This window comes from Magallana gigas, chromosome 3 (genome assembly GCF_963853765.1).
Source record: "Magallana gigas chromosome 3, xbMagGiga1.1, whole genome shotgun sequence".
Classification (NCBI taxonomy): Eukaryota; Metazoa; Mollusca; class Bivalvia; order Ostreida; family Ostreidae; genus Magallana; species Magallana gigas.
This window is the reverse complement of record NC_088855.1, coordinates 6,894,970-7,008,514: the sequence shown is the minus strand read 5'-3', so window position 1 is coordinate 7,008,514 and position 113,545 is coordinate 6,894,970. Positions and strand designations below refer to the sequence as shown.

The window sequence follows — 113,545 nt, the reverse complement described above, 5'->3', positions numbered from 1 at the left end:
AAATTATTGCCTTGGAAAAATAAGAAAACGATAAAAAAAATGCGTCTATCTTTTATACATCCTAAGTGCAGTGAACTTGACAAACCCTGTACTCCTTGTCCTTTTCGGGCCCATATGCACCCTCTCCTAACTCCCTTCCGAAATTAAAATAATATTCGGGTACGTGTAAGAAATAAAATTGATTACACTATAAACTGTTCAAAGCAAATCTTATATAATATCATTCGGGATTGAATCGATACCAACAGTAGTTGGTACCACAAGTGCGAAAGTAGTTGGTACCACAAGTGCGAAAGTAACCCCCCCCCCCTCCCCAAGTCTTTACTCTTTTTTTTATAGTTTAATTATCCTCTTATGACATATTTCTGATGCAATTTATAGATGAAAGAACACTGTTATATTTTACGTAGACTCTATATACAGGCACCCCTACATGCGCGGATCTAGAGGGGGGTCGGGGGGGTCCCGACCCCCCCTGGAAAATGAAAATTTATTAAATTTACATAGTAAAATTATCGCGAAAATATGCCTCGGACCCCCCCCCCCCCCCCTGGCAAACACAATTATCCTTCGGACCCCCCCGTGAAAATTTTTCTGGATCCGCGCATGCCCCTATATATTTTTCTCATAATTAAAATAGCTGATTAGGTAGAGGGAATATATTTTTATTCCGAGAAAAATGTATAGCGTCAGGTGCCTGTGATCCTATATCATCATTCTATAAATTTTTCTTTGCCCCGTATATTTATGATAGGCCTAGATTACATGTATGCAAGCAAAGTGGTATTTTTTAGTATTTTTGTATGAACCTCTTTGAACCGGGAATATAAACTTGATTCGTTCGTGTCCTCTATATATTTACCTTACACTTTAAGTACGAGCTATCTTGCATCTGTCACTCCCAAAAAACAAAACATACATTTCCCCCCACGTTTCTTGTGAGTTTCAACAAAATGCAGTTTGTCTAGTGGTAGTCATTTTGATAAAACAATGGAGATGCAATCTACAAAAGAGTCTAAACCTGGATTTTTGTCAATTTTATCTGGCGAGTGGATTGATGTTCCCGAAACTGATAGAGTAAGTCGGAGCAAATTCGAGACAGCTTTCATGTTACTGTTTTTTAACCAAAAGAGAAAAAAGTGAAAGAATGTATATTTTTAAAAATGTTTTTACGATTTGCATGGTTAATTTTACAGCATGGAAAATGTCGAAGTGTTTCTGAATTTGAGAAGTTGAGCAGAGTTGGAGAGGGTACTTATGGAATTGTGTGTATGTATTCTATTTAGATTCACATTGCATTAATAGTTATTAGTAAAGAAATGTCGATGGCAGCACTAATATGCTCAGGTCACAGTGAGAATTCATCCCAGTTACTCGCAATGTAGCAGCTGCGAAGCAGATCTGCTTTACAGCGATTTTAAATCTGTTAAAATAATTTTCATACCTAGGCATTTTGGTAATACGCTATTTCTGTGGTTGAAATTGCCTGCCGTAAACAATGAATGTGGTGAAATGGGGCTTTGAAATAGCAACAATGTAGGTATTGCAGACCAATCCTCTGAAAATCTTGACGATATACAACACAATATTTTATTTCATTTTCTATAATTAAACCTGGTCCATAGAACAATTCTGTCATTTGAACGATAAAACATTCTGTATAGTTGCGCAGCAGAGAGCAATATCTCAGTTCAGTGTAGAATTCAAAAGTTCAAGTTTTCATTAAGTCAAATTTCTAAATATCCTTGCCATCAAAACAGTTTCCTTATCTACTGTTATGATACAGATGTTCTTGTTATGTTTTCATCTTAGTTGTTTTTTTTGTTTTTGTTTTTAAATTTATTTATTTTTGAAATACAAGCATACACACAAGCATACACACAATTACACCCACAAAAACCACACACAAACACACCAACTCACACGCTCACAATCATATTTTAAATAATAACCTTTTTTTAATAGCGCTAAGCAGTGGTTACTTGCTTGAAAAAAAAGTAAAAACGAATAACAACAAAAAACAAAAAAGTAAGGAAAAGGAAAAAACAAAAGAGAAAAGGTATTAGTCAAATATTTCTTTCCAACTATCCCACTGTTTTTCAAATTTATGCACTTTAGAACTTTGAATTGCAGCATATCTTTCAACATTATATTTTATCTTTAAATGACCAAGAAAACCAATCAGTGTTGGCACCTTGTTCAACATCAGACAAGAAAATAAGTATTGTTTCATAGATAGAATAATAAAATTAATAACTTTGTTGTGACATGTCAATGGAGCTTCACCGAACATGATATTTAATACATTAAACCCAATCCTTTCAGAAGTCTTTCTGTAAATAGGAAGACTCAGTTCACTCCACTGAGTATGAATAATATCACAAGAAAAAAAAAATCTTAGATGTTCATAAATTGTTGTATCTCTTCTGCTAGCAAATTAAAAAGTTTGCATTCATTGTATGCATTGCCCAATTGCATATTTTGATATCACATTGTTTTTTGAGTCACAAAAGTTTACTTACCTAAAAGTCAATGAATCTACAATCATGATAATGTATTTTATTGATATTATTTAAATTTTCTCTTAATAGTATTCTTAACTGGTCAATATTAATATTATTTTACCTACTAACATTTCAATTGCTGAATATTTAATTTTATCGAGTTACATTGTGAGAACATAACAATACAATTACATGTAGTAATGATTTTTTGATACTCTCAATTGGAGAGCCATTGCCTATCTCAGATGACTCATGAGGTTCCTGACTGGGTCATCTATATGAATTTTTTATTTTTATTTTACAGACAGGGCACGAGATAGAAAGACAGACACAATAGTTGCATTAAAGAAAATGAGAATGGAGCGAGAAAAGAATGGTATTATTTTAGTATAATTCTATAAATGGGCTACTTTATGTGAATGGTAGTATTTCGATTTTTGAACTGGATTAATTTATGTGGATGGTTATGAATTAGCATTTTGTATTAATTTATGTACCAGTATATGATATAGCCATATTCTCACTCTAGTTTTTAAAATTGAAAAGTGGAGGAAAACAATGCTAGTTATAATTAGTTATTAACTAATAGTTAATAAAGTCAAGATTCAATGCAACATTCCTCCACAATACTTTCAGTTAAATAAAGTAAAAAAGAAGTTTTAAACAATTTGTTTAAAGTAGCTTTTGTATTACTAGATGTGAAACACAGTTAATTTCACGTACATGTATAACAAAGCAGTGTACATCAGATGACATTTTATGCCTGAATATTTCCAGGGATTCCTGTCAGCGGGCTGAGAGAAATCAACATTTTGTTGAATTTAAGACATCAAAACATTGTAGAACTTCATGAAGTTGTTGTTGGAAAAAGTTTAGAAAGGTAAAAGTGGACAATGAGAGACCTGAATTTTTTTTTCATGAAAGCAAAGTATTCAGTCGCTTCACCATGTGCTATTGTGCATTGTCTTTTCATCTGTTAGAATTATCTGTTGTGGAAAATAATTGTTGTGGCTGCTGATTGTTTGCTTATTGTCATCTCTCTCACTTTCTGCAGTATTTTCCTGGTGATGGAGTATTGTGAACAAGATTTAGCTTCCCTCCTAGATAACATGTCGTCTCCATTCTCCGAGGCACAGGTAAGATCAGCAATCCCCAATCCGAGGCACAGGTAAGATCAGCAATCCCCAATCCGAGGCACAGGTAAGATCAGCAATCCCCAATCCGAGGCACAGGTAAGATCAGCAATCCCCAATTAAAAATGATTCATTACTGCTATTCCAGGTTTCATTTTGAACATTATAATGTCCACATAGTGATACCTGTATTTGCATGATTTTGTTGGTTCTGTAGGTGAAGTGCATCATGCTGCAGTTGTTTAAAGGCTTGCGCTATCTACATGAAAACTTCATCATACATAGAGATCTAAAGGTGTCAAATCTATTGATGACAGATACCGGCTGTGTGAAAATTGGTAAATCAAGTTTATTTTCTTCTGAAAACATGATACTACAATACTACATGTATGTCTTCTGAAATATTTGTTTAACTCTATATTTTACATGTGTCATGATTCTATAGACAATCAGACCTAAAAATATTAATGAAAGTAATAGATCTTTTACCACTCCCAATGAACAGTAACTGTACCAAGGCCACCTCTACTTAAGGTGGTATGGAACATGTTATGACACATTATTTATTGAAATAAACAATAAAATCAAGTATAGTCTTATAAATAGTTTCTTTCCCAAAACTGTCATCTAACAGTATAGGGTAGCAGGTTAGAGGGTTCACTGTGAACCTGCAAGTCATGAGTTTGAATCCCCATGGGGATTTTAAAAAAATTCTACCTTTCGAAAAACTTTTAAACATTATTTTTTTGTTTAATATTGTTAAATTTGAAAATTCTAAACCAATGAAAGTATTTAATTATAATGCACTTTAATCCACATTCATATCAACAGGTGTCCTTTACCACCTTTAAAGTACAACTCCCACTAATTGACATTGATATACAAAACAATACACAATTTACTACCTACATATATCAATTCCAAACAAATTTCTGTCACCACATATTGAATGTAAACTCTTTATTATTTTGATCCTTTCAGCTGACTTTGGGCTGGCCAGGAAGTATGGGTTACCCCAGAAACCTATGACCCCCACCGTGGTCACTCTCTGGTAAGAGCAATCTCAGTATAGCTCAAACTCTTAACAAAATTTATCCAACTTTACAGAATGAAAATGAATGTCTTGTATACCGGTACATAAATTACCATACCAGAGACAATTCTGTATGAAATATGGATATGAGCTTTTAATTTTGTTGTTTTACATTTCGTTTGATAGTTTTAAATTCTGTTTTTTATAAGGTACAGAGCGCCAGAACTTTTATTCGGAGCCAAAGAGCAGACGACTGCTGTAGATATGTGGTAAACCTATTTGTAATATTCCTTAGCGGATGGTATTCCATAATATTTCTCATGACTTTTGATTTTCGAAAAATGTCTGGTCTTTAGTTTTGAAACTTGACGTTTGTAACTGAAAGGTCTTTCCAATTAAAGTCAACTGTGCCACAAATCTAAATGATGTGAAAATTAAGCCCAAAATTCTGGTATTAATGATTACAATTTTCAATGACCCCAGTAAAACCAACAGTACATGTGTTACTTGTTGTGACAGGTCGACAGGGTGTATATTTGGAGAGCTCCTGGCACACCGCCCCCTGCTCCCCGGGAGATCGGACATCCATCAGATTGAACTCATCATAGAAATGCTGGGGACGCCCAATGACAACATCTGGCCGGTAAGTACGGGGGCACTTACTTTAATGCTAATACATGTACTGTTATATTATTCAAAATGTTTGTTTTTTATCTTTCACCTTACATAAATTGAAAATCAAACCAACAAGGAACAATTTAATCTAATCAAATTAATTTATTTAATCTTTTCTTTTTGTCCTATAAAGGGATTTTCAAAGTTACCTGCAATGGAGACTCTTTCATTGAAAAAACAGCCGTAAGTCTTTTTTGTGTTCTGTTGACATTGTTCTTTTCATTTCAATTCAATAAAGTAGTTACCGGTATACAGATGCAGTTGCTTAAAGTAAACAGGAAGTTTTATTTGAAAGATAAAATTGTAAGCAGTATTTATTGCTGAGTAAGAATCCTTTCTATTTAACAGTGGGATATAACCTTGACCTTTCTGTTTGACACTGGTTTATGTCCTTGACCTTTCTTTGTATAGGTACAACAACATCAAGCACACCTTCCCCTGGCTGACCGACTCCGGAGTGAGGCTACTCAACTTCTTGTTTATGTATGACCCGTCTAAAAGGTAACAAAATTGTTATCAAAATAGTTGTTGTTTCTTGTTCATCCTTTTTATGTGTAATTTTTGTATCCGCATATTTTGAATGAAGAATAGAATTAAACAGCAAACAAATGTTGTTTTATGTTAAAGAATACCTGTAAAGAAATAAGTTTTAAAAATGCTCTGTGAATTTGTTACTACATGTGGCTGTATATTGCATCCATTGTTTGTGACAGATGTTTATTCCTTTGTCTTGTAGAGCTACTGCAGAAGACTGTCTTGATTTCTCATACTTCAAAGAACCACCACTGCGTAAGTACAAAATGTGGAATACCGGTATGTTAAATTGTTACAGTTCAAAATCTGGGTTATTGTCTTAGGACAGGTTTGTCAAGAATTTTTTATGAAGGCTCTTCTCTAATATATCCATTGCCACCAATGAAAAGTTGTGTATCATATTTTTTTATTTGTTTTGGTCACATCGTGTATCCTAATTTATGTCTTTAATAGAGATTTTTATTTTTGAGAAAATAATTTTAACAGCATGTGACCCTGAGCTGATGCCTTCATTTCCACAACACAGACTGAAAAGAAAAGCACAGCCAGAAAAAGAAAGGTAGGGCTGAAAGTAAAATATCAACGCCTACATGTACAGGTAGATTATTACCCAGTGCTCCTTAATTTAACAAAATATGCTTGAGACACCCCACCAGTTTCGTGCATGTGTGTTTATTGAAGGTTCTTCTACCCTCAGCTTAAAGTATTCTTTTTATCATAAAAATGTTATTTGTCCTTTAAACTTTATAAATGAAATGAAATAAAAAGAAATTTATTGATGGTATCCATGCGTTTTACAAAGATATTGCAAATTTGCCATCAATGGATATAATGGAATAAATATACAAGTTAAAATCAAATTAAAAAAAAAAGGTTGTTCCCATGCATTGGTGGCTCGAACCCCTTTACCTTTAGGTAGTTGTTCTCTGTGGAACCACTAAGCCATACATTTTGTTAAATACATGTAGTAAATCGAATATTAACACTAGAAGACAAATTAATTTTTTTATATAAAAGGCAGATTGATGGTACGAAACCAACCCCCCTCCCCCCCCCCACCCCCCGTATAATATAGAGTTATCTAAAATGGTTGACATTGGAGGTCATTAATTACCATAATGGTCATTCAAATTTTTGTTTTCATAGAGGGGAAGGCAGTAGCAAACAAGCTGAATTATCAGATTCTCTCCCTTTGCCAGCGGTAAGTTTGTTTTGTCTCTTAAGACATAATTTTCCAGCATTATTTTGAAACTTATATTTTTTTTACCATATGTAGATTAAGTCGAAACATATGTAGATTTAGTCGAAATACATAAAACCATAAATTTTTTTTCAGTCAAAAAAGAGAAGATCAAAGGATTGAAAGAGGATCATTTTAGACTGAAAATAGAGAAAAAGTCAAAACAGATGCATTTACTTGCAGAACATGTTGAGAATAAATCAAGGAATGCTTGATTGTCTGCTGAGTGACTAGGCGTCTGAATACTTTAGTTCCTGGTTCTATCATGAAACAGTTCAATATTTGTCCTCCTGTTTTTGAGTGGATTTTTTTTTCTGCTGACAAAAAAAAAATTCTGTGAGGCATGAGATTGTTATGACCATAATTTCAGTAATTTTGGCCTTGGTTCTGTGTTATGGTCAGCGATGATTGTTATGACTGATTTGAAAGGACAAGATTGGACTTGTTAGCGTGGAGGACCAACTTTGTGTCAAATGAACACGATAACAGAAGGGAAAAGCTTATTTTATGCAAAAGAAAAAATTGTTTTATTATTGATACATTGTACATATGAGTAACTTTAAATTTCCCATTTATTAAAAATATTTGGATTATTCATAGAGAAACTTTGAATGAAAAACAATTTGATTGAAAGATAATTACAGAAATATTTTGATAATTTTATGAATACATTTCCATGTATGTAATACACGTATGTAAATTAAAGAGGCCTAATGGCATATGTATATTTGTAAATCAGAGCAATGTTAGTGGGTTTTTTTTAAATTCATTTATTCAATGAAAAGATCATGATTATATGCTGGAAATACTTGAATACTTTTATTGTTTTAATTCATGCAAGATATACACCAGGCAATCTGTTGCTCATACAGTAAACCTCAATTTTAGCACTGGCTTTTGGGCCTCTCAATTGACTTTCCTATATCCATAGCTCAAAATTATGTGTATATGTGCAGGTATTAAAAATTCATGCAAATGTACACTACAAAGCAAATTTGCAATACAAATGATTTCACTCTTATTTAATACTACACATATCAAAGAATTATTATAATACTATCAGAGGATCATTATCATTTAAACCAATTCTCTTTAGAAAATTTTTAACGAAAACTGTTGGAGTATTTAGATATGTAATGATTTTTGTCGACTTCAAATTTCTGATTTGTGAAACCTTATAAACAATTTTGCCCTGTTTGATTTCACCTTAGCATATTTGTAAAAAAGTTAAAGAGAGACATTCTACCAGTACCTTCTAAGTTTGTCCTTACTTGCCTTTATAATGAGGGCAAAAAGGGTGGAAATTAAATTTGTCCTGCCTACTGTGTATCATTGTGTCCATCTTCCTGTTAACAAATCTGGGAGTAAACACTATAATAATTGAGTTTAATTGTTTATTTGCCTTTCAGACATGTTAAACAGAACAATTACATTTAGATAGAGAACGTATAAATGTACATATAATATATGTATAAATGATAGGAAGAAAACATAAATGTACAATTTATCAAATTGTTAACAAGAAATACCAGTAACAGTAATGTGCAATATAATCATAACCAATACATGAGGTTCAGAGTCTAGTGCAATATAACTATGAAAATAGAGTCAATGTTGATAATCTCTTTGGGTAGTGAAGGGCGTACTCCTTGGTTAGATGTGGTTATCCTCTATCCCCTGGGGAGGCGCACGGGGTGGGGGTTTCTTTGGTTGACGGAAGGACTTGAGTTCCTTTTTGTTATCCTCAACTGGTTTCTCCTCCAGGCCTACTGGACTCCACTGCTCTCCCTTAAATGCTGCCTGTATAGGAAAATCATCAGTAAGAACTGTTTCCATTTCAGAGCAACAAATTGGAGTAATGGCTACTGATGCTCAGAGTTGTTCCCCTTTAAGGAGTAACAAATTGGAGTAATGACTACTGATGCTACAGAGTTGTTCCCCTTTAGGAGGTAACAAATAGGAATAATGACTACTGATGCTCAGAGTTGTTCCCCTTTAGGGAGTAACAAATCGGAATAATAGCTACTGATGCTACAGAGTTGTTCCCCTTAAGGGAGTAACACATAAGAATAATGACTACTGATGCTTGGAGTTGTTCCCCTTTAGGGAGTAACAAATTGGAGTAATGACTACTGATGCTAAAGCGTTGTTCCCTTTAAGGGAGTAACAAATTGGAGTAATGACTACTGATGCTACAGAGTTGTTACCCTTTAGAGAGTAACAAACGGGAGTAATGCTACAGAGTTGTTCCCCTTAATTGATACTCAGAAATATTCTTTTTCTTGATTTACAATGTTGTTTACGTATAAATAAAAGTGAATGATTTTTTTTTTCTTTCAAATTTTGCTTCTTTTCTGCTGAAATGCACCAAAAAGGAAGGATGATTACTAACTAGCACATAAACAAAAAAAAGAAAAGTGTAAATAAAACCACTACTCTAATGACTTTTTCCCTTGCAATCTAATATATCCATAACCGGCACATCTTTTAACCCCAAGGAACCCAAAGGATACCCTAATAATACAAATTCAAAACTCTTGTTACCCTGGAGACTCACTGGTATCCCAGAGACACCCTTAGGTACCCCAAGGATACCCAAATGAACCCCACAGGAACACATCTATACTTGTATTTCTTGCTATGATTTTATTGAGATTATAACCAAAAAGGGCTCTTTGGTTAAAAGATTAGTTATGCTGGTAGAAACTTACAACGAGATATATCATACTGGTAACAAACAGACAAAGTCCTCCCATAATGGTAGCAAGGATGAAGCATAATGGAGCACACAATCTGAAACAAAGTAATGAGTATTGATGAATATTAGGGTCCTTAAAATTCACGCAGTTTAGCTTATGTTTTATTTAAAAGGCATAGTTGAAATGTGAGTGATTTTGTGTAAATGTAACAAAATCTGTTTTGGAAACTAAAGTTTATAGTAAATGTAGTAAACTTGGCCAACAATACCAAATCTCATCTATCTCACTCACATCAGGTGAAATAGGAATCTAACAAAGTAGTTCCTCCCAAGAAAGCCAATACGATTTACAAATCTGGTAAATGGATGTTGGAATCTGAAAACACATAAAAAACAGTAGGGCTATTATTTTAATCAACATCTAGGCTAGTCTGAAAAAGAAAATTACTTTAATGAAATTCACATCTGCATACTTGCGCTCTGTAGTTCTTCCTTTAGCTCTTTTGCCTCTAGGATATTCAATCACAAACACAAGAACAGCTACTACTCTATACAGAGGTCAAGAACTAAATAGTCATGGCAAGATTAAGATACATGCACCTTTGATTTTTTAAAATATAATTTTGATTTTGGAAAAAAGTTTCACACAAGAAAGGATACACAGCATATATTCCAATCTCCCAGGCTCTGAAGAAGCCAGTGATGCCAATTATTCCACCGAACAAGACAACTGAAGAAAAAAATTATGAAATGTTTATCATTGAGAAAGCATATCAAGTCCCTGAATTTTTTTCTTGCCATACTTTATAAATTTAGGGCCAATGCCTTTATATTAAACAATATTTTGTTTGGTTTCATCAAATTACAAATTATTTAAAAGTAACATCACCATCAGTTTCTTACCAGATGAGCTGATAATAGCCTGTTCATTGGCCCACATTGACCATTCTATCTGCCGCATCTTGATCAGTGTTGATCTTCTTGATGAAGGAAAACCACACGATCACGGAAGGCGGAAGATGATACAAAATGATTCACAGCAACACAGGAAGACATCAAAACCCCGTATTAACAGTTACAAAAAAAACCCCTAACGTATATAAGAATTTATTCCACAATCCACAGTGTAGTCATTACCTACTGAAGAACTTTTGCAAAAGAAAAAAATAACTATAATCATTTTTTGTTTACATTTTTTCGGCATGAAGATTCAGTTAAATCAGTCCATATTTATTCGATTGAAATCAATCTTATTATAAAGCGAAGAAAAACCATCAACACTTTTTTTAAAAACAAAATATGCTTAAGATAGTTCTGAAATCAAACTTTTTAAAATTAAATGATCCTAGATTTTGTGTGAAATGTACATATATAATTCAAAGCCCTCGAATAATAAACGAACAATTTAATATCGAATGATGACAATATTAGTTCAGCCAGAATTTGCACAGTTACTATTTACCACACCGGTTTTTCATGCCATTTTATCTTCATTTTGAAACCAAAGTTGAGCATATATTCAATGAACATAAAGGTAAAGATATTTCATGCAGAAACTGATAATTAGTGTGATTCATTTCTCTTACCATGCTTACAATAATTAGTTAGCCGTTCAGACTCTATATCTCTTTTGAGAAATGGACAGGCATAGCCTACATCCATGTAAGCTACGCCTGTCCACTTATCAAAAGAGATTATTCTGACTCTTGCAAAGATCTATACATAAAAGTCAAATGAAATAGTTTTTCTTGGGCAATGACTTTCTTTTGTTGACGGATTGCAGTGATGTTCAATTCATTTATATCCCAACTTTCATTTGTCATCACTCATGATGCCATAATCAGCATAATTTTCTCTATAGGCATGCAGCTTCTTTGCATGGTCTAAGTCTCTCTCACTCTGCTTCTTTTGGTCATTTCCTTTTCCCGTTTTACCTCACCACATTACGGAACTCGCACAAGATTTCTGTCATCATCTAAATCTCTCTTTCATATATTCAGAGTCTACTAACACAATTATTAAAAATTCATAAATTTGTATTCGATAAACCTTTTGTCAGTATTTATTTTATGAATTCTGTAGGCTGTTAACCAACATGAAGACATGGCAACTGGTTATATTTGGAGTAACTGTTCACCTGATTTTCTTCTACTCCATCTTTGATATCTATTTCACCACACCATTGGTCCACGGAATGACTCCTTATGTCTCAAACCCAAATCCTCCCGCCAAGAGATTGGTCCTCTTTGTGACAGATGGACTAAGAGCTGATAAGTTTTTTGAGCCTCTACCAAATGGGAAACCTACAGCACCTTATCTCAGGTACATGCATGTATTTGCAAAATTTTCTTTCCATCACTTAGTATACATGTATTGAAATGACCATGTATGATGTATATAAGTAAATTGATACATGTATCTAGATATTAAGTAGTACTTGAGTATCTACACTCATGTTATATCCACTTCAGAAATGGAAATTGAATGTGAACATATTTTATTTGCAAAAAAAAAATTAATACAGATAACTTGCATGTTTGAATTACCGGTACTGGAAATTTTTTTGTATCTTAGGTCTATAATAGAGAACAGAGGTGTATGGGGTGTGTCCCACACAAGAGTTCCAACTGAGTCCCGCCCTGGTCATGTGGCCATCATAGCTGGCTTTTATGAGGATGTTAGTGCTGTAGCAAAGGGTATGATATTGATTTAATGGCATGATAACAGCATGAGAACAATAACATCATATCAATATCAACATGATAACATTGCACAATCCATATGAGACTATGATAAATTTAATAGCATAATAACAGCATTATCAATAGCAATAACAACACGATAACAATACATCAATGACATTACGGGAATAAAAATAAAAATTGAATAAATGTACCAATAACCCCAATTATCGATTCCAATGATCTATCTTAGGTTGGAAAGAGAACCCTGTGGAATTTGACTCTGTGTTCAATGAGAGCAGTTACACCTGGTCTTGGGGTAGTCCGGATATTCTTCCCATGTTTGCTAAAGGTACGATAGAAAATCAAATGAGACAGGATTTATATCCCTGAGCAAATTCTAGTATTAGTCTCCAAGCATCAACCTGTGCAATTACAACATCAGAAGCAGAATATGTTGACTTTAAGTTACACAGATGTATTTAGAAAAAAGCCATGCATTACAAGCATACCAAAGCAATTATAAGACATGAAATAAAAGAATCTAGTAGCTCTGATGATAAGTGCAAACCCTGCATTCTGAAACAGATGCAATAAAACAACAGTTTCTCCTAATGTAATAGTTTATTTTCTGTCAGGCGCCTCTGGAGACCATGTTTTCATGGACTACTACCCCTCGGAGAACGAAGACTTCGCTGCAGCTGATTCCTCCAAGCTGGACACCTGGGTGTTTGATAAGGTCAAGGTCAGTCTAGGATAACCATAAAGGTGTTCAAAGATACAGTCAAACCTTTGCTGAATCTCAAACTGATTCAAACTAAGTCAAAACTTCCAAGATGTGTGAGGATTTGAATTATTGAAGTTGAAATACGAAACAGTGGTTGGCCATCGACGGACCATAAAATTATATGAATTCATAGTATTTGACAAGTCAAAGTTCAACTGTATCCAGCATTGTATTCTATAGGACATTTTTCCTTATCAACAATAACTTACCCAAAGAAAAAACTGATGCTCAAGCTGTGTGTTATTACTGTGTAATAAATGCTTTATGTTGACAGAAATTTCTGATGGAAGCAGAGAAAGACCAAGCTTTGATGAAAAAACTCTCCAAGGATAAAGTTGTCTTCTTCCTTCATCTGTTGGGTCTGGACACAAATGGCCACTCCCATAAACCATTCTCACTGTGAGTAGACTCTCTGAACATGAATTAAAATCACAGATGTTTTGTACGAACATGTAACAGTTTGACTTAAGGAGGTTTTGCCATGATCTTTCACAGAGAATATCTAAATAACATTGCAACAGTGGATGATGGGATACAGGAAGTTGTTGGACTGCTGGAGGAGTTTTATCACCATGACAACAGAACAGCTTACATTGTGACAGCTGACCATGGGATGACAGACTGGGGATCACATGGGGCAGGGCATCCCTCAGAGACCCTCACACCATTGGTAGCTTGGGGCGCAGGGATCCGCCATCCAAGGGGAGCAGAACATAATACTCAAACATATGAAGATGGATTTGCAGAAAGTAAGAGTGATGATTTTTTTTATTTTATAAATTTTTGTCTTGGTGTTTCACAAATGGTTCAGTACCTGGCATATATTTACAAAAAATTGTTAAAAAGACATTAAACTCTTTATTATGGCGCTGTTAATACTATTAAATTTTTTTTCATTTTTTGCAGAATGGAAATTAGATAAATTGCAAAGATCTGATGTGCAACAGGTAATTCATAAAACTTTATAAGCAGTAACTGGGTTTTGTCTTTTACACCTTTCTAATCTGTAAATTTTTACATTATTTTTGAAGTTGATAAACAATTCTTCATGTGCCTGTACATCACACTACAATCTCAGATTTGGTAAAATTTTTGCAGTCGTAGATCATACAGTCAAACTTTGTTATCTCGAACTAGATGGGACTGTAAAAAAAACTTCAAGAGTTTTCCAGATATCAAGGGTAAAATACTTAAAGGCCGAACATTTTACAAACGCCCCCTTTTTTACCTGTACAAACTTCAAAATGATGCCGCTTGTCAATCAAGTTTGAAACAATAGCACCCAGTTTGATGGACGTGATCGTCCGAGTGTGATCTTGCCAGGTCCGCGGATTTCTGTTTACTAGCAATTAACTACATTATCTTTGATATCTTCCGTCATGTATTAAAAAGGGGGAATTGAAAATTGATTTTTAAACATTACCAGTATTAAAATTGATTATGAAAAATAATTATTCAGTGATTGAAAATACGCACAATTTATATTTGAATTATGTTGAATGTGTGTGACCTAATATATTCCACGAAAATGCATGGACAGCTCTAAAACATACAACATTTTCTTTTTACAACAAACGTACACTGTGCTACTAAAGCTATATTTACTGGTAATTCACTCCTTTGGAAGTTGGTGCATGTAAACGTCACTCCATGGAAAACGAACTCTATTAATTGTCGACGTATAATGGCTGTCTTTACATTCCACATTCTTATGGTTTTCTTATACTATTATTATTGTTAAAATTAACTTTTTAAACAATGTCAAGTGCTAAACACAATGTACTGAGTTATACTTTTATAGCAGAATTAATTTACGGCATTTTTTTCAATTGTGCTTTATACACGTGTGCTTAGAGAAAATTCGGACAACACATACCATTTCCGTATAAAATCGCTTCGTATGGTCATTAGAACAATAAGATATTTAAACTAAGACCAATTCCGACTAATTCTTTATTTCCTGTGTATTAATTTGTCTCCTGTGTATAGCGATTAGTAGCGTTCACGACCACAGGTAGACTGCAAGCCCCGGAGGCTTTCACACCTCTAATAATTAAGCCCCGCCCTCACCTGAGATTTACCACCCGGTAAAAATGTTCGGCCTTTAAAAGTAAGAGATTGGGACTTACAAATCATTGTGACATATCCACTGTATTCGAAATATCAGTGTTCGAGATATAGAAGTTCAACTGTAGTTAGATCTCTCTTAGTATATGATATGAAACAATGAATAACTGGATCAAATGAATGTTGCAAGCAATTAATTGTTATGTTTGATTTAGGCAGATATGTCTCCCCTGATGGCAGCACTGCTTGGGATTCCTTACCCTGTTAATTCTGTGGTAAGTTGTTTCAGCTCTATATACATGTAATGCATTTTGAACTGTGAGATTTATACCACTGTACAAGAGGCCATATATTTTTACAGGGAGCCCTCCCTCTAGAGTTTCTGGATATTCCCCTTCAGGACCAAACAGAAGCAATGTTTTCTAATGCCCAGCAAATTCTAGCCCAGTTTAAGGTAACAGTGTGAAACATTATGGTTTGGATATTTGTAAATAATGTTGCCTTATTGTTATGAAGTAAAGGAGACTTTTTTAGAAAATATTTTTTATTTTAGGTTAAAATGGAGCTTAAGAAAAAGACCACGCTCTCACAAACATTTAGACCATTTCTGTAAGTTTATATATGTGTTCTTATAGAAAGTGTGTTAAAGGGAGATAACTACAGCATATTATGAGCTTACTTTATTTAATCAATGAGAATCAATCGAATCCATTTCTTTAATGATGTATACCTGAAGTAAGTCAAGATAAGCAACAACAGACAAATAACATTGACATCATTGTCTATGAAAATTTGTTGTTTCTTTTTATTTCAGGGAATTGACAGAGGACAAACAGGTTGGAATATGATGAAAACACAGTTTTATATAGAGCTATTGCACAATTTATGCTCAAGTTTTAGTCTTTGAATTTAGAAAAATCACTAATTTAACATCAATTTAATAATTTTGTTCTCAGGTTTTACATGTCAGAAAAATAAAAAACCTAATCAAAGATGGACTTTTTGAAGATGCAGTGAGTATCCATGTAATTATGTCAAAAATACCAATAACTAAGTGAACAAGTTTCTTTGTTTGAGTTTAATGGTTTGGTTTCCTGTTGATATACTCACAGATAAAAGAATCCCAGCAGCTGATGGCTCTAGCATTCCGTGGACTAGGATACTATCAGGACTATGACCGATTCCTCCTGGGGTAAATGTCACAGTCCTTTATATTCTATGTTTTGTATTTAACATCAAGTAGATAGAAGCCTAATTCAAATAATTGGGGTTAAGCATCTGCAAATCTTAGATTTTGGTTGACAGCCAGGAAACTTAGTTTTTAGGTTGGCCATGATAAGGAAATGACCCCTTCAAAAGAACTGTCATACCCATGTTTAATACATGTATAATCTAACCAATTTATGGGAAATGGGATAAAATACTTCTACATATTTAAATGAAATCATAACTGAGTCAGTTAAAGTTCCCCTGATTCTCTTTCAAGATCAATTTCAAAACATATATATAACAACAGGAACACATAAGTTTGTTCTTCATTTTGTTGCAGATTGAGTGTCACTGCTGGCTTTGTGGGCTGGATATTCTACATCCTGACCCTCATTCTACAAAACCATGTGGGACTGTCATACAAGAGAACCTTCTTTGATGAACTGAATTCTCCATTTCTGTTGTCAAAGAAATTCATCCAAGGATTAGCTGTAACAGTTGCCGTAGTGATCATATTGTTACTTTTAGGTAAGAATAACTATTTAAATATCTAACCCCTCTAAATATCTGACTGTTTGATCAGTGTTCAACATGACAACAAATAACCCTGTATACAGTAGTTGAAAAACCAGTACAATGTTTGTCACTACATGTATCATGTAAATTCTACAATGAGGAATTTCTAAAGATAAGATTATATCGTTGTTTCTGTGTTTCAGTACAATCTCTGCCCTGGACCTACTTCCTGTATTGTCTGGTTCCTGTTCTACTTTGGAAGTTGGTTTTAGAAAGGTCAGCAATTTTGAAAAAAATTTAAATGTTACTCCAATTACCTTACACTACAATTCACAGGCATGCAGTCATTTACAGTATATCTGGTTATTGTGTACTACATGTATTTTAAACTTTTTGTGGTTAGAAGAAATAAGACGCAAATAAAAAAAGTGTACAGATTTACTTCTTTTTTGCTTCTAATGGCTACATGTTCAGGTTTTTGTTTAAGAAAATTGCATATTTGATTTAATGATAACCACAGCTGAAATTCTTTAGTTGGCCCATCTATGTGACGGCAGCACAGAGACTGTGGGACAACAATAGATCCCCTGTCATAGGAACATCCGCCTTCTGTCTCCTTATCCTGGAGGCTGTGGTAATGCTGTTTGTTTGAAAACCTGACTAGAATATAACAATAAACAATCACTCTGTACACATACTTTTATGTGTACAAGTATGCATGTACATGTACTAAGTTATATATTTTCCAGGTGGCTGGGTTCTTCTACAGGGAGATCTTCTCTATAGGTTTTGTAGCCCTTGGAGTTTGGCCACTGCTTGCATACAGAACTAGGTCAAGAAACCAGGTCAGATGTTATGCTAGCGCAGCATATTTTTTTACATGCTTATTGCAAAACTTTTCTAAAATAGAATTTAAAAGAAATATTTTGAATATTTTGTTATTTTCATAATGAAATCTTTTCTAGAATAGGAAGATGAACATTGCTTACAGAGTTATTCATGTGTTACAGTAAACAGTACTTACAGAGTTATTCATGTGTTACAGTAAACATAACTTACAGAGTTATTCATGTGTTACAGTAAACATAACTTACAGAGTTATTCATGTGTTACAGTAAACAGTACTTACAGAGTTATTCATGTGTTACAGTAAACATTACTTACAAAGTTATTCATGTGTTACAGTAAACATTCCTTACAGATTTATTCATGTGTTACAGTAAACATTACTTACAGAGTTATTCATGTGTTACAGTAAACATAACTAACAGAGTTATTCATGTGTTACAGTAAACATTACTTACAAAGTTATTCATGTGTTACAGTAAACATTACTTACAGAGTTATTCATGTGTTACAGTAAACATTCCCTACAGAGTTATTCATGTGTTACAGTTAACATTACCTACAGAGTTATTCATGTGTTACAGTTAACATTACTTACAGAGTTATTTATGTGTTACAGTTATCATTACTTACAGAGTTATTCATGTGTTACAGTAAACATTACTTACAGAGTTATTTATGTGTTACAGTTAACATTACTTACAGAGTTATTCATGTGTTACAGTAAAAATTACTTACAGAGTTATTCATGTGTTACAGTAAACATTACTTACAGAGTTATTCCTGTGTTACAGTTAACATTCCCTACAGAGTTATTCGTGTGTTACGGTAAACATTACTTACAGAGTTATTCATGTGTTACATTAACATTACTTACAGAGTTATCCTTGTGTTGCAGTAAACATTGCTTACAGAGTTATTCATGTGTTACAGTAAACAGTACTTACAGAGTTATTCATGTGTTACAGTTAACATTATTTGCAGAGTTATTCATGCGTTACAGTAAACATTACTTACAGAGTTATTCATGTGTTACAGTAAACAGTACTTACAGAGTTATTCATGTGTTACAGTTAACATTACTTACAGAGTTATCCTTGTGTTACAGTAAACATTACTTACAGAGTTATTCATGTATTACAGTAAACATTACTTACAGAGTTATTCATGTGTTACAATTAACATTCCCTACAGAGTTATTCGTGTGTTACAGTAAACATTGCTTACAGAGTTATTTATGTGTTACAGTTAACATTACTTACAGAGTTATTCATGTGTTACAGTAAACAGTACTTACAGAGTTATTCATTTGTTACAGTTAACATTACTTACAGAGTTATCCTTGTGTTACAGTAAACATTACTTACAGAGTTATTCATGTGTTACAGTTAACATTATTTGCAGAGTTATTCATGCGTTACAGTAAACATTACTTACAGAGTTATTCATGTGTTACAGTTAACATTACTTACAGAGTTATTCATGTGTTACAGTAAAAATTACTTACAGAGTTATTCATGTGTTACAGTAAACATTACTTACAGAGTTATTCCTGTGTTACAGTTAACATTCCCTACAGAGTTATTCGTGTGTTACAGTAAACATTACTTACAGAATTATTCATGTGTTACATTAACATTACTTACAGAGTTATCCTTGTGTTGCAGTAAACATTGCTTACAGAGTTATTCATGTGTTACAGTAAACAGTACTTACAGAGTTATTCATGTGTTACAGTTAACATTATTTGCAGAGTTATTCATGCGTTACAGTAAACATTACTTACAGAGTTATTCATGTGTTACAGTAAACAGTACTTACAGAGTTATTCATGTGTTACAGTTAACATTACTTACAGAGTTATCCTTGTGTTACAGTAAACATTACTTACAGAGTTATTCATGTATTACAGTAAACATTACTTACAGAGTTATTCATGTGTTACAATTAACATTCCCTACAGAGTTATTCGTGTGTTACAGTAAACATTGCTTACAGAGTTATTCATGTGTTACAGTTAACATTACTTACAGAGTTATTCATGTGTTACAGTAAACAGTACTTACAGAGTTATTCATTTGTTACAGTTAACATTACTTACAGAGTTATCCTTGTGTTACAGTAAACATTACTTACAGAGTTATTCATGTGTTACAGTTAACATTCCCTACAGAGTTATTCATGTGTTACAGTTAACATTCCCTACAGAGTTATTCATGTGTTACAGTAAACAGTACTTAAAGAGTTATTCATGTGTTACAGTTAACATTACTTACAGAGTTATCCTTGTGTTACAGTAAACAGTACTTACAGAGTTATTCATGTATTAAAGTACACAGTACTTACAGAGTTATTCATGTGTTACAGTTAACATTTCTTACAGAGTTATCCTTGTGTTACAGTAAACATTACTTACAGAGTTATTCATGTGTTACAGTAAACATTACTTACAGAGTTATTCATGTGTTACAGTAAACATAACTTACAGAGTTATCCTTGTGTTACAATAAACAGTACTTACAGAGTTATTCATGTGTTACAGTTAACATTCCCTACAGAGTTATTTGTGTGTTACACTAAACATTGCTTACAGAGTTATTCATGTGTTACAGTAAACCGTACTTACAGAGTTATTCATGTTTTACAGTATGTGTGGCTGGTGACCTGTCTGCTTTTGTCTGTATTTCCTTTATTACCAGTCGTAGGGCGGCAGAGCAACTACAGTGTGGTGTGAGTCAGATGTTACCATGTTGGTGAGAAATTCAGTTTTACCTGCTTATTGGAAATAGAAACAGTTAAAAATGAGATTTCCTTTTTCAGACTTCTGGCTGGAATTCTTGCTTTTATTGCTGGTTGTGTTATAGACAGGTAAAGTACGGATTTTCTGAATCAGCTCCACATTTTTTTGAACAATCATGTACAGATATGTGTACATGTATATGTTTATCAAAATAATTTGTGAAATATGCATTAAATAGATAAACATGTAGTACATGCTGTATTTTTTTTCCAGAAGATACCTGATGAATGTAAAGGGTGCTAAAATCCGGTGTGCACAGGTAAGCAATGATAAACAAATGAAGACATAGGGGATTTAAGTGTAAAAATGTTTACCGTGCTACACGGATCTTCCCAGCATAACCCAGGTCTTTAGATTTGTGATTGTTGCATCGTAGTACTGTTCCTGTTATCTTGTGTACCAGTAGTTCTAATATTGTGATGGGTGTGTTACAGCTGACTTGTGTACCTGTCGTTCTAATATTGTGATGGGTGTGTTACAGCTGACTTGTGTACCAGTAGTTCTAATATTGTGATGGGTGTGTTACAGCTGACTGTCCTCCTGGCTGCCATTTACAACCTGTGGTCTGTGTCATCCAGTATACGCAGGAAAGAGGGGCTCCCCGTGCTCAACCAAATCCTGTCCTGGAGTATTCTTGGTAAGTAAAGATAATGAATAAAAATAATGGTCAGACATCTAACATACTGGTGTTGTACATGTACTATTAAATTTACGTCAGATTTTCTTCAACTAATGTCCATTGCATTAAGATAGAAACATTTTTGATAATGTTTAGAATTTAAATGAAGTTGGAGGGAAAAATAAGAAAAGGTTTTTTTTCTCAGTTTTTTGTGTTTATGTGTAATTATAACATTATTTTAATTTATTTTTCAGTGACATCTAGTCTTTTCCCCTTGCTGAGCCCCACCCAGGTGCTACCTCGATTGTTCTCCATTGTGTTTGCATTTTCCCCTGTCTACCTTCTATTAAGTTTGTTGTATCCTTTTGAAATATTTTGGAAAAAAAATGTATTGTGAAGTAATTTATGTGAAGAGTCCAGATTTCATCCTCTCACAAGATATTATAAACCAAGATAACTGTTGATTTCCCTAACTAAGGACAGACAGGAAGGTCTGTTCATCATCTGCTTCTGTGTTGTCCTGTTTTCATGGATTCAGATGGAGAAAGAAGTGCATATTGCCAAGGAAAAGGTACAATTGTAAATGTATGATCCTGTACTTGTACTATGGGTATTTTGTTAACTACATGCAATTGTCAAATACATATATAGAGTAGTCATACATATATTGGTCTTCGTATTTGTATACATGTCTGATAAACACCAGATTTCATTTGAAAAACTACATCAATCTCACATACTGTTTTCGTTTATTTTGTTCCTAACTTGTTTTGGATATTGATCATGGACCCAATTAATGAAGGTTTTTTTTTTCATCTAGAATCTACTCACCGCTGATTTTTCATCGTCTCTCTCCGGAGAACGACATCTAGTGGCAGAGGATATACGCAGATCTGTCTTTTATGTATCCTTTATAATTTTTAAGGCAACATTTTTAATAACCCCTGCAAACAAAGTTTTAGAGAGTTGTTTTGGGGATATACTGGAATGTCTGTCTAGCAGTCCAACATTAATGTCCGGTATATGATTTTAAAAGACGAGATAACAGAAGTCGTTCTTGGCACAAAAGTGCTTATGACCTGAGGGTGTGACCCAGATACTAGGTCATTTGACCAAGGTCAAAGTATCATCGTCATCAACATAATTTTTAAAAGACCCTGGTGGTTATAAGTTCTTCCTTGGAAGTCTGGTACCTTTACATCTTTTTTGACAACATATGGTATCTGAAGACCTTAGAATTTTAGAAATGTACATTTACATGAATTACCGGTAGATTTTTCTTAACAGATGCATAGATTTTCTTTATACTTGTTGCATTCTATAGTACAGGGAATATAGCCAGTATTAATAGGTTAGTAAGTTTTATTTGACAACAAGTATACATATATATGAGTGTATGGATATTTAGCTTGTTAGTGTTACTCAAGTGCAATATAGTAATGTTATTCATACTTTGACAGCTTTGAGCCTGCCGCTGTTTACTGCTTCCTGACCGTCTTCAGCCCATTTGTGATGGGTGGTCTCTTAATGCTCAAAGTAAGGACTAAATTTGTAAATTATTACCCCCCCCCCCCCCAAACAGAGTTGGGGGGGGGGGGGGGTTATAGGAAATCACCTTGTCCATCTGTCTATTTTTCTGTCTGTCTGTGCAATCGTGACTGGTCCAAATCTTTCTCATGGAAAAACATTGGAAGTTCCTACTTTAGAAAATGATTGCTTATGACCTGAGGGTGTGTCATGATCTTGACCTAAGTCAAGGTCATTTTGGCAAGTCAGGTAAATACAGTCTACATTTTGAACAATTTCATTTCAGAACATCCTGCCTCTGGTCCTAGTTGCATGTTCATTCCAAACCGTTCAGATTTTGACCCACATTCCAACTCGGGCGCTGTTTTTGATTGTAATGATCATGTCGGACATTATGGCACTGGTATGTCAGCTTAAAAAATAATTATATTTTTAACACTAATGCACTGATTTATCCCTCTGCAGCCACAATGTAGTATTTTTATATACATGTCATTATGAATAAACTTTTCCCCATACTTATTTATTCATACATTCCAAACGATTATTGTGTGACCTTACATGTATAATCTTGTAACATGACATGTATTAAAACACTCAGATTCACCGCAAAGTCAGATAAACCAAAACTGAAAATAATATCAGCTTGTAAATGTATTTAGATCAGAGGAGTAATTCATTTGTTGTTTGTTGTTTTACAGAACTTCTTTTTCCTGGTGCGTGACTATGGCAGCTGGTTGGAGATTGGGACCAGCATCAGCCACTATGTTATTGTGATGTGTATGAACATCTTCCTCATGGTTCTGTTTGGAGTTTCCCATCTCCTGACAAGTGTCCAAATTAGACTGTCCAAATCTTGACCAGTATACAAATTTGTCATTTCAAATCTTGACAAGTGTCCAAAATCAGACTTTAAATATTGACAAGTGTACAAGTTAAGCTATTAAAATCTTGAAAAGTTTCCAAATTCAAATCTTGACAGATGTCCAGATTAGGTTCAAATTTTGACCAGTGTCCAAATAAACATGTTCAACTCTTGGACATCTTCGCTAGCCAAGGATTTTCGGTCCAGGGGAGCAAAGTGGACGGAAAACCCTTGAATAGTGAAGATGACTCTTGGAACACCATGTTGTTTTCTTTTATTCTTCATGAAAGGTGTTACATAACATTTCAATAGTTTTCTAATAGTGCCTCATTTACGGTATTTGTACACGTATAAAACCGTAATTGCTCTTTCAATAATTTCATGATCTTGCAGTTCAGAGAATTTTTCAATTTAATATATCTTAAAACGATTTGGTTACTCAATAAAATATAATAACATTTTCAACTGATTGTTTGGTGTTTACATTGTCCACCTGCTGGGAATTATTAACATATTGTTAAAATCTACAGGAACTTGATCTCTGATTCAGCATAATGTTCACTGTATACAGACAATCAAAATTTTAAGGACAAGGTATGCAGTTGATGATGATCCAGAGCACACTTAAAGTTATGCAAAAGGTCCCGAGATATATTTACTGAAATAAAGTGTAGCATAATAAATGAAGCCTGCAGGTTTTAAAGTATATGTACTTTCTTTATTTTGTGTATTCTTAACTTCTAAATTTTTATGTAGGAATATGCACATTCAAACAAAATGTCAATGTAACGATATTCATGTACCTGATAGCTTGAGTTATACAGAGTATTGATAGCAAACTGATGAATACATGTAACAAGGAATAATGATATATATTGTAGTACAGATGTAGGATAGACTGCAGCAAACAAATGAATAAATATTAATGTATCACATTCAACAGATGTAAATGTCTACTCAACATATAATTCTAGAAAAGTTATCCAAGATTCACTCAAAATAAGTTAACAAATCAAAACATGCAAAATGTGCTTATCTAGTCCTCCTATTATTCATGTCAATCAAAAATGAATCCAGATACACATAACACTTATGCTTCCCCTTTCTTATCCTTTTAAAAGTTGATCAACCCTAATAGAGTTAAACACCTTAACATTTATTAATTTGTTATCAAACAAAAATAAACACCAAATTAAGTTCCTGGATTTCCACTGTTGCCCTTGGTTTCCTTGACAGGTGCCCTCTGTTTCCCAATGAAGTGCCCTCAGTATTCCTGATCAGGTGCCCTCAGGCTCCTCAACAGTTGCTGCCACCAGCTGAGCCAGCTCCTCTTGACTAAGACCAGTTTCTGACTCCTGGTTCTCCAGGGTAACTTCTATCAGCCCAGTTTTGCCATCAATGGTGACCACCTCCATTTGCTGGGGTTCTTCCTCTGGCTCCTCTTCTTCTTCCTGAGGGGGTGGGGCTGGTGTGCGGGGTTCTTGCTTGATGGTGATGGTCTCCTCGGACTCCGATTCTCCCAGCATTTTAAGATTCATCTCGTGCTCTTCAATCTCCTCTGGCTCGTGGCCACTCATGTGATTATCATATATACTTTTCTTGCTGAAGCCAAAATTACACAGGGTGCACCTGAATGGGTTTTTCCCAGTGTGTGTCTTGTAGTGGGTCTGTAAATTGACTTTCTGGCAGAAAGCTTTTCCACAGATATCGCACTTATAGGGCTTATCTCCAGTGTGGATACGAATGTGCCTGTACAAATCAGAGATTTTTCCAAACTTCTTTCCACAAGTATCGCATACAATATTCCCACTATGAACCTTTAAATGGACTTGGAGGCGGAACATCTCACTGAAACCTTTGAAGCAGACACCACACTTGTATGGAGTGTCATCCCCTGCATGGATCTTCATGTGGCGCCTCAGATTTCCTCCTTCGTTGAACCCTCTGGTACAAACAGGACACTTGAATGGTTTTTCTCCTGTATGAATTCTCATGTGCATGCGGAGCTCATATCTATGCATGTAAATCTTGTCACATCCATCAGCAGGGCATTTATATGTCTTTTCGTGGGTGTGAGTCTTCAGGTGACGATGACAATTACTCTTGTTATTGTACTCCTTGCCGCAAACATTACACTTATAGATATATTTGGTTTTAGAATCATCGCTCTCTCCATCCATTCCAGTAAGCGAATTATCTTGATCTCCGTCTTTGCCTGTCATGTCAGTCTGACTTGCATTATTGTTTCCTGAGGTCAGAAGATTTCCCAAACTTCCCAGATCTATCACCGTGGCAACCTGCTGGTTTGGGAGGGTCACCTGATGACTTCTGAGGACGACCTCTTTCTGCTGATCAGTGCTTCCTGTCCTAAAGTCCACTTTGGCAGGAATGGTGGAGGCAGGTTTCATAACTCCTGTCTGCTTTGTGGGACTAAACTGTCTGGCCTCGTTATGTAATGAATGGCTAGACACATTCTCTAATGAACTTGAGGCCTCAATATTAGAGGGGACAGTAATTTCATTGTTGGAATTCTCTTTTTTATGGGTTTTTAAATGCTGTGGAAATGCAGATTTTTGAAATATTTGTCCACAAAATCCACACATAAACACCTCCTCCTTGTCATGTAACTTGAGATGGGCACTCCAGTTCGCTTTGTTTTTGTAACATTTTCCACAGATGGTGCACTTATGAAAGGAAACAGTTTTAGAGCCTCTAGAGAATTTGTTGCCATCATTTGATACAGTAAGGTTATGGATCACCTGGGCTTTAGGGGGCCTTCCTCGCTTCTTCTTCACAGGATTCAGAGTCAAAACCTCTTCCTCATCTTCATCCTCTAGCTCAGGTTGATTTATTTCTTGCTGTATATTGATGTCCAGGGCGGGAATAGTCTGAGTGCCCTGCTCAACAAAGCTGTAGGTATTGAAGTGTGGTACTGTTGTATTTTGTATTCCAATATCGTGGCTACGTCGACCTTTCACCTCTATCGTCTCCATTGGAAACATGACAGGATTGGGGTGAGAGGTCTGTGTCACATTATTATCTGAAAAGATCAAATATAAGAATTCATGGGTTTTTTCTATGCAATTTATTCAAAAGATTCCAATTTTGTCATCATCATCTGGCACTATAGCTTATTAGCCAAAATAATAATAAAAAAATATATATATATATAAATATATCGCTCAGCATTCTAGTACAAACATAACTTGCCTAAGACCCATTTTTACAGATCTTAATTGCCACCAATTTGTTAAGTATGTTAAACTGTAACATTTCTTTGCAAGTACTATGAGAACTGGTGAGAATTCACCTGTAAATTTATCATTTCAATTTCTAGACATTATCATGGTAATTAATAAATGAGAGTTTTGGGTGGAAATCACCTTAATTAACTTACCAAGTGTCTGCTGGCCCGGCTCCTGGTAAACAATGACCTGCACTGTGCCATCCTCAAGGTACTCTGTCCGGTAGTTACCCGCAGGAATCTGGAGGGGGGTTCCATCTATGATGATCTCTTGACTTCCCTGTGGAACATTCGGTTGTTGTGCTATATCAGAGGCTCCTACTTGGTCCACACTTACTTCACTTGGAGCAATTGTAAGAAATTCAGATGACATACTTCACCTAAAAAAGATTTGGTGTTGATGTTTTATTATTTTGATGATTTTGCTCAAATTGGTACTCAATTAAAGCAACAGGTAAAAGTGTTCAGTGCGTATAAACTATAAAGCCACATTTTTATAAGCTTTTTTTCAGTTAATATAGCCGAAGTCTCAGGTATGCATCACAGAGGGGGTACAAAAGAGGGATAAATGGCCTAAACCTTTTAATGCACAATTTTATCAAATTTCGTCAGCTTTAAAATAAAGCGAAAGTAACGTCAAAATTCAAACGCATGGAGTACCTCTGAACTCAACTTGATGCTTGCACACTGTGAAAGTCTGATAGAAGAAAGCTTCAGAGTGATCCGTGACAAATGGGTTACTCAATATCACTATATACTCACCAAGTCTTTCTTTTCTGTTCCAATTACACGACAAGGCTAAGCAGACACCTTGGTAAAACAACGCATGCTAGAAACACCCAGTTCGAGGTGAAAAACAAAATGGCGGTATCATTGGGAAATTTTGTCAAGGGAAATAACTCTGTTAAAGCTTTAAAAGATTATTTTAAAAATATTTCTTTCAAAATGTCTTTGGAAATGTTAATATGGTCAGTGTGGTCTAAAATCATTGAAGGAATATTTAAAAAAATCAAGTTTTAATAATATTCTATTTTAGAAATCCTTTTTTTTTAAATCGTTAATTTATATTCTTGCAGTTTTGTTATACTCAGTACTGCAGTAGAGTTGTCGTTCCTTGCACAACCAAAAATTTAGCGCCGCCAACGCCATTTTGTCTTCGTTTCACGAGTTATAAAGGTCAAGTAAGAAGGATTTGATATAACTTGGTAAGTTGTATGTTTACACAAGATAAAAGCTATTTATTGTGATGGAAAACTTAATTTTTCAGTCTCGCTGAACAACCTATCGGCTATCACAGTGTTTGACAAACTAATCAATTCACTTGGATGCTTGGCAGCGTTGATTTTGGGTAGCATGCAAGCATCAACGGGAATTTACAGGTTTTAAATGCGTTTGATTGTTGCAAAGTTAAAAAGAATCTACTTTCGTTTTATCTTCCGTTAATGGAATAAGTAGGATATATTATAAAGGAAATAATTATGTATTAAAAACAGATCCACAGGAGAATATTTCAGTTAAAGAGTATTTAAATGAATTATTATATACGTAGACAATGAGAGTAATTCTGTCCTTTTTTTCAAGAATGTGCAACCCTATTTCTCAAATATAAACCAACATGGTTTTGATGCATAATAGGCATTAGTGATTTATATAATAAATACTGAAGAAAATAGTTTTTTTGTTATTGTGAAGTTCACTTATTGCTTATATATTGTTTTACAGTAAACAAAACAAGAATTTATGTTGTTAACACGAAAAATTGCTTGTATTTCATTTAAATTGTCATTATCAGCAAGTTCCTTTAACAATATCAGAGGAGCACATTTTCAAGTCGCCTTGTGTCTTTCTTTTATGTTCATGTTGATGTGCATGGTAACTACGCATGTTCCAATTGAGTTGATTAGTCTCCTGGTTTGAATTATTTCATTCAGTAATTGCATCCTGTACATGTATGTTAATTTGTTCTTACAGGATGGAGTAATGGAGGAGGATACAATATCTACCATGAAAATGGAAGATTCTGGAGGGGAGAGGGGAAATCTTTCTTTTGGAATGCCCTCCATGTCTGGTGAACCTGTTGTGATCACCTACACCACTGAAAGCACAGAAGATGCCGCACAACTTCAGGAAAAGAACGAATTAAAAGCAAACACGACATGCACAGAAACAAGTCAACGAGATACTGAGGCTGCAGAGAGTGACAGTTTCAGTGAGGCCCTGGCAGGGGAGCAGCTTCTACAGATGGCAAATGCAATCGTGATGGAACAGGGACAGATGGGTGGGGTGGAGGAAAATCAACACCAAATAGTCCAAACTGTCGATGAAAATGGAACGGTTGTCAAAGAAATGCAGATTGTTCAAAACAGCGAGGGAGAGGTATTTAATTCATTCTTTTAAGTACACAATTCATAGGCTATGGTTTGCATAGATAATAACACATACCCTTGTTTTATTCCCTAGATCATTTCTACACCTTTTACACCATTGGCACACTAATATATATGTCTTTGAACATTTGAACATTATATATGAACATTTGGAAATCTTATAAATTTTTCTTATCTTACATACAAAAAAGAAATAAGTTCATGTATTACTGTTTAGTATGTTATGAATGACAATTACTTTTGAAATGTAATTAAGGATAAATTGTCCAAAAAACTAACTTACTGTTGATTTTGGAGAAAAAAGATGTGGATGAAACTAGTGCATTAATGTGATGAAATAGTTTTCTTATTATTTATTGAATAATAATTAGTAATCATTTAGAATTCTATGTAGAACATTTCAACAGTGGTATTTTCAATATGCTTCTTTTTAAATTTAGACAATGGGGCAGCTACAAACAATGGCAGAATATACTGATGAAGATGGAGCCATACATCAGGTTCCTGTCAAACTGGATAATGACAACCAGGTAAAATAAGCTTTTATTTGTCCTACCAGGTATTTATCAGTGATGTGACAGGGAACCATTCACATCTTTTCAATTAAGTGAATATGCCCCAAAAAAAATCACGGTTTTAATCTTTATGTATTTATCTTGTACAGACATGCAACAAATTTTCCTTATTAAAATGATCCTTTATAATGTTTATCAAAGCTTGGAGGTCTACCATGTACTTGTACTTACTAATGCAATACAGATACTGAAATGTTAAATTTAACGATTGAGGGATCAATGTAAAAGAAATATAATTTCTGTGTTTTTTTTCTTGCAGTTGGTGCAACTGGTTCCTGTTTCAACTGAGGATGGGAACCAAGTTTACATCCAGGTCCTGAACCCAGACAAAACGGACGGACTGTCCACCGAAGAGTCCCCCACGGAGATCCAGGAGGTGTTGATAACGGAGAACCAGCTAGGACAGGAAATGATATCTCAGGACGAATCCATGGACGGTCAGGAAATCACCATAGAGAATGTCCAGGAATTGTCCAACTACAAAACGCAGGTCATGGAGGATGGAACAGTCCAAATCTACATGCTAGACGACAAAAATAAACAGCAGAGGGGACTTAATAAAACTCTGATGAACATCATATCTCCCACTAAAGGGGATGCCTCTGGTCCGCCGGCCAGCTCTCTGATGACAATTCAAGCCAAAAAATACAGAGACGTGGCCACTCAGATTACTGTGTTTCCAAAATTTTCCAGGCAGGGATTGTTTGATGTCTCAACGCAAGTTACATCCAAAGAGATTCAGAGAGATCCAAAATTACGCAGTCTCCCAAATGGCACCACTATCATTCAGAATAGTATTGTTAATCAGAGCGAGAGTACCATCATTCTAAATGCAGGGAGTGAGAGTGAAATGATTCTCCATAAATGCACCATCTGTGGAAAAGTGTACAAAAATAAACAGAATTGGCAGGGGCATATCAAAATTCATGCTCAAGAAAAAGTATACATGTGTGGCTATTGTGGAAAGATTTACCCCCGTGGGAGCCTCTCAACTCACCTTCGTACCCACTCAGAGCTCAGACAGATTGCTGTGTTTGAGAACTTGCCCGATCATTTGAAGAGGAAGAACTACAAGCAAGCCCCAGGAATGGTTTTTCCAAATGAAGAGGCATCCATTATAGAACTAAGCATTGCAGATGTCGCCTGTGAAATAGATCCGGATTTGTTTCCACCACCGGCAGCTGAAGTGGTAACCGCTCCCTCCACCATTTTGCCTGCCAATGACGCCTCATTACCTGAGCCAGCGGCCGAGTCGGAAGTCTTCACAGAAAATGATATTCCCGCCAAAATGCACATGGAGGTGGAAGCGGAAGCAGAAATCCAGGAAGGAACGAAGACCAAGTTTATTTATAAATGTAATGTCTGTGGTAAGGAATATAATAACAAGAGTAATTGCCATAGGCATCTCAAGTCCCATACAGATACAAAAGGCTTCAAATGTGGATATTGTGGGAAGGCATTTACACACAGGTACGAGGTACGAATGCATTGTAGAACTCACACTGGTGAGAGACCGTACAAGTGCCCTATATGCACTCGTGGATTCAACGAAAGTGGAAACCTTAGGCGCCATATGAAAATCCATGAGGGAGACAATTCACCATTTAAGTGTGGAGTCTGCTTCAAAGGATTCAATGACACTTTAAGATTGAATGCTCACATGAAAGTTCACACAGGAGAAATTGTTTGTGATGTGTGTGGCAAGAAGTTTGGCAAGATCTCAGATTTGTATCGTCACATAAAAATCCACAGTGGTGACCGTCCATACAAATGTGACTTATGTGGGAAGACTTTCTGCCAGAAGGTCAATTTAATCACGCATCAGCGCACCCATACTGGTCAGAAAGCTTTCAGGTGTGACTACTGTGGCCTGGGATTCAGTCGTAAGACCATCCTCCAGCAGCACATGAAGACTCACCTGGAAGATGAAGAGGATTTCTCGGTGGAGAGGACAGCGGTCAGGCCTGGGAAGGGACAGGTGGAGATTAATATGGAGGCAGATGTCATTGAGCACATGGAGGCTCTGTCTAACGAGTTTGTGGAAGATGGAGAGACCCAGACAACGGACATCCAGGACGTTGTGCTGGAAGACGGGGAGGAGATCATCGCCGAGGCAACCAGTCAAGATATAGCGGCTTATAAGATACAAGAGGTGGAAACATACACAGACTGATGGAAGATTGCGAAAGGAAATGAAAATGTATTCTATACCTTGAGTTTGATAAATGTAACAAAGCCAAATTATTGCAAGGCGATTGATTGACAGTTAATTTGATGGTTATTGCCTAATATTTATGTGTTCTATGGTTCATGTAAAATATACTTATTTTTTTATACTATTTATGGTAACTGTTGTTGTTAGAGTAAGGAGGAACTGGAAGACCAGTGAAATACATGTATAACATTTGATTATCTTCTCAGATTCAAACAAGGCAGCAACTCTGAACTGAAATTATTAGTATACACTACATGTACTACATAAATTATTGCACATTATATCCAATGTTTAAAAAGTGAATTTCAGAAACACTTTTGGAGAAACGTGTTGAGTTTTGAACTTTGGTACAGTTTGTGTTCTTTATTTCTGGTTGATTTATAGTTATGATCAAGTTATGAGTTTGGAATTATTAAAATTGTTATTTTAGCTTAAATTATCTTGTTGTCAATGATAACGTAAGGTACACATATACATGTTTATTTTGGTTGAAATCCACTACATTTGTTGGTTGGTTACTCCACCAACAGTTTCCATTTATTTTCTTTGCTGAGGTTGCACTTTAGTGTGCAGTTCTATCAGGAGAATATCTAGATCAAGTTATGTTTTGGGTACTATTGAGCAAAACTTTTTACAGAGTTTTGCCCCTTGGACTTGGAAAATTCCAATTATTTGCTTTCTGTTCATTATCACTGCAAAAGTTGAACAAATTAATTACTGATATACCATGAAAGATGTGTTTTAACCAAATAATCGATGTAGAAGATTTGTGCAACCTATAATTTTAAAACTTTTTAGCTTGGACACATCATACTTGTACTTGATAGGTTGATGCATCTCAGATAGTACCGATAGATGACCCCTATTGATCTAATGTTCAAAAAGTCAATTTTATTTTCATGTACACTGCTTATACATTGTAATAAAGGCTTGTGCACCCTATGATGTACATGTATGTATGTCCAATGGAGGGGGGCAATAAGTGTTTCACAAACATCTCGTTTTTTCTTAAAATATCAATAAATTGCATCCGATTTACTGAATTGATGACGGTGACTTAAATTAATGTGATTCCCATGAGCTGAAGTGTATCAGTAGAGACTGATTAATAATGAAGAATTAAAAAAATGTAATGACTGCAAAATTGATTTTGTGAAGTCTTTGCTGAACTGACAAGAAGGCGATTTCTTTCAAACCCTTCCTTGATTTTTATATTGTTTTTCATATGAATATAATGTTAATATAATAAACATATTTCAGGCAAATGTTAATGAATATTGATGTGATTCCCCTTAGGACAAACATTTTGTGTCAGGCAACATTTTGTCCCTCTGGGCTTGCATCAATAAGTTGGAGTTTTGATCATATAAATACGTCAAACATATTGCTGGACCAGGAATCGAATTTGGGACTCCTGCAACTCTAGTCTCTACCAATGAGCTACCCAGGTCGATATCCATGGTGTCAATATGTATATGCTCATTCCTCCTTTCCTATTACATTTGGTGCCGTGACCTGCCCCTGGTACTGACAGGTTAACTCTGCCAGAGAAGGAGCCTAGGGTGATCTTAAAGGGCAAAGATCATTAAAGGTGGAATAATCATCACTTCATCATTTTGAACATCATCACAAAATGGCTGACCGCTGATCGAAACGACATTTCGTTTTATTAAAAGGATTTTATGGACTGAATCATGTAACTAACTCCATAGCCGAGTGTATAAAGTGACGGACTTGTTAAAGAAAAAATATGACGGACTTGTGATCCGTACATCCCGAGTTTGAATACCGCAGGGGCTTTTGTTGATACTTGCTGGAATAATTATTTTAGATATTCATTTTTTATCCCCAAACTGCAAATTTTTCACTTATTAACATATGTACAGTTTATTTATCATTAAATCTTTCATTATCAAAAATTTCCTGTTAATTTAAGTGACTTTTTAAAGGTGTGTTATTCCACCTTAAGGGGGGAGGAATGTGACGGTCGAATACCGATGCCAGATAGCTCAGTTGGTAGAGCACTTGACTAGAGATTCAGGGGGCCCTGTCCAGCCATATGAATTCAATGTACTTGTATGATCATTCCTCCTTTCCTATTACCGGTACATTAAATCCTGCCAGGGGAAGAGCCTGGGTGATCTTCTAGGGCGAAGGGAGGAAAGTGACAATCAGACCGTTTTGAATACAGGCACCAGATAGCTCAGTTTGTAGACCACCTGATTAGAGATTCAGGAGGTCTGAGTTCGAATCCCGGTCTATGACATCATTATTTTTCCCACCCCATTACAAGTTAAATCCTTCTCAGTCATGAAGGTACATAAGGTCAGTGCTTTTCTCTAGTTTCCGTTGTGCTAAGTAGATAAGAGTCACTGACTTCCCCTGGATGGGACACCAGTCCTTACCAGGTTAACTCCCAGCATATACCAGTAATCATTTTCAGTTTGATGGACCGAGGCAATGTAGATAAAGTACCTTGTCTATAAGGGCACAACACACAACATTGAGTGACCACAGCAGGGCTTGAACCAGTGACCATTTGGTTACTGGCCTAATGCCACTGAGCCATGTGCTCCACACACTTGTATCATCAATCCCTGTCAACATTTGTAAATTATCCCCCATTGAAAGGGAGCATCTACCAGGTACTTTAAAAGCTGAAAACACCATGTCACTTTTTGTGAAAAGAAAGTTATCATAGATAATAGACACTTATTACTCAAATAATGTTCAGGAAAGCTATGTTGAGCCCTTCACTTAAAAAACAACTTGAGTAAGAAAAAATAGTTTTTAATAAAACTATAATTTTCATATTTCCATAATATCCTATAAAATACAAACAAAACAATAAATTAAGTTATTATCGAACAAAAAAGTGTAAAAATATAAATATCAATCACATGAATAGTTAAGTGATATGTATCATGGAATAAAAACGTTATAAAGCATTCATTACTAGACTAAGTGTACTATACTCATTATGCAAAAAAATAACATAACAAATGGAATAACACATATTTTGGACAGATTTAAATAGCTATCCAAAAATATTCCAAATTACAAAAACATTGCTTGCTAGAAAATAATATTAACTTGATTGGGAAACCAAAAGAACAACATTTTCATATCAGTGAATTAATTATATAGAGAATACATTTAATATTTTTTTCGCATGACAAGGTTTAAAAGCTCTGTAAAAATTACTACGGTAAAAGAAATGATTCAATCTTCACATGGGTACCTAATTTTTGGGGCATCACTTTAAAATCAACTATTTATGTCCCCCGTTTTCTGTTCTGCAGTTAAATACATTTCATATAAACTATAAACAATAAATGTTCATATTTTATACTTATACAGGATTACATTAATTAATAACCCCTGCATACCATAATTAATGCCTTAAAGATGAAGACCTTCACTGGATGCAAAAAAAACTCTAGTACATTGTACATGTACCGGTACTTAATTTCAATAATACAAATATCTTAATCTTAATCTTGATAAAAACAATTTTGGCAACTCTTGAGTAAACTATTAGTAATTCAAAATTGAAAGAAAAAACATGTTTAAATACATCCATGAGTTCTAGAAATTGTCAACATATAATTCCCTTTGTGAAAATGCATCTTTAAGTAATAATTATAATTTGTACGATGTTGAAATATCACATGATTTAGGAATATGTGCAAGTTCTACCATGCACTACAAACTATTTCAAAAAACATGAAAGCTTCAGAAACTGCAATGGTGTCTTTACGAATTCATTTAGTAATCTACAATAGATCTCATGGTCATTGAGAAATGGCCTTTTCTGTTTGTGGATCAATATGGCTGCTGTGTTGTAATCCACTCGCTCAGCTTACTGCGATCTCTCTCAAACAACCATAAAACACAATCAACAGATTTACTTCCATTCATTATCTGCTTCCTAAACATCCCCCGGGACAATGTTCTTCATCTATGCTAACAGACTTCGCATAGATCGTAACTTTAAGTAATGTCGCAGCGAGACACAGCACTCACACCAAACATCCCACCACGTTAGTGCTGCGGGGTTTAAATAATGTTTGGAATGGAAATAAAACAAGCTTGAGTTTGATCTGTTTTCTAGTTAAAAGGTCTTCTTCACACATCTTCAGAACTCAGTGTAATTATATTTGTAGCACCTAGCAGTGGGATGAGAATTTATCTTCATAGTTGACTCTATTTGTTCTAGTTTTGAATGGAGCATTCAAGTTGCTGAACACATTTCTACTTCTTCCGCGTGAAGATGTTGGAGATGTTGGCCTTTGACGTGGTGTCTTTGATTCTGTTCATGACACGAGATTTCACATCCTCTGGACCATGATTTGAAGGCATATTACCAGACCTGCAAAACAAGTTTTGTACAAAAAAGTCCATGTGTAATTAAATGTTCATCAATTTATTTACCAGGAGTAATTCAAATATAACAATATTTCCTTTTCTAATATCATCTTATAATTTAATTCTGCTTGTAACGCTCTTTCTGATTGGCAAAATAATTATTCTATATGGTACATAGAAGGTTGCCAGTTATGTCATAACAAGACTAACATCAAAAACATATCTATCAATCCGCCTTAATATGTTACTTTAAAATTTGGTACAATTTAAAGGTCAAATGACAACAATTTTAAGCAGAAAATTAGATTATAAGAAATGAATTCAATAGCTACGAAATTTATACTTATATAAAATGGGTTGGAACAATATTTACGCTTATTTTACTTCACAGTTATAAAGTGTAAACTGCCCCAACCCATTTTATATTTTTATAAATTGGGTAGCTATTGAATTCATTCCTTAAATAAAATGCCATTATTTAAGATATTATAATTAATTATCAATTCCTTTTCACAATGTTACTTATGTAATCTTTCTGAACTGGTCTCTTTGCCTTCTTCAAACCCATATACTAGATTACCTTGTATTTATTCTTCAAATATTCTTACCTTGACCCTTCTACTTTGGCTTCGTAATACTTGATAATGGAGAACACTGCTCCACCATCCTTTCCTTGACCTTTCTACTTTGTCTTCCTGATAACTGAGGACACTATTTCCTCATCCTTACCTTGAACCTTCTAACCTGGCTTTGTAGTCCTTGATTACTACCTCCTCAAAATCACCTTGACCGTTCTAGTTTGGCATCATTGACCTTAACACTTAAGGATTTGACCTCCTCATCCTTACCTTGAGCCTTCTACTTTGGCTTCGTAGTCCTTGATAATGGAGGACACTACCTCCTCTCTTTCTGGAGCCACAGCAGCCATGTCTTGTTTCAGACAACGTAACCCGGGCAACATGGCCTCTTGCACCAACTGGTCATTAATGACTGGACTAAGGTTAAGGTCAATATATCAAATCCCACCCCAACACTCTTTATATAATAAATTCATAATTAGCAAATACAAATGAGTGCAGTATATGGAGATTTTTTTGCAGGGTGCTCATTTTTCTCAATCAAAAATTTTTCAAATGAAAAATATTGTTAGGTACGATAGAATTCATAAAGAAACTCATTTAGAAATCATAGAAATAAAAATTCCTATTTAGAAACAAAATGTTAAAATATGCAGAAAAAAGTTCAGTAATATAGTAATTAATCATCTGGATTAATGTAAGAGTGTATTGGATACAGCAACAAGAGAGAGCACTGTAGGCCTCAAACAGCTGCAGCGCCACCTCTGTTCTCTTCCTCTCATTCTGCTGGTGGTTGTTGTTCAGAGCAACGAATGCCAGGCGGGGTAGAATCACTGAAATTACAGAGAAAAAATAAAAAATAAGTCAATTAAAACGAGACCGCTGAGCAATAATTTATGGCTGTCTGAGTTTTATGGGAGAACTTCATCAGGTGTAATGAAAATCCACAATTGTATTCTACGCCTCATCAAAAATCAATTCCCATTTCCAGCTTCTGAACTCTACATAATTTTCATCAAACAAGAACTGACAATGTCTCTTGGATGTTCATTTACTTTCCAGAATGTCAGACACACTACCAATTAAACACTGTCTTGTTGCCTGGGAGTTGACAATGTGATAAAGGGAACATAATTGTAAGTGACTGAAATCATTTTTTACTGTAAAAGAGCAACTACAGAACAATTTCATATTCCATGCAGCATTTCTAAACTACCAGGTACATGTGCATTTCATTTGTATTATAAAGAAACACCAACAAATTCATAACACACAGACAGTTAGGTTCTCCAATCCTCAGCCTCAAAGTATTTTTTTCATCATAAAAATGTTATTTATCCTTCAAACTTTATAAATAATGGAAATAAAAAGAAATTTACTGATGGTATCCATGCATTTTACTAAGTTATTGCAATTTTGCCCACGATGGATATAATGTAATAAATATACAAGTTGAGATCAAACTAGAAGAAAAAAGACAGTTGTACAGCTGTATCAGAGGATCAAACCAGTGTGGAGTAGTTCTCTGTGAAACCACTAAGCTTATCAGTTTGTTGAATAACTTAATGTAATTAATATTAACACTACAAAACTAATCAAATTTGTCTATAAAAGGCAGATTTATGGTATGAACAAAAAATTCTGGATAATTTAGAGTTATCGAACGTTTCTGAGGATCGGAGATCATTAATAATAAAAAATTTATTTTGTTTTTAGCAAAACAGAAGACACTGACTTTTCCCTTGAACTCTATCCTTTTATATCCGTATTGAGCAAAACACAAATTTATTTCAGGAAAATCAAATAACATACAGCTGACTTGAGGAGTAATGACAATAGATCCATTAGCACCTGATTCTGTTAGCCAATAAAAAAACACCCATTAAGGTTTAGGCTTGAAAACTCTCTGACAATCTTAATGGAGAGAGAGAGTCACACCAATAAGGCCTATACTTGTAAATTCTTATGGACTGAATAAATCGGTCAGTATTACATTAGAAGATCTTCTTCCACACAAAGCCTTGCTCTTATAATCAAATCAGATGCTGTTATGTGAAGTTCTGGAACATAACTGCCCTTTCCTCGAGACCTTCATCACCAAAGCTTTGGTCCCTACTTCTGCGTAGCCTACAGCAGTGAGGATTTCAGTGGATGTTAGTGTTGTCAACAAGTGGGGAGATACAAACCACTCGTTTAAGAGGTAAGCAGAAAATAAATGTTTTCAAAATGTTTTTTCCTTAAAATTCCATAAAGGCAGCAAGAATTTCTTTTTAGATAAATACAGAATCAATACTGGTAGTTACTCAACAACCAATTTAAATGTTCTTGTAACATTTACACTTGTTACATCTTTAACTGCCATAATACATGCAACTAAATCAATTTAACAGTTCAAGTTGGATTTCTAATTTAATTTCAAATGCAAAGGACTGACAAGATCAATAATCAAGATTGATCTAAATTAATTTGCTTTGATTAAGGAATAAGGGATCATCCTTTGAATATTATGAGGTGATCAAATACAGTTGGGATGATCAAATCCAATAATACCCAAAGGGCTCTATGATAAATTTGATCATGTTTGACTGTTTTAGATCACCTTAATAGAATGATTCCTTATTACTTTTATCTATAAGAGTTTTAGCAATTGTACGATTAATTACTAAAATAATCATTGAAGAAATGGATTGAACTATATGTTACAAAATTGATTTGTAGTGTTATCACACACAAAGACAGTGAAATGTAAATATTTCAATACTGTCATTGAGGATGAATAAACAGTGCAATAACACTGTAGAAGGTTGGGAGTTCAAACCCATTGCCTTGAATTACCCTGTTATTAGTTCTGCTGATGGAATATGTACAGTAAAACTCAGTTATAGTGAAGCCCTAGGGTCCTGTGGTGAATTACTTTTCTATATCTGTACAAGGGCTGTTAAAAAATTACGCAGATTTTTGAATAGGAAAAATATCTGATGACACAAATACAGTAAAACTCGTTTAGTACGAACACGGATATTGCGAATTCACGGATATAGCGAAGTCATCTTGGATCCCCAGCTATGTAAATTTAATGAATTTCTTATACGGTTATAACGAATTACGGATATAACGAAGTAATTTCTTAGGTCCCAGTGACTTCGTTATAACCGAGTTTTGCTGTAAATCAAAAATAAAATCTCACACTTCACCGTTGTAAAAAATATGTGTGTAGTCATATCTGAATGCATTCCATTTCCACTATCTTTATATTGTTATCTATCTTATGCAGTCGTTCAATGTTTATTTTTGTGGTCATTTTTTAATATTAACATTTGCAAATATGTTTCCTTATATGAACCTATAGAATAGCGGAAACGTTCAATACTGTATGAACTCTTTCATGACGTCACAATGATCATAGCACACGCTTATTGTTTGATAGTTGGATCATTGTAAACATAAAATCTCTGTACTAATTGTAACAATTCTGAACAATTTGCCTTTCTCTAATGTAAATATAAGTAATTAAAAGCAATGATAAAAAGTTCACCGGGATATGAACTCGGTTGGTATGTGATCAAAGCCCTTTGGGCTTCACAGGATTTGATTGCGTACCAACCAAGTTCATATCTCGGTGAACTTTTAAACTTGCTGTTTATTTCTTAAAGAGAGCACACATAAGAATTTCAAATGTATTTTTGTTAATACCCAAAATATTACATCAGAGTTGTAAATCCGTAATGTTAGAATAATGATAAGAAACCAGAGAAAATTTTGCTGATATTGAACAAGAATCAGAGTGAATACAATAGATTTAATATATGTTAAATTGCTTTTTATTTTGCAAATCATATCTATTGTGCTCAGTACATACATATTACAGCACTATATGTCATAAAAAATGAATGCAGCATTAGAAATATTATCAAAGTCTACTCTAGTCATGAACAAATTTGTTTCTGTAAAATGTCATTACTTTTTGATGTCTGTAAGAATAGATAGTAGTTGTGTCCACGTAATTTTGGAACGGTCCATGTTTTTTCCTAAAACAAGTCTATAACACTGAGTAAGGCCAATTTGCAATATACATAATTTTGTGTGGAGTACGCCCAACAAAACTTTCCTATATCCAAGATTTTACTTTATTCACGTTAAACTACGTTAAGTTTTAAGGTTCTGTAAAAGGGACGTAAACAGAGTTTATACATCATACCCTTACAGCTGAACAGGGCACTGTCAAACAGGTATATAAACATTTTTGTATCACCGGATTACTCACCTGATATCTGTAGCCAAGTGAAGCATTCCTTTCAAGGGCTTAGATTTTGTGCATTTATTTCTAAATGTTTTATGTGCATTTAAAGTATTGACTTGTTTATTTGATGTAAGTATTGTCCTGGATTGAAAAAAGTGTGTAAAAATTTATAATTTCAATGTGAGCAAGTAACTTAGCGATGCAAGACACAAGACATGGCATCCACACAGGTGAGACCTCTACAGCCAAATGGCTTGATAAACTAAAACTAGGTACCACAAGCTCTTATACTTTGGAAAGATGACATGTGTTTAAGTGGTGCTGAATAAAGTCTAGAGGGAGACACTAAATTGGTTATTCTGCCTAGACATTTTGATCAGAGACAAGCCAATGAAACAATGATAGCTACGATTTCATCAGCCAAAAAGGGTCCATCACAGATGAGGGCAACATTGATCAAGAACCCTCATCTACAGAAGAAAGAGAGCTATTTCCTGGTTAAATAAGATTTCGGATTAAACCCACAAACCAACAATGAGGAATGCGGATCCCAATTACGATCTGCCAGGGCGAGAAATTAAAGAAAGAAAGCAATCTAATATGTTTCTGCTAAATTGAGAAACTGAACCAGACAGATATCAATATATGTACACAAAAAATAAAGCTCAGTTCCTCAGCTAAAATAGACGTATAGTTCTTACATTGATTGCTTGTCCATATATAATTATGTCCCTTCCACAAAAAGTCTTCTGAGAAACTTAAAGACTAAAATTTGTAGTAACCCTATGAGAGATAATTATTAACTCTCTCAAAATTATTTTAAAAATTGTGAAAAACCATCTTATCATAATGTACCGGTAATCATAAACATCTTAAAGTGAGGGGGGGGGGGGGGGGGGGGGGGGCGCTGAGGTCTACAGTATTAAATAAATATGGTAACTTTACAACATAATTTTTATATTAAGTCTGAATTTTCCAGATGGGGGTCTTAGGACCCCCCGCCTCTAGATCTGAGGAACTGAAGTTGCTTTCTTTATATAAAATGTCAGTATATTATTGACTTCCATGTAATTTTTCAACAACAGCAAACTAGTCGTAGCATTTTTCATATTCCAAACTACAAGCTTCTGCCCTCTTTTATCCTGCCATTAATGATGAAGCAATCAACACGCAAGCATGGCTTGCCTCCATCTATTTCATTACAGATTAAGTAAAAATCATTATATTGTGGATTATCACTGGTACTTAGGCATCATTGGACACTGACTAATACGTGCCTCTGTCCAACACTTCTCACTTAGCTTAGACAGGTCATTCAATGTAAACTTGCAGATACGTTCAGGTAGGTAGAGTACATTATTCTTTACTTTGACCTGTGCTTTTTCTTATCTAACAAAATGGTTGCAATGAATAATTTACTTGAGCTGACACACATGTATTCTAAAATGAGTGACAAACTTTTGCAAGATATGATACTGGTAATTATGATCTCATAAGTTAATAATAATGCTGGGAACTTGTTTTCGTATAACGTTATTGATACAAATGGAAAACGCTCCTCTGGTGCATTTCAGCAAACGTGACAAGATCAGTTATGCCTATTTAATATCCTATGGGAATATTAATTTTTCGTCCCTGAATTTTCACATAAATTGATAATTTTTGTCTCCGTCTTGCAAAAAGCTTTTTATTTCTTTTCTACTGCAACAGTTGGTGTCTGTATCTGCACACTTTGATGTCAATTCATCAGTTGACTATATAAGCTCTGAAGAATCAATGAATTTTGGGACTAAAGGAACACTGTGTGATACAAGACCAGTAACTGTGAATTGAGGCCTTCACAGTTTTGATGAGGGTTTATATTAAGTGAAAACATTTATTTACAAGGACAGGATTCGGGTCAATATTGCTGCTGTTAAGGTAGAGTATGCTCAGCAATAAATGAAATGATTCATAGTAACAAATAACTCGTACTTACAAGTTCCTTATTTTTGTTTCATATTAAAACTGTTTATTTGCAAAATGTACTGCATAATTTTCATAATCAATTTTTGAAAGAAAATTTACTTTTAAAGTTAAGAAAGGTTACAATCTGGTTAGGTAATCAATCATGAACATGAAAATTGGCCACCATGAATTTAAAGGATTTCATAGTATTTAGGATATTTAAATAGTGCATGATCATATTAGGGATTGACTTTATCTACAAAAACCCGAATTAGATCTATCCCCAGCAAGCTGTTACAGTATCTCTGTCCGAGAGAATGTTGTCAATATCACAAGTCAATACATTAATCTAATCATACGAAAGTTGTTCACTACATATGGTACCTAGATGTGTTATTCTGAAAAAAAAACAACATTAATTTGTTCCTATTAGCGATAATAACTGAAAAACTTATGCCAATATCAAATATTGGTTAATAAATATTACCTGGTACAATTAACTTGGAGAGGGAGGGCATTACCAAGACATGGGTAAGCAGAGAGAGTCAGAAATAGATGTACGCTATTTATAACTTTTTGTGGTGAAAACGTAATGAATGACAGGATGTTTCACCAATCTGACACAGTTTGTATGAAATTAAAAAATGTGCTTGCTCTTTGACATAGAACATATTTTTTGAAAATTTATTAATTTTATAAAGTTTAAAAAATGTCATATTCTTGGTTGGAAAATTTTGAGGCTTGGTGACCAAAATTTTTACAAAACACAAAGAAAGATAACTCAAAAATGGAAAGCGTTACAGAAAAAGATTATTTGAAAAATTGATTATCAGTACATACTTAACATATTGTGTTGAAAAATATCTTAAGTTAATAGGTTCTTGATGTTTAGCATTTTGTATTACTCAGCTGTTTATAGTGATCATGTTTATAGACATTTGACGTAGAGGTTTAAACCTTAAAACCACATAGAGAATTGTTACTGATGGAACTTTTAGTATCAATTTAATTGCATAATAAATATAAAATGGCTCTTGCTTAATCAGATATCTTCATTTGAATTACGGTACCTTTAAACTGTTAATATATAGCTATAGCCATTTTGCTACAGTACAATTATAATCAACTTCTTTTTTTTTTTAAAGACAACTTTGAATATTTCTTAATTTCTGAGATTCACTGACAAATTAATTCTTCTTTTTACTTTTTTTACGTAGGTAACCATGACCATCTTTTGGAAGGACATTAACCTGATTTTGAACCCTGACCCTGAGTTGACCCGATTACCCCCTGTGGTAATCCCACAATGCCAAAAGGATCTGTTCAAAAGGACCTGTGAAAAAGTCTGGGCTGAACAAGTCATATTACCTTGGCTACAAAAAAAAATGCAAGGTACTGGTATAACTCAAATCAACTTCTATCACGTCTTCTCAAGCTTTCCGAAATGAATGAAAAACCCATCTTAATCAGTTAATTGGTCATCATTTTAAGAACAGCCCATTTTATAAGCATTGAAATAGATATGTGAAACACATCTAATATGTCGAGAACTGGATTCATTGCATGAAATGATAATACATGTACCAAAGTACAGGAGATCACAGGCTCATGCCTATGGGTATATACCATATAGATATATACCGGAAGGCAGTACTGTAAAATGCTTTGACTGTCTTAATCATTTGGTACAAACATTTCTTGTAACATCCGGTAGGGTTATTAATTAGCGTTGTCTTCAACAAGAGCATTTCAAAATGATCAATTCTGACTGAGTATTAAGACCATGTCCCAGTCCTTGTAAAATATATTGCCTTTTTCTGAGACAAAAATGTTTTGTGAATTACTTATAGAATCTCCTGTAAAATAGTAAAAAAATTATTATTAAAGTAATTGGTATGGTGTTATATAGTCCTGAAGCAAAAGGGTAGGAACAAATATGTACACTTTTATATGTACCCGGTACATGTACTAATCTATATGTAAACACTTTATTTGCCAGAGAATTCAATGTGTTTCAAGAAAGACAACTCTTGTAGTCTTATCTATACCAATTAATTCAAAGATTGCAAATCAGCTATGAAAAATTTTGATTAATTTTCTTGTAATGATAAAATAAAGTAATAAGCCTTGATAAACCAAATTGTTCCATCTAATTACAGTAAAACACGCTTAAAACAAAGTGCCAGGGATGGGCGATTTTGCTTCATCATATGCGTATTTGGTTATGTCCGTCAAGCTTACAACATGTAACAAAGTCACGGGGAATAAAAATCAATTCGCTTTAAGAGCAATTCATTATAACTGTATTCGCTACAACCATGCTTAACTGTATTGAATCCAATGTGATATACATGTATGAGAGTATTTACATCATTTCATAAATCTGTTGTTTCTTTGATTTATCTTGAAATTAAAGCACCTGACTGATGTAGTGGTTACGGAGATAATGAATTATAAAACTTATGAAAATGAAGTGTACTTGTGGATACAGCCAAATATGTCAATCTATCTTTGTCTAAGGAAAAAACTCAGATACAACAAAGCTTGTGAATTCATCATTATCTTCAACATAATTACACCCATCTGTTGAGGAAAGAGCTCTTCTCCTTCCCTTTTTGTATCAAAACACATTCAATACAATAAATATCAAAGTCGTCTTTGGTGTAGGTATGATAATGTTGAGATAGGTTTTTTTTTCAAATTGGCTATAAAAAAACTGGATATTATTTGGTAGATAAAGGGTTATTAAATAATTGGCTAAGCCTTAGCCAGCTTTAACTCCATTTGGAACAGTTTAAGCTTTTTATACAAAACAATCCCAAAAAATTACAATAATATTTTTTCCAAAAAATTGTGTCTTTTGTATTAATTTCTAAAAAATTTTGCTTCAGTTTAGTATCATAACAATATCCTTTAATCTTATTTCGTTGTGGACAAAATAGTTGGAGGCAAAATTTCATCGCTATGAATTGGCATGTATTATTTCTAACATAACTTTATAATGCATGTAACAGAGAATAATTAAAATGTTAAAGTAATTGATAATCTTACCTTAAAGAAATTCAATTAATGTTAACTTTACTCAATACCAGGGATTTGAGATTTTTTAATTTAGTTCAAAATTGGATTATGTTTCTTTATACTGACCCAAAAAAAAATTGCTTTGGGCCATAATTTTGCTATTATACTGTATAACTGAACTCTTCTGTGGAATAGTTCCAGTGTAAAATCATTCAATTGCAAAAAATGCTATTTATATTAATCTGAGAGTTAAATTGTTGATTCAGAAATTAAAAGAAATAAGTTGTATCTATTGTGATTTTGAATGAAATGTTGCACCAGCAGAAAAATTTGTAACACAAATATGCAAACTCTTTGAAGTCAATCAGTACAAAGTTACATTTATCTTCTTTCACAAAGGGTTGAATATGGATGATTAGAAGTTGTCTCAACCCTACATTTGAAACCATATGAGTGCTTTGTTGGAGCAAGTTGCACTTACATACAAATCTGATTACTCTGTCTCAAAAAACCCCTAAAACAATTTGATTAAGACATTCAATTGTCTTTCATTCTGTTCTGCCATCAATATCAACATCTTGGTGTTATTTCAAATGAGGCAGTCATCTCATCTGGCAAAACATTAGCCATGGTTCACTTAGTCCTTTAGCTAAGATTTACGGAGAGAGAGAGAGAGAAAGAGAGAGTCCAATAGTATACAATTATTTAAAGCTTGAGCAGTCAATAGACCCGAATATTTTTCCCGAGTTGCAGGGAACAGCTCAATATGATCTATTGCCCGAGGCAGTTACCCGGTATATTATATTACGCGATTACTTAATTCAGCAATCCTGCTGTTTTGTTTCAAATTGCGAGAATATAAAATCGTGAATGTGGAAGTTTTATCTTTATTTCTTATGGTTCTCAACCCATACAAAATAAAGGCGAGATTTTAAAATCAGCGAAGGGTGCTCCTCAAGATTTTACACAGATATTAATTCCTTGCATTTAATTAGGAATCTACAGTATGAGTTGCATGGAGGCTCTGTTGACCACTACAAACAGTGTTTGTATTCTAGAGCAGGCTGGGGCACGAAAATTTACTGTAATAAGGCCAATTTTTTGTGTGGATGACAAAAATATATCAGCAGTTTTTTAATTTTACCTAATGCAATATATAACTCCAGTTTTCTTAAACTTACCATTTTCAAATTCTGAGAAAATACATTCAATTACTGTCAAAGCAGGTTAAAGTTTTATAAGAATATGTCAGAGATCTGTATATCCCTTATATTAAAATAACTGAAACTGGACAAAGAATGCTAGAAGCAGAACCAGCATTGCTCATATTGGTCTAACAATAAAAAGTCATTTGAAAATTAACCCCCTTGGCAGTTTCACTACTTTGATACAAAAAATAGAAAAAGGTTAAGCACTCCATTGCCTGCAATTAATTATAGAAAAAGGAAACAATGACATGGAAATATTAAAATCAGAACCCATTTCATTGACTTCCTGAAATATGGAGAGGTAATTGCATAAATAACACTAAAATGTGACCTTGTAACTCTCAGTTCATTCCTTAGCAACCTGAATATGGAGAGTTAATTACATAAATAACACTAAAGTGTGATCTTGTAACTCTCAGTTCATTACTTAGAAATCAAAAGGAGGTATAAATGGACCCACTTCACAGGTCAGCAATCATTGCCTCTGTATCTCTGTGTTTGTAATGACACCCGAGAGAGAAACAGGAGAGAGAGACCGGCGATCATAGTCAACACCCACACACAATGACAGAAACCACTGCGACCAATAGCTGACAGTCAGAACTGCCACATTAGACTGAGAGCTGAGCCTAATATTACCATTAAAATGAAATAGATAGCTAAATATCTTCACACAAGTGTCTAACACATTCTGTCTCATAAGGGATCTGTTATACATCCGTGCATTTATCTTGGAGGCTGTCTCTAGAGATTTCCTGAATAATACCCTTAAAATTCAGAATCCCTGAGTTGTCATACACCAAAGAAATTAGTTCTCTAGAATCAAGGCCATGTCTCTAGTTACAAGGACTGGTACTTGTTTATTCAAAGAAAGAAATACTTTGTTAATTTCATGTCAATTCTAAGATTAATATCAATAGTTAAAACACGGCATCTGCTAGATAATTAGATTATGCTACACCATGACTGTTTGATCATAACTATCACTCCTCTAATATGCATAATAAAATGCTGCACTGAGCTTTCAAATCCATTGTTTGAACATGAGGTCAAGGTCATAAGGAATGTTTTTTAAAACTACCAACAACACACACATGTATGTTCCAGGTTTGCATTAATTTAATTAACAATATCTTTAATGAACATATAGCCTCTAAGAGACAGTGCCCCAAGTACAAAATAAGGAAAAGTCATGTCAAGGTCATAAGAAAGGTAAAACATGTTAAGGGACACAAATTTGTATCTTGATTTGTATCTTGATCCAACAAAATAAACTTTTAAGCAACTATATATGAAAAATTTGTGACACAAAAACCCTGGTATATGGTAAAAGGAGGTATTTTGATAAGGCCTGCAGACAGACCATTCAAAGGCTGTAAGTATGATTTGACTGCTCCAAAACTATATAACCCTGAAACTTTCCATGTTAATCACACAATCCAGTTAACTCATTCAACAATCAATAGCCAGGAGAAGATTGTCCTCTTGAGAGATATAAACTGAACTATTAATCTACCATATTCAGCAAAGCTAGCTTCCACATTTATTCATCAACTTTATTCCTTGGGCTTTAACAAGGACTCTGTGAACTTTGAGGCAACAGCCTCACTGCACCAGCCAGCTGACCTGCCAAGATGACAAGGTTTCCTGAATATAATCCATTTCTGAGACCAAGAACCATGTCTGAACTTGGCAGTGACTGCACTGCCCCCTAGAGGAATTAAAGACTCATGGTTCTCCCCTTTCTCTTTGCCAATGCTGTGACAATAAGCAATTAACAAGACAAATAGAACATGTCATTGAATGGCTAACGAAGGAGTTAGTGAAATTGAATGTCTAATGTAAGAAATCAGTGAAATTGTATGCCTAATGTAAGAAGTTAGTGAATTGTATGTCTAATGTAAGATATCAGTGAAGTAAGAAGTTAGTGAAATTGTATGTCTTATGTAAGAAATTAGTGAAATTGCATGACTTATATAAGAAATAATTAACAATACATGCAACATTTCTCGTCTGAAACTAAAGGACCAATACATGAAATTCTAAAAATGATTACAAATACCCAACAGTCAACAAATGTACTTTGTTGTATGTTATTTGTTATATTCATTCACTTAGATTAGTATATAATACAGAAATATGAACCTATTATAAAAGTTAATAATTTTTTTTTCATCTTATGGAAGCAAACATTATCTGACATGAAATAAGAAGTTTTCTTTATGGGACTTGACATTCAATATCATTAAGACACCAAGTCATTAAGATTAATGTGGAAACTAATGAAATTAAAAAAAAAAACCAAGAAAAAAAATTCAAAAGCCTGAAATAAAAACAAAAAAACCCCTGAACAATCCTTGTATGGAAGGCGAGTCTTGTTCAACTCAAAGGAACTCCCAGTCTAATTTGTATCCCAATATGACAGATCCTCATCAGTTTGGTTAGCTATAGATGTATCTCCATCCTAATTGCCTATTATAGACCTGACAAAAGCACATGACAACTTCAGCTCTGTTCAACAGAGTCTAAGAAACTTCTGAATTTACCTCCAGAAATTATTGTTATCATGTATTACAATTGACAGCTTGTCAGTTTCTTATTATTTTCCTTCAGAAACATGTGGTCCAAGAGAGTCAAACACCAAACGATTCCATTTATGGTTAGAAAAAAACTCTAAATGTTATAAGTATTAAGGAAATAAGATTTCCTTGGATAATTTACCTATAAAAAAACAATAAAACTTTTTGAGTACATGTATTTAGAATTTTTTAATAGTACCCTGGTTATTTGATAATTGAATAACAATTTAAAATTTTGAGAATTAAGATCTCAATACCTAGTACCTTGATTAATCAATGATTAGGACATTCCAGTGTCTGTATTACTACCGATCAGGATCACAAAACCTGGCAACTAAAAGTACAAGTAATATCTGACAGCAGGTAATTAATCCTACTTAACCAATATCCTGTGTGCAATTTTTCACCCTTCAGAAAACAAAAGAGCGTAAAAAAAATTCAATTTGATCGCAACAAATTGAACCGAAACTCGCTGCAAAAAAATGTACTATAACTTGGAAGTTAATTCTTAGAGTGCAAATACTTGTGGCTGCAGCAGTAATTAAACTCTCTGATAGAAACTGCAAGGCCCATCATCAAAAGTGACCCCCACAGATCGTTGATAGATATAGTAGATGTATATATGCAGGTCACTGGGAAGTGACTGCCTTCCCTGGTTTTTCATTAACATTGGAATTCCATAAGCGCCTGTCAAACATTGAGATCGTTCAACCTCTGTATACACCGAGTCGAGCCGCTGCCTCTGTATAAAAGCAGGCTGTGCAGTGGGAGGAAGGAGCCTGGCTTCCATGAGAGGGGAAGGCTGGTGTGTAGGAAGAAGCTAAACTTAAACATGCCAAATTATTATCCATAATAATTCTGGGATTTATTGACACCTGGTTAGAAAATGAAGGTCAAGTTGTTGTAGATTCGGTTTTACAATGGACTATCCCAAAATTTATTATCAAGGTTAGTTTTTTTTCAATATGATCAACTGGTATTTAGCTTAATAAGGAATTACAATTGGGGAATTTTCATGGTCAGATACATATAATTATCTCATAAATGCCTCACTATATCTTATCAGGGAAAACATTGCCCACATTTTAAAATGTTTTAATCTACTTTTAAGTGCCACATTTTCAGTTATTACAAACATTTTTGAAAACTTCATATTAAAGAATGGAGATCAAATGAAAATTGAATATTCATCAACTGATCTCAGCATCATTTCATTCAAGTATTCTAACTATCACAAACAAGTTAAATTCAAAATTGATGTTTAGAATATGATGGAATACCTTTCCTACATGACTGCAACTTTTAAATGAAATCAAAATAAATTAGAATAGAACAGTGTTTTTCATAGAAATTTTGATCTTTTTTATTTATACAGTTGACTTTTATTTCATTACTTTAATAGATTATATCTATCATTAAATTGACAGAAATATTTTTATTTTTTCACAAGTTTAAGAATATATGAAAATTTTTCACAATTTATTTTCTTGAACTTTGATTACCAGCTCTTTTACTTGAGGTACTAATAACAAATTTAAAATGGAATTAATTCAAATACTTCAGTTATTGTGTCCATATGACCTTGACTTTGGCCTTTTCTTGAAAAATTGTCTCCCTTTGTTGATTAAACTAAATCTTCGTAGTAAAGTTTATTTCAAAATAAGATTTTACTTTAAAATATACATGTAATAGATCTTTTCCAAAAACCTTGGAAATTTTTGCAAAAATTTTTTGCTATAACCTTTCACATCTAACTTTCCAATCAGAATTTTTTGGCTTTGCACGAGCAAACGCATATGTTCCACAAGCTCTCACATCCATTGCATGCATTTTTGTGTCCCATCAAGTCTCTTTAAACAAGAGATGTTTGTGAAACACTTATGCCCCCCTCCCTGGGAAACATCCACAAAGAAAATGAACGTAAACTGCAAAAATTTGGAATTTTTTAAGTCCAAAGGGCATAACTCTGTCGAAAATGGCTCGATCATTCCCAATATCGAACTTGACCTAGATATTATCAGGATAAACCTCTACACCAAATTTCATTTCAATATGTTCATCTCCTGCGAAGAAAATGAGCGGAAACTGCAAATAACTAGAATTTTTACGTCTAAGAGCCGCCTGTCGAAAATGGCTCGATCGTACCCTTGACTAGACTAGATATTATCATATCTTCTTCGAAGGGGGGCATTAAAAGTGGACACTATTTTTAATGCACACTATTCAGATGTAACTGAATGCAATCTAAATTATTGCAGTGCTACACACCAACATTAATACAAACGTTTTATGTTTTGTGTACTTGCAAAAGAGATGCATGATTTATAAAGAACGCAAGATAAATCTCATCTGTTTATGTGTGTTGTGTGACCATGAGACTGTTGCTCAACATGTCTCATGTAATTTTGCAACATTTACCATCATTGCAAGATTTATCGGTTTCAGTTTCCATGCTTTCCCACTAGTACAGTATATACTGGATACAGGGTTATTTTTGCCACGTGATATTTTTGCTTCTACTTATGATTTTGCCTTGTCTTGAATTCGCCCAATCAATTTTGTGGTAAAAAAGAGTCTGAGATAATGTGAGACATTGGAATTCGCCAATTCTTACTCCGCTAACTGACAAAAAGAGCGAAATGAGCAAAAAAAAAAATAGGGCAATTAGTACCCTTATACAGTGTACACTGTATAAGCATATCTGTTTCAGGCCACAAATTACCTCGATTTTGGCTGTTGCTTTTGTCATCTTCTTGGGTGGTATATTCTCTTGTGTCGAAAACGGGTGGTATATATTCCCCCTCTGACTCTTATGAGCATTTGTATGATGAAACGCATGATGGGACATCATCTGGTCTATCGTGCGATTCTATCACATTATCTTACAACACTCACTTTCATTGTACAAAAGTCACATATAGGCACAAAATTCAATGCGTTTACATAGCACAATGGTCACTCTTAATCATGCGAGTTTCGTAAGAGTACTTTTTCAAAATACTCATACAACATCAGATGTTTTAAATCTACCTCCTTTAAGTGATGCTGTCTAAGTTATAGATTTGTTTTTGCAATCAAAAATTATTGAGGTAATTTGGTTTTGTGCATTGATATTACAATCCTTGTTTTGATCTAAATACTTGTCATGAATAGGGAGAATTCTAACCTTAATTTCTAACACAGGGTGCAAAGGGTAAAGATTGAGTTATAAGAATAGTCTTATCATAAAAATAAAAACCACATTTATATATTAGTTATAAAATTTGTTCCAGATGAAGAAATATTAAATTGCATTATCACTGTAAAAGCAACAGCCTCTATTTCAAACACAGTAGTTCCTAGTTTGATCACCAATTAACATCATTTAAAAGAAGCCCTTATTAAACACAACTTGCCATGATCAATAAAATATTACCCATGCAAAAATAAATGATGGTAGTTAATTCACTCATCATCCCTGAATGAAGGAATAAAATGATTATTGTAAGCTATAAAGGCAGATGTCTATTAGATTGCACTATCAGAACAGATAAAAAAAAACCCCTTATAAGATGCTGAGAATAAAAACCAAAAGGACATTAATGTTAGGAAATTCATATTGAACAAACTATAAAAAAACCACACAGAGGTTAATATTTTGAAAGTCACAGAATCCGGTCGACCAAACTGATGAAGGAGGCCCAGTCTTTGCCGATAGAAACGCTAGATAAATCGCCAGACCATGGTTCTGACGTACGACAGGCTTACCTAAGCCTGGAGCTGAAATATCAAAGACTGCACAAATCTAATAACAGCAGGAGTAGATGAGGCCTGCTATGAAATTGTGATTCTGTGATATTTCACATCTAATGCAGCATGAAGTGACAAGGGGGATAACTGGTGCCCTGACAGCTCCGTAGCCGGGTCCGGCTATCTTGACTCATCTATCCGACAATAATCTGGTCCCTTGCATCATAAATAATCCCGTCTGTCGCGCTCACTTGGTCCCATCTGGGAGCTTATATCAGTCCCGATTATGGCCATGTATATCCATATTGATTTTAATGGCCCGAGTTTTCAGCGGTTCTGGTTTTTTAAGTCAACTGAATCCTGAATTAGAAACCCTGTACAAGATTATACCAATTTTATGGATTCTTGTGCGAGTCTTGTCACACAGTTTGACAAATAAAAGTATCAATTTGAGAGATACTGCTTAACCACTCTTTGAAAATTTTACATGATAATGTGCAAACACTTCTGGAAAGTCAATTCCTACAGGGAAAACACCAATAAAACTTCCTCTGAGAAAAGACTCTTTGCAAACTTTTGCAGAGCATAAATTCTGCCAAGTAACCAAAATAAATATGCCTTTTTGCAACAATGCAATAGAAAAAAAGTTCAAAAGTATAAGAAAACAATGCATTTTGATTGAAAATGGATAATCTGTTCCATAAATAAATACAATATTTATACACAAGCTTAATCTTTTTTTCTCTCCAGATAATAAGACTTATGGTCTGGACCTGTCAGACTCCTACCCAATCGACGGATATCCTTCCTTGGAGGGCGGGATATACGACGTTGAGGCGGCGGTTGAGACCTTTGTCTATCCCGTGTTCCTGTTCTGTGGTACGGTACTTACACTTCCCCTTGTCGTCCTCCTGTACCGCTGTAGTTACGCCGTCTGGTCCAGCTGTTTCTTCCTTGCGGTCACGCTGATCCTGGACATGGTCTTGCTATGTGTGTACTGCGGAAACGATTGGTATATCCGTATTTATAAGAGGAATCTCAGCAATGATATTATCTCAATCTCCAATGCCTCCTGTAAGGTCTACTCCTTTCTGAGTAGTTTCGTGCAGTATCTGTCACCCTGGGTTATGGTTGTGATCACTGTAGATGTGTTCATTTCCATGAACCACCCCAATCGTATCTACTGGATGTGTACCCGCGAGAGAGCCAAGGCCACACTGCTGCTCATTGTGGTCCTTCTCACATTCATCAACCTCCATTTTTTCTGGACTGTTGGCCTGACCGAGGAAAACATAGACTTTTTCCAAGTCAACCGTCTGTGTCATCTCACCTATCAAGACATGACCATGGAGGTGTTCACACAGAAAGTCCAACCTTACATTGACTTTTTGTTTAAACACCTCATCCCTTTTCTAGTGACATCTGTCTTTCTCTGCCTCATCCTCTCCTCAACATGCAGAAATCGCCTGCAGAAATTTGACATTCAACACCTCAAGAACTATTTTCTGGAGGTGGAGGCTTTATTTGAGATGCGCCTACTGGCCCTGATTTTAAGCATTTGGTTTGCCATAATTTACATGTTTCAATCTTTGTATGAAGTTCTCCGTCTCATGTTTCAAGGGAGTGAAACAATAGATTACATCGCCATGAAGAAAGTGGATGTGACATTGAAGCTGCTCTTCTACTCCTTTTTGAGCTGTAAATGTCTGCTGTTCTACATCTTAAGTGCTAAAACCAGGAGGTATATGATGGGAGGTGCGATTACTGTGAACCGAGCTTTGACAAAACGCTCACAGGAATACAAACTGGCACAGCAATCACAGAACCTTATCCAGGAATCCAACGATAATGAAGACTCTGGAGTCAAACTATCCACTGAGGTCTAGGATAGGATACAGCTTGGATACAGGATTGCTTGAACACAGATAACAGAAAGGATTGCTAGGATACTGGATTGCTAGGATATTCTTAAGAGAAAGGACTTTAGGATACTGCTAACAGTAAGGATTGTCAAGACAGTGAGGAGGGAATCTGAATCAGCTAAAGGATAGCTAAACTACCCAACTTAAGAAATGAGAAATTTATCAACAGACCTTAGTGTTAATGAAGCATTCAAAAAGCATTGTGAAGCAGAAAGCAGCATGCCCTTTCTGACACCGATGGTAACGCTGAAGAAATGTGCAGCAATACCTATCTCTTTAGGTTTGGAGTGAAAAAGTAAACTATCTTCTGGAAAAATTTGAAGTAATCTTATGAGAAAATGTAAAAGTGATACAAATGAACAGCTTAATATATCTAAAACAGCATTAATAATCCTACCTGGGTAGTTTTGACAGCATAATGATGTATAATATGTCACTGACAGTCGAATGACAATGACTACACAAAGGCCTTTTAATGTACAGTGTATCAATCTTTGAGTTGATTAATAACTATTGACTATATGTATGGATTGTATAACATATACCATGTAAACATAGAAAACTATAGTTGAATAACTTTGAATGTCTTATTTTTTTCTCATTCTGTCAACATATTTTCTCATCAACCAGTACTTGGTGAATGAGTTATAACTTGGGCACTAGCATCTGATAGACTGTCATGAATGCAAATCTTCCAGCCAGACAAATAATGGTAAGCCTTCCGGAAATGGTGGATTATTCCTGTTTGACTAATGATTTGTTCTCAGCATGCATACTTTGATTTATACTGGTAATAGGGAAACATATGAGATACAGAGATACACAACTGGGGGTATACGGTATTTATTCATTGTTAATTTATTTATTCTTTGATAATTAAGGATTCATTCAGATTAGTTAGATGTTTATGGATTCATACTACATTAACTGCAAGATGAAACAATGATAGAAGAAATCTCCAAACTGACAACAACAAAACTGAGGAGTCAAAATGATAATTCATTAAGACGTAATTCATCTATTGCTCTAACTTCCACATCTCTTACTCCCAACATCTTGATTTGTAAAAATGACATTTGTGGTAACATTGAAAACAATTTTCGTTGTTGCAAGAATTGATTTTAAATACTGACAATGCACAAGTAACTGTCTTTTGAAACAGCACTGTAAATTCTGGTCGAGTCAATGTGGACTAAATGAAGAAGTACTACCATAAATGGACGCTTTCTGTCAAATCAAATTTTCTCGGTCTGTTCCACAATCCTTTTTCTCCATCCTTAAAGGAAGTGAACATGAAAAAAATAATTGTTGCTTAATAAATTATAAAAGCCTTTTGAAACTTAAAAATGAGGTCTGTTACCTATTTGTTTATTTCTATCAAGAGATTTTATCAATTTAACACTCTCAGTGAAAGGTTTATGGAGGTAATCCATTATTCCCCAGCATGCATCTGTTCTCTGACGTAGATAAGCCACATTGCTGCTGGTGACTGGGTCAATGTTGGAACTAGGCCAGTGTTTATGTACAGAGTTGATAAAAGTTGAGGAGAAAAATTATGCCTTGATGTGAAGAAAAATTTTGTGTACTGTCATGAGAAGACAAGGATTTAGTACATTTCTATAAATGAACCTCAGATAACTATTTATTATTTGTACAAAAAATGAATATAGATAAATTAATTTGTGAAATATAAGACCATCAAATTCCAGATGTTTGTACGGAGATGCATGTGGCAGTCAGTGTTTACATAAATAAAATGCTGTTTTTAGATTTCAATTTAAATTAATATAAAATTGTAATTCCATATTCCATGTGGGGTTTCTTACCGTTACTTTTTATTTAAATGCCCTGAGATTTTTCTGATTTGTTTTTTTTTTATACATAAGATCTTGATGATATGTACGCAGGTTCTGTTTATGCTGTCAGAAGAATAACAGGACTAAGACACTTTTTAAAAGTCAGGATGCTGTGCAATGCGCACCTTGTGTGCTCATTTATGTAGCACACATAATGTTCAAACTCATAAACAACAAATTCCCGAGTGCAAGAAAAAATAGGTCACAATAACACTGATCCACGGACATTCCATTCTAGTTACATGTCACATTAACTGCTGGTGGGAATGCATCATTCTGAGATCCAAAATCTTCCTCCATAAACACTGTTTAAAATGACAACTCTTTGCATTCCTTTCAAGTTTCCATTCACATTTTGATGATGGCATTTTATCCCTGTTACTACACGTGTGTAAAAATGCAATGTGTCTCACTGACGGCAGCATCAGTGCTGCCCTCTCTTAGATGCTTAGAGATAACCCAGCAGGGAGGTAATGATTTTAACAATATGGCAGCGCTCATGGATTTCAAGAATTAGTTATTCTAAGTGGTATATCTTTTTACTGAGGAAAGCTCTGTCTAAACGGTTTTCAGATATCATTATACACATCAAACAGACAAATTTGAGCCCTTGATAATTTTTTCATGTTCACTTCCTTTAATAGGTCTCAATTGCTAACCTAAACCTGCTTAACATGCCAACAATAATTTCTCCCTGTATTGATTGTTACGATTAATTCTCCCTGCGTTGCTTCTTCCAGTCAGAAAAAGAACAGCACACCCAATTATATTGAATTTTGTATGTGTGCCATGAACTTCATCGCAATAATGACCACTCTGACTTTGTCTTTTTAATAATAACATAATTCAAATTCCTTTTAATGAGATGTATATAGTTTCAAAATTAAAAAGAAAATGGCCTTAGCCTAGTGCACATGCAGTTTACCAGATACAAAAAATTTACATCAAAGAATCATAATTTACATGTGAGGCTTCCAAAATACTTTTGAGTAGATATTTAAAACTTGTTTTTGTTTGGCATGACTTTTATTGCTTAACTTTAAATGATAAATGAACATTTAGAGAAAACACTAACTACCAGTAATCTTCGTTATAAGAATGTAAAATTCTTAATATGTTTTTTAATATTCAAACGGAAGTGGAAAAAATAATAGCCAATTATTAGTGGTAAATTAAGTTGCTAACTTTTAAAACACAACTGATATTACCAGTACATGTATATATGAATGTACAAGACATAACAGAAGAATGGATTGAAAGTGATATAGACAGATAAATAAATAGGCAATTAACTTATGTAAATCAGAGTCAATCTATAGCCAATAAATTCATTCGGCATGTGCATGAAGCTCAATATACATCAGTCTGTTAACATCTTCAAACCTCGCATATATAGTTGCACTGCATCAAAACATCCTGAAACTTGGTGTGCATCAAGCCAGTAAATAGACCTAGCACCTGTTCTGTGAAATGAGTTAGACCAGCCCTCTCCATATGTTAACCCACTGACAAAGGATTACAAGCAAAACGGAGGAAGGAAGCCCCTGCTCAAAATAGTTTTGTCTACACTGTTTGTGATGACAAAAGGAATCCTAATTAGTATTCTGACAAAACAATTACCACAGAAATGTGCAGCCTTTCCTTCTAATGTCAAGTCCCAACATCATCTATATTGAGCTGTCAGCCAAATCACCTGAATACACTGGAGGTAATTGGAAAATTAGATTTCCCAGCAGGCAAAACTACATATTCATTTGTTTCTGTATATCCAATGTAGCCTGTGTATTAACAACTATTGAGTAAGAAGAAATTAATGACCTAATCCTCTTAGTGAAATAAAGCAGTAACTAACCCAGTACTCACTTCATTCATCACATAAATAAGCTTACACAATCATTAGTTACACATTTTAAAAACCAAAAAAAAAAAACCACTTTATTCTCTCTGTTTTTTATTATTGAAATTTAATTAATTGAATAAAATTTATCCCTCAGATTTTTTTAACACTCTCTCTCTCTCTCTCTCTCTCTCTCTCTCTCTCTCTCTCTCTCTCTCTCTCTCTCTCTCTCTCTCTCTCTCTCTCTCTCTCTCTCTCTCTCTCTCAAAATATATGTAATACCCTAATGCAACAAAATACAAACTCTGAATCTTCTGACTGCTGCATTCATGTGCATGATAATATTCAAAACATAAATCTGACAATTTTTGTATTGATGCAAGATATTTCTAAATACGTTGTAAGAATTTGTTTCTGCAAATTTTCTATGTAAAAGATATATACACTGGTTGCTAGTTTTGATATAATGTAACTTCTCTGCATTGTGCAATAGGGATACATAAGCACAAAGGCATGGACATACCGGGTACATAAATACAAACAAATTAGCAAAGAAAATTGCCATCAAACATTTCATAAACCAAACACAAAGCAAACACACTGGTTAGCACCAGGATAAATGGATGATCCAAACAACCAAATCGCTTCAAATTCAGATCTGGGATTTTATTCACTGATAGATTGGATGGGAATTGGTGTTATTGAGTTAATGACAAATAGTCTACAGTAAGGAGATCTGTTCCATGCCAACAGCAGCAACCTGTCAATACAATTAGGACAAAATCAAACAATATGGAGCCGCATCCCCAATCTCGATCTCCATCTGTCAGGAACACAGCTCTTGGATAAGTGTAGTGACGTACACCACATCACCGACTGTTTTTTAGTCAAGCAGTCTTTTTGAAAAATAATTTTAATCTTTTTTTTCCTGTCTCACAAAAATTTGCATTAAAGGGGTATATCTGTCACTTTTTTTTATTCCTGTTAGTTATTTTGTTTAGTGATTTAAGAAGTTTCTAATAGCAAACAATACTAAACACAACTTCTGCATATTGTAATTTTTGCTAAAAGTTATCTTGAAAATTAAATCATTGCAGAAATAACTGGATATATGGTACTTTCCATTTCTATGGTTCTGTATTAATTCTTTTGATTGAAAGTAAAAAACAAAAGTTTTCTAGCATCTTCAACATATTATGAAAATATCTGAAGAAAAGAAATTGTTCTAAAGTGTTCACTCTATTCCTTGCCTCTGGTCCGTGTGTTGATTTTAATGACTTCACGCCAGTGAACTATGATGTTAAGGTTATGTGGTCGTCTTTAACTGGTTAATGATAACTGGCCTCGTTTTACAGTTAATTATTAACCCTCTTGATGATCTTCAGACACCCCATTATCTGTTTCTTTCTCCCTTTATCCTCTTTCTCTCAACATTCACTCTAAACTTTTCAATAACACCCACCATCAGCTCCTGGCTCCACTCAAGGTGAGAGATAAAGGGTTTGTTCTAACAGTGGAACTGAGCTAAACACATGGCTTGCCCTAATCCTGCATGGTTTTAATTTCCTCTAAATGTAAACACAAAAAATTCTCCCTATTTATGTATCTTCTATTTACCATACATCAAAATGAACTCCAAATCAAACCTCATTTTTGCATCATTCTAGGCAGTAAAAATTAATAATACCCACAAGTATATCTGTAAACTATGATTTATATATGCACCTAAATTAATGTTGATGAAATTTAACCTTGATAATCCATGACCTTGTCCTTTACTAAACTTTTCACTCCACAGATATCTACAGTAATCTTGAATCTATTCTTGAGAGTTAGGATTAGTGCTACAGACGGACTGAGAAATTCATAAATAACTCATTGGCAGGACTAAAAAAGTAAGAACTATGCAAATGTGTGAAACATGTTTCAATTGTCAAATGCAAGGCAAAAAAGTTGCAAAACTTAGTGTTAACGTCATTGTACAATTCTTATATTTTACATGTATCTTTGTTAACTTTAAAAATTGATTATTTGTTTAATCAACTGTATGCCATTTGTTAGATTTGTATGGTTTCCTATATTTTGTAGTCTCAGTTTTTTGTCACTGATTATCAAATCCATGCATCAAACTGATAATTTGTATCATTGCAAAACAGTTCTCATGAAGGCTTAGACTCTTGGATCATAAACAAATGGCAAATAACTGTATAAAAAAGTTTTATTTCATAAGTTTTTCCTAATCTTTTGTGTTACTTGGAACTGATCAATTAAATACAACATTTTTGTGGAATCTCTTTACCGGTAATCATATAAGAAATAAAAAAAACTGACAATATGGTAATCGATTTTTTTCCCTAATATTACCAATATGTCAACATTTTTTCTGACAGACGGTGGAATTTATAGCTAAACAAAAACAAAATTGGCACAACCTGTCTAATAATCTCCCCCCCCCCCCCCCCCCCACTCAGTTCCCGAGACATAAAGAGGAGCTCATCAGGCAGATGATGAACGGCCACAGTCAGTTCAAAGGGTTGGCCATACTCCAACCAGAGCGAGGATTAACACCTATTGACCGCTCTCACTGACCGAGAAATGTTTGTAAACAAGGGAACCAGTCAACTTCCCATTCTACAGACAATTTAACTGCTGGTAGGGTTCATTGCACAGTGACAGAGAAATTAACAGGCAGATTTTTGTAGTTAGGCTATGCTGGGAGAAGGCTTTACTGCCTGGTGATTTGGCAGGCAGGCAAAACAAAAACAATCAAAACAATTTTATAACTTGGACCATATTGCAATGTGTGCAATGTCAAAAACAATAGACGATTACAAGTTTCTCTTCCTTGCAAGCATTGTTGCTCTTTTTACAAAAGTTTCATGGATTCATACACAGGTGTAACCCCAAATCCTCAGAATGACACTAGATGCTCTGAATCTCAATATACAAGCTTCTTGCATTGTAGATGTACATAACTTGCAGTCCAAGAGGGAAATAGAAAAATGAGTACTCACGATCATCTCGAAAACGAGGTTCTGCATTTGGACCAACTCGAGCTAGCGTGCGAATGAGCTCAATGTTGACTTCGTGTTCATCTCTATACATTCGGTCATCCATAAATGTAACAAACTGCATGTAAACTCTGTCTAGCATCTAAAGCAATGGAAAATCAAAATGACACTAAGTTGTTAAGTTGTTACACATGTTACAAAATACATGCATCAATCAGGGATGGGGTAATTGAAAAAAGTATTTGTAATTGAGTGTAATTAATTACATTTTTCAAAGTAATTGAAAGTAATTGGTAATTGAGTCTGTCTTCAATTACAAGTAATTGAATGTATTTAAATACATTCCAAAAATATTGTGTATTTTCAATTACTTTTCAATTACATCTCAATTACTTTTTTCCAAGTTTAAGATATAATAAAGGTGTCTTATAATGATAAATAGATTTTATACATGTTTTACTTTTGTTTATACAATAATTAAATATCCCATAATGTTTTATATGTTTATACAGTATGACACACTGCCCAGAGCAATAGGTAAAGATCTAATTTTGTGGAGGTGTGAACTCCTCCAATACCCAAGAACCCCAATTGATTTTAGACTCAAGGGAATCAAAGTATCTCTTTCTTGTGAACTATAGCAATTATTATTTATATACTGATATGCTGTACTGCCAAAAGCTGTACTTTCTCAATAAACATAGTTTTAATATGTGAATAAAACTTAATTCACTATAGAGAAAATATTATTCAGAACCAAAAATGAACTCAATGGTACTTAATGAATTTAATGTTGAAGAAAATTTTCAAGAAATCTGATCTGAACTGAACTATACAACCTTTAAAAAGATAACCGTACATATAGCCCTGTATGTCATTAATATACGTATATATTCTCAAGATTTAAAAAATAAAACTAAAGTATTTGAAATGTAATTAATTACATTTATCAAAGTAATTGAGAGTAATTAATTACATTTTAAAAAATCAATGTATTTGTAATTGCAAGTAATTGATAAAATTGTCAATGTATTTGAAAGTAATTAATTACTTTTCAAAGTAATTGACCCCAACTCTGGCATCAATATATACTATCAAAACAAAGTAAATGCCATGGCTATAGAGACATTTCACCAGTAATTTTTTTCTAAATATAAATTACTCAGGTATCAATTCTAAATTATCAATATATATAATTGTTGTGCAGAGACCATATCATATTATAGTAATACTCGCTTGTAACAAAGTGCCAAAGACGGGCGATTTTGATTCGTTATAAGCGTATTTAGTTATATCCATCAAGTTTACGACAATTAATCAAGTCATGGGGAATAAAAACACTTCGCTGTAAGTGTCAATTCATTTTAAGTGTATTCACTATAACCATGTTATACTGTATTACTGTTTAATCTTTAAAATCTTTCAAAGAATAGCATTCTTCCATTGGTTACTTACATCTACGAGGGAAACGTTTTCTATTATTGCACCAAGAGCAGGAATGGTTGCTGTACGAACAATACTGGAAAATAAAAGATCAAGTATGCCAACATTTACCATCTTTTACCACTTGCAATTGAAATCTTCTGTGCATTAAATTGAAAGTGCACATTCTGATATTGTAATACTCTTATAAAATGACAATCTTAAATATTGTTTACATTCAGTGCACTTTCTATCAATGAATTGTTTATGATCAAAGCATTTAAAATCAGAACAATTATTCTTAAGCATCTCTGCCGATGTCACTTGAAAGAGTTGTTGAGGAAACAAAATCAAAATGCCAGAGGAAAATTTATAGGGAGTATCTTCTCAACAAAACAAAATCTTAGAAGTGTTTTGAAACCATTATCATTATCTTCTACGAAAGTTTCAATGTCACTATAATACTAGTACTAGTATAATATAAGTACTATAATTATCAATTTATAGTTACTGGATTATTGCACCATAATACCCCAAATGTGATAATTTTGTGGTGGAAACACAGAGCAATATGTAGATACTCATCAACGCAGTTGTCTAAACATTGTCTAATCTAAAAAAATCAGCCAAGGCAGATGCCTCTTATAACCTAGATATCCAAATTGAAGTTTGTACTGTGAGAGTACTTACATCTCTGGATCTGTACCCAGGGTGACTAGAGCGGGAAAGACGCGGGTTGAGATGAGATTCTCTCCGACCCCCTTCACCATCAGCTACAACAGTAAACATTATAGGATTGTAGCATTTCTATACCTCAGTACATCATCATATTTAATAGCTTTTTCTCTTGAAAATTACTAACTGACAACTTATTAATATTATTAAAATTAAGATTATTAAGATTAATAATTGATTAACTCAACTGATTTGCATGGAGTACTTTTTGCATCAGAACCTATTATAATAGCTAACAGTGAAAAATATTGGCAAATAAGATGTACTTGCAAAGCTTGTGAAATTTTCTAGCAAGCATATAAATGTTGGTTTACAATGGGAGATTACCTCGAACAGTCTGGCTGACGTTGCTCGGACTTGAGGCGAGGTGTGGACGACGGCATCCCACAGCACGGTCAGCAGCAACTCGTGGTTACTGTGGGTGGAGCTACCGACAAATCAAACAGGGAATAGTTGAAATTCAAACGTATAAACTTCACAGGTTAATTACATTTGATTCCTAGTATGAAAATGTGTATAATTTGAATGCAAACACCACAATATTAATATAATTTACATTTAATTTAATTGGGGACAATACAGACTGCCCAAGATTTGCAGATTGTGGTGACATGCATGTAATTTAGTGGACAGACACTTGTCAGTCATCACCACTAAAAAATGCCTACCTGAGTTCAGTGAAGGCTGCCTTTAAACTGTCCAGTGGGGCTTGATACATGGACAAAGTACAGAGGATTTCTTGTAGGAACTGACTCAGCTGTTGTCTGTCTTCTTCCTTTATTACATAAAACAACCAAGTACATCATCAAAATTGCAAGTAAATTACATAACCTCATTTTTCATTTTAAATACAGTAGAACACATAGCAAAATATCAAGAATGGGTGCCTTTTATTTGTTTTAATAACCATGATTATTCTCTATATTCAGTAGGTGTATGATGCAATGTTAAAATAATTGGAATGAAACTGACATCTTATGGTATAGTTTTAAGATAATTGAAAGGAAACTGACTTGACTGTAAGCATGACTTTGTTATAAGCCTGTCCACTGTCACTGTTTCACTGTATCTTACTGTATTTTTGTAAATGATTGCTAATAATATAAATTAAGCTAGAAATCAATTAAGGACGATAATTCGTACAGAGTTGAATGCCGACAGAACTCCGGCAGCATAGACCGGGACGACACATGTGGTGACACTCATCTGCTTGGCAGCAGCGTAACCACGGTGATCTGTAAGAAACAATGCACCTGCTTTAAACTGAAATTTTTAAAAAATTAAATTTTTTTTATAAATGTATAACATGCAGTATGACATGCAGTAGAGTGTATTGATTCATACACATTTGTTCAGCATTCATTAATAAACATGTGTTAAAAGTCTTAACAACATACCTGTATGCTCATCTGTCAGTACCATTAACTCAATAAATTTTGGTCTCAACTGAAAAAAAAAAAATACAAATTAATCTAAGCCATAAAAACTAAAATTATAATCATATGAGGATAAACTTAACATATACAGGAACATATTTATTTCCCATTGATGAAAATATCTGATAAAATCTTAATGTTAATGACTGACCAATATTTGATAATTGCCAAGTTAAAATACTTGCCCTTTTCTCCACAAAAACTTTTCCAAATGTCCGAGATAGCAGAAAAAAGCATCGACATAAACTATTCACAATTTTGGGTAGGGCTAGACCTGCCCCTAACACAACTTCAAGTAGTCGAGGAATTCTGTCAAGGAAAGGTTAATACAGTGGAAAGCTTAGATTAAAATTGTTCTACATGTGATTCAAAAACTTTGACAATGAACAATAAAAATGCTACATGTTGAAACTTTTAACATCTGAAGGCAGTTAATTGACATTTTCACTCACAAATTATTCACAACCCAGTTGAAAGAATCCCATGGTTCAAACCATTCTTTTCCAATATGATTTTCGAATAAATGAACAAGGGCAGACAACTGATCCTTGTCACCACAAACCACCTTTAGGTCGCTAAGTATGGAGCTTGGTTTGGGGAAACGAGATACTGGAAAAAAGATAATTCCCCTATGAAAACAAAAATATAAGCAATCGATAAGGCAAACAGAGCACAAGTTTCATATATTTGAAACACATTAAAAAAACTTATCATTTCATATGTCATGAGAATAAATTAATGATGGAAAATTGAATAATCAGTATACAAATATAGAATTTATATTCATGTAAACCGCAATGGAAAATATCAAATTTACATCAAAAATTTAGCTTGAAGCCCAATTCTGTAATAGTAAAAACAAGACATAACTGTCATGAAGAGCTTTTGTTTTTTAATAATTTACTGTGATTACGAAACAAGAAGTAGTCGGTACTGACTATCAACGTCCACCACATTGTGCAGAACTTCACCGACTCTGTCAGAGTAAGGCCCCGTCTTTATGACGGACACATACAGGAAGGAGATCAGCTCTTGTAGGGCCGCCATCGAATTCATGAACCGTGACTCGTTCAGTGGAATGTGAGTACTATTTGAGGCTTTCTGTGCCGCCAGAGCACACTGAAATATACACAAGTTCTACCATGTACAGAACTGGACATGAAAGGAAATGTCTGTCTTCTTTTGATAAAATTTTGAATTAATTAAAAACTTATTATGCTTTACAGTAATATAAGTATCAATTAGAGTTATACCAATATAAACATGTAATTAAAAATGGATTAAGATTGATATTAGGATTAACCATCACCAAAAGAGTGGCAGAAATATTCTGTAATTACTTAAACTGTCTGATTGTTTGGTATTTAAAATACTAGTGTAAAATATTCTATATAAAATCAAAAGAAAAAAGATCAAGAATTGAGAATGAAATACATGTACTTGAAACTTTCTCCTAGTGGATATGCAATATATATGCAAAATATACAGAAGTTTTTTTATTGTGTAAAGAAAAAAATATGGATAAATTTTGAGTACAATGTGTTGAAAATATAAAACGGAAACCAAAATTTACTTCTTTTAAAAAAAATCATGATTAGGGCAATAATAAAAATTTATTTCTAAAATTTTACATTCAAGTGCAGAGAGCAAAGAGAGTGGCCCTTCTACTGCAAGAACCGAGAAAAATACATTCTTAGCAAAAAAAAAGAAATTTACAAATGAAATTAAATACATGTACATAATTTGAAAAAAAGAGCAAATAATTGTAAGATTTTGATCATGTGTACTAAGTGTCATGTTTGTACATGTATACAGTAATTAAAAATAAACATGTATATTGTAATAAAAATAGATAAAAACAGCTTTACAGAATATTTCTGATTTATACAATACCGAGAGGAAGTTGTGCTCATCAGAAGTCTAGTGGAAACCAGTGGCAAAAAAACACATCAAATGCAAAACAAATCTAACACAATTTTCCAAATGATTAAAAAAAAACAATATGTTTTTGTAAATGGCATCTTATACATTTTTTCGCAATTAAGTAAAAGCTAAAACGTTAAAATCATTGCTATTTTGTAAGGTAAAATGAAAAGTTAAATCAATTAAGCAAAACTACAAATATTAAAAAAAAAATATATATATATAAAGCAGATCTGTTAAAAGAGCATCATTTTTTACCAGTAATTGAATTTGTTTTTCCCTTTACTTCAAGCTTTTTTCTAGTCAAAATGAAATTGATTTGAATTTTTTTCTGATTGTCATAAGCGTTAACAATTCATAGTATTGAATTTCTTCACAGCAATCTGTTACATATATAAGTGGATGCTTCTTTAACAGAGGGTGTCTAGCGAAAGAAGAAGAGGGATTAAACTGGTTCCCATCAGGGAATTGCCTTAACTAGTTCTTCCAGGTCCCTGACCACACTGTGGATCAAACTGTGCTGGAGTTTATCCAGTTCATCGGCCCACACAGCGAGGGACGGCAGAAAGACGTGGAGGGCCGTCATCACCACTCTCTCCGAGGGGTCCTTCAGGGACGTCCACAGGAGTTCACAACCCTACAAAGCCACAGTTACAATTCTCAATGGTTTTCAATAATACCATATACTTGGGGTTTTTTTTTGGGGGGGGGGGGGGTCACAAAATTTGCGAAAATGGGGAAAATATGTAGAATTTTTAATCTGCCTCAGTCATTTTTTGCAATTTTAAAAATGTCTTATAGAAAATGATGCACGATAAAATTTCTGCGTATTCGGTATTTTGCAACTTGAAAGAAATTGCCAAAAAAGCGAAAATTAGATCATTGCAAAAATAACCGGATATACTGTACTTGTGACACAAATTTGATGAAAAAAATGATTTCTAAACACATGATGGAGTTAGTCCCCTTTATCACCATACCAGAGACTGGAAGCCAACCTAGTACATGTTCATATTTTATCAGCAAAAATTAAATATTTGTGGCAGGAATATCAGGCAAATAATCTTATCAGTAAAAAAGTAATGAATAAAAATAAATTTTATCAATCAAACAAGGTATCCGACAGGTACATGTAAGATCAAATTGTTGGATAAGGAAGGAATTCCAGCGTTAGTGGTCAATGGGTAAAGGCATCCATGTACAATTTAAATCTACTTACTGTCATTTATCTACATTGCAATATCATGGTATGAGTATCTAACATAAGCTCACAGAAACACAAGGAAGTACATATATTCATGACAGTTTTGTACCTGTCTTGCAATGAGAGTAAGACGCGTACAAATGGTGCAGGACCTCCCTTCTTCCTACCTGAGTGTACTTGTCTGTATCGCTGATAAATCCAAACAAGATTCCAAGGCTGCGAACGACAGCTTCCCGGACTTCCGCCTCCTTGTCATCCACCATCATCTGCTGCAGCATTGACAGGATCAGCGAACTCAGAATCTCCGTCTACAGTAAAAAATCAAAATCTCAGTCTATTGCAGAAATTCAGAATCTGAGTCTACAATACAAGCTTAAAATCCCAGTCTACAATACAAACTCAAATTCTTTGTCTACGGGGGTTGTCCCAAAATAGTGTAGACAGGACACATAATTCATAATTTGTTCACTGCAATTTCATTAGACTTCTATGTTTTCTTCAATGACCCTTTGACAAACAATACTGAAAAATTCAAATCTGTACTTTATTTATTTCTCGAGAAAATAAATAATTATTAACAACAAGTTTTGTCAGGCGGCGCAATGTGCGACGTCGAAAATTTCCAGTTTTATGTTGTTGCTAAACCCTCCATATCGTTTTACGATAACGTTTATGTTTTATTTCCAAAAATGTCTTAGAAAAAATATAATCTTTGAACATGTACCCTCAGTGCACATTCAACATATTTCTAGTTTATTTTTTTTAAAAATATTTTCTAAGTACAAACGATCTGTCGGCTCCAAATTGGTCCTGTATTACTTGTTGTCTAACGTCCGTCTTACCGAAATGTGTCGTTCTGCATTTTGACGTCCATTGATATCGTTCGGGGTTTCTTTTTTTCGCTTATTGTCATCATACTTGTTCAAATATTTTCAATGATGTTAAACTACTTATTCACAAAACGCAATATTAATCGATTTTGTTAATTTCATTTACTTCCAAAGCCGCTTAGGATTTATTTCATGCTTTTTACAAAAATGTATCAGTTACTGCTGCGCCGCCTTAAACGCTGACATCGTCATTTTATTACGAGTTAACTTCTCAACTTGTCACAAAACGCGCTTTATAATATTTAAAAGTTTTGTTATAGCCAAAACATTTTCTGAGTAACTAATAGAATTATTATCCGATATCAATGTATGTTTTATTTGAATTTGTTCATTCAAAAAGTACTTTTCCTCGCAATTTTCATTTCATTATGTTGTTTTTTTCTTTTTGTTTTTGACATTGCGCCGCATGTCGAATTTCTTATCTAACATGCTTTCATTTCACTAATTTATTCTCAAACAATATTTGATTTTACAACATAATTTGAATGCAAATATCTTGAACCCTTTGTGGCACAAATTTCATCTTCCTTTGTCTTCGATTAACTGAATAACGCCACTTGTCTACGCTATTTTGGGACAACCCTCGTATAATGCAAACTCATAATATCAGTATACAATACAAACTCAAAATCTTAGTACATGTATAAATACAAACTTAGAATCTCAGTCTACAATACAAACTTAGAATTTCTGTCTATAATAAAGCTCAGAATCTCAGTCTTTAATGCAAACTCAGAATATAAAATACAAATCATACTACCAAAAAACCCTCAGAAATCAGTCTATCATACAAATTCAAAATCTCGGTCTTTAATACAAACTAATGTCTTCAACAAATACTGGTACCCATTAAAACAGTTTCATCTAGATCTATTAACTCAGTGTTGAAAAAACACTGACTTATCACAACTTGTTTTTTGCCTTGTCAATGTGGTAAGATGATTCACACAGCATGATGTAAGGAGAGTAAGATGTTAATATATGCATGATGTAAATACTGACTGGTAAGTAGGATGCCAGCGCCCCACAGGCCTCAGCCACCAGGATTCTTCTCTCGGGGTACTTGTGATTTATCTGGACAAATAAATTTCAATGCTTTAGCTAACTGAACAGAACTATATTTGCATCGTGATATGTAAATGCCAAAGAGCCAGAGGTAATGAGCAACTTTATGCAATTATACCCATAACAAAATATTTCAAATGGCAAAAAAACTTTTATTGTCAGTTTCTCACATATTAAAAAAATTCAAAATAAAATGTATTCACCAAACCAATCGAAAATTTGCATTAATACTCCTGTAGGAGTCTCTAACCTGTTCCCAGCACTGGGGGAGGAGTTCTTCAATCAGTCGAGCACTTCCTGTATGTTGTGCGAAGGCCACACAGCCTGTCATTATCATCTGTCTGTCAATCAGAAACCAAAAGGATTTATACTTTTAATGAACCTAAGTCAACATTCATAAATTTTATAATTTTCAGCCTTTAACATTTATATTTGATTTTTTTCAGTTTTAAAGTTATGAATTACTTTATTGTATGGAAAAAGTCCTTAAATTTTAGGTTTAGATTATACCGCTTTCTTTATGCATAACTCTTTTAAGAGAAATTAAAAAAGTCTAAAAATGACAAAAATTCAACTACATCTACATTTCTTTGATTATTCATTATTTTAGCTAACAAACCTTTGTTCTTCATCTGGTTTTTTGATCAGGTGAAAAAGAATGTTCAGGAGTTATTTTAGCCAACAAACCTTTGTTCTTCATCTGGTTTTTTGATCAGGTTAAAAAGAATGTTCAGGAGTTTGTCCCTCTCCTTGGAGTCTGGATGCAGCATGGCTGTGCATAGTATCAAGGGAATTAACTCCTGTCAAATCAACCATTATTAATGAATACCCAAGGTTTGCACAGTAAATGTTTATAGTGTCTGAATCTTTGAGAACCTTTTGACTTGTTCATTACAATGTATCAAATGTTATTTTCTTCAGTTTTAAGTATTTTTATTCAATGGCTTATAATATCTAATATAATATTTAAGGCTTCCATATATACCGTTAAAATTGTCTCTTTTTACTGTTCACTAAATAACATAGAAATTCAACTTTTTTTTAAAATTTGAGCAGAATTCCTTCCCTAAAATACATACGCAATCCTACTTAATTTTCCTTTTTGAATAATTGTTGGTAAATGGGGTGAAAATGAAATGTTGGGTACGCCTACTCATAGAACATGTAATGTACAACCTGTATATTCTAGAAAACAAGAGACAAACCTCTCTCTTGGCCAGGAGCACATTGGGTACAATATGAGGGAGACAGCGAGCCAACATGGTGATGATGTGGTCTCTGTCTGCTCCGATGATCTGCGAAACCTACAGACAAATAAATCTGGATGGTTAAAGGCATGACATTGTATACCTACTCATACTTTTAATAAGAAATGACATGAAAAACACAAAAATCATTTCTGTATGTAAAGGACTATGTGCGGTTTTATGCATTTTTTGCCCCCAAAATCAAAAATTTAGAAAGAGCTTTAAAAATAAGGTGAAAGATAGTTAAAATCATATTGGAAATAAAGGTGTAAAAGGTTATAACCACAGTGACGTCATAATGTAGAAATGACGTCATGAAGATTGCATTATTTTGATAAATTGATGTTTTGTAGCAAAATATAGGTGTTTTCCGATGGTTTTTCGACTGGGAAACATCGAGCGCAGGCTTGCTCAAGGACCATTTTTTAATATTATGTGTATAACTTTCTGTCTAAAAACAAATGTTAAAATCGCACTTGAGCAGACCTGCGCTCTGTACTTTCGAATGCAAAATATGGAGCAAAAATGAGAATATTTTCACTTTTTTGCAAAGGACTATATATGGTTTGAGCCTAAAATGGCCCCCTAAAATGAACATTGTCATTTTACTGTAATTTTTCGTTTTATTTGTACAAAGATACATTTGAAGTTTTTTCATAATTTTCATTTTGATTTTAGTATCCACAATTTAAAAATATGACATCATAAAGTTTACCTTTTCCCGCCATTTTCTCATTTTTAGCATAAAACGGCTTGTTTTTAGGTAGTTTTTCTGTAAGGAAACATTGAGCGACTGCTTGAACAAACAAAATATTTTCGCCAAAGATATATCTATCCAATACTTATAAGTGACAAAAAGTTCATTCTTGTTCAAAGAGTCGCTCAATATTTCCCATTCGAAAAAACATAAGAAAAATGTCAATTTTTTGATTAATTTTGATTAAATTATAAAAATAGCGTCACTTATGACGTCATATACTGCCAGTGAGTGCATATAAATCAAATAAATAGGTGGAAAACATATTTCATGTCAACTCTTTTATAAAATAACACAACAAATTAATGTACCTGAATCATTTTAAAAATAGCGAATTTTGGGGGCCAAATTTGACTAATATCATATATAGTTCTTTGCGGGAATTAGGTCATTTAGGTGACGTCATAGATAAACAGCAAATGAGCAATGATGACTAAAATCAAGATTAAAGTTATAGGCATCCTCTAGACAATGATTTGTGAAGATTTTATTTTTATACGATTCTATTTAAAAATTGGTTGAAATCGAGGGCAGATATTTGACCATACCGCACATAGTCCTTTTTCTTACCTCATGCACAATACGATTGTCTTTAGAAACATGAAAACAAACATCTAGTAATGCTTTTCTGAATGTTGGCGTCAAATGCCTAGCAAAAAAAAAAAAAAAGAACCCCTAATTTTTTCTTTTTCTCATTTGTTTCTTCTCAACTCACAAGATACTGTAAAATATTAACACTTGGGATACTCTGATACAGCTGACCTTTTTGATGTGTCTTCTGTGCTCTCTGAGGTGGGGCTAATGGTCATTGTCGGACTTCTGTCGTCCAAGCTTCCATTTCTGTCCAGCACCACGACGGACTCTGACGACCCCTCACTAATGTCTCGGTCCCTAGACTGGTCCCCATTTATCACAGACTTAGCCTTACTATCACTATCCTTCACTGAATCAGTCACATCTGTCCTATCACATTCCTCATTACAATTGTTTACAGAATTGTCAACACCCAATGTGCAATCATTATCCTGATTGGTGGAAATGGAATGCTTTTTTGAAGGAGCAGAACTGTATATCACTTGGTTTTCAGATCTTTGGCTAAATGGGGAAAAAATTTTAATATGGAAAAATATAAAGAACAAAAAAAACCCAGAAATACCAGCTACAGTCAACCTAATAATATAATAATTAACACATAATTTTAATTGCTGATACTGGTGAATTCAGCAGAGTTTGTGTATCTCAGATCGTATCATCATAATTGTAACATAAAATATCCTAAGAAGAATATATCATAAATAAATTCTGATGCATTAAACTTACTCATATAATTCAGTAATCTGGGATTTCAAGCTCTTGTTTTCTTTCTTACAAACATCAATTTGATTTTCAAGGTCAGCAACCTTAGATTCCTGTAAATTAAACATAAAATCAATAAAATGTAAAATACCCCAGTACAAAATATAAATTCTACACTATTCTACATCTTAATCCTACATTGGCTGAACATTATTTCTTTTGTGAATGTTTGGATCAATATTAATTTTAAATAAGATTGAATTATAATCAAATCTGTTTAAAGATCAAGGTCAAATCAACAACAACATGATGATGTGACCATAACCAAATGACCTTGGATTATTGCTATATTCTTTTGTAAATCACAAATATAATACATATATCATCGTCAAAAATGTTGGCATCTTGAATCAGACAGAACTCACCAACTGAGATTTCAGATCGGTCCATTCCTCCCACACCTTTTGGTCCTCCTCCCTCTCCAGCTCTACCTGGCAGTGGAAGTCCTCAGTTGACATCACTGGAGTGGCATGGTTGCCATAATCCTTGTAAAGATGCAGCAAACTCGGAGGACGAGCCATGTTCAAGCCAACATCATCCCAGTCCTCAAAATCCTGTCCCAGCATAAAAAACCAAGCAGGTGCGTTCTTATTCTTCATTGCCATTAAGCTTGTCCTCTACAACATGATTGTACTTACAGCTCTATCCTTACCTGGTCCTCATTCTCCTCAGAGAATGTAACTGCTGTGAGTTTGTAGTTTTGGAGGAGGAGATACTCATTGATCAGGAAATTGATGGCTTTCTTGTCCATTGGTTTAATGGCCTCCTCTTGACCCAAGGTCACCACGCCCTCATTGACCTGTTCTGTGGACCCTAACTCATTTTCTGTAAATCAGGTTACAACAACTTAAAATTTCTTTTTTCATAAATCATATTATTATCAATGTATGTTAATATTTGAATTAAATAACAGTTAACATTTTTTTTTTCATTTACATTTCAAATTCAAAACATTAAAACAATTTACCTGCTTCCTGTGTTAAACTAGCTCGAAGTGATTTAATAGTTTCTTGAGCTTTTCTCAGCTCAAACTCCAGAACTGCAAAACATAACATTGTACTGGAAAAGGCAAAATAAAAGCCAGTTCATAATACTTAAATCAATAAAATTATTCCTAGTAAATTCATAAAAGTTTATATGACATAATTTTAAAAATACTTAATCGGATATTACGTCACCAACTACTTGTTCAACTTTGGCTTTAAAAAAAACCAACAACTTACAATGCTTTGAATAATTCTGCACTAACATTTTATCCCACACATGTCTCTAGCTGGTGTTTATTTAAGAAAATATATTTTTCATTTTTAAAATTTTTTAATCTAATGTACCTGCCACTCGTTCATCAACTTGCCCACCTCCATCATCAGAATACCTGGCAAAGTCCAAAGAATCGAAGGTTTGTATGCTCGAGGTCCTATCTATAATTTCAAACATATAATATTTTTAACTTCATCTTTCAAATTCACCTGGCCAATAAATACATAGGATAAATCATGTCTGGCTATAGTAACAATGAAGCTACATGTACTACAATTAAATGATGGCAGCATCACAGACTAGTCAAAATATATTAATTTAATAAAATTTCAATAGGTTATGAGAAATGGATACCTTGTGATTATCTGATTGCTAAATTGACAGCATATGATTTAATATCAGCAATCATAGCATTAGCCATATAAATGTTGGCACATAAAAAATATGAATTAAAGACTCTTATGAATAATTTTAAATATGTGGATATATTTTTGTTATCACAAATTGCAATACAATTTTCGGAATCCAAAACATTAAGTTGATTGAACATATCTTAGCATTATATCAAAAAGTTTTTGGGCAGTCCAATGGAATGAAACATAATTGTCGCGCTATGACCAAAACAAGATATGCACAGTACCTACTCAAGTCAGTCACACGGTTGACATTTCATTGCGCAATATTATCATAAACTGAAAAAACAATTAGCAATTCAGAAACATTACGTAATGAAGCAGTTCCAAATTCATCTTTGGTACGCTCAAAATTTCCCGGATTGGAGAAATAATCCCGAAGACGTGGGATTTCTCTTCCGGTCTCCAAAAGCTCGGTGTGAAACTCAAGAGCTGTCAACACAAAGTTTTCCTTCAGGAGGCTCGCAGCAAGTGCATCCAACGAAAGTTCATGGTGGTCGCTCGTCTTTGCAGCCTGAGATTCGATGTCATTTTCACCTGTAGCCGTAATCCCAGGCTTTTCCACGTCCTCATCATCGAGGAACGGATTTGTGTTGGGGACGTCCGCCATGTTTTTGTCACGTGACAAAATTTACCTCTACGTTTTAAAATTTCATAATCCGGATAAATACGGAATTTTGTTGGTATTTTTATAAAACATGCCTTTTTGCTTTTTTTTTAAATGACAACTGTTTTATCAAAATATGATTGGTTACTTCATTAACAAATATAATCTCAAAAAATATAATGGAAATTGGCTAAACTTTTCTTCTTCCTTAGTTAGAGCAATAAAATTCGTATCCTCAATGCATAAAGTATATCCTGACTAAACTGTTTAAACAAAATGTAGTTGTTTTGATTTATGTATATTATATATCCATCACTATTTTATATAAAATCATAATAAGGGGTACACCTTTATTTGGTATATGATCCTGGTCATGGCACCAGTTTTAAACAGGATTGGAGCCACAATCTTTTAATTTTATTAACAGATTGTATTAAAACCATTAATTTGATATAAGAACGTTATAAGAATACAAATCTTTTCATGTATACACAAAATCAGAAAGAAAACATGCAGGTACAGCTGGTGCAAGTTGTTCACAAAAATTATAAACAATTGCCACACCTGTGCATTTCTCTCAAAAAGGAGGCTGAGAAAGTGCATCAGCCTTGAGTATCTACTCCAAGGTAAGCAACAACGATGTTGCTAGATTTTTTATCAATGTCTCTCAACTAGTTAAATCATTTTCTGCCAGAAAGAGGGGTAGAAACTATTGGTTATAAAAAGAAGAAACTTTTAGATATTGCACAAAAATCACATACCAACCAAGTTCATATCCAAATGAATGAATCAAATCGAAAGCAATTGAAAAAATATGTTCTTTATTCAAAGAAGTATAAATAAACATGCATAAAAAACACTAAATTGATTTGTTAAGATGTTCTTTTTATATTTACAAATAAATGATATTTTCTTCTTTAATTTCTGATAGAAATACATGGATTCTGATTTATATTAAAAATGTACTATATATGTATGTGTTACAGTTTTGATACAAGACATGTCTGTGTTAAGGTACTAATCATAGTATTATATGGTTTTAACAAAATTCAACACATGTATAATAAAATAACACACCTGTATACACCTTAAAATCAGTGTATAAAAAAACAAAAAAAGTATATGTTATATAAAGAACTCTTGCATGTAATTACATGTTTACCAACAGCTTACTGTAAAATATCCCTAAATCATGTGCATTAAAAAAATCTCTATTCTGTAAAAACTCCAACATAAAAGTTTTGTTACACAACATTAGAAACCTATAAAACAATACATCACAGAGTCAATTATTGCACTGACACAAAATTCATAAGATCAATGTTAATTAAGCTCATCTTCCTTAATGACGGGAAAATTGAAAGACCTTTCTCACAGATAACTTACATGTAGCTGTGTTATATTGTATGTCCTTTGTATGAATTTTTTTTTTTTTACAGGTAGTGTAAAAGACGTTCATAATAATGTGCTAGGGACTGGCAATTTTACTTCGTTATAAGCATAATTCAATATATCCAACAAGTTTACAACATGTAATACAGTCACATAAAAATTGCTTGGCTGTAAGCATCCATTCGTTTTAAGCATGTTCGTTATAACCATGTTTTACTGTTCTAATTTTCCGATAGCTTGAGAAAAATATTATCGTTTTCTTAAAATCTATGGAGTCTCATTCTAAACAGATCAATGCAAACTTGACATACAGTAACCTACCATAATCTTTTACACAAAGAAAATTTCACAACCAATGAAACATCTGATTTTAATTTGTACATAATAATAAAGAGAATGCCTCCTCATTAATTCTAAACAACCATGTATTATGCTCTGTAGGAACACAAAAATAGCAATACCAGGTATATGTTGTAAAAATATTAATCCAAAAGCATTATCTGAGCTAAGCAACCTAACAATGCCAAACTATTTTAATACTCACAGTTCCATAAATATTAGATGAACTCATTCTCACTTTTTAATAAAATGTGAGAATGAAATAAAATGTTACCCCATTTGTGAGAGCTGGATGGTCATGGCCATTTTTAGGCTATATTTACCTCCTTTACACTAAGAGTTCTGAATAAAGATTTAGGAAAATGTTCAAATTTTAAAACTAAAATATTTAGATTCCTTTTTAACTAAATGATAGTTTATGGCCAAAATATCACAATTAAAAGCTTACTGCAGATCTGATCGTTAATAAGTTCTGATCATTGATAAGTTCTGATCGTTAATAAGTTCTGATCGTTGATAAGTTCTGATTGTTAATAAGGTTCTGATCGTTGATAAGTTCTGATCGTTAATAAGTTCTGATCGTTGACAAGTTCTGATCGTTAATAAGTTCCGATCGTTGACAAGTTCTGATCGTTAATAAGTTGACCACCAACCCTCCTTCCCATTATGAGCCAATACTTTCTTTGTTACACATGCTCTTAGAATAAAATCAGTATTTGGATCAATTTAAGTTGGAAGATACATTTTATGTACATGTAAAAGTGGAGTATATGTATAAGATCTGATTTCTACATGTATTTCATGATACATAGACGCAAAGGCACATTTGGGAATGAATACAGTATGCAGGAGGCTTATAGTCTATGAATTCAACCTGCATAACAGCATGTATATCAGTAGTTCATAATAAAAAAAAATTGGCCTATATTTATAGGTTAATTATCACCTGTTGCAATAATATATCAATAAACAGAATAAGTTGAGTACACTGATGAGATTTCGACTTCTGTCGGACAGGTAAGATATGGCACCACAAGGAACACGCAGATCTGGTAATTTGTTAGTGACTACGTCGTAGGGAACAACTTGACGTGGACACACTACTCCTTTGCTCTGAAATTTTAAAAAATAACTTCAAAACAAAAAAAAAAAAAGAAAAAAATTATACTTACAGTAAAATTCCTTATTTCATTTAAACACTTAATTCCCCCGTTTTGTATCAAATCGTGAGAATTTAAAGAAATTTACAGAAATTAAATGTTAAACAAAGCATCACCACAGAACATGCAAATATCATAATTTGTTGTACTGATGATTCAACTCAACTGATAGACTTCTGGACAATGAAGACACATGATGTATCCATTAGAGAGGAATGTTTAAACATTGTATAGAGGAGCCCTAACCTGACAGACATCTGGACAATAAGGACAAACGATGCTTCCATCGTGGAGGTAATGTTTGGATGTGTATCGTACACGGATTGTTTGCCCAGCCTGTAGACACTGGTAGCTCATTCCATTTACAAACAGCACCAACCCAGCAGTGTTACTGCACTCAAACTGAAAGGTAAATCATAAACCTATACATAAACTGAAAACCATTCCTTTTATGGCAGTAATGATTTTGTGGAATTTATAGTGTATTTTACTTAATTGGCTACGATAATTTAAGAATTAAAGAAGAAGAGTATTTTCATACCCTGTAGCATCCACTTCCGTGATGGGTTGGGTAGATCAGTCTATTGCATTGTCGGAAACTCCACGAAGATCCATGATTGACACACACAGAGTCACTCCCAAAATACTCCCCATAAAAGTTTGCAGAGCCCACTGATAATTAAATCAAACAACATTTAAATCATTATTTTAAAAGAGCATAATCTTGATAAAAACAAAAATCAACGATAGGGATAAACATCACATAGACAGTATACACCAAATTTCAAAAAAGTACTAGTACAACAAAAATTTGATTAGTAAATCTATCATCTTTTAATTTACCTATCTACGAAACTGTGCCCTTATCAAAATCCCCAAAATATTGTCCCTGATTATTAATAAAACCATAGTATCTATGTCACCTGGAACATTTCCGGTCAGGAAGCACCTGGAGTCCCGGATGCTCTCCTCCTTATCTCTCCATATAAACTCCTACAATACACACAGAATACAAAATAAATACCGTATCTTTATTAGTGCTGCAATCATCTTAATGAACCTGATTGTTTGCAATCAACAACCACATGTATACATTACCATAATGGTACATGTAACAGCACACATTCAAACATTACAATTTGTTTGACCTTGGACTTTAGAAATGACCTCAAACTTTACCAATACTGAACAGGTGACATTGTCCATTGATTAACAAAGTTATATATTGGGTGTATTTCTTAGTCATGATTTAGTCCCCTATATATCGTGGCCTCTTACAGACAATTAATAGTCATAATTAGAACACACTGGTATTAAAACTACCTAATGTAGATGATTTAATTTCAATTTTGGACCAAGACGTCATAATAGAGTAAACGATAATGTAGAAATTTTTAAAACAAAATTCAATGTACTGCACTGAAATATATATATCAGCACATGTAAATGTATACGTTAGTCAATATGATATTTACCTGTATATATTGGCACTGTAATGATTTTTACCTCTGATATGGTAATATATGTATACCACTTGGACAGTAATATGATTTCTACCTGTAGATTTGAACAATGAAAATGATAGTTACCTGTAAATACGGACAGTAGTCAGCCAGTTCTACAGCGCCGCCCAATCTTTGGTAATCTCCTGACCACTGTACCCCAGAAGTGGAAGTAAAATACTGTAAAATAATTACTGGGTCAGCAATCAAAATAAAACATGCATAACTTGTTCTGTTCACTAAAGCGGTACATATTCGATAGGTTGTTCTGTAAATGTAAAGAATTAGGTCCCTTTGCTGACATTACTGTAGATTCCTAATTAAACATGAGGAATTAATATTTGTGTAAAATCGTGAGAAGCACCCTTCACAAATTTTTGTTTAATTATTTACATTTATTACTTTGCCTTTATTTTTTAAGAGCTGATTAGTAAAAGAAATAAGGAGAAAAGTTCTTCATTCGCAATTTTATATTCATGGATTTGATACAAAAACAGCTAGATCGCAGAATTAAGTACTCGCGTGATATAACAAATTTACAGTAACACTGGTTCCATACCTGGTACTCAGGTGGTAGTGGCCCGGAGTACGTCACAAGGTTACAGAATGCCACCGCCCTTCTATCTCTTGTACAGTCCGTTTTCAACATGCTCTGTCTGATCTGCTTACAGAATGGATGCATGTCTTGTGCCCTACAACAAATTCAATGTTTGAACTTTTATAAATAGACATTCTCTCAAACACATGCATGCATCATCACTGGTTTACCTTAATTCTAATATGTCAGTAAAAAGCTCAGCACAGCTTCTTTATACAGACTCAAAAAAAAGTAAATTTAGAAATACAGATCTTGTACAACACAAATATTAAATTGATCCAGGAAATCCTGTTAAGAACTAATTTTTCGTATTTTCTCAAGTATATGAGTTTTAAACACTTTACCTGTTTACCTGATAAGGCAATAAACCTCAGCCCACAAACCAAGATTCATGAGAAAATAAAATTTGCTTCACTACCGTGTATCGGTAATGGCTGACAATGTAACAAGACTAAAGAAGTTGAGTTTCAAGGGTGAGTGTAAATCCATCTTTACTAATAGCTAACCCTGTTACTATTGTGAAGACTTACATAAGTGGGTGTAGGTCTATCAACCAATGGATAACCCTGTTATTAGAGTAAATACTTAAGGGGGTGGGTGTAAGTCCTTTATCCAATGGCTACCATGTTACTAGTGTAAATACTTACAGGGTGTAGGTCTTAGGTCTAGGGGTGTAGGTAGGTGTAGGGTGTAGGTAAATACTTAAGGGGGTGGGTGTAAGTCCTTTAACCAATGGATAACCCTGTTACTAGAGTGAATACTTACGGGGGTGGGTGTAGGTCCATCCATTCCATACAACTCTTCTTCACAAAATCACAGCCAAGGTTCTTGCCCCACTCCAGGTCTTCAGCCAAGTTGTAATTCACTTGATACCAGCTAAAAAAGTGGACAGTATATAACAAATAATGTGCCCTAATGATTGTGTTCAACTGCCATGCAATGTAAGAAATGCTGCAGATAGTTAAAATTACCCAGTGTCCTCCATAAGAGCCAGAGTAACTCTGGAAACCACTGGATTCTGTGTGTATGTTCCAGTCATCACTTCATTCTATAAGAATGAATACAATATACATGTACATTTACCAGTTTGTACATATACATGTAGTACAAACTAATATTGTGAAAATGAATGCAGAAGGTACATTATTATTACCGGGTACTTAGTATATGTTTACTCATTGTTTTTCCCTGATCTTGCATGCATAAAATACATCAAATGTTAGCTGGATATATTTCTATACCTGCCAAGAAGCAAACTACGTTCTACATGGCAACATGCAGGCCAAAAGAAATTTTTCATTATATTTCTTTTGTACTGGTATATTTACAAAGAAGATTCACAAAACGAAACACTTAAAGATTTATTACTGTCTATGAAGATACATTGGGAAAGGCAATTAATCCAACAGGTAAATTTCTGTTAACAATTAGTAAGAATTTTTATACTGTAGTAAGCAATAATTTTTCATTCCTAAAAAATGTAATAAAAGGTTATATCAGTAATCCCATGAGAAAAAAGTTGATAGGTGATGAAAGTGTGTTACCTCAAACAGTCGTTTTTCCCAGTGTGTAATGGATGTTCCATAGATACCTTGATTCTCCACTTCTGCTCCCTCCAAAGTGGGGCAGTTAAAATGGCGCCGTACCTCTCTCTAAAAGTCGGACAAATGGAAAAAATATTTTCAATATTAATTATCCTGTTTACAAGTACATGTAATTCCAAAATCAAATGTTATATCACAGAAGTTTCTGTTACATGTACTTTTACAATGCATGAAGTTGAAAGTGACATTTTAAACTTAAATACAAGTATTAGTGGTTCCTGCATTTCAAATTCTCAGCCAGAAATTTAACAATACAATGTGACAGGCAGGTATTTTATTTACCAGTGTTCTCAATGCAAAATTTAAAAAGGGCAAAAACTCAAATTTTCTTTTTTTCAAAAATTGAGTAACCAGTATTCCTTTTTTTAAAAAGCTTTTAAAATTAATCAATGTGAATGCATTTGAAACAATGTAATGGAACCTGATAAACTCATAATAATATAATAATATTTTATGGGTGTACAGGAAAAGAATATTGAAACTTGATATTAATATTATACAGGATATTCTGTGTACTGGTGTAACAATGATACATGTATCTAAAACATAATGATAGCCTAACTACCTGCACTGCTGGGGTGACAATCATGTTAACACGCTTGTTTCTTCTCCCCTGGGCTGTTTTCCATCCATACCTGACCACCTCCCTCATTACTCGGTTACTCCACATGTAAAACTTGTATCTGACAAGAACAGAACAAAACAACTGCTTTATAAAAAATTCAACACAATTGAGTATGAGCCAATCTTTATTCATACACTTGTGGAAGCAAGTTAATTGTTTTATTTTGAGTCCATTCAGTCTTAATATCATCAATTCAAACAAAATGGAACTTATTTAAAATGGTATGTAATATCAAACACAGCTTTATTATGGTAAAATTAAACTGGGGTGAAATGGCACTGGGTTTAAATAACATGAAGAACTAAACACATTTTCCTCTTACTCTGTATCTATGCTCCTTGGCTTATTACTGTCCGGGTCTCTTGGTGTGAGGGGGTTTCCAAACTGATCCCTAAAGAAAGCATAAAGGCCAGCGGAAAATCCCTGAAATTATTTTGATACACGTAAGTAATGCATCTTTTCAATGTACAAAAACCGCTGGTCTAAGCACTTTAAAAGAAATTTTCATAATTGGCTCTATAAAAATTAATCTGTTGAGATAGTGAGTATACTTTACCAATGCATGCAAAATTTCATGCTTCATGGTAGACAATAACTGGGTTACATCATGTGAACGAGTTGACACAGAATCTGGACAAATACTGATATAGCCTGCAACAGGTCTGAAATAAAAACACAAATTTGTGTTACAACACACTCTCTGTTGTTACAACATTTGCAACATAGACATGTCAATAAATGTATCAACTGCAGAATTATATCATTTCTAAATGAGTGCAACATACATGTAATTCTAAATATCCATGAAATAAACTTTAATTTTTTAAACAACAAGCTTAAAAATATTCCAATAAGATGCAGGTGTAATATATACCTATCTAAGACAATTTCCTGTTGACAGTGAGCTGCGTATGCGATGGTTTTGGCGTGTTGACATTTGACTGAGGACAAGGCGGCGACATACAGAATAAAGTCTGCGTTAGTGACGCCCTTCCCTGCTTGACCAGAGCTTCGAAACTGACCGGTTTTATGGTCATGATAGTAGCATTGCTGCAAAGATTCCACAAAATCATATCAAAGCAATTTTCGCTAAAATTTCTCTCATTGAAACAAAAGTTAGTTTACAGGTGGTAACAAATTTCAAAATAAAATATCATCTTACAAACTTGAATGAAAAAGTGTCAAATATTTAATTAATGAGAGCCTACATTTAAATGGTCCTCTGGAATGACAAAATCTCCACATGTTGTGGTTGGAGAGCAGAAGTCTGAACAGTAACGGCTTCCCCCATTGTACAGAACCATGTTCTTGACACACCCCCTAAAAGACAACAACAACTGGAATAAAATCAGTTTACTTCCAATACCTACATTGTATTACAATCATTGTCAGAATGGTTTAACTTCCTAATACCTATATGTGTGTGATAGTATCATATTTAACACAGCATAAAACATTGCTTTACTTCCTATACCTACATCATATACATATTATAAACAGACTAAACATTGCTTTACTTTTATGATAACATTGTACATGTACATGATATATTAAATTCACTGCAACCATTGTTTTACCTACCGTGCCTACACTTTACATGTATTACAATGACTGTAAACATAGCTCTACATTGCAATCACTGCATGGTTAGTGTTCAATCTTCCTACCTGTTCAGGCGAATAGTGCTTGCCCAGGACCGTTTGACCTTGAGTGCATTCTGCCAGTACTGAACGGCCTCTTGGACAAGGGTCTACAAAATTCATAACAGTCATATAAATATGAAGTATCAAAATTCATAAAGACTCAATGAATGCAAAACACAAATTACATCCCAATGCATGAACCTTTCAAAAAATTACAATCCAAAAAAATTGCCTTCCACATATTTGATTCCAACACCCCTGGATTAAAAGTTAGAGATACCCGGTACATGAAATTCTTTTAAACTTTAAAAGAATTTTTAAAATTATTTTTAACATTTATGTAGCACAGTGCAGGATACTTACCGGTACTTGTTCATCAGGGTAATTGGCTTAATTACAAAAATACTTTGATGTACTGTATGTACTTACATTGATGAGAGACTGGTGGGAGTATGGAAGATTCTTAATGCTGCTGTCAATGATAGTTCTGATTCTTAGTTTCTCATGGACACTTCTCTTAGTGATGTTTATGTGGTCATCATCCAACTTCACATCATAGACAACCTAATATAAAATATGGTCGTTAGAAAAAAACTTCAAACGCACATGTAATATTATATACATTTACTACACATTGATATTGGCATAATTTTATGACACTTCTGATTTACAGAAACAGAACTATTACAATTATATTTATTTCATCAATCCCTAATCCATTATGGAAATCACTATTGTTATAAAAAATGGTTAACTAGTAGTCTAATTGACCCCATTTTGATCAAATTTTAATTTCAATAGTTTTAAGTGCATGCAGTAGCCAAGTACTTACTCATGAAATATGATAAGTCATATAATGTCTTTATAAATCATAGATACATAATTTTTCCTTCTATTTTTTATCATATGACCCATTATGCATTAGAGTTAGTGGGCTACATGAGTTAACCAGTAACCAGATAACTATGTTAAGTGTTTCATCATAGTACATTGTATATATACATGTATATATTAAATATGCACATAGCTGATATATAAGATATTTACTTGTCACAACCTAATTTTAAGTGAAAATCACTTATAAAAAATACTCATATTTAACACTGAAAAACAAATTTCAAAGGATATGTTAATTTTTTTGTGTCATAAATGATAAATGTCAAGATATAAAGCTTGTCAAATAAGTTCATGCTTTCACACAAGGAAAATAACTATTTCAAAAGGTGAGTTTACAGGTGCTTGGTTTACGTTACATTCATAACTGTATATAGGAACAATGAACAGGTTGTTGACACTCATGTTCCCTGAATCTCACCTCCTCGGGCGTGGGTGGGCGGTGAATACAATCCTCTCCACTCATGGCCAACCCCCATAAACACACCATTATCAAACATAAAATCCCCATCCTTAGATCAGTTGTTAAAGATTCATATAATTCAAACTTCCGTTGGACACTGCAGTCCTCTAGAATTCCGAAAAAGTTCTAAATGCATCAGCTGGTATGTGCACCATCCTATCAATATTCTTGGCAGGCTTTCAACTTGCTGCTACCCTTCGGCATGTTCTGTTTCATGTAGAAAAACCTGATATATTTGTATGTAACTGACAATCAAAGGTCTTACATTCTCTATAAACCATCATTATCTTGTCTGTCATCATTAATTATCCTCCATCATAATCATTAGGATTTGACAGAGGAAAGTCGAACGAACAGAAAAGAAAGGCACACCGAACCCGATGGCTATTTAAAAGTAGATCAAACCCAACGTTTTAAGCAAATCAAAGTGCAAAATGTACTCATGGTAGTTCTCATTTTCACTTTTTGACTTCAACAACAAATATAGAAAAAAAGTTTATATATTGAAAGTATATGCATACAGAAATTCCACAACCTATTTTTTTTTTTTAAATCAACCGCCCCCAAACACTACATTATTTAAGTTATTTCTGAGACTCAAGTTCCCTTTACCCTCTGGAATAATACACTTATTTTGTGGCATATTTACGAATGAAAGTGAGAATTTACAAAACCTACGTATTATTTTGTATTTTTAAATCACAGTGCTTAAGAGATTTTGCATCTACAATATATGTTATCTTAATTAAATTCACGAACATTTCCGATAATCTCAAAAAGGTCAGTCTTCATGTTGATGAATTTCTAATCTTATCCTCTGTGCTATATTGATTTTAGAAACTACGACATTGCAAGGTTGTTGTTTTTTTTTACCGGGTATTTATATTTTAAGTAACTTTATTATGTGAATTAAATAAGTTTGACTTTCCCGGGGGGAGGGGTGATGGACCCCTCTTTAGAAAAATCTTGGTCGGTATTGGCAGTAAGCGACACATGCATGTACACACAAACTCCGCAATCACGGGCATGTTCTTTAAATTGCTTTGCTTTGATGTTGAAAAGAAGTAGCTCAAAGATAATACATATAATGTAGTAGTGGTTGGGTTTTTCATTTTATTTTGAAGCAGGTAGCAAGCGATATACGTAAATTGCACCGATTTATGTCGCTGTTGCGCACTAATCGAACACTCTTACAACACGCATTTGTTTTGCATTGCTTAGGACACGGACTACAAGTAAAGGTCAAATTGTCTATGATACCTTGCACGGAACTTCTATATCATAGACGGATAAATAATTCTTAAATGATTCTTATTCAACATCGTCGAAAAACGAATGCATGGCATTCGAAATATGAAAATATGTTCTTTTGAGAATTCCGTCATGGGATGCAGTGACGTAATGAATACAGCTGTTCTCATGAAAAGTTTGAATAGAGAAAAAATCATTTCATAAACCCTAATGGCGTACATTTAAACATTTTTCAGTTAGGTTCTAGACTGCGATATCAAATCACTGGAGATGCTGGTACTGTTTATTACCATGATACGCTACAGGCTACAATAGGTAAAAACTTGTTTAAAGTTACTTATATATAAATAGGGTATCTCTCTCTCTCTCTCTTCCCATACATTTAATGGCTTATTGATAGAAATTCAGAGTTATCATGGAGTTGCCCCCCCCCCCCCCCCCACTTTTTTGGGAGCTTGTAAAAAAACTAATATGAAAATAAGGAAATTAAGATTGAAAAGTTATATACTAACACCCCCCCCCCCCCCCCCCCCCGGATTATGATTTTGAAGATTTTGGGAAAGTCCTAATTACCCCTTCTTTTTTTTTTGCTTGTCAAGATTTTTTGGATGAGTCTTGCTCCCCCCTTTCAGAAACGATGCTACGTGCCTGTAAAAAGACTTGTAACCCCCCACCCACCCCCACCCATACTCCTTGACTAGGATACTTTACAGCCCGAGGAACAGACGTCGTCCTATAATGTGTTGCATATCTATTTGTGTAGTGTTCAGAGATACCATTTTAAATTTCTGCATACAACTGCAACACGACACTTGGAATCTATATGTCTCAAATAGGGACTCTGTGAAGACCGTGTATGATAGTTACATACAACTGCAACACGACACTCGGAGTCTATGTCTCATGTAAGGACTCGGGGAAGACGTTTTATATGGAAGTAAAAGAGTTATTTCCCTTTGGTCGCTAATTTGAGGCCAATGTCTGTGACATGGCTATGTGAGCAGAGGAATATCTATTTTCATTTTTTTTTTAGGTTAATGTAATAACATGATAGCCTCAACATCGTAAAGATTTTTACGGATATTTGAGATGATAATTTTTCATTGATTATATGAGACACTAGGTTGGCCGTGAAAGGTGAATTGTTGACCCAGATATGTTGAGAATAGAATAATTTCCATTCAGAATGGCAAACATTTGCATACATACTTTATAATCCTTACAAAATGTAATGGCGTTCGAACACCATTCTGGTTTAAATGTATACACGAAATTCAATTTGAGAGATAGATAGCTAATTAAATCATCATAGATTGCATCTATAATCACTTTATCATATCAGTGTTGTGCCTAGGTTTGTAAATTTTTTTAAACGTCGTGGGCGTTACCGTGACATTAATCTGTAATTTCCAGGAATAAGTTAACTTTATTACACATCAAGAATGAAAATTCGTTTGTACCATACCCGCTTCATATAACCATAAACAATTCAGATTATACCAATGTATCTGTTGACGTCCTGTGTCATACAAACAGTTAATGGAAAACTTAAATTATGAGTGATAAAAATCTAATTACAACTAATATCTAAATAAGGGAGGCGCAATTTACACGTAAAGCGGTGCACCCCTGGTCTTAGAAACTATTTGAAGGGTATTAGCTACAAAAGCTTCGCCCAGGGAAATTCTTTGACGAGAACCACTGTCATTCATATCGGTTATTACTAACATACTAAGTTTTATCGCAGAATTCTCGTTGGTCTGTACTAAATTGATCGCAAATCCCCCCCTCTGGCAAAAGAGATACAATCCCGAAAAGGCAAACTGACATTTTTCGTTATCAATTAATTTTTATCTGAGAGCATGAATCAAATTATCCAAAAAACGAGAGCACATTATTGTTCTGTTAATATACCAGTGTGACCCCTGTCCATTTCAATGTTAGGGTTAGTTGTAAATAATCTTTTTTAAAATTACCTTGTACATGTAGATCTTACTCAGGCACGTAGCATCGTTTTTGAAAGTGGGGGGGGGGGGGGGCAGACTCATCAAAAAAATCTTGACAAGCAAAAAAAAAAAAAAAAAGAAAAGGAAATTAGGACTTTCCCCAAATCTTCAAAAACCTAATCCGGGGGGGGGGGGGGGGGGGGGGGGCTGGCGTGGTATATAACTTCAATTTCAATCTTAATTTCTTTATTTTTATATCAATTTTTTACATCCTCCAAAAAAGTGGGGGGGGGGGGGGGCAACTCCATGATAATTCAATTTTTTATATGTTAATTTTAAAAAATTAGTTGCTGCGAGAAAAAGTGGGGGGGGGGGGGGGGGGGGGGGGGGCTGATGCTACGTGCCTGTTACTATACTATGTAATATATGTATAAATGTACTACATATTTCAAATTGAAAAGTTTGAAATATTATAAGAGGTTTATTCTATACAAAATTAAGTTGTAGATTACATGTAGTTCTCGACTATACAATGTAATACATGTACTATATAATCTGAAAAGTTTGAAATATTAATTGTGAGGAGTTTGTTCTATACAAGATTAATATTATTAGATGATTATTTTATTGTGTAATATTTGCAACACTCAAAATAATATTTGTTAAGCTTTGAACAATTTTTATTATTATTTTGTGTTTTTAAACGTTACAGGTTTTTTTACCCTCTTACTCATCGTCGCCATTGTTGTTAATAGACCGAGATGGATATCACGTGACCCTATAATAAAGCAAACCATAGTGACCTTGCTTAAAGATCATATCTTAGAAGTCAAGGACACAATCACTGTTATTAAACTTTTTGTTGTTTTTTTAAATTTTGCCAAGAGCTTCAAACATAATTATAAAAATTTAGAAATATTAATTAAACCCTAATTGCTTCGGGACGGTTATTTTGGTGTTATTTCGAAGATATTCAGAATTTTTCTTTCTTTATCTTTCAAGCCCGTCTACAAAACACAAACAACAATGTTATCAAAAGGCATAAATAATTTGGCACCCTTCATATGACAACATTTCTATACCATCATCAATGAAATAGTGAAATGTTTTATGGACATAATCTGTGACATTTTTTTTGTAAAACAAAAATTGATTCGATCAGAGTTTTTTTTATCGAATAGAAAGCATCAACATTAATTTTCTTATTGAAAAAAAAATCATAAAAATGGCTAACTTTTGATTTTGCATAAATACCAGTGTAGTGAGAAATGAGGAGATTAGTGAGGATTAGTTTAAATCCCTACATCATCCCCAAATCGACATAAATCTATCAGCAAAGCCCTATAAATGAACGAGGGTAAGCGCATCATCGTCAGTAGAATCACGGGCTGATGAATATACTCGCATTTCCCGAGTCCTTCGCGATTTCAACACAAAAAAGACTTATTTCTTGATGGCTTCGATATTAGCCATAATTATCAGGGAATGCATAAATACGTGGATTATCATGCTGTTTACAAATTTACAGCAAATCAAATTCCTTAAGCATTATATAGTACAAAGTGTTTTGTTGTTTTCTAAGTTTTTAGAGTTTCTAAGTGCAATATTTTGAGTTATGCACTGAACACATATTTTACAGGAAGATAAAGGCTAAGCTATGGTTCCTTTTGATCCCATAACCGGGTTCCGATGACAAATTGAAAATGGTAGCCCATCCATCACTGTCCTTTTCTCTTTGATTTTCTCTTAATTTGGATCGTCAATTTCGCCAGAAAATCTTAATAAAATTTCTGGAATCGGCAATAATCTCTAAGGATTCTACGGTCTTCGATAGACATCGCCAAAAGCAAAGATGGTTCAAAATACCCCACGGCACAATCCCAAAAAATCAGGGGTCCCATATAGCTACTCTTAATGGTAACTTTAATGGCATTTTAATCAAATAACCTTACAAAAAAGGATTAAGTTAATCCCAATTTATGGCTTGTATCGGAGGAGAGAGATGCTTAATGTTTTCAAGTCTGTAGATAAATTGGGCCAAAAAAGACCTCGCTTAGATTAATTTGTCAAAAGAGATATACCATTTATTTATTTTATGTGTTTAGATGATATACTTGTAAGTGGTTTTTACCACTATCAGTCCAGTCTGTGCTATCTCTCAGTCTCCTGGTCATACGTAACCTTATATATATATACAGATATGTACTAGAAGGCCCCGGGACTACAATTCTCAGTGTGGCCGTGAGGACGTGACGGTCATTTTAAAAAAATGTCTACAGGCACGTAGCTTTCTTTTTTGAAAGTGGGTGGGTGGCAGACTTACATGTATCTGAAATCTTGACTATCATAAAAAAAAATCTACTTGCCAAACTTTAAAATCCAAATTTGAGGGGGAGGGGAGAGGAGGCACCTAAACATTTTAATTCAATGTGAGTTTGTATTTTTTACCTCCTTAAAAATGGGGGGGGGGGGGGGGGGAGGGGGCGATGCTACGTGCCTGGTATAGGTAAATAAAATATATAGTTTTGATCAGATGACTAGAGGTATGTACAGGTTTACCTGAAAAAGAGATTTTTTGTGCACGAGGTACTCGTGAATGAGCAAACCAAAGATTATTCGGTTAATTATTTCAAAGTATAAAAAAATTAAAAAAACATGAAAATCGTCTCTGTTCAGGTATTGTTGTTTTTGAAACTGAGAGAAAAAACTAGGTCTCATTAGCTTGTATATTCACGGCATTCGGATAGACTCATCTATTCTCTCATTTCGATCATTTACATTCAGCAAATATAATTGACACGGTAACTGACACAAAGCCCCTCAATAAATTTCCCATGCCACAACAAACATTTGTTTTTATTTCTCTTAATAGATCATCACGTAATGCTTAAGTTATGAGGATCCTCATGAAAGAGACAAGAATTAGATCACGTGACTATGCCAGCGTAGATCAAAATCTCGGAATAATGACATAATGGCGCGAAAATGTTTTATCTTTTCCTATTTAACAGTTTGTTTGGCGCTATTTAAAGAGAACGAGGGCTCAATGAGACTGGCAAAAGAAATCTGGGTTTCATTACAAACAGACACCGCCAATACTACAGCAAATTGTCTTTCAAAAGAAATAGAAACGTGCATGAATTACTGCACTGCCTGAGGGCAATTACTGAGTTGAAAATAATTGTAAGGGATGAAGAAATGAGCGCATCATAAGAAGGTTTGCATATATCATAAAGAATTGGAGCCGATCGAGGCCTTGAATTTACTCTCTCTGTCTCCGGAACCAAGTGTTTACACATCGTTATCCTAGCGACTGTATCAATAGAATTTCTATGTCGTCATCTCACCATGGCGCCTGTTGAAAAAAACACAGAAATTTATTAACCTCTTATCTAATGTATTGAAGCCATAATCCCTACTCGTTACTGGACCATTACACTTTCAATATTCAGTTTCAGGTAAACATGTTTTTTTACTTTTGAAATAAAAGTACAAGATTGGTTAATGAAGTTGCTGTTTTTGTTGTATTTCTCCCAGATTTAAACAAAGTCAATTTTATGAAAATTGCCTTTTCTATAGGAAAATTACGCGGTATTTTTCTTCCCAATATTTGAATGTATTTGCCTCTTATAATTGTGGTTGCGTGCGACTTGATTTTGTTCGAATGAACATGGACTAAATAATTTATGATTCAACCATTTAAAAGAAAACCCTACCAGCTTCATAAAAGAAAAAAAGGCCCAAAAGGAAGTATGCGGTCTAACATTACGTGAGACTTTCCGATTCAGCACGAAAAGTAAACACTTGAATTGGATCAATAATGAATCAAAGAAATATACTTCCAAGGAATGTCATATTTAAGAAAACAAAGTCGCGGTATTCGATACACTCCAGAAGCAAACACAGAGAGAAATATTAATTTTTTTCACGAAAAAATAATTTTCCCAGAAACCTAATATCTGATGAATAATTTTTCTTTGTGGAAAAAAAAGACGTCGATGCCATTTCATAATCATGAAAAATAAATGTTCCGAAAAATACGTTGCAACCTGAAAGAAATACACCGTAGTTGAATTGGTTTTAAGAAGCAAGAATTCCTTTAGTATCCATGCTTTTAGCTGGAAATATTACGACAAAATAATCTGAGACGATATCGTTGAAGTCATCTTGGTCGAGCTTACCACCTATTCCTTTGGGTAGAATAAAAAAGGGTAAGATATGGTAAGTTGTGAAACATTAAATTTTCATTAGTTACCAAATCGGCTCCTCTCGTGATAAAAGGGGGTGCGTTTATCTGAATGTTCTCAAACAGGCCCCTAATTTTGTCTGCAGTGAACTTTGCCAAGCATAGATATCCGAATTTATCAAGTAAACGTGGGTTATTTGAATATATTGATTTATTTTAAACGAAAATTTCAGGTTACCAAGTTCTTATATTATCATATTATCAAATAAATACCAGAAGATTGCTCGAATTACTTGCTGTATTACACGGATAACCACAGCGATTTTATTATTAGAACTCCTAGCAAGGACAGAATGGGACTCGTTCACAACGACAAAAACCGATGATAAACATTAATGATTGACTGATTGATGAATCGGAACATCATTTCAACATCAATATACATAATATACTAAATAGGATCGGCTAGATAAATATCAAGTAAAAAACATGAATATTTCATTTTCATCATTGGCATTTTAATACTTTTTATTGATGAATTAATGCAAAATTAGAAATATAATAGCATACACATTATTTTAGTATTCAATAAAGCGTAAAGACAATTTAAATATAATAAATCAATAAAGGTATACGTATTGAACAATTAGGAATAGTATCACATGATCGTTGTTTTTCAAAGTATTATTTAGAATTAAGAAGTAACCACAGTTATTCAAACATTCAACCTGAAGTGTTATATTTTTACTTTTGTCAGAAAAGCATAATGGCACCAGCATAATGGCAACGCTCCCCTACCGTACAACGGAAAAATCGTTAAAATATAGAATTTTCCTTAAATAATCTAAATTTTTTATCTGTACTTTGTTTATTCTGTTCAATTTTATAAATGATATCGAAAAAAATTCATAAGAAGTATAAATGCACTGTATTATACTAGATTGCGCAAAAACACGCGCAATGAAAACTGAAGTCGGCCTCCTTAAATTGGTTTTGGTGATTAACGTCCCATCCACTTTAAGACGTCAGGTTCCAGTGAAAGACTATCAAATCTAGAACTTGACTTGGCGTTTAGCAATAATCAGCGACAGTTATTTTTAAAACAATTCAATGCTGTTTTTACTTAATTTAAAGTTTTTAAAAATTATCAAAATGGTAACAGCGTTAAATATAAGCTAAATTAAGTCTAATTTCTATGCTCCGAATATATAGGACATGATCGGAAAATCGCACACATCAACATCGTTAAGATGCATCTGCAACGACCTCGTACGAATTCTTCAGTCCATGGAATAGATTTAATTTATTGGAACGATTCAAGATTAAAACAAGCAGCTCTATTTTTCGTCCGCTAAGTGTCAAAATTGCTTTGATTGCCGTGTTGGTAGCCTTCTCTAGAGCATAATTGAGACACCATTAGATGAGGAATCATCGTTCCCTGGTTGTAAAAGTGTCCCAAAAATCTACTCCTTGCCAGCTATAAAACCAGGCCATCCAAGATTCCCACTAAGTTCTGCAGCCCTCTAAAACAGCGACGGCATTTTGACGTCGACCGGAACTTCTCTTGAGATGGAGACGACGTGTACAGAGAATTAACAGCGCGTCGCTAAAACGAATGTTTTGAAATAATTTCAGGATTCTATTTTTCAACTGGGAGTCGTTCTCTTATCTCCATGTCTTTTCCTGTCTGTTACAGCTACTTCATATTTTTACAATGTCTAGCAGCCTTCTAATTAACGAAATCCTGTTAACACTGACAACGTAGTAATTTGTAATTTGAAGGGAAAAAAATCAAGGATAAGTCAAAAATCAGTGGAAACGAAATGCTTATCAAATCAAATACCAGTACTTTTAACATGAAAATTGTTTCTCAAAAATATAAGCATGATCTGATTTGATTTACTAGTATTTTGAAATACCTGGATACTTTTTAGTACCAAAAAATATCATGGAAAATTACAGTAATCATACTTTATAAATTCAATAATTGAAGATGGAAGTGGAAAAGTGTTGCTTTTGCAAATGAATCATGTTGCTAATTTTTTTTTTCATTTTTTTTTTCGATTTTTATCATTTTTTAATTTTGTTTGTTTTTTTCTTGTATGTATTGTGTATATTTAATTTCCCTTTCGTGAAAATTTCCAATCAGGCCCGGAACGTGAACTATTTTGAAAATTATTTGGTTCTCCTGTATCTACTTAAACGGGAAAAAGACATGTACATACGACCTTTAGTTTCGGATCAAACACACAACGGTGTGTATATGAAACCTTTTCGAGATCATCAAACACGATATTTATGAGACGAATCTCTCATGTCAGGAGCAATTAATTGATAGATAGTCCAGAACGAGAATCAAAACGAAATCTCCAACGGAAACCTTAATCACACAGCATGGCGCGTGGTCGCCAGCGTCCTGTAACAGAGATGCATCCGATTATGTGTTTCTAAGCCGTTTAACCAAATACGTCATCTTAAAGATGGGAATCTCAGAACGTTACAATCGCACTAAAATGTCGCTACTTGTCGGTTAACATACAGCTGATGTGGTCAAGGTCTGCGCTTCATGCAGACAAACTTGCGACAACAACCGATTTTATATACTTATAATTTCTATGAACATTTATAAGATTTCTTGGAGTTTCAACCCTAAACCAGTAGACCATACTTAATGAGACTAAAATAGTTTGGAGTACGTAACGTTTTGTAAACAAATTTTGCATATTCAGAATCAGTCCATGAGATTGCAAAGATTAAAAACATCGTCCCAAGTTACACCAGAGACCCACTTCCACACCAAACAACTGTTCTTCCTCTATCTTGACCGTTTTATTTGGAAGACCGTATACAGAGTTGAAATACATGATGTGAAAAAATATCGCCATGAATTTATTTCATCCGTTGAAAATATTTTCAAAGCAACGAAGATAATTTGTTGGTGATATGCAATTAATATTTAAAACCCCTTTGATTGCTTCTCTATTTCTGTAAAACAACTACTTGTAGCATTAGAATTATGCGTATTTTAAAGATCAAGATAAAAGAATGGCAAAAAACATCTTATAAAGTAATAAAGAAAGCGAGTAAATTGGCCTTTGGTGCAACCTTTGATTCCTTGTATACGAGGGCTGTTCGGAAATTATTTAGACAATTTCTCATATTCTCCTATGAAAAAAAGATATATCCTTGAAAATTTACTTTAAAGAAAACCAGGATACATTTGATTAAGGTTCAAATTTTCAAATCCATGACATCATTGAATCATTGTAAGCTGACAAACTTGCACTTGTCTAACGACTTGGAACAACCGCAAAATAATCGTAACACCATTTTAACGCGTTTCGTAGCTCCTTTATTATGAACACCTTTAAAAAAGAACGGAAAATATATTCAAATTTTTATTTCTCATCTTAAATTCTAATTTTTGAAGCCAGCATTTACATATTATATGTATCTCCAATCTTTATTTTTGTGAACAAAACTGGATTTGCTAGAATTGCTACCAAAATTGCTGTGAAACGTCTCTTACAGTAAATCTGTACATACACGTGTATTTTACAAGCATTGGCATGTGTTGGTGTGTTATAAGTACTCGTTGTTTGGTCCTGGTCAAACAATAAGTCAAAACCCTATAAACTAAAGCCCTTGACTCTTTTACATTGTATAATTTTTTTTATGCAATTTGTCTGTCCTGAAAAGGTCTTCATTCGAGATTTTCACCAATTTGTTGTACATGTATTTTAAGCTACGCGGCGTTAACGTCAAAATTCATTAAGCTGTCGTTGTCCGATTTCTATGGTTTGGTAAATATATTTGTACTATTTCTGTATTTTATAATGAACAGAAGTGAAAATTGCACAAAATCTAATCACAATAAAAAGCAAAATGAGCATTCATAATCTGATTTCCTTTATTTTTAACTGTCGCTCTACCGAAACATTGGAATTAGAAGTTAATTTTTTCTATTCCCCTAGCTCATATATGAGCCAGGTACCCCCAACCATCGAAATCTTCACTTATTGTCATAAACAAAATAATATATATCTCTAGTTATTACTTTGTTTTATTATTTGTTGATGTTTGCTTAATGGTTATGCCAATTTTCACTAAAATCCGTCCCTTAGGCAGAAAAAATATATGGGTTGTCTCAATAATTTTTGAACAACCCTCGTATATCCAATTTGTAATTAACATAATTAGAAAAGTATTTCTTTTGCTTTTGATTTGATTATTAGATATCGTACTGTGGAATGATCTGGCCTATTTGTTACGTCGCAAATCACGCCAAATATAGTACATGTAATTCTGGTCGTAGATGCTAAGGAACAGAACATTGGTATCTCAGCTCACTCAAAATACCTCTTGTCAGTTTATGTTCAATTTTGACTAAATTATTATATTTTCCAGATATCTGTCCAAAACATAGGTTTTTGTGTTTACATTATGACATTCATGGTTTCTGTTTAAACTACATTACTGGTTGTTTGTATTTAGGGTTAGAGCCCTATAAGAATTATTCTATCAAAAACGGAGGCTGCGTCAAAATATCGAAAAGTGTAGATAAACGACGAAAGAACAGACAACTCACAGAGTGCAGTGACCGCTTTGACGTCTGTTGTATTTATCCAACCAATTTATGGTTATATATTCGTGGACAGTGTATTAAAGCAAATTAGCCACAATAAAACGTTTCCGCCAATGAAGAGAAGCGCCATTAATAACGCCCTCTAGTGAGTGTTTGTAAACAGCTTCCGGTCTTACAGATTTTAACAGAAATTAATTTGTTCGTCTCCCAGAGAGAGAGAGAGAGAGAGAGAGAGAGAGAGAGAGAGAGAGAGAGAGAGAGAGAGAGAGAGAGAGAAATCCTCAACGTAATATTGATAATATTGAACAAATTTGTATTTATTCTTTAACTTTAAATATTGACTTTACATACTTTTTCAATTGTTTTATTTCACTGGGTCAAACTAAAATCTAAAAATACACGTATTCATTTTTCTTCGTACCAATCTGGTTGGTTAACAGCTAGCCGTTATGACATTTTATCAACATTTATCTGCACAATAAAGATTGAATATTACTATAGTTGATAAAGCTACTAAAAATCGAGGACATCACCAAAACTAAGGCACTTATTGGTGGCACGAACTGTAGTTGTCTATCTGTGCTAAGCCGTTAATGTTTTCCTTTGTAGATTAATGCAGTCGATTTAATCCCCTTCACATATGACACCATGACAAGACATAGGCATTTTTCAAATGATGACATTATGCTTAGAGATATCATCAGTCTTGACAACAGCTGCAATTCAAACTGATTACAGTTTTGTTCAACGTATTCAAAGCAGGGACATATGCAATGGAATCGGAATCGTTTGTTTGCTTGGGAAGGTTACGTCATCTTTAGAAACTCAGGAGAAGATATCCGTGTCTACACGACCATATTGCTCCCAAAGACAATGCGATCAATTCAAAAGTCTAGATAATGCACGTAAAAATAAATGCATGTAAGTCGCAAGAAAAACTCATGTTATCAAGAACAAGCCAAACAACAGACAGGGGTTTCTTTGTGTTGTGTAATAGAGGATCAAGATATGACCTCTTCATTAAGCTGTATTTAAAAGCATCTGAATTTTTTATATCAATCAAAGGGAGTTAATTTTATAATATACCTTTCAAGATAATCACTCGATGAATCTGGCATGCAGAGATTCATCTCTAAATTATTGAATTGTGTGTTTTCACAGATCTCTTTTAATATGTCTTTCTGACATGTTTTAATCTTAACCAAAAAAAATTATGCAGATTAGTCATCAGGCATATTTTTATTGTTAAAATTAAAATATGCCAAAAGGACAATTGTCTGTTTAATAAAGGATGACTGTTTCTCCGCCGTTGGGTTGTTTTTTATTTACCATTAATTCTTAACGTGGACATACCGGTGTCTCTAATCAAACGTTAACGTCATTGCAGAACATTAATGCACTACAATTAAATATAAGGAAATATGTGCCAAAGTTTAGCCTGTCCCAATTTCTTTAACTCCAAAAAATATGAACATTTTCCAGACTGAGTCGACATGTGTTAGTGAGACAAAAAGACTATGGATAGTTTGTTGGAATTCTCTTTTGCCTCAATTTTTGAGATGTCTACAGGCAAAACGATATTACGATAGCGATTAAGGTGGCTCCGAGGATATGGTTAAGGAAACACTTTGAAATTTAATTAACTGTGAGTAATGTAAAAGTGGACTTTAAAGTTTTTACATAGTAATTTGTACATGGATTGATTAAAAACAGATCATAATTCTATATTCAGATTCTTATATGTCCTAGTAACGTCATTCAAATCGAAGAGCTAACCCTCAAGCCTACACCGAAGACGCAAAACTTCTTCAAGACTGTACTTTTCTCGAAATTACCAACGTAGAATCAATCACACCGCAAATAGAGCAATAAAAATTATATAGGACCATAACCACACCAATTCTATATTCAAATGCGTTTCACAATTCTAGAAGGCCGTCTACTTATGAATTTGTTTTGCGACAACTTCTTTAATGTGTTTACTCCAGTGTCTTTAGGTCTTAGTGTATCATAATCAACGTTGTTGGCGTCAAAATACCCCGGGCTTTTGATATTTTTCAAATTTGAAACGATTCTATTACGAATGGGATTGTCTTAACGTGAATTATAGCACATTAACTTAAAGCGTTGCTTAACTGCTTTTTTATTATCAACCACAACAGCTTATAACGTATAAATAATAGGATTTTTTTGTGTGGTTAGTTTCTTCTTTTTTATCTTTATCAATAGAACACATCGATACAAAGATGTGTTAATTATGGTATGCATTATGAGTAATATATATCAAGTAAAGTTTAAATATTACTCTTTTGCGACAGAAAATTGCTGATTTTCTATTCAGCAAACGATGTTTTACATAACACCTTGCATTAACCCATCATAGTTCATGTGTAAAAAAAATTCGGCAGTTTTTTTTTCCACCAGAATTCCGTGTAATTTAAATAGAATGAGTTGGCTGTTGGAATAGATTTTTATAGTTCTGCAGCCATGGTGCATTTCTGTATATTTTTCGAAGATTGCTGTACATGCAGCAATAACCCTAATAGTTTTTTATTCCGAGTTTGCGACCCGTTCATACTAGTATATAGTCTAGCGTCTAGTACATGTATTATTTTGGTCTGATTCTGTCTGTGTGTCTGTGAGAGGATTTTCCATGCATCTTAGAAACTCGATGGATCACATAGGGTTTCTCAAGCATCTTGTTGTTAATTTCAGTTTGTTGTCGTATTTTTGAGGCAGTATGTTGCATGTATTATCTAGAGAAGGTGAACGATTAATAAATAAAAGCTTAGGAGTGAATCTCTTCGAGACCAATGCACTATGATTGTGTCTGACTGATGAAAAGATGGCATGCGATCTTTAATGGACAATACAAGATTAATGAGCAATTGATGCATTCACAACCTCCATTAATATTGTAACGCCTCTAAGAATATAATAGCACTATATCATAGCGGAGATATCCACAAATGGCGGGTATAGTGCAGATTTCCGATTAGCTAATAGCTTGCGGAAGTTAAAATGCAAAGGCTTTGAATTTTTCAGAAGGTTCATGCTCATGTCATGTTGTTAGTTTATTTTGAATTGGCAAGTGATTATCGTCGCTTATTCAACAATTTTGGGCCAATAAGGCAGAAAATATTTAACAATTATTTTACTAGTACATTATACAAATGTACGGAATCTGAAATGTATTACCCTTTTAACAAAGCCCTTGAAAATTTGTTATAGGATAAACATGTTTTTACATCAAAGTGAATCATTATTTTGTGGCATACTATCAGGGATAGGGAGGGCCCTCAATACTGTCGATGCACGGCAAAGAAAATGTTTATAACTCTTTGTCAAGTTTACACAAATTAGGTAAACCTAAAAGAAAGGCGAAAAACGTACCAAATTGAGAGTTGTCTTCCTTATCTATGAAAAAAACCCCAATACAGTAAGGTATTGTACAAATTGCCACTATTCTAAATATAAATGCTCGCTATAAATTTTATTAGACTCAAATTGTTTAATATTGGGATATATATATATTTTGAAAAATAACGTGTTTATGCATGGACTTAATTATTTTTTTGACAAGTATCTCCTAGATTTGGTTCTTGGCTTCTACATTTAGGCCAGCAACAGTAAACGAATAAAGGTGAACCCCCCCCCCCCCCCCAAAAAAAAAAAAACCAAACCCAAAAACAAAAACAAACAAAAAACCAGAAACAAATACAAAAAAAAAAAACCCAAACGAATAAAAAAACTAACGGACAAAAATCCTCAGAATTCGAATTTTTCAACATCAGGATTGGTGGAATTTGATGATATTTACGTTAATTAAGTAGACAAATCAAGTAATGTCCAATTTGCGCTGAATAATAGGAGGAAGTACAGTGCTTGAACTACGATGCTCATAAGAAATTTTAAGGTGGGAACAACCTGTACTCCAAGCCCCAGGGTGTTAACACAGTCGAACGTTTAATTACTTGTATAATCGAAATTAAATAAATTGCAGAATTTTGTATCTTCTAGGATTATTGGATAGCGATTGTTCTTTCTTCGCTGTCGCAAGAAGAACCCATGCATTTTATCCAGGTTTTACTCTCTCACTGCTGCGGATTTGTTAAGGTCGTTAAGTACTTTTGCTTTATAAGGTGTCATTGCTTTTTGTTTACGGTTTCTTATTAGTGAATACTTCCATATTGTTTTTATTTTTTATTTTTGGAAACTAGAACTATTAAAATTGTGTTACACTGATAGAAGTCAATATATTGCAAGTAAGAAACCCCATTCCCTTTGTGCACGAATAAAAACATTTCTCTCCGAATTAACCCAATATCACCATTTTACACTCTTTGATGGGTAGCCATTTCTTTAAATCATCTGAAGATGGTATTTGCTGTACTACTGAACATGATTTTATCAATCAAATGTCTATTTTCCATTTATTTCTGATATCCTCTGTTAACCTTTAAACGAATTCTTTCTGTTAGGAATATATCACATTAATGCCGAGACCGCGTGGTTCTGTATTCATTACTCATTAATGTTCAGCTTTTGAAATTACTGCTGTAAATATTTTTTTTGAGAGAAAAATAACCAAGACCGAATTCTTATGAAATTTTTCCAAAATAAAAATTCTATGCTGAATTAGGAATGCCATGAAAGAATTTTTAGATTTTATTTTACAACTGTAAAAATTAAATATAAATATAGAGAAAGTAAAAATGAAAATAAAGAATACACCGCAATCAGTTACTATGGACTATTTTTATTAGAGACCAAGAGAATGTTTGCCATGAAATGTTTGCAATGTTCTTTTATAACATACGTAGTTATTTCCTTTGAATTGCAGAATTTGCGTGGGCTTAAACTACTTGTAATAAATGATCAATGAATAATTTATCAGACGTACATGTGCAAATTTCACTCTCAACACACGATTTCATTCAGGTTCCTTCAATCGATCAGAACTTTGGTATGCAAGAACCTGTAAATAGCAAACCAGAATATATATAGAACAAAGAAGAAACAACAAACAGTCATTAAACAAAATAGTTCTTTCTATAAAAAATAAATAAAATAAAAAACAAAACTAGATAAGCCTCCAAATTTGGGGTAAAGATCTTCTAAACGTGAAGTTATTAGAATCATTTTTGGTTTTCTACTTTCAGAGAGAAACCAAATACATGAACTTAAAGTAGCCGGACCAGGACTGATTGTCTTTGCATGATGCAATCTGGAGGCAAACTGATGTCGTTAGCATAGCAAGTCCTGTGTGTCAGGACCAGACAGACAGACACATTGATGGGCTTGACACTCTCGACTAATGCCGCATGCTTAGAACTGTTCCAATTTTCTTGTCATTATTTGGTATTGGCATTTAGAAAAGGATGCGGTGACTTCATTTTCTTATCTGCAAATTGATTTGTCATAGACAGGGAGCAATTCTCTGTAGGACATCGGCGTATGATAAACAAATATCGAAATAAATATCAAGAAGGCTTCAAAAACACGCCTCTGATTTTCACAATTATTATCCAATTTACCGCTGTGATGGCCACTAACAATTATTCTTTTATGAAGTTTTCTACTTAAAGCATTAGTTTTATTTGGAAATGATTTTTAATCCGTGATATTTTCTGTTTTATAACATAAGATTGTATTTATACACACACAAGTGCATTGATCATCTGAGTGTTACGCATTCCACGCTGAGGTTATTATTCTATAGTTAGTGGAATAAACTGCAAAGGTTGCTTTTTCTTTATTAATAATATATACTTAATACGTTTATCTTGAATTAAGGTCAATGCACACGAATTTTGTTGTCGTAGAATGATTAATTCTTCTGAACTCACTAATTAATAATTAGAAACTTCACACAAGCATGTCGTCTTAAATAGAAATAGAAGCTTTCGCACCATGCACTCGCGTTCTCGCCGCTGCGATCCGAGTTCGAACCCCATGATCAACAGTGGTTGTATGTGATAGGGTATGGTGGTCTCCCTCTTGGACACGTGGGTTTTTTCCGGCCACTCCGACTTCCTCCCACATCAATGACCCACATCGCGGTAACATCCGTGTCAACGAGAAATATTAATTTAAGTTGTAGAACTTGTTTATCAATCGTTGTAAGATAAATAAAGTTTTGTTAAGCGCATTAATGTATAGATTTAAACTTACATTCACGTTCTGAGAAGGTTTTGTTAAATTGACATTTGAGAAAAAATGAAACTCTTTTTCAAAATTGTAAGCTTTTATAAAAGGTATGTCAAAATTTTACTTGTTTACATTCATTGTAATGCTCTTTAGCAAACTCATATAAAGCTGAAAAATATTATACAAGTATATTGCACTATTGTACACTATAATAACATGTGTACAATGAACAAAAGTTCTCTATCCTTCGTATCATTCATTTGAGTTAACTTCATCCATAATGTTTTGAACACATTAGACCATTGAAACTTTACTGCAAACTTCAAATTTTCATGTTGCTAAAATGTTTAAAAGCATTTTCCTTTTTTTTTTCTTATTTTAATTCAGAAATAAAAGAGTGCAATCACACCACTGAGATCAACTAAGAGCTTGCCTCGGGTTGATTACAAACGTGACTTTCACTTCCGGTCCCCCAACGGTGTCAGCGCATGCGTTCTATGGCACCCACAGGCCGTTTACATCATTTTATGTCTTGTGCCACTTATATCATTTTTTAGGTTTTGGCAGAATAAATGGAATTGAATTGCTTCTCTTTCCCAAAAACACCGAGCAACACAGCATCCTATTTCCAAATTATGAATCCCAATCGTAAATGCTCGGCCGTTTTCGAAAAGCGGAAGAAAAATAAAAACTTAGAGGTACAGAAACATCAACGGTAACCTTCGATTTGATTTGAACTTATTTTATTGTATACATATATATATATATATATATATATATATATATATATATATATATATATATATATATATATATATATATATATATATATATATATATATATATATATATATATATAAATGGTTTGGACACAAGTTCTGACAACTTACTAGGTCTTTACCACTAATAGAAAAATTATACAAAATTGTATGATATAGAATTGTTATTACGATAAATGAAAATAAGTGATGTATACAAGAATAAGAAACATGCACATAAACTATATTCGTTGATGTACAATTGAACTAATGAGAATAACTGCTTGTTAATATAATAATCATAGGCGTCGGAACGAGGGGGGGGGGGGGGGGCTAGGGGGGGGGGCTTAGCCCCCCCCACTTTTTTTGCAAAGTTATACCTAACCATTAAAAACGTAGCATGATAGAGGGTTCAGCCCCCCCCCCCCCCCCACTTTTTCTCGCAGGAAAGATTATTGTTCCTAAATGTACCTTGAAAGAGTGAGAAGTTGGATTCCGAAGCATACCAGCCCCCCCCCCCCCCCCCCCCCCCAACGGATAAGGAATTTCAAGATTTTGGAGAGAAAAAATTTGGGTAAAGAAGTTTTTTTTCTTTTGGAAGTATAGGTATACTACCCCCCCCCCCCCCCCCCCCCCGGATTAGGATTTCCATGATTTTGGGAATTACTTTTATTTCTGACGATTAGTCTAGCCCCCCCCCCCCAACTTTCAATTTGCTTCCGACGCCAGTGATAATAACGGTAACCTTCACCTTTTTATAAACAGTGAAGTTAAAATATGGTCAAATTTCACCTTAATTTATTTGAATCTAACAATATAAACAACAATAAATTATAAAAGAGTCATTCCACTATATTTAGCCAACTCTTCAAATAGTTTAAGAGCGACCTCATTTTGAAAAAAACCCTTATAATTAAACACCATGTGATATAAATTACACATCCGGGGTGATTTTTTTGAGGTCTGCCAAAAAGGTCCATTATTTAAAGTAGCGTTCTATACTCGAAGATCGGAAACTAAAATGTATTTTTTTTCTGCTGTTGTTAAAAACCAGTCAACATTGTAGGTTTTTTGTTTCCATATTGCAATAAAGACATTGAAACATAGTAAGTTGTAAAAAAAAAAATGTCTCATTGGAAATGACACACATTCTTTGTAACATGATTAACTACAAAGTGGCTGAAGACCCACACACAGTTGACAATAGAAAAAGCAATACCGCGGTATACAGTTGTGTATCACTATTCATCTGGTGATAATTACCTCAGCGACAGACATATTCATATATAAATAAATTTTTAGATATTGAGGAAAGGAAGCATCAAATTAATTATGGGAATGGTTACGAAATATTATTATCATAGCTTTAATTATGGATAGGAGATCATGTACGCATGAAATACAAGTGATTTGACACGTGCTTTAAAACTCTCTCTAGTGGAGGTAGCACCACATTGTAAAGAAATTACTTTTTAGATAGATTTGTACCTGGTGATGAATACTCATTTTACATACTTTTGGCACAATGTATAACTTCTTTAATTACGCCTATCAATTTAATTTTCATATTCATTTCATATATTTTCATATTTATCGATTTGTCTTTCTAAATCATTTGAATACATTATGAGATTGAGATTAGCTTGAAATAAATTGTCATGAACAAACTGGTAGAATTAAACTATGTTTGGATTTTCAGACACCATATATGTTGCTGATAACCAATAAATGTTTTTTGACATTGAAAACATTTTGTCTTTAAAAAGTTGTTTTTAAAACATATTCCCAAGAAAATTGTTAAAAAAAGTCCGATCTAACCATTTTGGTTATAGAATTATGAATGACATTCGGTTTTCTTAAATAAAAATAATTAATGGAAAAATGCTTTTTATCCGAATCAGCTTGCTGGTCTGAATATATGAAAATTTATAATTTTTTTTAAAAATGCATGCCAAAGATTAGGCGTGGTAAAGAAGAATTACACGTACTACTGAGAGCACTTGCTGACAATATGGATTACCGGGGGGGGGGGGGGGGGGTGCCTATCGCTCGTCTTAAGTATTCCAATGCACGTGATAAAAAGTTTACAAACCTTTATTAACTCTGATTTGTTTTGCCTCGGACTAGAATGTTTTGACGTCATTGGATGACTAGCGTCACGGGATTGCCTTATAAACTTGGCGGACGAGCTGATTTTTTATGAGCTGATTTTTTACACAAACGTTCAACCATACCTTTAATTAAATATTTACAGTGACACCCCCCCCCCCCCCCCCCCCGCCCGTGACGTATTATTACGATCCTAAAATGGCATCCAGGTTGGCACAAATGATTGACGAGGAAGGTAAAAATAAGAGAATAGCTATGAATCTAATTGTTGAATATTATTTTTTGTTTGTTTACATATCAAACTTTTAGGTCCTCGACAAAACTTTCTCGGCTCCGCCTCGCCTTCTATGGAGGTCTACCGACACCACATATTTCTGTAAACAGTCAGTAACAAACTTATCAAAATAAGTAATAATGCGGAGAAATGAATCACTGAATTAAAAAAAAAATAACCAATGTTTTCTTTGCATATGTTTAGCAATTTATTAAAGAATGTAGTAGATTTCAGTAAGTATTACAGCCATGAAACAAATTCAAACAGAATTGCTGATATATGCATGTACTCTTCCACAATTATCTATCAAATGCTTACGTGTGTACTAATAGTTTTGATATCAAATAACAGACGACAGCTGTAAATAAAGAACCTTTTAAATTGTTAGAACTTGCGTTTGAACCATTTGTTTATCAATATACAATTTTTTTTATTTGAATATGTTCAAAGCAACCACAATGGCTCAGTGAATGTTGCGATGAAAAATCAGCGACATCTTTGCAGAAGTGATTTTTTTTTTTAAGAATAATAAAAAGCTATCAAACATGGATGTGTTAAGCATCAAAACTGCCCAAAAATGTGGACCAAATAAAGTACAGTTTTGTAGTGCAACAAGTGAAAATTAGTTTAAATAGCGCGACAAGAATTCAAGAAAAAAGTGTACTGCATTGCAACAAAGGTGTATTGCAACAAAGAAAAAAGTTTATAGTGCAGTAAAAAGTTTAAATGTGTATTAACCAAAAGTAGCAAATATGTAGAGCAACACAAATAACTATAGATACAGTGCACGAAAAAACGACATTTGTAGTGCAAAGAAAATATAACTGAACTACCGTGCAACAGTCCCTTCTACCTATAGTAATGGCGAGGAGTTGGTGTATATATCTTCCATTATCCCGACAGGCTTCATTGCTGTATATCAAACATTCCTCTTCTTATATCCAGAGGCTCTTTCAACGTCTTGCGTACTTATGTCCCTTCAATAAAGTACATGGTAATTGGAATATTATAATTTTATGGTCAATAATATTCAATTAGAAGAGTAACTGAGACGTTAAGATGTCAGGTCCTGAGTAGATTCAGCTTCGTCATCCGGCAGTCCATCGGGCTTTGATTCCTGTGTCTGTCCGTATATAGCAATGCTAATTCATTTAATGATTCCTACATTTATTGGTATCATAGGCACCACTTTACGTGGGTACAAACTATCTAAGACTGATAGTTTTCAACGATGTTTCAAAAACTGCAAAGGACCATACCCTAACATTAATATTTTACAAGTTGACTTTTAACATCCAACGTAACAACATGCTAGTTACGTATAACGGAGGATAGAACTACTGCTTTTTCATTCATGAATGATTGATTATGTAACGGTCTATATCAAACAAATAAATATAAAAGATAAAAAATACTCAATAATTTATCAATATAAACCGTGTCTGTACTTTACCCAGAGTTCGTATGACGTCACGAAATACGAGCACGTGATATAACTATGACGGACGCAAGAAAACGATTTATCACTTCAAAGTTAGAAAGATTAAAACGTTAAACGCAGCATCTGAAAAAGATGAATTAGATAAATCCATTTAGAAAGCATAAAATAAAGTTGCACTGGTGATTTAGAATGCTATCATTCATACAGATGCATAAAATAGCATTTAATCGGTCGCAGACTCATTCATATTAAAATATATTTCCATTTCGTTATTTCCGCAGTATTCAGAATTAAAAGTGCTATTGCAGATGAAACAAATAAAGTTAAACGATATTAGTTTTTAACCGAATGGGCAGAGACATTTATTAAAAGAGAACAGGGAGAACTGCATCATCTGAATGCACTCAACTCCCGAGTTATTCCACAGTAAGGTTTATAGTTTGATCTAAGTTTAACTTCCGCCCTCTGTATATGATAAATTCCTCCCTTAATGACACACGTCTTCAGGTACAGTGTCTTCTTAATATACATTTCTTACCTGAAAGTGCACACATATATATACAAAAGTTCACGCAGTAAGCATAGCCCAATGTTCTTGTAAATCAACACCCTTGATAAAAGATTGTAAAGACAGTGTTATGGTTTATTAATTATAAACAAGTGCTCTTGAATTTTACATGCATACCCAAAGGCGTCCTGTGAAATGTTCGACACAAGAATGCTTAATAGCTATTAATAATTTTTTTAAACAGAAGATACTAGTACGGGAGTTATGCAAAAAAAGTTCCTAAATTAGGACAAATAATAAACTTTAAAAAAAGTAACATATCCAATCATTTTAAAGACTAAATGTGCTTAAACAAATTTAAAACTTAAAACAGTGATACAAACAAAATGCTGTGTGCTTAACTAAATATTTGAAAAAAAAATCTTTTTAAAATACTTGTATGCCTTTTATTTTATATAACAAGTATATGCTCCATATTTTTTGTACTGATCTATTTCAAGAATAATAAAAAAAATAATAACTTAACAAATTAAAAACCAAATGGATTCATGATCATCAACACGTAAGTACTAACGGGTATTTTGTAACACAGCATACTTTCAGGGAAATTCGTTAACAAAGTACTATCAATCATTTTATCATCGACTGTTGTTAATTGAACATACAGTGTCACATCACCAGATATAAGCGAAAAAATTTCAAAATTATCCCTTTTACGTTTAGGTTTGAATACCACTAAAACTCTTAACGTTTTAATTTTACATTTAATTTTAAATTTTACGATCGTCTTGACACAAAACCATCCTTGGATATGTTCTGATCTTTATTAAAAAGAATCATACATTGGGGAATATTGTCTAAGATCTATATGAGCTGGAAACTATATTATAAACGATAAGCCACAAATCTATTCTATGTCAATTATGGAATTATTTGGACAGTTCATGCTATGGTAAAAATAACACGCTTTAGGAACAACAATAAGGGAACTTGATGACTCTAGATAGCTTCATCAAATTGCATCTACTTAGTTTACAAAATAACCTTAGAGTAACCCCTCCAATTTGCCAGTGTTTCCAATAAATGAATTGTTAATTTTGTTTTTTCTATTCCCAATTGGTCTCCGTCCTTTTAAATGCATTTAAGCAAATACGTGCTACATGCTACGCACCGACCAGACCCCATCCTTGGAGACAAGCTTGCATGTTTGGGGATTAGGTGGTTTCCCCTGGTCTTATCCTTCATGCGTTTCTTCTCTCCCAAGATTCCGATGGTCAGCGAGAGTTCGGAGTCCATTTGGACATGCTAGGGTCAATGGATCGATAGCAGACGCGATGCACCCCACACAGTATGTATCGACTACTTACCTAATGTAATCAAGGAGGCGCGGCCCTTGTTAATTGTGAGATCCAGAGTCAGATGAGCAGAATAAGAGATGGTTGAGAAAGTTTCGGAGGCTGCTTTTGAAACAAAAGACTGACAATCAGAGAGCTATGCGCTTTTTGTCAAATAGAAGTTTGTTTTAATGAATACAAGAAACGAATTACGTAATTCTGGATCAATAGCTCTTTAACTATTTATATGTGATTGAGAGCTGCACTTTCTCAAACAATCTACGTGGGAAAATTCATTAAAACGAAATAAAGAATGCATCGATATATCATTGTTAGCAAATTTACCCCTTGTTTGTTTACGACTGAGGATTATTAGGATTTTGAAATCTCGATATTACGATATTCTCATTGTTTATCTGCCAGAGTTTTGTATTTCTTTACCACCTCTTGCAATGAAAAATTGAACGTAACTGGACTGACAGAGAATCAACTATGATGGGCTTTTCTAACAATTTGAAGGTTCTCATGATTAAAAAAAATAATTATCAATGCTAGTCAAATTGAACACGGATGTCTATCTGCTTGAATACCCACCCCCACCCTCTTTGCAGTGAGAAATTGAACAAATCAAAACTGGAGGGACTGAGAATCAACAATGACGGACTCTGTTTGACAAGTTGAAGGCTCTCATGATTTAAAACTACACAATTATCAATGATAGTCAAATTCAACACGGATGTTTGTCTGCTTGAGTTTCAACACAGATGATATAAAAATTTACAACACATCGATATAGATATTAACATCACATCCAATCCGGTGGTTTGTTCTCTTTCTGTTTTATTGCAAACAAAGTTGTTTTATCTTTGTTGACAAAAATACCTGTACTTGCAAAGTCATTGTCTGATATTACTCAGTACGAACCATACTGTACATGTATTTTTCCTAATATAGAATCCACAAATACGACAACCTTCTCTAACTAGAAAGAAATAGGCCCAACATAACAGGCCTGCATTGTACCTCTATCTTGGCTGCATTTGATAAAGTTGTATTGTTATTGTTAAGTACATTCAAAAACATCTTAAATGAGAAGAAAATAACCTGCATCGCCACATATCAATATAAAGGAACGGTATTTTCCATGAGATGAAACTACTAACAGCGATAAAGGTCAGGTTGACGATGCACATATTACCACATGAAAGAAATTAAAACGATAAATATAACTAACAATTGTACAAATAAACGATTTGACCGCAGATATTCCCGTGTGTAGAGGCAGACATGATCTGATCTTCAGCGCGCAGCCTCCCACCGGAAGTACTTGATCTCTCAGCACGTGGTTTCTGATGTTCTTCTTTCATTAGGAGCAGAACTCCATGTTAAAAGACCTTACATCTCCTTCCTACATCGCTCCAAATCCGTAACGAGGCAGATGCAAGCCACCGTTATGTAACTGATGTCTAGGAGGAATTCTGTACTTTTACCAAATGCCAAGTAGTACATTAGATTGCTGCAATAAATGAAATTTTTGGAGAGTGAAATATTTGATACAAAACCTGATTGCTGAAGGAAAGCTGGGACAGTCAGTAGGGACCCGCCTTAATTTTCTAATTGCAGGCGACAGGGACAGTTGCTGTATCAGATGGCTTTCTTGCTGCTGGTGATGACACATTTTAGTCTCTGGTGTTCCTGAATGCTTTTGTTTTTCATGTGAACACCAGGTTTTGGCATACAGCGTTCCTACTTGTTTTTGTTTACTTTAAATTTGTTCTGCTCCGCCTCGGTTTAATTCTATTTACTTGACAAAGTTGTGGAAAATAACAGAACTTACAATAACATAGGTACTACATTCTTTAACTAAATTTCTTTCTCTTTTGAAAATAATTTAAAATGTTTAGTTTTCTATTAAAAATTTAAGGAACTACCTGTCAGACAGATAATTATTTTATATACATGTAGATTGCAATATGTCATATTTTAAAATAGTTTTAGCATGTAAAGTCACTTGCGT

At 33.9% G+C, this 113,545-nt stretch overlaps 8 protein-coding genes and 1 long non-coding RNA gene across 19 annotated transcripts; 4 read left to right on the top strand and 5 right to left on the bottom strand.

The window, feature by feature from the left end:
* Positions 1-870: 870 nt before the first annotated feature.
* Positions 871-8,504, top strand: LOC105319320 (cyclin-dependent kinase 10). Its single transcript, XM_011416821.4, has 15 exons — positions 871-1,077; positions 1,197-1,269; positions 2,809-2,880; positions 3,282-3,384; positions 3,559-3,640; positions 3,855-3,975; positions 4,619-4,688; positions 4,880-4,939; positions 5,190-5,313; positions 5,479-5,528; positions 5,757-5,846; positions 6,082-6,134; positions 6,366-6,438; positions 7,026-7,080; positions 7,216-8,504. The coding sequence occupies exons 1-15, from the start codon at positions 991-993 to the stop codon at positions 7,240-7,242; spliced, it is 1,140 nt and encodes a 379-aa protein (XP_011415123.2). The 5' UTR covers positions 871-990; the 3' UTR covers positions 7,243-8,504.
* LOC105319138 (cytochrome b-245 light chain) lies at positions 8,500-11,028 on the bottom strand. Its single transcript, XM_034483398.2, has 6 exons — positions 10,721-11,028; positions 10,478-10,547; positions 10,291-10,365; positions 10,110-10,193; positions 9,831-9,912; positions 8,500-8,919 (listed from the first exon to the last, which is right to left on the bottom strand). Exons 1-6 carry the CDS (start codon positions 10,776-10,778, stop codon positions 8,773-8,775), a joined length of 516 nt encoding a protein of 171 aa, XP_034339289.1. The 5' UTR covers positions 10,779-11,028; the 3' UTR covers positions 8,500-8,772.
* A 207-nt stretch (positions 11,029-11,235) lies between these two features.
* On the top strand, positions 11,236-24,195 carry LOC105321721 (GPI ethanolamine phosphate transferase 1). Its single transcript, XM_066078293.1, has 29 exons — positions 11,236-11,351; positions 11,900-12,139; positions 12,392-12,513; positions 12,752-12,850; positions 13,137-13,243; positions 13,560-13,684; positions 13,781-14,034; positions 14,192-14,232; positions 15,568-15,627; positions 15,714-15,806; positions 15,906-15,961; positions 16,167-16,188; positions 16,309-16,365; positions 16,465-16,544; positions 16,902-17,089; positions 17,281-17,353; positions 17,612-17,711; positions 17,827-17,922; positions 20,571-20,653; positions 20,744-20,791; positions 20,937-20,982; positions 21,252-21,360; positions 21,597-21,699; positions 21,826-21,913; positions 22,163-22,246; positions 22,638-22,693; positions 22,803-22,878; positions 23,156-23,272; positions 23,571-24,195. The coding sequence occupies exons 2-29, from the start codon at positions 11,913-11,915 to the stop codon at positions 23,727-23,729; spliced, it is 2,769 nt and encodes a 922-aa protein (XP_065934365.1). The 5' UTR covers positions 11,236-11,351; positions 11,900-11,912; the 3' UTR covers positions 23,730-24,195.
* Positions 20,306-21,337, bottom strand: LOC136273584 (uncharacterized). The gene is made up of 3 exons (XR_010711754.1): positions 21,218-21,337; positions 21,038-21,170; positions 20,306-20,695 (listed from the first exon to the last, which is right to left on the bottom strand). It is a non-coding gene; the product is annotated as an uncharacterized lncRNA (long non-coding RNA).
* Positions 24,196-24,430: 235 nt separating the features above from the next.
* LOC105321719 (zinc finger protein 260) lies at positions 24,431-27,867 on the bottom strand. 2 transcript variants are annotated; one of them, XM_011420144.4, is made up of 3 exons: positions 27,741-27,867; positions 27,132-27,358; positions 24,431-26,774 (listed from the first exon to the last, which is right to left on the bottom strand). In XM_011420144.4, exons 2-3 carry the CDS (start codon positions 27,349-27,351, stop codon positions 25,012-25,014), a joined length of 1,983 nt encoding a protein of 660 aa, XP_011418446.1. In that variant the 5' UTR covers positions 27,352-27,358; positions 27,741-27,867; the 3' UTR covers positions 24,431-25,011. The 2 variants fall into 2 exon arrangements, with proteins under 2 accessions (XP_011418446.1, XP_011418447.1); XM_011420145.4 differs by lacking the exon at positions 27,741-27,867 and adding an exon at positions 27,558-27,633.
* Positions 27,689-32,591, top strand: LOC105321720 (zinc finger imprinted 3). Of its 5 annotated transcripts, XM_066078296.1 has the most exons (5): positions 27,689-27,827; positions 28,055-28,183; positions 28,950-29,354; positions 29,806-29,895; positions 30,200-32,591. In XM_066078296.1, exons 3-5 carry the CDS (start codon positions 28,959-28,961, stop codon positions 32,111-32,113), a joined length of 2,400 nt encoding a protein of 799 aa, XP_065934368.1. In that variant the 5' UTR covers positions 27,689-27,827; positions 28,055-28,183; positions 28,950-28,958; the 3' UTR covers positions 32,114-32,591. The 5 variants fall into 5 exon arrangements, with proteins under 5 accessions (XP_065934368.1, XP_065934370.1, XP_065934371.1 ...); XM_066078298.1 differs by lacking the exons at positions 27,689-27,827; positions 28,055-28,183 and adding an exon at positions 28,241-28,357; XM_066078299.1 differs by lacking the exons at positions 27,689-27,827; positions 28,055-28,183 and adding an exon at positions 28,406-28,429.
* A 2,337-nt stretch (positions 32,592-34,928) lies between these two features.
* LOC105321717 (RAB11-binding protein RELCH homolog) lies at positions 34,929-76,793 on the bottom strand. Of its 3 annotated transcripts, XM_066078276.1 has the most exons (28): positions 76,472-76,793; positions 75,818-75,907; positions 75,454-75,525; positions 75,139-75,311; positions 74,852-75,040; positions 74,451-74,539; positions 73,893-74,225; positions 73,701-73,779; positions 72,332-72,430; positions 71,814-71,926; positions 71,377-71,467; positions 71,064-71,135; positions 69,339-69,479; positions 68,446-68,604; positions 67,938-67,964; positions 66,983-67,163; positions 66,497-66,653; positions 66,230-66,353; positions 66,006-66,054; positions 65,752-65,843; positions 65,277-65,383; positions 64,936-65,035; positions 64,564-64,646; positions 63,907-63,970; positions 62,455-62,593; positions 37,818-37,934; positions 37,372-37,513; positions 34,929-36,527 (listed from the first exon to the last, which is right to left on the bottom strand). In XM_066078276.1, the coding sequence occupies exons 1-28, from the start codon at positions 76,767-76,769 to the stop codon at positions 36,410-36,412; spliced, it is 3,498 nt and encodes a 1,165-aa protein (XP_065934348.1). In that variant the 5' UTR covers positions 76,770-76,793; the 3' UTR covers positions 34,929-36,409. The 3 variants fall into 3 exon arrangements, with proteins under 3 accessions (XP_065934348.1, XP_065934349.1, XP_065934350.1); XM_066078277.1 differs by lacking the exon at positions 67,938-67,964 and having other exon boundaries at positions 68,440-68,604; XM_066078278.1 differs by lacking the exon at positions 67,938-67,964.
* Positions 39,021-56,330, top strand: LOC105321716 (chemerin-like receptor 2). 4 transcript variants are annotated; one of them, XM_011420136.4, is made up of 3 exons: positions 39,021-39,301; positions 44,506-44,680; positions 54,576-56,330. In XM_011420136.4, the coding sequence occupies exons 2-3, from the start codon at positions 44,512-44,514 to the stop codon at positions 55,709-55,711; spliced, it is 1,305 nt and encodes a 434-aa protein (XP_011418438.3). In that variant the 5' UTR covers positions 39,021-39,301; positions 44,506-44,511; the 3' UTR covers positions 55,712-56,330. The 4 variants fall into 4 exon arrangements, with proteins under 4 accessions (XP_011418438.3, XP_011418436.3, XP_034339268.2 ...); XM_011420134.4 differs by lacking the exon at positions 39,021-39,301 and adding an exon at positions 42,816-43,261; XM_034483377.2 differs by lacking the exon at positions 39,021-39,301 and adding an exon at positions 43,693-43,819.
* Positions 76,794-77,695: 902 nt separating the features above from the next.
* Positions 77,696-87,350, bottom strand: LOC105321715 (leishmanolysin-like peptidase). The gene is made up of 17 exons (XM_011420133.4): positions 86,945-87,350; positions 86,059-86,193; positions 85,654-85,736; positions 85,195-85,306; positions 84,861-85,036; positions 84,543-84,648; positions 84,309-84,409; positions 83,927-84,044; positions 83,302-83,409; positions 82,729-82,805; positions 82,523-82,633; positions 81,719-81,851; positions 81,247-81,339; positions 80,581-80,650; positions 80,199-80,329; positions 79,904-80,059; positions 77,696-79,610 (listed from the first exon to the last, which is right to left on the bottom strand). The coding sequence occupies exons 1-17, from the start codon at positions 87,032-87,034 to the stop codon at positions 79,440-79,442; spliced, it is 1,971 nt and encodes a 656-aa protein (XP_011418435.3). The 5' UTR covers positions 87,035-87,350; the 3' UTR covers positions 77,696-79,439.
* Positions 87,351-113,545: the final 26,195 nt, after the last annotated feature.

Coding starts and splice junctions, on each gene's coding strand:
- LOC105319320 (XM_011416821.4), top strand. CDS start 991: ATGGAGATGCAATCTACAAAAGAGTCTAAACCTGGATTTTTGTCAATT. Junction 3,976..4,618: donor TACCGGCTGTGTGAAAATTG/GTAAATCAAGTT, acceptor TGATCCTTTCAG/CTGACTTTGGGCTGGCCAGG. Junction 5,529..5,756: donor CTTTCATTGAAAAAACAGCC/GTAAGTCTTTTT, acceptor TTCTTTGTATAG/GTACAACAACATCAAGCACA.
- LOC105319138 (XM_034483398.2), bottom strand. CDS start 10,778: ATGCGGCAGATAGAATGGTCAATGTGGGCCAATGAACAGGCTATTATC. Junction 10,194..10,290: donor GGAAGAACTACAGAGCGCAA/GTATGCAGATGT, acceptor ATGTGTTTTCAG/ATTCCAACATCCATTTACCA. Junction 9,913..10,109: donor AGATTCCTATTTCACCTGAT/GTGAGTGAGATA, acceptor ACTTTGTTTCAG/ATTGTGTGCTCCATTATGCT.
- LOC105321721 (XM_066078293.1), top strand. CDS start 11,913: ATGAAGACATGGCAACTGGTTATATTTGGAGTAACTGTTCACCTGATT. Junction 12,140..12,391: donor CCTACAGCACCTTATCTCAG/GTACATGCATGT, acceptor TTTGTATCTTAG/GTCTATAATAGAGAACAGAG. Junction 23,273..23,570: donor TGTCGGACATTATGGCACTG/GTATGTCAGCTT, acceptor GTTGTTTTACAG/AACTTCTTTTTCCTGGTGCG.
- LOC105321719 (XM_011420144.4), bottom strand. CDS start 27,351: ATGTCATCTGAATTTCTTACAATTGCTCCAAGTGAAGTAAGTGTGGAC. Junction 26,775..27,131: donor GCCGGGCCAGCAGACACTTG/GTAAGTTAATTA, acceptor TGATCTTTTCAG/ATAATAATGTGACACAGACC.
- LOC105321720 (XM_066078294.1), top strand. CDS start 28,719: ATGTTGTTAACACGAAAAATTGCTTGTATTTCATTTAAATTGTCATTA. Junction 28,851..28,949: donor TGTTCATGTTGATGTGCATG/GTAACTACGCAT, acceptor TTGTTCTTACAG/GATGGAGTAATGGAGGAGGA. Junction 29,896..30,199: donor AACTGGATAATGACAACCAG/GTAAAATAAGCT, acceptor TTTTTCTTGCAG/TTGGTGCAACTGGTTCCTGT.
- LOC105321716 (XM_011420136.4), top strand. CDS start 44,512: ATGACCATCTTTTGGAAGGACATTAACCTGATTTTGAACCCTGACCCT. Junction 44,681..54,575: donor GCTACAAAAAAAAATGCAAG/GTACTGGTATAA, acceptor TTTTCTCTCCAG/ATAATAAGACTTATGGTCTG.
- LOC105321717 (XM_066078276.1), bottom strand. CDS start 76,769: ATGGCGGACGTCCCCAACACAAATCCGTTCCTCGATGATGAGGACGTG. Junction 74,540..74,851: donor CCGATCTGAAATCTCAGTTG/GTGAGTTCTGTC, acceptor TTTAATTTACAG/GAATCTAAGGTTGCTGACCT. Junction 62,594..63,906: donor AAAACGTTTCCCTCGTAGAT/GTAAGTAACCAA, acceptor CCATTGCTTTAG/ATGCTAGACAGAGTTTACAT.
- LOC105321715 (XM_011420133.4), bottom strand. CDS start 87,034: ATGGGGATTTTATGTTTGATAATGGTGTGTTTATGGGGGTTGGCCATG. Junction 81,340..81,718: donor CACTACCACCTGAGTACCAG/GTATGGAACCAG, acceptor ATTATTTTACAG/TATTTTACTTCCACTTCTGG. Junction 79,611..79,903: donor ATTGTCCAGATGTCTGTCAG/GTTAGGGCTCCT, acceptor TTAAAATTTCAG/AGCAAAGGAGTAGTGTGTCC.